Below are 140,532 nucleotides of genomic sequence, written 5' to 3'. Positions count from 1 at the left end.
ATCCAGAAGCGATCGTCGCCTCTATTTATACTGTACGTACAGTCTATCTGTATCTCTTTTAAATTCTAACCTCCATAACGGGCCTGCTGGAAGAAATTTCTTGTGAGATAAGCTATGCCCTTGTACAATTCTCTCAAATCTATTATTTATTCTTGTCTGTATTTATGTGTTGTACTGTACTGTTAAATAAATAAATAAATAAATGGAATTTACATGTAATTTGTACAGGTAACGTGGAAAGGCAAAGCACGGCGCGCCTGCAGCGAGTGGTGCGCCGCGCGGCGGCGACAGCGCGCGCAGCTGCAGCACCAGAGCGACAGGGACCCGCAAATGAAGGTATGTAACATGTACCTAACCTAAAATTATCACGGCGCAGCGCAGTGTCGATAACATCCTAGCACACGTAATTAATATGCCTAGTCAGTACAGCGTTGTACTTGTACGTTTTGAGACGACACTGATAAAGAAACTGTCTTTTAACATTGGATTATGTATCGACGAATCATATTGTGGCCCTGAAAGGGCCTTTTGTTTAATATGTGTGTTGCATACGCGAGGGCGACGAGCTCAGCGCGTCCGACGCGATACAATATTGCAATAGGTATACGAGTGCATGGCGCGAATGAATGCACGCATGCATATATACACCACACAATATTATCCCATCGAAGCAGCTTAAGCCTTCTTCTCGGTCTTCTTGGGCAGCAGCGGCCTGGATGTTAGGCAGCACACCACCCTGAGCGATGGTCACGCCGGATAGGAGCTTGTTCAATTCCTCGTCGTTGCGGATGGCCAGTTGCAGATGACGCGGGATGATCCTGGTCTTGTTGTCTCTGGCCGCGTTACCGGCCAACTCGAGAACCTCAGCGGCCAGGTACTCCATCACGGCGGCCAAGTGAACAGGCGCTCCGGCACCGACGCGCTCTGCATAGTTACCGTTACGCAGCAGCCTGTGGATACGTCCACGGGGAACTGTAGACCGGCACGGTTGGACCGGGACTTTGCCTTCCCTTAACCTTGCCACCTTTACCACGACCGGACATTGTCAAGATTGGTTAAGAATATCACGGAAAATCACAAGTTACGCTCTGAGTGCGAGCGCGACGACAGTCGAGTGAACAACTAATTTTAAACCCAGGCGTCCGCGGCATTTATATACTCGACCGGCGCGTCTCACTAAGTGGGAGGGTATGTAGCGACGAACGGGCGGTGTAACTCGCAAAACGCGCAAACGCGATCACGTGGACAAAAATAAAAAAAAACGAAAAAAATAATTCTATTCCTAGGCTGAGCTGCAGGTGCCATTATCAAACAGAAAGAACCAAACACCACATGCACACGTCATGTCGTATAATATAAATCAAATTGTCTTTGTCCTTAGGCTTTCTTTTGCATTTCGCGCGGAAAACGGAGGCAGTACTGTCAGATTCGAATGAAGCGCTTCACTTTGTTGTTCTCTGTTTTGACGGGATTGTTTTATATTGTTTTGATTCGTACGCTTCGATCATTATTGTGTCGTGTATTTCACAGTGTTTATGTAAACAAGTGTTGTGAAAGTGTTTTCTTTCCGATCAGGTATGCAAGTGTAACACATAACAAACAACCTAGCCTAGCGTAGTAAAATTATATATGTATATATAAGTAAATAATTATTTACTTATTACATTATGTATGTGTTTTTGTAGGTACGTAATTCTAGTGAGTTGTATGTAAGTTATGTATTGTTTTGTAAGTAGGTAACATAGGAACCTTATGTCAAACTATATGCTTAATACACATTTATATGTACTTGTCTTTTTCAATATATATGATCTTTTGTACCTACATACTTAGTTCGCAATAAAGATTTTCTTGATAATTATATACATGTCTAATGTGTGTGCGTCGTGCGTGTTTAATGGTTAGTTACGTAGGCACCTAGTTATTTGATACGTTTTTGACTTGTCTGTTTATATGAGAAACGAATAATATTCATGATAGTATTGTTAGCCCTGAAAGGGCTGTTTTGAAGCGCTCTACGAGCGCCGCGTTTGAGCGCGTGCACTCCCGCTGAGCATCTTGTTGCCGCCGTTTGATTTTCTTCATTTGTTGTTGTTGTTGTTGTTGACAGAGACTCGAGACACTGTGAGCGAGCGCGCAGCGCCCGCTTCGGGACGACGATGTACGCTTCGAACGTAAGCGATGCAGGCTAGCGGCTGTGAGGAGCGCGCACGGTTCACGGCGGGCGACGTCGACGTCGACCACGATCCGAGCGATGTGGTGTAGTAGGTACACAAGGTGGGTGGATGGTGTTTAGTTCCACTACACACAAGCGCACACCACCGTCACACATCACATCACATTGACAGCGCTGCACGGATGTTGTGGATGGACGTGCTGAGCCGGGCCGAGCCGAGCCCGAACCGAGCCGGCGCAACGCCCGCGCCGGCTGCCGCTTCCGTCGCCGCGTTTCGCGTCGCCGGTAAACCGGAACGCCGCGCGTCAGATGTTTACTTCTTGGCTGCGGACGCTTTCTTGGCTGCCGGCTTCGATTGGGGTGGCGGCGGCTTCTTCGGCAGGTGCCTTAGGTTTCTTTGTAGGCGGCTTCGCGGTCTTCTTAGCCTTAGGTGCGGCGCCTCCCTTGGCCTTGGCCGGAGCGGCGGCCTTCTTGGGCGCCGGTTTCTTCTTAGCGGCGGCGGCCTTCTTGTCCTTAGCGGCAGCGCCGGCGGACGACTTCGCCTTGGAGGGCGAAGCCGATGCGGCGGACGCAGATGCAGCAGCGGCCGCGGCCTTCTTGCTCTTGGCTCCGGCGGCTGAAGCGGTAGCCTTCTTGGTCTTCGTGGCTGCGGAGGCGGCGGCCTTCTTGGGCGCAGCGCCCGCTGGTTTCTTGGCGGCGGCAGATTTCGATTCGAGCTTGAAAGAACCGGACGCTCCCTTGCCCTTGGTCTGGATCAAAGCGCCAGACTCGACGGCGCTCTTCAGGTATTTCCTTATGAACGGAGCTAGTTTCTCAGCGTCTACCTTGTACTGAGCGGCGATGTACTTCTTGATCGCCTGCAGCGAAGATCCGCTGCGCTCCTTCATCTCCTTGATAGCGCTGTTTACCATCTCGGATGTTTTAGGATGGGTGGGCTTCGCCTTCGGCTTCTTCGCACCGCCAGCCTGCCTCGCCTGCTTCTTCGCCGGTGTAGCTGGAGCCGGAGCTTCGGTTGCGACTGCTGTGTCTGCCATTGTTTACAACGCACGCACGATCAACACACACACGAAATAGTAAGTGTAATACACAACAAGTTACTTGGGTAGTAGTAGTTTAGTGAGACTTAGATGTCGCCACTTATAGGTTTTCAAATTTCGAACGCGTACGCCGAACGACGACGAAACTTTACCGTAACGAGCGCCTCTGTGTCGCGGGCGGATTTCTCTTTGGGAGGCTCGAAAGTTTTCACTAACACGTATCTAATAAAACTTATTTTTCCAATGTTTATCGTCGCGGCGGACGCGTACAGTGATCGGATTAGGATAATACATGAACTTGACGAGGTCGTGGCGCCTGTGCGAACGCGAATAGTGCATAATAGGAACCGGGGCGGTTGTTTATTTCGGCGGCTGGTTACCGAGGCACCAGTGGGTCCAGTTCAAAATGTTATTTTCTCTATAAAAGTGATAGCGAGTGACGATCGAGGTCGACCCGCCAACAAGGAGGATATCGAGCTTGTGTGGTAACAGGACCCCGTCGATATTCGTCAGTTACGCGAACGCATTATCGACCTAAAAGTGAAGCGTCGTAAAACACGGCGAGCTCCGCGTCCGCTAAGGACGGTCTCGAGGCTCCGCGTCCAGGACGTGCAACCAATCGGTAATATTATTTTGCTTTGTTCTTCTTGTTTATTATCGAAGAAAAGTGCCCTTCGACGGAGGTCAGGACGGGTAGCAGCCTGCGCTGCACCGTCCTCCACGAGGCACCGCACAGAGTACCTACCTAACGGCGCGCATTCGAAGACACGGCGACGACGGCGAACTCAACTTGGTCCGTGAGTCCGTCGGTTCGTCGTTCTCGTTATTATTTATTGGTTTTCTATTTATTACCTACATACATAGGTAGTACCTAAATAAATCGAAAACATCGAGACTACACCTAGGTATGATGTGATGTATTTACCTACTTGACGTTGATTATGTACAGGTCTCGTATAATATATGATAATACCTACGCTAGTGAATAACATACTCCGACGGCATTTTTCAGCGGCGGCAGCAGCAGCAGCAGCAGTGGCGGCGGCAGAGGCGGCTTCGGCTTCGGCAGCGGCGACGGCAACGGCAGCAGTGCAGCCGGCAAGCAGCGACGACTACGGCCGAGATTGATTGAGGCGCGCGGCGCCGCGGCGGGCGCGAAGTGAATTTAGAAAACAACAACAATAGCATAGGAATTAGGAGGTACAAACATTGTATAATATAGTAGTTCGAATATATTACTAGAATACGTATGTACCTACCTATATAGTACAAGTACCTATGTATTTTATACTTACACACATAATATACTTACAACGTTATGTCGGTTTTTAATTTCATTCACACTTCTTCCTTTCTACAAACAACAGCTAAGTAGCTACTAGGTAACAGCGAGTAGTCCACATTCTATATTATATGTAGTAGGTATGTATATAATGTAACAAAACGGTTTTTTGTTATTTTTATTTAGTGGCTACTACTAAGCACCCACCAAGAATATGTGTTGAATGTTGTTGTACGTTTTTAGACGAACTCTGCATAAAGAAACATATTTAAAATATCGAATCGTATGCGGCCCTGAAAGGGCCTTTTTAATGTGCGCATATCTACATGCACCTACGTGGTTGAACGACGCATGAATCGATACGTTACTGTGTACCACATAGAGTACACGAACGCACGACGCACCCGCGTCCACCATGATGTAGGTTCTGTAGAATAGCTGGTCGACGGACGACACGTTGGCCGCGGCGGATGACACGGTCTAACCTCCGAAACCGTACAGGTGCGACCCTGGCGTTTCAGAGCGTACACGACGTCCATGGCGGTGACGGTCTTCCTCTTGGCGTGCTCGGTGTAGGTGACCGCGTCGCCGATCACGTTCTCGAGGAACACTTTGAGGACACCGCGAGTCTCTTCGTAGATCAGACCGGAGATACGTTTCACGCCTCCTCTGCGAGCCAGACGACGGATGGCGGGCTTCGTGATACCCTGGATGTTATCACGAAGTACCTTCCTGTGCTTGGCTCCTCCTTTCCCAGACCCTTTCCTCCCTTACCGCGACCGGTCATCTTCTCGGTTAGTTTGTAGAATTTACGATAACACAACGAACGAACAGCGAAGCACCACGATCGAGTGCCGCACGAGTACTGGCTATACGCTTCGCGTGGGCCTTTATTTATATACGACAGGGTCTCGGCGGCGGCGAATTCTATCCGGAGTGAGCGGGAGAGGTGACTATCGAAGCGTTCGTTATAGGTTGATTTTAGGCATTTAATCTATGATTTTATGATTGACATAGTATACTGTATTGCGAATTTCCCATAAATAATAATAAAATACATGGTGTTATACACCTGTATATGTTTTTTCTGTATTAATTCATTAATATAACTTTGATAATAGTAACTAATAAATGAATGAAAATATGTCTTAAGGATAAAAATAAAAGTATATATATATACATATATATATTACATGCTTTTATCTATCTATCTATCAATGTATATAATAATGTAAGCTGCTTAAATTTTGACAAAATAAATTCATACAGTGTTTTCCAAAAACTTATCCGGGGCATCGTCATGATGCTATTATAGTGGTATTAAATTAAATTACATGAAAGGAAGGAAGGCAGGTAGGTATGTATGTATGTATGTATGTATTTATTTATTTTTGGATGTATGTATGTATGTTGTACAAAGATTAATGTTTGTTGTTGCTACGTTTTTTAAGACACGTCCGATGTAAAGAAACATTTTCAACTGTCAGAATCATATGTGGCCCTGAAAAGGGCCTTTTAGTATGTGAGCGCGCACCGCCGGTCAACCGTTGATCAACGCGGGACACCTTAAGCACGTTCGCCTCGATCCTGCGAGCGAGCTGAATGTCCTTTGGCATGATGGTGACACGCTTGGCGTGGATAGCGCACAAGTTGGTGTCCTCGAAGAGACCGACAGGGCAAGCCTGCTGGCCTCCTGAAGTGCCATAACAGCGGAGCTCTGGAAGCGGAGATCGGTCTTGAAGTCCTGGGCGATTTCACGCACGAGACGCTGGAAAGGCAGCTTGCGGATCAACAGCTCTGTACTCTTCTGGCGACGGATCACGGAGAGCCACAGTGCCGGGCCTGTAGCGATGGGGCTTCTTCCCCGCATCGCCGGTGCGGTGCTTGCGCGCCGCCTTGGTAACGAACTGCTTCCTCGGCGCCTTGCCGCCGGTGGATTACGAGCGGTCTGTAGTACGTGCCATTATTAGACAATACAACAGCGAACTGACTGTACAAACACAACAATAATGACGAGAAAACTGATCGTGAACAGCGGACCTCTACGGTTCGAACGTGCGTGAAGAGAAAAAAATCAGAAGTTTTTTGGTATGGCATCTCGCAGTTCAGCCTAGGAGGCCGTGTACTGCTTAACCGGACTTTCCCTGTGGATGCCTAGAATTTAGGCCTCCAGCCAGGGGCGTAAAACAACTTATAAACTAAGCGACTGCGCTAAGGGTACCCTGTGGGAGTCGGACCTCGGCAGGGCGTCGCTGGGGAGGCAACAAAGGGACAGGCTGGATCATATGATCATTATTATTAAATGGGGAATTTAAAGCTACTGGCTCAGCTCGCGGGCTGGCTCGATGAGCAAGGGTCGGGAGGACAGAGAACGGGACGTCGCGGCGGACCTCGGCGGCAGGTTTGTACGAACGCGGTTTGTGTTTGTATAGGGTGCTAGTGAGTTTACTACTCTCTTGGAGGACAGTTATCTCATCGTCAGGTTCTAGAAGGGGCATGCCTAGGGCGGCGAATCCTACTGATGCGGAGGGTATAATTACTGGCTGACACGATAAGTGAGTTATCGTGTTTCTCAGCGCGTTCGAAGTACCGTATGGCGGCACGCTTCATATACTGGCGGATGGTAGGGATTTTTAAGTCGACATGAAGAATCTTTCGAACATAATAGGAGCTCCTGTGATTTTCCGTAAAGCACGGTTTTGAAGGGCCTGCATTGAAGGCGAGCATGGCTTGCCTAATGCGAACACAGGGGCAAGCATGACATGGCGGCGTATGCACGATCCGTAGAGGCGTAACTAGTTTAGAGATAATTTGCTCTTTGATTGAGCTTTAAGTGCAATCTGCCGTACACAAAAGGCTGCTCTAGAGCGCACCTTACGTATGTGCTCGGCGAAGAGAGGCGCTGGTCTAAGATTACACCTAGATATTTGGCATGCTCAGCCCAGGAATCGGCCTACCTGAAACATGGTGACGGCAGGGGCGCAGGAGGAAGCCTACGGCGGGGAGCTCGAAAGAGTATGGCCTGGCTTTTGTCGGGGTGGAGTTCGATTCTCCATAGCCTAGTCAGACACCTAGGGTGTTGCAATAGCTGGAGATGTCTCACTATGGCGGCTGGGCTGCGGCCTGGCAGTAGGTACCGTGTCGTCGGCGAATAGGGCTAATTGAACATGCTTGTTCTTAGGAATATCGCTAGTGTATAGCGTGAAGAGGATGGGGAAGTACCGAGCCTTGTGGGACGCCAGCTTTTATAGGGTGGGCCGAGAGTGCCGTCGCGTAGCGAAAGGGTGCGATTCGCAAAAGAACCGCCAGATGACGACGAGACGGTCTGGGACCTCGAGTTGGTAGAGCTTGTAAATCAAACCTTTGGTGCCGAACTTTGTCGAGAATGCCTTTTGCTATGTCGAAGAAGAATCGTGCCAGTGGGAGTTGGCGTTGGAATCCGTGGCTCACACCTTCCACGATGCGGTGGACTTGTTGGACACAGAGTCTGATGGGTTCGAAAATGCAAACTGTTCTAATGGAATAAGACTCTTTGCTTCGACGTAATCTTTGAGAACGCTTATGATAAGTATCTCGTAGATCTTGCCGAACACATTGGTAAACTGATAGGGCGATAGCTGGACGGGTCTGATTTTGGTTTTACCGGGTTTGGGAATACCGATTACGGTTGCCTCTTTCCATGCCTGGGGAACAGGTTATGGAATCATAGCGCAATTGAAGATCGCGGTCATGACATTACGAGGGAATGGGTAGGATTTTTTGAAAACTTTATTGGTTATTCTATCTGGGCCCGGAGCTTTACGGGTTTGAGACGTTTGATGATCTCTGCACTTCGTCTGGAGTGACGGGAGGCAGGGATCGTCAGGAGTCTTCTTGCGGTGGTAGGGAGGATCTGCTCGACCTCGGCTTCGACCTTTGAGGTGAGCCGGGTCGACCAGTTGGAGTACTAGGCGAGCATTGAGCCTCGAGGCTGTCGGCCAGACATTCCGCTTTTTCATCGTCCTCGAAGGCGAGGGAATTGTCGGGGCGTTTGATCGGCGGGGTGGAGGCTACTTCATCGGATTTGAGTTTCCTTTGAAGCTGCCAGAAGGCTTGATGAGTCGGCTCGAGTTCGCTCAGCGTCTTGTCCCAGCGCGTTTCACGCATCTCACAGCAAGGCGTTCAGCACAGCACGCTGTAAGTTACGCATGAGAGCTTGTTAGCGTCGCAGGGAAAAGTACTGTAGGCTGCGGACAGCCGCGTTCTTCTCGGTCCTGCCAGAGCACGCACGTCATCCGGGAGCTTGAAGCGATGAAGCTCGTTAAACTTCAACTACGTGAACACTTGTCCACGGTGGATTGTACGTGCTCGGTGAATGAGCCCGATCGCACGCCTGTCATGTCAGCGACTGAGTTGATAAAATCCAGAAGCGATCGTCGCCTCTATTTATACTGTACGTACTGTACTGGGTGACTGAGCGAGCGACTAGCGCCCTCTGTCTCTGTCTGGCGCGAAAATTTCCGAAATCAACAAAACGTTAAAAAAGAAAAAGAAGTATTTTATAATTTTTATCCTATTCGGATTTATATACTTATTTATTGTATTATATTTTTTATATTATTCGTCTATGTTGTTGTTAGTATGTATTTTATGATAACTGTGTAACTTTAGGAAGAAATAATCCTATAGGTTGTGAATCTATACATAATATGTATCACACACAGGCAGTATGGTTTTATAGGGAGGTAGGTATATTATTTATGTATGTACGTATGTATGTATGTATGTATGTATATACATTCGTTTGTTTGTTTAATATCGAATTTTGACTCTGTCCGTCCGTGTAAAAACTATTCATTCATTCATTCATTTATTTATTTATTTTCAACATCATTTTTCAATGGAATACGTAGGTACTAGGTGTCTGTCTATCGCAATATTGATCATGTATCTATAATAATAGTATTATTCTGTACTCTATCTGTTATTGCCTATACTTTGTTGTATGTCTAGCTGCGAAAATTTGTTTGTGTGTATGCGATATACCTCTTATATATTTATTAAGCAGTAGTAATATACTGTGTGTAAATAAACTACGTTTTGACGAGCATCTGATTCAAAACGTGAAATTCATCTTTCACATGATTACATTTGTGCCCTGAAAGGGCCTTTGTTTTGTTATCCAGCCATCCCTGTGGCGGTGCGGCGGTGCGGTGCAGTCGGTGCGTGCGTGCTCGTGGCCAGATTTTCGACGTGGCGGCGGTTTGTGGCGTCTGGTGGCGTGGTTCTCGAAATGCATCTCGATAAGCGCCGTGCGTGTGTGCGCGTACGTACATAATAAATTGGTAAGTAAGATACCTATGTATATATATACGTAAACCCACACGACGACGCAATCGATCAACCTCGCACAAAACACCATGGCGCACACACGGAACACACGAACAACAAACACTGGCTCGGCGACACGACACGACACGGCGACGTCGTCCACAAACGCGGCGGTCACGAGGAGGCGTCGGCGGCTGCTTTCGCGCTGCCGGCCGCTCATTTAGAGCTGGTGTACTTGGTGACGGCCTTGGTGCCTTCACTGACGGCGTGCTTGGCGAGCTCACCGGGCAGCAGGAGCCTGACGGAAGTTTGGACCTCCCTCGATGTGATGGTGGACCTCTTGTTGTAGTGGGCGAGACGAAGCTTCGGCGGCGATGCGCTCTGAAAATGTCGTTCACGAACGAGTTCATGATCGACATGGCCTTGCTGGAGATACCGGTGTCGGGGTGCACCTGCTTCAACACCTTGTAGATGTAGATGGCGTAGCTCTCCTTCCTCTTGTGCTTCTTCTTCTTCTTGTCGGTTTTGGAGATGTTCTTCTGGGCTTTGCCAGATTTCTTGGCAGCTTTACCACTTGTCTTGGGCGGCATTGTTGTTGTTAAACACAATACTAGACTTCAGCGAGAGCGGGTATAGTGCTGACGGAACGGAGTTCGGCAGCAATATAAAACGACATTAGATATGAAACTACTATATGCGGCAGCCGGCGGCGCGAACACCAGGCATCCGCTCCGTAATCGACGAACCGGCGGACCAATCGCGTAGCCTTTCAACGTCGAAAAGCTGGCGGTGGGGCAATGGGTCGGGGGCGGGAGGGAGAGAGTGGAGGAGTGGGAGGACGCTTGCACGACGGATGTAGAGAACATTCGCTTGTAGAAAATGAATACAGTAATTATGCATTAAACACATCATATATTTTCACAGATAAATGCAATTGTGTAATGTACATACATACATACATACATACATACATACGCCTTACATACATTCATTCATTCATTCATTACATATATATCTATAATACAGGAAATATTACCTATATATAAATTATGAATATTATAGAAAAGAACTGGACAGATTTAAAGAAATATTTCACCATTAGGCCTACGTTATTCAGCAAATAGTACCTAGGTTTTCCTTGCTATTAATAAAAATCAGTGTTATATGTGTAGGAATAATTGAAACATTATTATCCTATGTTTTTATTATTATTTCAATGAATGTGTGTTTGTATATGTATTTAAGTAGTTAATGTTAGTGATTATTTATTGGTTATATCTTCTTTCTTTTTACACAGTCTATCTGTATCTCTTTTAAATTCTAACACTCCATAACGGGCCTGGAAGAAATTTCTTGTGAGATAAGCTGTGCCCTTGTACAATTCTCTCAAATCTATTATTTATTCTTGTCTGTATTTATGTGTTGTACTGTACTGTTAAATAAATAAATAAATAAATGAATTTATATGTAATTTGTACAGGTAACGTGGAAAGGCAAAGCAGGCGCGCCTGCAGCGAAGTGGTGCGCGCCGCGCGGTAACGACAGCGCGGCTACGCAGCACCAGAGGCAGCAGGGACCGCAAATGAAGGTATGTAACATGTACCTAACCTAAAATTATCACGGCGCAGCGCAGTGTCGAGTAACATCCTAGCACACGTAATTAATATGCCTAGTCAGTACAGCGTTGTACTTGTACGTTTTGAGACGACACTGATAAAGAAACTGTCTTTTAACATTGGATTATGTATCGACGAATCATATTGTGGCCCTGAAAGGGCCTTTTGTTTGTATGTGTGTATGTTGCATACGAGGGGCGACGAGCTCAGCGCGTCCGACGCGATACAATATTGCAATAGGTATACGAGGTGCATGGCGCGAATGAATGCACGCATGCATATATACACCACAATATTATCCCATCGAAGCAACGCAAGCCTTCTTCTCGGTCTTCTTGGGCAGCAGCACGGCCTGGATGTTAGGCAGCACACCACCCTGAGCGATGGTCACGCCGGATAGGGCTTGTTCAATTCCTCGTCGTTGCGGATGGCCAGTTGCAGATGACGCGGGATGATCCTGGTCTTCTTGTTGTCTCTGGCCGCGTTACCGGCCAGCTCGAGAACCTCAGCGGCCAGGTACTCCATCACGGCGTGGTAGACAGGCGCTCCGGCACCGACGCGCTCTGCATAGTTACCGTTACGCAGCAGCCTGTGGATACGTCCCGCGGGGAACTGTAGACCGGCACGGTTGGACCGGGACTTTGCCTTCCCCTTAACCTTGCCACCTTGCCACGACCGGACATTGTCAAGATTGGTTAAGAATATCACGGAAAATCACCAAGTTACGCTCTGAGTGCGAGCGCGACGACAGTCGAGTGAACAACAATTTTAAACCCATTTTTTTTTTTTGGTATGGCATCTCGCAGTTCAGCCTAGGAGGCCGTGTACTGCTTAACCGGACTTTTCCCTGTGGATGCCTAGAATTTAAGGCCTCCAGCCAGGGGCGTAAAACAACTTATAAACTAAGCGACTGCGCTAAGGGTACCTGTTGGGTCGGACCTCGGCAGGGCGTCGCTGGGAGGCAGCAAAGGGACAGGCTGGATCATATGATCATTATTATTAAATGGGGAATTTAAAGCTACTGGCTCAGCTCGCGGGCTGGCTCGATGAGCAAGGGTCGGGAGGACAGAGAACGGGTCGTCGCGGCGGACCTCGGCGGCGAGGTTTGTACGAACGCGGTTTGTGTTTGTATAGGGTGCTAGTGAGTTTACTACTCTTGGAGGACAGTTATCTCATCGTCAGGTTCTAGAAGGGCATGCCTAGGGCGGCGAATCCTACTGATGCGGGAGAGTGTAATTACTGGCTGACGATAAGTGAGTTATCGTGTTTCTCAGCGCGTTCGAAGTACCGTATGGCGGCACGCTTCATATACTGGCGGATGGTAGGGATTTTAAGTCGACATGAAGAATCTCATTTCGAACATAATAGGGAGCTCCTGTGATTTTCCGTAAGGCACGGTTTTGAAGGGCTTGCATTCTGTGAAGGAGGCGATGGCTTGCCTGTGCGAACACAGGGCAAGCATACATCATGACGGGGCGTATGCACGATCCGTAGAGGCGTAACTTGGATTTAAGAGATAATTTGCTCTTTGAATTGAGCAAGAAGCAATCTGCCGTACACAAAGGCTGCTCTAGAGCGCACCACGTATGTGCTCGGCGAATGAGAGGCGCTGGTCTAAGATTACACCTAGATATTTGGCATGCTCCTTCCAAGGAATCGGCCTACCAAACATGGTGACTGACGGGGGCGCGGGAGGAAGCCTACGGGGGGCTCGAAAGAGTATGGCCTGGCTTTGTCGGGGTGGAGTTCGATTCTCCATAGCCTAGTCCAGACACCTAGGGTGTTGCAATAGGCTTGGAGATGTCTCACTATGGCGGCTGGGCTGCGGCCTGAGCAGTAGATTGCCGTGTCGTCGGCGAATAGGGCTAATTGAACATGCTTGTTCTTAGGAATATCGCTAGTGTATAGCGTGAAGAGGAGATAGAGTGAGCCTTGTGGGACGCCAGCTTTTATAGGGTGGGCCGAAGAAAGAGTGCCGTCTATGCGATAGCGAAAGGTGCGATTCGACAAAAGTCTCGTAAGATGACGACGAGACGGTCTGGGACACCGAGTTGGTAAAGCTTGTAAATCAAGCCTTTGTGCCAGACTTTGTCGAATGCCTTTGCTATGTCGAAGAGAATCGTGCCGGTGAGTTGGCCACGTTGGAATCCGTGGCTCACACCTTCCACGATGCGGTGGACTTGTTGGACACAAGAGTGATGGGTTCGAAAACCAAACTGTTCTAATGGAATAAGACTCTTTGCTTCGACGTAATCTTTGAGACGCTTATAGATAAGTATCTCGTAGATCTTGCCGAACACATTGAGTAAACTGATAGGGCGATAGCTGGACGGGTCTGATTTTGGTTTACCGGGTTTGGGAATACCGATTACGGTTGCCTCTTTCCATGCCTGTGGGAACAGGTTATGGGTCATGGCGCAATTGAAGATCGCGGTCATGAGCATTACGAGGGAAGCGGGTAGGATTTTGAACACTTTATTGGTTATTCTATCTGGGCCCGGGCTTTACGGGGTTTGAGACGTTTGATGATCTCTGCCACTTCGTCTGGAGTGACGGGAGGCAAGGGATCGTCGGGGTCTTCTGGTGGTAGGGAGGATCTGCGCTCGACCTCGGCTTCGACCTTTAGTAGGTGAGCCGGGTCGACCGGTTGGTACTAGGCGAGCATTGAGCCTCGAGGCTGTCGGCCAGACATTCCTTTCATCGTCCTCGAAGGCGAGGGAATTGTCGGGGCGTTTGATCGGCGGGGTGGAAGCTACTTCATCGGATTTGAGTTTCCTTTGAAGCTGCCAGAAGGCTTGATGAGTCGGCTCGAGTTCGCTCAGCGTCTTGTCCCAGCGCGTTTCACGCATCTCAGCAAGGCGTTCCTTTACAGCACGCTGTAAGTTACGCATGTGAGACTTGTTAGCGTCGCAGGAAAAGTACTGTAGGCACGGACAGCCGCGTTCTTCTCGGTCACCAGAGCACGCACGTCATCCGGGAGCTTGAAGCGATGGCTCGTCGCTTCAACTCTACGTGAACACTTGTCCACGGTGGATTGTACGTGCTCGGTGAACGAGCCGATCGCGCCCGTCATGTCAGCGACTGAGTTGATTTCATCGGGAATTGATTCTAACTGGGCGGAGGAGGATTTCAAGCTTTCGCTTAGCATTCTCCAGTCCGTGACAATCTGGGTGGGAGGAGGGCGATCCGGGTCGAGTGGGCCTGAGCGCGAGGCTAGTTCCACAAGAACCGGTCTGTGGTCGGAGGTGAGCTCGTGTAGTACCTCGATCGAATGTAAACGTAAGTTTACGTTCTTGAGAACGCTACATCGAGAACGTCGGGAAGGTGGTCGACTATATTAGGAAGTGAGTGGGATGCATCGGAGCGATGACATCGAAGTTGAGGATTCACACTGATTGAATAGCAACCTGCCTCTTGGAGAAGTAGTGTTGCTATTCCAGGCAGGATGTTTGGCGTTTAGATCGCCTGCTATTATTACAGAGTCGCTCAGGCCTAGTAAGGCTCTGAGATCGTTCGTGAAAAGGATCGGGTCGTAGGACTGAAAGGATGAGGACGTGGGAGGGCAGTAGGCCGATACGAGAGTGATCGACTGGTGCTGGGACATGGCTAGTCGACAGATCGAGGCTTCAATGCAGCTTAAGTCGGGGAGTGATCTCTACACAATGTAGCGATCTTTTATAATAGATAAGCGTGCCGCCTTTGTGGCGTGTGATCCTGTCATTTCTAATTAACTTATAGTTGGCTATATTAGGGCCGCGTACACGCCTAGAAAGGTCTCTTGTACGAGAAGAATGTCTATCTTATGGGATTGTAGGAAGGCGGAAATCTCGTCGCGTTGGCCGAGAATACCGTTGGCATTATAATAGCCAAGCCTAAGGGAATGGGGTTTAATTTTGGATGTATTATCCATTTCTATTTCCTAAAGTGAGGCAGGTTTTGAACTGCCTGGGCGACGTCTGAATACTCCTGCATAACGGGTAGAGTTTGATAAGGTCGCCATTGCTGGCGACTATCTCCCTCGAAAGTTGTTGAGCTCTGTCGCTCGTGAATACACTGAACGTGCTCAGTATAACGTTCATAGAACTGAGCGCTGATACTGGGCTAGAAGGGCGCGACGGTTTGGATGGCGCTTGCGCTTGCGCGGGCTTGGCGGCTATAGGAGCCGCGGAGGCGCGGAGGGCGCGGAGAGGCGGAGGAAGGACGGGAGGGACGCGAGGTAAGCTCGCGGGCGCCGCGGTGGGAGTATTCACCGGGGCGGGAGTTGGCTGGGGCTGAGTTGGCCTCGGGGTTGGAAAGGCTCTCTGATGGTTGAGAGGGTTCCATGGGGAGGGCCGTTGTGGGCTGAGACGCTCGGGAAGTTGAGCGGTAGGTAGCCTCGCTGATGGGCTTTCCCTTAGCTGGCGGGCGTTTGCACGCTTGGCCAGCAGGGAGACGTTTTGGGGCCTTTGGGCAGCCGCGGTAGTTGGCGGGATGGCCTGAGGCGCCGCAGAATACAGCTCGGAGGCTCGGTGCACAGAGTGCGGTCCTTGGGTCGCGGGCAGTCGGAGGTGCCGTGTTGGCCTAGGCATTTCACGCACCTAGGCTGGGCGAAACAGTTGCGCTGTGAGTGACCCCACAGTTGGCAACGGTGGCATTGGGATACAATGCCAGATCTATTGGCTTCTCGATTGAGATGCCGGTTAAATTACACACCGATTTGATGTTAAAAATCGGGTGGATTTTGAAGGACACGGCTCGCATACTACGAGCACCATGTCGAAGGCGTGGCCGCTGCGGGCGCGGTGCATCCTATGGACTTGCGTCGCAGGGATGTTTTGTGACTTAAGGTCACTTAAAATGTCATCGAAGGGATTTCCTTCGGAATACGGGTAATGACGACCCGGAGAGGTTTTCCTCGGGGAGGAGTACGTATGGAACGAAATGTTCCTCGCTCTTAGCGCTTTAGTTATCTCCTATAGTCGTCTGACGTAGGGAGGACGATTTTATACCGTTGCCGGTATTGGAGGCCGATCTGTAGTTGATCTTACGATCAACACACAGCTGACACTTCGGTCCATTTCCTTGTCCTGTAAGTATACAGGCGGCGGAGGTTTGCTGGGGTGCGCTTTTGGGCTTAGCGGCACCTTGGGAGGAAGCGACCTGCGAGGTCGAGGGTGACGGGGCGGGGATGCTGTAGACACAGCGGGCGGGCTAGGGAGAGAGATGCGGCAAGGGCGATGGTCTTGCGCGCCTTGTCGTTGTTTTGTTCTTTTCCTCTTACCTCCCTGTACGACGGTGAAGTCTTCGTCGGAGGAAGAGAGTCAGAGGGCTCGGAGGTTGAGCATCCTCAGGGACGGGTGAGGCAGAGCGGGAGGAAGGTGTCCATGCATTCGGCGTCGACGTTTGACGCAGGTGCACTCGCCTGAGTTATTTCCATTGTCTGTGAGACAATGGGATTAAGCACAATGGTCGAGTGCAGCTGGGCATCGACCATTGTATTGGGATTACCGTTTCCGCTAATGCGGCGGTTTTCCCGAAGAGACAATATAGGCTCGACAATGGGGCGCGGCACAGCTGCGCCGGCCTCCTTTGTTGAGCCGTTATCTATAACACAATAGCGCGCTAGGCGCGGGTCCTTGATATCAAGGTTACTAATAATGTCGCCATATTTGGCGACGATGTCTGGTCCTGAGGAGGACCTCAAAGAAGAACAATTACTTCGGTAGTCATTTTCCCGTGAGGAAGAGGGCTACCGAGCTAAAGAGGGCCTAATTATAAAACCTAACAACCTATCTCCTATCTCCCCGGGTGGATGGGCCGGGGATGTGTAACCCTCCTGCCGGGTATAGGCAGGGAGGTGGTACTGTGGTGAGCCCTAAGCTTGTAAACCGTTCGCCAGTCTTATTGTGCGAACGGGCCCTACCAGTCTAGTGCGACGAGGGTATAGAGATACCCAACCGACACCAGGTGTGTAGCTGTGAAAGCAAACCAGATGCAAGGCACGACTAGGAGATCCCCAAGGCCGAAATCCGAGCTTCCCGTCAATTGACTGCCTTGCCCTGAGGGGTTCGGCGGGTGTGATTGGTCAACACCCTCTCGGCTTCGTTGTCACCGTATGGTTTCAACCGAGAACCACGAAACTTGTGGCTTTGCAGAAGGGGTCAACTGAATTTACTTGACACAAACGTTTTAGAAACAGGATAATCGTCCGCCGCTTTGAAAAAGCAGCTTTAGATTGTATATTTGAAGTAGAGCGACACGGTGAGCGACGTCCGGCGTAACAAAGACCGGAAAGTTGTAAACGGGCGAAGCGCAGGCGATCACAGTACGCGTACACGACGAGACGACAGTGGAGTCCAGCCTTTTAAAACCAGGCGTCCGCGGCATTTATATACTCGACCGGCGCGTCTCACTAAGTGGGAGGGTATGTAGCGACGAACGGGCGAGTGTAACTCGCGCGCAAAGCGCGATCACGTGGACAAAAAATAAAAAAAAAACAAACGAAAATAATTCTATTCCTAGGCTGAGCTGCGAGTGCCATTATCAAACAGAAAAAAAAAAAGGAGCCAAACACCACATGCACACGTCATGTCGTATAATATAAAAATCAAATTGTCTTTGTCCTTAGGCTTTCTTTTGCATTTCGCGCGGAAAACGGAGGCAGTACTGTCAGATTCGAATGAAGCGCGCGCTTTTTCACTTTGTTGTTCTCTGTTTTTGACGGGATTAGATTGTTTTATATTGTTTTGATTCGTACGCTTCGATCATTATTGTGTCGTGTATTTCACAGTGTTTATGTAAACAAGTGTTGTGAAAGTGTTTTTCTTTCCGATCAGGTATGCAAGTGTAACACACATAACAAACAACCTAGCCCTAGCGTAGTAAAATTATATATGTATATATAAGTAAATAATTATTTACTTATTACATTATGTATGTGTTTTTGTAGGTACGTAATTCTAGTGAGTTGTATGTAAGTTATGTATTGTTTTGTAAGTAGGTAACATAGGAACCTTATGTCAAACTATATGCTTAATACACATTTATATGTACTTGTCTTTTTCAATATATATGATCTTTTGTACCTACATACTTAGTTCGCAATAAAGATTTTCTTGATAATTATATACATGTCTAATGTGTGTGCGTCGTGCGTGTTTAATGGTTAGTTACGTAGGCACCTAGTTATTTGATACGTTTTTGACTTGTCTGTTTATATGAGAAACGAATAATATTCATGATAGTATTGTTAGCCCTGAAAGGGCTGTTTTTGAAGCGCTCTACGAGCGCCGCGTTTGAGAGCGCGTGCACTCCCGCTGAGCATCTTGTTGCCGCCGTTTGATTTTCTTCATTTGTTGTTGTTGTTGTTGTTGACAGAGACTCGAGACACTGTGAGCGAGCGCGCAGCGCCCTACTTCCCGAGGACGACGATGTACGCTTCGAACGTAAGCGATGCAGGCTAGCTTGGCTGTGAGGAGCGCGCACGGTTCACGGCGGGCGACGTCGACGTCGACCACGATCCGAGCGATGTGGTGTAGTAGGTACACAAGGTGGGTGGATGGTGTTTAGTTCCACTACACACAAGCGCACACTTGCCACCGTCACACACATCACATCACATTGACAGCGCGCTGCACGGATGTTGTGGATGGACGTGCTGAGCCGGGCCGAGCCGAGCCGAACCGAGCCGGCGCAACGCCCGCGCCGGCTGCCGCTTCCGTCGCCGCGTTTCGCGTCGCCGGTAAACCGGGAACGCCGCGCGTCAGATGTTTACTTCTTGGCTGCGGACGCTTTCTTGGCTGCCGGCTTCGATTTAGGGGTGGCGGCGGCCTTCTTCGGCTTGGGTGCCTTAGGTTTCTTTGTAGGCGGCTTCGCGGTCTTCTTAGCCTTAGGTGCGGCGCCTCCCTTGGCCTTGGCCGGAGCGGCGGCCTTCTTGGGCGCCGGTTTCTTCTTAGCGGCGGCGGCCTTCTTGTCCTTAGCGGCAGCGCCGGCGGACGACTTCGCCTTGGAGGGCGAAGCCGATGCGGCGGACGCAGATGCAGCAGCGGCCGCGGCCTTCTTGCTCTTGGCTCCGGCGGCTGAAGCGGTAGCCTTCTTGGTCTTCGTGGCTGCGGAGGCGGCGGCCTTCTTGGGCGCAGCGCCCGCTGGTTTCTTGGCGGCGGCAGATTTCGATTCGAGCTTGAAAGAACCGGACGCTCCCTTGCCCTTGGTCTGGATCAAAGCGCCAGACTCGACGGCGCTCTTCAGGTATTTCCTTATGAACGGAGCTAGTTTCTCAGCGTCTACCTTGTACTGAGCGGCGATGTACTTCTTGATCGCCTGCAGCGAAGATCCGCTGCGCTCCTTCATCTCCTTGATAGCGCTGTTTACCATCTCGGATGTTTTAGGATGGGTGGGCTTCGCCTTCGGCTTCTTCGCACCGCCAGCCTGCCTCGCCTGCTTCTTCGCCGGTGTAGCTGGAGCCGGAGCTTCGGTTGCGACTGCTGTGTCTGCCATTGTTTACAACGCACGCACGATCAACACACACACGAAATAGTAAGTGTAATACACAACAAGTTACTTGGGTAGTAGTAGTTTAGTGAGAGACTTAGATGTCGCCACTTATAGGTTTTTCAAATTTCGAACGCGTACGCCGAACGACGACGAAACTTTACCGTAACGAGCGCCTCTGTGTCGCGGGCGGATTTCTCTTTGGGAGGCTCGAAAGTTTTCACTAACACGTATCTAATAAAACTTATTTTTCCAATGTTTATCGTCGCGGCGGACGCGTACAGTGATCGGATTAGGATAATACATGAACTTGACGAGGTCGTGGCGCCTGTGCGAACGCGAATAGTGCATAATAGGAACCGGGGCGGTTGTTTATTTCGGCGGCTGGTTACCGAGGCACCAGTGGGTCCAGTTCAAAATGTTATTTTCTCTATAAAAGTGATAGCGAGTGACGATCGAGGTCGACCCGCCAACAAGGAGGATATCGAGCTTGTGTGGTAACAGGACCCCGTCGATATTCGTCAGTTACGCGAACGCATTATCGACCTAAAAGTGAAGCGTCGTAAAACACGGCGAGCTCCGCGTCCGCTAAGGACGGTCTCGAGGCTCCGCGTCCAGGACGTGCAACCAATCGGTAATATTATTTTGCTTTGTTCTTCTTGTTTATTATCGAAGAGAAAAGTGCCCTTCGACGGAGGTCAGGACGGGTAGCAGCCTGCGCTGCACCGTCCTCCCGCAGGCACCGCACAGAGTACCTACCTAACGGCGCGCATTCGAAGACACGGCGACGACGGCGAACTCCCAACTTGGTCCGTGAGTCCGTCGGTTCGTCGTTCTCGTTGTTATTTATTGGTTTTCTATTTATTACCTACATACATAGGTAGTACCTAAATAAATCGAAAACATCGAGACTACACCTAGGTATGATGTGATGTATTTACCTACTTGACGTTGATTATTATGTACAGGTCTCGTATAATATATGATAATACCTACGCTAGTGAATAACATACTCCGACGGCATTTTCAGCGGCGGCAGCAGCAGCAGCAGCAGTGGCGGCGGCAGAGGCGGCTTCGGCTTCGGCAGCGGCGACGGCAACGGCAGCAGTGCAGCCGGCAAGCAGCGACGACTACGGCCGAGATTGATTGAGGCGCGGCGCCGCGGCGGAGCGAAGTGAATTAACAACAACAATAGCATAGGAATTAGGAGGTACAAACATTGTATAATATAGTAGTTCGAATATATTACTAGAATACGTATGTACCTACCTATATAGTACAAGTACCTATGTATTTTATACTTACACACATAATATACTTACAACGTTATGTCGGTTTTTAATTTCATTCACACTTCTTCCTTTCTACAAACAACAGCTAAGTAGCTACTAGGTAACAGCGAGTAGTCCACATTCTATATTATATGTAGTAGGTATGTATATAATGTAACAAAACGGTTTTGTTATTTTTATTTAGTGGCTACTACTAAGCACCACCAAGAATATGTGTTGAATGTTGTTGTACGTTTTAGACGAACTCTGCATAAAGAAACATATTTAAAATATCGAATCGTATGCGGCCCTGAAAGGGCCTTTTTAATGTGCGCATATCTACATGCACCTACGTATGGTTGAACGACGCATGAATCGATACGTTACTGTGTACCACATAGAGAGTACACGAACGCACGACGCACCCGCGTCCACCATAGTGTAGGTTCTGTAGAATAGCTGGTCGACGGACGACACGTTGGCCGCGGCGGATAGACACGGTCTAACCTCCGAAACCGTACAGGGTGCGACCCTGGCGTTTCAGAGCGTACACGACGTCCATGGCGGTGACGGTCTTCCTCTTGGCGTGCTCGGTGTAGGTGACCGCGTCGCGTCACGTTCTCGAGGAACACGAGGACACCGCGAGTCTCTTCGTAGATCAGACCGGAGATACGTTTCACGCCTCCTCTGCGAGCCAGACGACGGATGGCGGGCTTCGTGATACCCTGGATGTTATCACGGTACCTTCCTGTGGCGCTTGGCTCCTCCTTTTCCCAGACCCTTTCCTCCCTTACCGCGACCGGTCATCTTCTCGGTTAGTTTGTAGAATTTACGATAACACAACGAACGAACAGCGAGGCACTCTACGCTTCGCGTATTTTTTTTTGGTATGGCATCTCGCAGTTCAGCCTAGGAGGCCGTGTACTGCTTAACGGACTTTTCCCTGTGGATGCCTAGAATTTAAGGCCTCCAGCCAGGGCGTAAAACAACTTATAAACTAAGCGACTGCGCTAAGGGTACCCCTGTGGGTCGGACCTCGGCTTAGGGCGTCGCTGGGGAGGCAGCAAAGGGACAGGCTGGATCATATGATCATTATTATTAAATGGGAATTTAAAGCTACTGGCTCAGCTCGCGGGCTGGCTCGATGAGCAAGGGTCGGGAGGACAGAGAACGGGACGTCGCGGCGGACCTCGGCGGCGAGGTTTGTACGAACGCGGTTTGTGTTTGTATAGGGTGCTAGTGAGTTTACTACTCTCTTGGAGGACAGTTATCTCATCGTCAGGTTCTAGAAGGGCATGCCTAGGGCGGCGAATCCTACTGATGCGGGAGGGAGTGTAATTACTGGCTGACACGATAAGTGAGTTATCGTGTTTCTCAGCGCGTTCGAAGTACCGTATGGCGGCACGCTTCATATACTGGCGGATGGTAGGGATTTTAAGTCGACATGAAGAATCTCATTTCGAACATAATAGGGAGCTCCTGTGATTTTCCGTAAGGCACGGTTTTGAAGGGCTTGCATTCTGTGAAGGAGGCGATGGCTTGCCTGTGCGAACACAGGGCAAGCATACATCATGACGGGGCGTATGCACGATCCGTAGAGGCGTAACTTGGATTTAAGAGATAATTTGCTCTTTGAATTGAGCAAGAAGTGCAATCTGCCGTACACAAAGGCTGCTCTAGAGCGCACCTTACGTATGTGCTCGGCGAATGAGAGGCGCTGGTCTAAGATTACACCTAGATATTTGGCATGCTCCTTCCAAGGAATCGGCCTACCAAACATGGTGACTGACGGGGGCGCGGGAGGAAGCCTACGGCGGGGGCTCGAAAAGAGTATGGCCTGGCTTTTGTCGGGGTGGAGTTCGATTCTCCATAGCCTAGTCCAGACACCTAGGGTGTTGCAATAGGCTTGGAGATGTCTCACTATGGCGGCTGGGCTGCGGCCTGAGCAGTAGATTGCCGTGTCGTCGGCGAATAGGGCTAATTGAACATGCTTGTTCTTAGGAATATCGCTAGTGTATAGCGTGAAGAGGATGGGGGAGAGTACCGAGCCTTGTGGGACGCCAGCTTTTATAGGGTGGGCCGAAGAAAGAGTGCCGTCTATGCGATAGCGAAAGGTGCGATTCGACAAAAAGTCTCGTAAGATGACGACGAGACGGTCTGGGACACCGAGTTGGTAAAGCTTGTAAATCAAGCCTTTGTGCCAGACTTTGTCGAATGCTTTTGCTATATCGAAGAGAATCGTACCGGTGAGTTGGCCACGTTGGAATCCGTGGCTCACACCTTCCACGATGCGGTGGACTTGTTGGACACAAGAGTGATGGGTTCGAAAACCAAACTGTTCTAATGGAATAAGACTCTTTGCTTCGACGTAATCTTTGAGACGCTTATAGATAAGTATCTCGTAGATCTTGCCGAACACATTGAGTAAACTGATAGGGCGATAGCTGGACGGGTCTGATTTTGGTTTACCGGGTTTGGGAATACCGATTACGGTTGCCTCTTTCCATGCCTGTGGGAACAGGTTATGGGTCATGGCGCAATTGAAGATCGCGGTCATGAGCATTACGAGGAAGCGGGTAGGATTTTGAACACTTTATTGGTTATTCTATCTGGGCCCGGAGCTTTACGGGGTTTGAGACGTTTGATGATCTCTGCCACTTCGTCTGGAGTGACGGGTGGCAAGGGATCGTCGGGGTCTTCTTGCGGTGGTAGGGAGGATCTGCGCTCGACCTCGGCTTCGACCTTTAGTAGGTGAGCCGGGTCGACCGGTTGGGTACTAGGCGAGCATTGAGCCTCGAGGCTGTCGGCCAGACATTCCGCTTTCATCGTCCTCGAAGGCGATGGAATTGTCGGGGCGTTTGATCGGCGGGGTGGAAGCTACTTCATCGGATTTGAGTTTCCTTTGAAGCTGCCAGAAGGCTTGATGAGTCGGCTCGAGTTCGCTCAGCGTCTTGTCCCAGCGCGTTTCACGCATCTCAGCAAGGCGTTCCTTTACAGCACGCTGTAAGTTACGCATGTGAGACTTGTTAGCGTCGCAGGGAAAAGTACTGTAGGCACGGACAGCCGCGTTCTTCTCGGTCACCAGAGCACGCACGTCATCCGGGAGCTTGAAGCGATGAAAGCTCGTCGCTTCAACTCTACGTGAACACTTGTCCACGGTGGATTGTACGTGCTCGGTGAACGAGCCGATCGCGCCCGTCATGTCAGCGACTGAGTTGATTTCATCGGGAATTGATTCTAACTGGGCGGAGGAGGATTTTAAGCTTTCGCTTAGCATTCTCCAGTCCGTGACAATCTGGGTGGGAGGAGGGCGATCCGGGTCGAGTGGGCCTGAGCGCGAGGCTAGTTCCACAAGAACCGGTCTGTGGTCGGAGGTGAGCTCGTGTAGTACCTCGATCGAATGTAAACGTAAGTTTACGTTCTTGAGGAGCGCTACATCGAGAACGTCGGGAAGGTGGTCGACTATATTAGGAAAGTGAGTGGGATGCATCGGAGCGATGACATCGAAGTTGAGGATTCACACTGATTGAATAGCAACCTACCTCTTGGAGAAGTAGTGTTGCTATTCCAGGCGGGATGTTTGGCGTTTAGATCGCCTGCTATTATTACAGAGTCGCTCAGGCCTAGTAAGGCTCTGAGATCGTTCGTGAAAAGGATCGGGTCGTAGGACTGAAAGGATGAGGACGTGGGAGGGCAGTAGGCCGATACGAGAGTGATCGACTGGTGGTGGGACATGGCTAGTCGACAGATCGAGGCTTCAATGCAGCTTAAGTCGGGGGTGATCTCTACACAATGTAGCGATCTTTTATAATAGATAAGCGTGCCGCCTTTGTGGCGTGTGATCCTGTCATTTCTAATTAACTTATAGTTAGCTATATTAGGGCCGCGTACACGCTTTTAGGAAGGTCTCTTGTACGAGAAGAATGTCTATCTTATGGGATTGTAGGAAGGCGGAAATCTCGTCGCGTTGGCCGAGAATACCGTTGGCATTATAATAGCCAAGCCTAAGGGAATGGGGTTTAATTTTGGATGTATTATCCATTTCTATTTCCTAAAGTGAGGCAGGTTTTGAACTGCCTGGGCGACGTCTGAATACTCCTGCATAACGGGTAGAGTTTGATAAGGTCGCCATTGCTGGCGACTATCTCCCTCGAAAGTTGTTGAGCTCTGTCGCTCGTAAATACACTGAACGTGCTCAGTATAACGTTCATAGAACTGAGCGCTGATACTGGGCTAGAAGAAGGCGCGATCGCTTGCGCTTGCGCGGGCTTGGCGGCTATAGGAGCCGCGGAGGGCGCGGAGGGCGCGGAGGAAGGACAGGAGGGACGCGAGGTAAGCTCGCGGGCGCCGCGGTGGAATTATTCACCGGGGCGGGAGTTGGCTGGGGCTGAGTTGGCCTCGGGGTTGGAAAGGCTCTCTGATGGTTGAGAGGGTTCCATGGGGAGGGCCGTTGTGGGCTGAGACGCTCGGGAAGTTGAGCGGTAGGTAGCCTCGCTGATGGGCTTTCCCTTAGCTGGCGGGCGTTTGCACGCTTGGCCAGCTTGGGAGACGTTTTGGGCCTTTGGGCAGCCGCGGTAGTTGGCGGGATGGCCTGAGGCGCCGCAGACACAGCTCGGAGGCTCGGTGCACAGAGTGCGGTCCTTGGGTCGCGGGCAGTCGGAGGTGCCGTGTTGGCCTAGGCATTTCACGCACCTAGGCTGGGCGAAACAGTTGCGCTGTGAGTGACCCCACAGTTGGCAACGGTGGCATTGGGATACAATGCCAGATCTATTTGGCTTCTCGATTGAGATGCCGGTTAAATTACACACCGATTTGATGTTAAAAATCGGGTGGATTTTGGAAGGACACGGCTCGCATACTACGAGCACCATGTCGAAGGCGTGGCCGCTGCGGGCGCGGTGCATCCTATGGACTTGCGTCGCAGGGATGTTTTGTGACTTAAGGTCACTTAAAATGTCATCCGAAGGGATTTCCTTCGGAATACGGGTAATGACGACCCGGAGAGGTTTTTCCTCAGGGAGGGAGTACGTATGGAACGAAATGTTCCTCGCTCTTAGCGCTTTAGTTATTTCCCTATAGTCGTCTAACGTAGGGAGGACGATTTTGATACCGTTGCCGGTATTGGAGGCCGATCTGTAGTTGATCTTACGATCAACACACAGCTTGGACACTTCGGTCCATTTCGCCTTGTCCTGTAAGTATACAGGCGGCGGAGGTTTGCTTTTAGGTGCGCTTTTGGGCTTAGCGGCACCTTGGGAGGAAGCGACCTGCGAGGTCGAGGGTGACGGGGCGGGGGATGCTGTAGACACAGCGGGCGGGCTAGGGAGAGGAGATGCGGCAAGGGCGATGGTCTTGCGCGCCTTGTCATTATTTTTGTTCTTTTTTCTCTTACCTCCCAGTACGACGGTGAAGTCTTCATCGGAGGAAGAGGAGTCGGAGGGCTCGGAGGGTTGAGCATCCTCTGGGACGGGTGAGGCAGAGCGGGAGGACGAGGTGTCCATGCATTCGGCGTCGACGTTTGACGCAGGTGCACTCGCCTGAGTAATTTCCATTGTCTGTGAGACAATTGGATTAGGAACAATGGTCGAGTGCAGCTGGGCATCGACCATTGTATTGGGGATTACCGTTTCCGCTAATGCGGCGGTTTTCCCGAAGACAATTATAGGCTCGACAATGGGGCGCGGCACAGCTGCGCCGGCCTCCTGTTGAGCCGTTATCTATAACACAATAGCGCGCTAGGCGCGGGTCCTTGATATCAAGGTTACTAATAATGTCGCCATATTTGGCGACGATGTCTTGGTCCTTGAGGAGGACCTCAAAGAAGAACTTAATTACTTCGGTAGTCATTTTCCCGTGAGGGAAGAGGGCTACCGAGCTAAAGGTGGGGGCCTAATTATAAAACCTAACAACCTATCTCCTATCTCCCCGGGTGGATGGGCCCGGGATGTGTAACCCTCCTGCCGGGTATAGGCAGGAGGTGAGTACCTATTGGTGAGCCCTAAGCTTGTAAACCGTTCGCCAGTCTTATTGTGCGAACGGGCCCTAGCCAGTCTAGTGCGAAGGGTATAGAGATACCCAACCGACACCAGGTGTGTAGCTGTGAAAGCAAACCAGATGCAAGGCACGACTAGGAGATCCCCCAAGGCCGAAATCCGAGCTCCCGTCCAATTGACTGCCTTGCCCTGAAGGGGTTCGGCGGGTGTGATTGGGTCAACACCCTCTCGGCTTCGTTGTCACCGTATGGTTTCAACCGAGAACCACGAAACTGTGGCTTTTACCCAGAAGGGGTCAACTGAATTTACTTGACACAAACGTTTTAGAAACAGGATAATCGTCCGCCGCTTTGAAAAAAGCAGCTTTAGATTGATATATTTGTAGTCGGCAGAGCGACTACGGTGAGCGTTACGTCGGGCGTAACAAAGACAAAAGTCGTAAACGGGCGAGCGCAGAGCGACACGTCCGTACACGACGAGAGTCAGAAGTGGAGTCCCAAATCCAGAAGCGATCGTCGCCTCTATTTATACTGTACGTACTGTACTGGGTGACTGAGCGAGCGACTAGCGCCCTCTGTCTCTGTCTGGCGCGAAAATTTCCGAAATCAACAAAACGTTAAAAAAGAAAAAGAAGTATTTTATAATTTTTATCCTATTCGGATTTATATACTTATTTATTGTATTATATTTTTTATATTATTCGTCTATGTTGTTGTTAGTATGTATTTTATGATAACTGTGTAACTTTAGGAAGAAAATAATCCTATAGGTTGCAGATCTATACATAATATGTATCACACAGGCAGTATGGTTTTATAGGAGGTAGGTATATTATTTATGTATGTACGTATGTATGTATGTATGTATGTATATACATTCGTTTGTTTGTTTAATATCGAATTTTGACTCTGTCCGTCCGTGTAAAACTATTCATTCATTCATTCATTTATTTATTTATTTTCAACATCATTTTTCAATGGAATACGTAGGTACTAGGTGTCTGTCTATCGCAATATTGATCATGTATCTATAATAATAGTATTATTCTGTACTCCTATCTGTTATTGCCTATACTTTGTTGTATGTCTAGCTGCGAAAATTTGTTTGTGTGTATGCGATATACCTCTTATATATTTATTAAGCAGTAGTAATATACTGTGTGTAAATAAACTACGTTTTGACGAGCATCTGATTCAAGAAACGTGAAATTCTCATCTTTCACATGATTACATTTGTGGCCCTGAAAGGGCCTTTTGTTTTGTTATCCAGCCATCCCTGTGGCGGTGCGGCGGTGCGGTGCAGTCGGTGCGTGCGTGCTCGTGGCCAGATTTTCGACGTGGCGGCGGTTTGTGGCGTCTGGTGGCGTGGTTCTCGAAATGCATCTCGATAAGCGCCCGTGCGTGCGCGTACGTACATAATAAATTGGTAAGTAAGATACCTATGTATATATATACGTAAACCCACACGACGACGCAATCGATCAACACTCGCACAAAACACCATGGCGCACACACCCGGAACACACGAACAACAAACACTGGCTCGGCGACACACGACACGACACGGCGACGTCGTCCACAAACGCGGCGGTCACGAGGAGGCGTCGGCGGCTGCTTTCGCTAGCTGCCGGCCGCTCATTTAGAGCTGGTGTACTTGGTGACGGCCTTGGTGCCTTCACTGACGGCGTGCTTGGCGAGCTCACCGGGCAGCAGGAGCCTGACGGAAGTTTGGACCTCCCTCGATGTGATGGTGGACCTCTTGTTGTAGTGGGCGAGACGGGAAGCTTCGGCGGCGATGCGCTCGAAAATGTCGTTCACGAACGAGTTCATGATCGACATGGCCTTGCTGGAGATACCGGTGTCGGGGTGCACCTGCTTCAACACCTTGTAGATGTAGATGGCGTAGCTCTCCTTCCTCTTGTGCTTCTTCTTCTTCTTGTCGGTTTTGGAGATGTTCTTCTGGGCTTTGCCAGATTTCTTGGCGGCTTTACCACTTGTCTTGGGCGGCATTGTTGTTGTTAAAACACAATACTAGACTTCAGCGAGAGGGTATAGTGCTGACGGAACGGAGTTCGGCAGCAATATAAAACGACATTAGATATGAAACTACTATATATGCGGCAGCCGGCGGCGCAAACACCAAGGCATCCGCTCCGTAATCGACGAACCGGCGGACCAATCGTAGCCCTTTCAACGTCGAAAAGCTGGCGGTGGGGCAATGGGTCGGGGGCGGGAGGGAGGAGAGTGGAGGAGTGGGGAGGACGCTTGCACGACGAGATGTAGAGAACATTCGCTTGTAGAAAATGAATACAGTAATTATGCATTAAACACATCATATATTTTCACAGATAAATGTACAATTGTGTAATGTACATACATACATACATACATACATACATACATACATACATTCATTCATTCATTCATTACATATATATCTATAATACAGGAAATATTACCTATATATAAATTATGAATATTATAAACTCGAAAAGAACTGGACAGATTTAAAAGAAATATTTCACCATTAGGCCTACGTTATTCAGCAAATAGTACCTAGGTTTTCCTTGCTATTAATAAAATCAGTGTTATATGTGTAGGAATAATTGAAACATTATTATCCTATGTTTTTATTATTATTTCAATGAATGTGTGTTTGTATATGTATTTAAGTAGTTAATGTTAGTGATTATTTATTGGTTATATCTTCTTTCTTTTTACACAGTCTATCTGTATCTCTTTTAAATTCTAACACTCCCATAACGGGCCTGCTGGAAGAAATTTCTTGTGAGATAAGCTGTGCCCTTGTACAATTCTCTCAAATCTATTATTTATTCTTGTCTGTATTTATGTGTTGTACTGTACTGTTAAATAAATAAATAAATAAATGAATTTACATATGTAATTTGTACAGGTAACGTGGAAAGGCAAAGCACGGCGCGCCTGCAGCGAGGTGGTGCGCCGCGCGGCGGGCGACAGCGCGCGCGGCTACGCAGCACCAGAGGCAGCAGGGACCCCGCAAATGAAGGTATGTAACATGTACCTAACCTAAGAATTATCACGGCGCAGCGCAGTGTCGAGTAACATCCTAGCACACGTAATTAATATGCCTAGTCAGTACAGCGTTGTACTTGTACGTTTTGAGACGACACTGATAAAGAAACTGTCTTTTTAACATTGGATTATGTAAATACATGCAGCGGCAATAGCACAGTTTACTAGTTTCTTATATTTAACAACTTAACTGACAATCAGTTTTATAATAAATTAATTATAGACAACAATACTAGTTTCTTAATATAAATTTAACTTAAATAACTTTATAAATAACAGAAAAACTAAAAAATGAAAATTAATTTACGAGTTACTTTAAATATTTATATTTTTAATTTCTTCTAACAACACGAATTTAAACATATTTTAAAAGAGCTTATCAATTACATAGCAAAACATTTAAAAAACATACAATTTCTACCAAATAAAAAAAAATATATTTAAACAAACATAAAATCTTCACAAAACTAAAATTCTTTTATATTTTCTCATAATTTTAAGAATTTTTCAAATCGGTTCAGTAGTTTTAGAGCTTTTTAGGTACAAACAAACAAAAAAATACTTCCTCTCTACTACATCAAAATTAGTACATAAACCACAAAAATATACATCTATTTACTAGTACAATGAAAGAGGCGGGGCTTGTAAACTAATAATCATTTCTCCAAAAATATGAACCAATCAAAAAAGAGAAATTATTCCAGGAAATTAAATCAATCAGCCAATCAAAGTCAAAAGGGGCGGAACTTAGTTTGTAATCAAGGTCAACGTACTTGCAGAATTATTTTAAGAATAAAATAAAAATATTGACCAATCAAAAAAGAAATTATTTTAGTAAATTAAATCGATCAGCCAATCAGAGTCAAAGGGGCGGAGTTTAATTTGTAATCAAGGGCAATATAATTGCAGAAAATGAAAAAATAATAATATAAAAATATTGACCAATCAAAAAAAAGAAATTATTCCAGGAAATTAAATCAATCAGCCAATCAAAGTCAAAAGGGGCGGAGCTTAGTGTATAGTCAAGGTCAACGTACTTGAATAATTTCTTATAAAAATAATATTTTAAGTACGTCGTGGTGACCTAGTGGGTAAAGAACCAACCTCTCGAGTATGAGGGCGCGGGTTCGAATCCAGGTCAGGCAAGTACCAATGCAACTTTTCTAAGTTTGTATGTACTTTCTAAGTATATCTTGGACATCAATGACTGAAATTAAATTAATCAAGCTAAAATAAAAAATTTAAAAAAACCAAGTGCGAGTCGGACTCGCGCATGAAGGGTTCCGTACCATAGGTATTTAAAATGAGCAAAAAAACACGTTTGTTGTATGGGAGTCCTCCAAAATATTTATTTCATTCTAGTTTTCAGTATTTGTTGTTATAGCGGCAACAGAAATCCTTACTAATATTATAAATCGGAAAGTGAGTTTGTTTGTTTGTTTGTTCCGCTTTCACGCCGTAACTACTGAACCGATTGCTTTGAAATTTTGCAGACGTAAAGTTAAAAGTCCGGATTAAATAATAGGGTACTTTTTATCCCGAAAAAATAGATATTCCCGAGGGAAAACAAAATATTGTTTGCTTGATGGATGGATTGTAGATGGCGCTGTGTGTCGTTTAAAACAAGGTAATATATTGCAAACAAATATAAACATGTAAATTTAGAAGCTAAATGATACGATAATGAATCCTCGAAAATGAGGAATTCCCGAGGGATGACGTACAATTTGTTTTATCGTCTTAACTGTTTTTTTTACATCTACTTATCCTGAAATAACTATAATTCAACGAATTACTAATTGGTAGTTAAGTTATTTAGTTCTTGAGGTATGCGATAGATGGCGGTGGGTGTTTTTAAAACGTGGTAACGATGTGTTTTTAAAATACGTAAGAAGTGGAATGATAGCTTTTTAAAACGTGGTGACGTTGTTTTTTTTTAAGATACGTAAGAAGTGCAATGATATCTCGCGCTTTAACCTGTAGCTCATTGTTCAATCGCGAGCTTCCCGATAGCTCGATAGATGGCGATAAGGTTGATGGTGTTAAGGTTCGCCGCGAATTAGTCTTAACGTGTTTTGAAATCAGTGGGGCCCAGTAGCGCCAGGGCCAGCCGCGGCTGCGGGTTGTTCGAAAGAGGTACCGCGGCCCTGGTATATAAAAGGCCTAGGACGGAACACGACGATTTTAGTCAGTAAGAGTCTGACACTCCCTCACCGCTGCTAACCCACAGCGGGAGGGGTGAACCGAATTCCACGCGGGCGAAGCCGCGGGCGGAAAGCTAGTACATCATATGTGAAAATTTCAACTCTCTAACTATCACGGTTCATGAGATACAGCCTGGTGACAGACGGACGGACGGACAGAGGAGCGAAAACAATAGGGTCACGTTTTACCCTTTGGGTACGGAACCCTAATAAAAAGAAAGATAATTTCGTTATTTTGTACCTACTTCTGTAGAATAGCTATATTTAAAGTCCGAATACGAGAAAAAAATTATCCCATATGCGAGTGAAACCGCGGGAAATCAGCTTGCTATATAATATGTATATTATAGTTAGTTATATAAATATTGAAATATTCTAAGGCGTGCAGAGGAAACTAAATTCCTGTACCTGGATAAAAGGACCATTTTAGTTATTACAGCGCCATCTATCGCATATTATGTGAACTACTTAGTTATTAATGTAGGTTAAACTAAAATAAATTAAGTTAATAAGGTAATAAAAAGTAAATAATGACAAAATTGAATAGAAATTAAATCGCAGTAATTTAGCAGTTTTAATCTTAGCGGAGTTATAGGTACCCATACTAGCTTCTGCCAGCGGTTTCACCCGCATCCCGTAGGAACTACTTCCCGTACCGGTATAAAAAGTAGCCTATAGTCTTCCTCGATAAATAGGCTATCTAACACTGAAAGAAATTTTCAAATCGGACCAATAGTTCCTGAGATTAGCGCGTTCAAACCACCAAACAAACAAACTCTTCAGCTTTATAATATTAGTATAGATTTGCAAAATAAAGTTCTATTATATTCTAGGAACGTCAAGCAACAATACTTGGGCATAGAGATGGCAGCACTGAGCGAACGCCGGAGTGTCCCTGAATCGGGACAAGTTTAGAAGTTCCAGAGATTAACGCCAAATAAACGAAACTTCTAAATAAATATTAATTCTATAAATCTGACTATTTCTTTATTTCCTACTAGCTTCCGCCCGCGGCTTCGCCCGCGTAGAGTTCGCTTATATCGCGTTTCCGAGAGAATTTTTCAAAAGTCCGGGATAAAAACTATCCTATGTTCTTTCTCAAGGTCAACCCTATCTCTGTACCAAATTTTATTTAAATCAGTTCAGTGGTTTAGACGTGAAAGCGTAATAGACAGACAGACAGAGTTACTTTCGTATTTATAATATTAATCTATACATATAATAAAATGATAGGAAAGTCAAAACTGTACATTGAATATTTTTTTAAAAGAATACTTGGGGGGTGATCCATAATCGATTCTGAACCCAAATATGTAGTTTTTAGAATTTTTGTCTGTATGTCTGTTTATCTGTTTGTCTGTCCCGGATAAACTCAAAAAGTACCTACTGCATGGATTTAAATCAAATTTTGCATGACTATTACCTGGGGGCTGGTTCAACACATAGGCTATATTATCACGCTATCACCTACGGGGGTTGAGCAATGAATGATTAAATAAACGAAATTGGAGATTCTATATTGCTCACGCAGACGAAGTCGCGGGCAACAGCTAGTACCTATATAAATCCCTACGGTTTTCTATATGATTCCCACAAAAAGTTATAGATGGCGTTGTACAGTAGCCTGCTCATCAGTGGTAACTGTCATGCACCTTAACTCAATAGTAATAAGTACGATTTTCCTATAAAACTGTTACCACTGACCTGCAGTTGACTGTACCTAATACGTAAGTTGAACCAAAAACCTTCGAATAATAATGTGACTGACTTCTTTTCAAATTTTATTCCCTATTGTCTATTTTTTATTGTTGATGACAAGAAAATTTAGCCTTGTGGGTGAACAGGCTTTGGGATATTTCCTTCCCATCCTTTTCCCTCCCTATTCTACATCATCATTGTCTACGCCCAGAATTTTCTTAGTCTATTAGTAATACTCAGTGTTGTCTATAGTCTAGTTTGACATCTGACAAATGTCATTGTCATGTGTAATTTTTCCCACCAATTTTTTACCCAACTAAAAAAAACCATCATGTCTGCATCGTACAACTAAGTCATATAATATTGGAATTATACAAATTATAAAAGAATTCAGCGGTTTCACTAAAGAAGACCCAATTTCTTGAGCGTAAACAATCATAAAGCACCGAACGCCATCTATTGGACTCATAGACAAAACTCCAGTTTCGAACTCAGCAATGGCCGGCCGGCATCGATAACTGCGCGCGCGGTGTAAAAAATCAAGTTAAACCTGTGAATACGACTAAAAGTGCTCTGGTGTTGTGATCCCTGTGTTCCTGGCATCCTGTAAGTACTTGATCTTTCATTCATTTAATCTCACAGCCTGTTTCTAGCAAAATACCTAAGGCCCGGTTGTTCGAAGCTCGGTTACGTCAAAGTTAAGGTTAAATTCTAGTTACAGTAAAATTAACAGGGTTTAAATTCAAAAAGCGTTGTTGAACGTTAAAATTTCATAATAAAAATGTCAAATTAACCGTGGTCAAAACTGACAACGGTCAAATTTTAACTTTAACTTTACCGTAACGTACGAACAACCGGGCCTAAATCAAGGCGTCCCCGGCTGGACGCCAAACTCAATCATATTTGTGGTCCATTTCGAGCGCGAATACCTGTAGATTACAGTTTATTCAGGCATTCTCAGGTTCAATTTCTATCGAAAACTCTTAGATAATCTAGATAGAATTTTCAATTTTAAAAGTATTATCCTACTAAATATTGTTAGTCATACTCGCCGTGAGTAACCTATGCGGATTCACAGGTCATCTTCATTTAGTCGGGTTATATTACAACAATTTTCGTAACTATTTACAAAGTAAATTGTTTACTATCTTATATAACTTATTACAATTTAAACTATTTCACCTAAACGTATTGATTTACACCTAATACAATCTCAACTTAGGTTCGCATTTCGTACGTGATTTCTTAATCTACCTACATACTTTACGAAACAAAAACAAAATGGAGGAGGGCAAACTAAAACTTCTTCAATCTCAACGCGAATATGTCTATCGTGATATTCAAATCCCTTATGACTTATCAATAGCTATGATTCAAGATCATTCAAAGGTATCGTCGTTCAAGGCGAGATATTCAGGATACATTCAATTCGCGAAGAATATGTTTCGTTAAGGCTGATTTACATTGAGTCAGTAACTGACGTCAGTGTAGGCGCCGAAAACTGACGCGTGCTATTTACACGAAGTCAGTGTAGTGTCAGTGTTTCGTCAGTAGTACTGTACTGACTTCAAATCAATTTACACGATGGCAGTGCCGGGTCAGCACTGACTTGTCAGTGGACTGACGTCAGTTACTGACTCAATGTAAATCAGCCATTATGTAGTAAAATACAAGCATTGGAGTTAGCTATAAAACCTGATGCGCAAGTGTCCCAAAAACCTTTGAGTTCGTTTGATGATTTGTACTATGCCGTAATCAGTGCAGCGGCTAACTTGCCTACTACCGAGAAGAGCGGCAACGTCGACGGAACGTCCTCGCATACGTCATCGGTTCTAGAGCGAGCGGAAGTAAAATTAAGGCGGCCAACCGTCCCGCATTCTGCGGGACCGTCCCGCAATGCTTGACGAAATCCCGATTTGAAATTAATAGTAAAATAGTCCCGCAAAACGTTGTATGCGTCCCGCATGTCCCGCATCCCTATTTTTCTACCACACTTCTACACAACACCCACCTGCGCGCCGCTCAACAGTGCAGGAACACAGATTACCTATAATATAATCTCGTTCTCTTTCTTTCTACTGAATTCGTGAGGCCTAAGAGCGGGAAAGGGGCGCACGCGTAATGGAATTGTTTTGATTTTGAAAATTAGACATCAGCACGCTGTGACACGATATTGATAGGTTAAATTATAGCTTTTTGCTTACGGTATTTATTTTATCAGTTCCGTCCGATCATTTTTCAACACCTTTTTTTTTTTCACGAAAGGTTAAGTCTCGCATTCAGTTTTCTGAAAGTTGGCCGCTAGAAGTAAAATCTAACTCGGGACATAACGCGCAGCTACCTAAACTTGAGTTACCTAAATTCGATAGCAAAATAGAAAACTGGCAAACATTTTATGATATTTACAAAAGTTTGATTCACGATAATAAGTGGATTTCGGAAAGGGTAGTATTTAAACGCATATCAAAAAATATCCTTTTTCTATGCAATAAGATTCCGAATTCCCATCAAAATTACTGATTGCACAGCAAAATATTCAACTCAAAATATCACTAAACACACTACAATTTATTTTCCCAGCGTACAGCGATTTTTCCTAAAGCAAACGCTTTTTCATAAATGCACAGCTAACAATCTTAATGCACATTATACATGTTAACTCTTTTTCTTTTAAATATAGCTTCTATTTTTATATTATTTACAGCAGTTTTTCTGAATAAAACAGCATTTTATTAGTCACAGTCATCTTATTATTTATTAATTACCACATAATGAGATCAGCAAAAAAATATAAAATTAAATACAAAATTTTAATTTATTGAATTATTAATAAGCGTCCACATTTCCTTTTTTGCCCAATAGGCACATTTTTAGCTTCTGCAGGTGGCACCACGTACTTGAGTCGGATCGCAAGTCCGATGATAGGCTTGCACATACATATAGTTCTTTAAAAAGTGGGGCTCCTACCAGGGTGGTTACTGACTGGAAGAAAGTAAGCGAAAAGCTGGAATCTACCACGTCACCCCACCTTGATAAAATCCCAGATAATATTAGCTCAGTCGCGGACACGACGGTCGCAATCGACTCGCTAACAGAGCACGTGCAATCCATAATTGTGGATTGCTCACGGGAAGTCCCAGAGTTGAGTGATCAACGATGGAAACTGCCCGCCGACGTACGTGAATTGTTAACCGAGAAGAATGCAGCCACACGTGCCTACAGCGCCTTTCCCTGCGAGGAGAACAAAACCCACATGCGTAGATTGCAGCGTGCTGTAAAGACACGCATTGCGGAGTTACGTTCGAGCCGCTGGGACAAGACGTTGAGCGAACTTGAGCCTAATCACCTCGCCTTTTGGCAACTCCAAAGGAAGTTACGTTCCGTCGAGGACTATAACATTCCTCCCATCACCAGACCCGACAAAAGCATCGCCTTCGAAGACGATGAGAAAGCGGAATGCCTAGCCAACAGCCTAGAGTCCCAATGCTCTCCCAGCTCACAACCCTTCGACCAGCGCCACCTCGAAAGGTGAACGCAGAGGTCGAACGTAGAGCAGCCCTCCCACCCATTGATGACCCAGATGACCCCCTACCCCCCGTCACTGTAGACGAGGTAGAGGACATCATCAAAAACCTTCAGCCGAGGAAAGCTCCCGGCAGGGACGGAATCACGAACAAAGTCATCAAACTCCTCCCCGCCCAAATGATTGTTCTATTGGTAGCCATCTTCAATGGCGCCTTGAACAATAACATCTTTCCCAAGCCTGGAAAGAAGCCACAGTCATCGGCATACCCAAACCAGGCAAACCTAAATCGGAGCCTTCGAGCTACAGACCGATCAGCCTCCTCACCTCTCTCGGCAAAATCTATGAGAGACTTATTCATAAGCGTCTCAAAGATTATGTCGAGAGAAAGAGCCTATTCTAACGAGCAGTTTGGATTTAGAAACCAACACTCGTGTGTCCACCAAGTGCACCGTATCGTTGAGGACGTAAGCGTTGGGTTCCAACGTAAACTCCCAACGGGGGTGCTCTTCTTTGACATAGCGAAAGCCTTCGACAAGGTCTGGCACAATGGCTTAATATATAAGCTATACCAACTAGGAGTGCCGGATCGTCTCGTACTCATCCTGCGAGACTTTCTGTCGAACCGCACCTTTCGTTACCGCATCGGCAAGTCACTATCTGACCCACACCCGATCACAGCGGGAGTCCCTCAGGGCTCTGTCATCTCCCCACTCGCCTTCTCGCTGTACACGAGCGATATTCCCAAGTCCCAAAAAGTGAAACTCGCACTCTTCGCTGATGACACGGCCATATACTATACAGGCCGTGACATTAAAACCATCGCCCGAACCCTCCAGGAGGCAGTCAATAACTTGGCTGACTGGTTCTGGAAGTGGAGAATCGAAGTGAACCCGGACAAAGCCAGGCGGTGCTGTTCAGTAGACCACGCCACAAGCCTGGCACTCCCCCCCCTGTCACCATGAACGGCAAGCCCATTCCTTGGAAAGAGCAAGCCAAGTATCTAGGAGTAATCCTAGATAAACATCTCACGTTCGCTCCACACATCAAAGCGGCCCGCGGCAGAGCCGCCTTCGCTATGAGCCGCCTCTACTTCCTGACCAATGCGTCAAGTAAGTTAGCTCTTAAAGCTAAACTGCGCCTCTACACAGGTGTGATCCGTCCCATCATGACGTATGCGGGGCCATCTTTGCCCACGCAAAACCCGCTTCATCCACAGAATGCAGACCCTGCAGAACAAGTATTTCCGTAGAATAACCGGTGCGCCCTTCTACGTTCGTAACGAAATGTTACACGTCGATCTTAAAGTGCCTACCGTGGCGCAATTTCTGAAACGCCTTACCAAGCGTCACTTCGACGGTGCAGTCAAGCACCGCAATCCACTGATCGTATCGGCCGTCCAATACGAACCTTCGCGGATGAGTAAACTCCGCCGGCCAAGACACACCCTGACCCTTCCTGACGACCCCATCACAGTGCTCCAAGAGAGCCGTAGGGACACTAGCACTCTCAGGAAACATAGACACATCCGAAAACTTCCGAAACCTCGCCGCCGAGGTACGCGTACGCGTAGAAAGTCAAACTCCCCCCCCGACCCTTGCTTAGCCAGCCCGCGTAGCTGAGCGTTAAAGTTAAAACGCCCCTTAAACATGATCCAGCCTGTCCCTTTGCTGTAGTCAGCGACGCCCTAAGCCGAGGCTCGTACCCCACAGGGGGTGCCCTTAGCGCAGTCGCTTAGTTTGTAAGCTTTTTTTTGCCCCTGGCTGGAGGCCTTAAACTCTAGGCATCCACAGGGATTCGACCGGTTAAGCAGTAAACAGCCTCCTAGGCTGAACTGCGAGATGCCATTCAAAAATGGGGCAGGTGCATTTTCAGTCATTGTCAGTATTTCCTTTTGGCATACATTTCATATAAGTAGTCATTAAAAGGCTACTATTATAATATCATATTTCAGAATGTTTATAGTCAGAATCATCTTTTGGCAAAAGTAGTTTTGGAATTTTTATTTCCCTGTAAGAAGCATGCAAACAAGCCTGAAGCATGCAAGCAGGCATGCAGCATGTAAGCAGGCATGCAACATGGAAGTAAGCATGCAACATGCAGCAAGCATGGCTTCTGTCACGGCTCCGGCGGTCCCATGCGAGCTTATCGTCGCAGATGGTTTTCACGTTCACCACCGCAGCTTCGGCTTGCTGGCCGGCGGAGCCGGCCAGCCTCAGCCTCGGCGGCGAGCGCTGAAACTACCTGCGCCTCAGCTCGCAGGCCGCCTCGCCCCTCCGCGCCTACGCGGTTTTGAATTGCACTCTAGGGGTAGGGCAGACAAGACTACGTGGAGTCGGTTTTGCAGCGATTCGTTTTCGTTACTAGCTTCAATTTTTAATACAATGTTTTTTAATTGAACTCTATCTGACTCGCTCGCGCCACTCTGCACTCCAGTGACGAAAAAGCGCGCGAAACCGCGAACCTTTTTCAGTTAATTTGTTCTGTTTTTAGAAATAATGCAATGTTACAGAATTTTTTTGTTATAATAATCATTAAACTTGCCGAGCATGGCTTCTTGAAAATTAAGATAAATATGATGAACAGGTTTTGTTATACTTACTGGATAATATGCGACTGGGATAGTTATTTTACTATGAAAAATGGAAAATTTGCTGTGCAGTCAGTATTAATGCTATGTATGTAGTATTTTTGTACAAGAATAAATTTAACTGTATTGCATTATAATAAAAAAAGCAATGTCATATTGATGTATAATTTCGAATTATTTGCAGTTTGAGTTTTGTTAAACATTTAGTTTATTTGTAGTGAAGTAAGTTATTTGATGTAAAAAAGAATATAAATGATGAGTATTTATTGATAGGCGATTATTTATTTGATATGCAATTTATAATATCCCTTTCGGAAATAGAAAAATTTCATTATTTAGCGTCTTGTTTACAAGGCCTCGCTTTGTCTATTGTCAAAGGAGTTCCGATGACCGCCGATAATTACGAAGTCGTTTTTAATAGTTTAATCGAGCGTTATCAAAACAAGCGTCTTATAGCTTAGTCATATCTTGATAAATTTTTCAACCTGCCAGCTGTAAAATCAGGTAGATAACTTCCAAGATCTGCAAAAGTTAACAGGCGAGGCTTATGAAGCCTACCATGCTCTCCAATCAATGAAAATCGAAAACATGGGTGATTTTGTTTTGTTTTATTTAACATTGCGTTCGCTCGATCCGGACACGCGCATTCGATTCGAAACTCAAACAAACATTTCGCAAATACCTACCTTTTGTGAATTGTTAAAGTTTCTTCAAGATTTTGTTAAAATCTTAGAAACTAATCAGCTATCTTCTAAATCTACAAATAATAATAATTCTAGTTCCCCGCGTAAACTCGCGTATCCAAAATTTCCGATCGGACCCGCACCGCGCGGGCAAAATAGCAGCGGACCAAAACGCTCATCTTATCTCGCTAAATCTAACTCACTTGCAAATGTGGCTTGTGCTCATTGTAATAATGCGCACTCAATTTATCAGTGCCCTACCTTTCAATCTTTAGACTCTCGTGCTAGACTCGCATTAATAAAAACTAAAAATAATATGTGTACAAACTGTTTACGTACAAATCACGTCATAGAAAAATGCTTATCAAAAATGACTTGTACGGTGTGTGGTTTACGTCATCATACCCTGTTGCATATAGACCCAGCGCCATCCACCAGCGCTGAAGCGAACGTTACAGCTCATTCTCACGCTGCAGTTCCCAATCGTGATATGGTTTTACTAGGAACCTGTCAGGTGCGCGCGCTCAACACCGCCGCCGGCACGCAATGTCAAGGACGTACCAAGGGGGGGGGGGTCCAAGGGGTCCGGACCCCTCCCGAAAATAGATGCAACCCATAAAATAAATCCCTCAGTAGTAAGTACAGTGCCAAATATGACTCTCAGTTTTGATCTGCGGGGCGGGCGGCTGGTGGCGGGGCACCTCAACTGTCATTGGAGCAAGTATTAATATACCGAGATAATTATGCATTAAATAATTTGTGAAAACAATTTTTTTTTAATTTTAAGTATCCATTTACGCGATACCTTAATCATTTGACTGGACCTGGACCCCCCCCGACAAAAAATTCTGGGTACGTGCTTGCGCAATGTACCGTGCGCGCACTCGTTGACAGTGGGGCGCAGGATTGTTTTATTACTTCTGCATGCACAAAAACACTTGGGTTGAAACTCCGCCGGTGCAATCTTACCATAGCCGGACTAGGACAAAACTCAGTTACACACGTAAAGGGGGTGACAGACTGCACGCACTATACGCAGTGACGCGCGTGATTTGAATGGGCATGACGTGTATATTTGAAAATGGAACTCTATGAGAGCCGCCGTGCGTGAATCTATTAAACGCACTTACGCGCGTGAGTGCGCGATAAACCCGCACGATGATGCAGATCTGCACTCCCGCGTAGGTGCGTCGACACGCAAGATGCAGCGTGATGCGGGGCAGTGTGAAGATCAACTAGTGTGCATTTGCGCAGCGGAATGTTGTTGAATTTAAAGATTTTAATTATGCAGATAAATAATTAGTGTATGACGTCCTATAATTGTGTATGGTAAATAAAAATTTGTGTATGCAGCCATTGTGGAGAAATTCACCAAAAACAGATTCCGCTGGGCGAACGTTGTCCTGGCGGAACTTTTTTTAATCCATAGACTTTAGAAGAAAAGAGATGTGTCCAAAAATTAGTGTGTATTTGGGTCATTCGTTCGAGCGTTCGCCAACGTTCGCCCAGCCGAATTTGTTTTTGGTGAATTTCTCCACAATTATAAGACGTCATACACTAATTATCTGCATAATTATTTTTTTTTAAATTCAACAACATTCCGCTGCGGGAACGCACACGATCACCTATCAGTCTCCCACGCATAAACGAAAATTGATTACAACGCCATCTATGCATATGAAGTTGAACTTGCGTGTGTTGTCGAGCGGCCAACTAAAATCGACTCTAACATAATTATTGAACCTACTTTTAGTATTTTTTGTCTTTTTCGCTGTAACAAATTAAAGACTAATAATTGTCTATACACATTAGCTTCTATTAATTTGATACCTAAGGTGATATAGGTAGGTACATACTCATAACCTGAAAACTAAACATTGCATAACTTTTGTTTATCTACGTTTTGTCTTTTTATTTTTAACCGACTTCCCAAAAGGAGGAGGTTCTCAATTCGGCCGGTATGTTTTTTTTTTTTTTTTTCTATGTATGTACATCGATTACTCCGAGGTTTATGGACCGATTTACGTGATTCTTTTTTTATTCGACTTGAAATAGCTGCCAGTTGGTCCCATATTCATCAGGTCAGGATCTGATGATGGAAACCCTGAGAAATCGAGGGCAACCTTCGAAAGATGTAGGCATATATAGGGTAAAAACTTAACACTCAGGTGTACGCCTAAAAGGACTATTCAACAGTGAAGATTTGGAGCTGACCTGATGATGGAGACCAGAGAGGGCTGAGGGAACTCGACAACTGAATATGTAAACTACCTCGTGTTTGGGCTTAAATTATTTGTATTGACAAGACCTTTGCAACAGCGAAGGTTTGGAGCTGACCTGATGATGGAGACCAGAGAAAGTCGAGGGAACTTGATAACTGAATATGTAAAATACCTCGTATTTAGACTTATATTCTTTGTATTGATGAGAACTTCCCACTTATATGGATAGTGACAACTATTCGTATCACTGAAAAGCTGGCAAAATTAACTTAGTAACATCCATTAGACACCGACTTCTAGGCCGATGCACCTAAAATTAGTTTTTTTTTTGCTTTTTAGTGTTTTCTATTTTTTATTGTTGATGACAAGAAAATTTCGCTAAGCGGCATGAAAATTATATCACGTTCCGTTCCTTGTAACGTACCTGGGTCAGCGCCATCTAGTCATCAGCTAGGAAAAGAATGAAAAAGAAAATCATTTAATTTCAGGAGTTCCAGATATTAGTGCCAGACAAACGTACCTACAAAAAAAGAATTCACTAGCAATATAGCATTTTGATTTTTAATTCTAGGGTTATTTAAATAAAGGAAAAGGCATAAACGAAAATTCATTACAACGCCATCTATGCATATGAAGTTGAACTCAAATTAATATTATTAATGTGAAAAAAACTGTCTGTCTGTCTTTTCGTCATGCCTAAACTGTGGTACAGACATAGTTTGGAATTTGAGAAACAGTCGCTCCTTGTCAAACACTGGTACTCAGCTGTATCCAGTTATACTGGAAGCCAACCTTGAACATAGTTGGGAAAAGGTGTTGGAGATTATATTCTCCCTTCTTATATACTACCATTATAACCGGGGAATCGAACCCTATCCTTCACAGTTGCTGGTGAAACAGAGCAGCTAATATCTTCGGTAAGATAGGTGTCAACAAAAAAATAATTAAACAACAGTTTTCATTAGAAGTACATTTATTAGCACAACAATATAGTTTGTTTACTAAATCTACATATTTATTGCTAGCCTTAGATTTACAATATTACAATTATTAAACTACGTTAATTAATAATACAGTTATTTTAAATGTTCTTTTATGTATGTTTTTGTTTTATTATTACAAATTCTCATTTATTTATTCAAAAAGGAACTCCAACAAAGGATACACATTACATGCATTGTTATGAAAAGTTATTTAAAAGATTTGTGCTCTTTCAGTTATTACAAACATAGTTTAGAATGATATTAGTTGAAGTAGTTAAACACAGTAAAACTTAAATCGAAGTAAAATTAAACAACAAATGAACATAAAATTAAATTAAGCATTTTAAATTGGAACTCGGGTTAAATAGTAAACAATTCAAGAGTAAACTTAAAAAAAAATACACATTAAAATATTCTAAAATACAGATAATACAATGAAAGAGGTAACAATGAATAGGAACTATAGAGATCATTTATGAACAATATATGTTAATTAACATAATTTATATTACCTTTAAAAGACTAAACTGTATATTAGATACAATTTTATGAAACATTCCTAGGTTTGAGCTAACTTGAACAAGCAGACAAGTCATCGCACAGGGAGGTAGAGGGTTAGAACAAGAAATGGAGCTATTAAATGATTCAAAATCATTATTTTGGGGGTTTTCCCCGAAGAGATAATTAAGGGCTCAACAAAGGGGCGCGACGCAGCCTCTTTTGTTGAGTCGCGAATATCTCTGAAAAACGGCCATTTTCGGCCCCTAGCCGCTGGCAGATTTCTCTTACCCAGTTTGTTTTCAGCTGCACGTGTTTTAACCCAGTGTCCCGATAGGTCGAGACCCATACTACCGGACACTAAGATTATCAAATAACCTTTTTTTATTATTACTATTAAAGCTTAGGGCTCAAACAAAGGTACTCACTTCCTTTGGTAGCCCCAGGCAGTCCCACCTGGGGAGTTCAGTAAGTGGCCCTTCAGGCCCGGACTCTCAAGCTCGGCTAGCGAATTTTTTTCTCTCTTTTATAGCGAGAAACTAGTAAAGACACAAGGTAGGGCAATTTTGGGTGTAACGTCTCCTCGAGGAATAGGTAGTGTAGCTCCCCCCCCACCTTCCATATAACCAGCCCACTTTATCACAATGACATCAGACATGGTAATTGGAGGACCGTAAAGCATTATGGCGTAAAACTGGCTCCTCTTCGGGAGTCTGCGAATGCGCTCCCAGACGCGAGCCTGGGCTCGCGCTTTGACGCGAAGACGAGAAAGTCCCAAGTGACTAAGGCCTAGAATGAAGCCCCTCCCCCCCGATCAACGTTGCGGCCTCTCGGCAGTCTTACCCCAGCAACCGCCGCGACGGCCTCATGGCTCTCCCCGGCCACCGCCCTGTCTTCAGCAACGAAGCTGAAACCCCCGCCCCCTTTTAACATAGAGGATAAAACCAAGTGGATCGATATATATACAATTCAAGCGCGGAGCGAAAGAGTAACTACATATCCTAGCGTAGACGGCCCAGGGTATCAGAGTATCGGACCTCACCACCACCGACTTCCGCTTACTGTCGCACGAACTATGTTTAGCAAAAATAGCCTTCCACACTTACTCCCTGCCGGTAAAAATACCGGTCATAGTAAAAAATAAATATCCACTGAGATTATTCTCCAGGACCTCTTGGCCAATAACATCCTGGCGTAAAGGCACACCGCCTTCCGTTCAGTCAACCGTTCTGTGGGCCCCGATGCATTTGTGGGGGCATAGCTGTGGTTACAGTTGGCAACGGTGACAATGTCAGACTATCGAGGACTTATAGGGTTTCTCGATTTTAATGCCCGATAGTGAGCACACAGATTTAGTTTTGAAGATGGGGTGTGGCCTGTGGGCCTGTGGTCTGCTCACAAATGACCAGTACCATGTCGTACTGGTCACCCCCGCGCGCCTTGTGTAGGCGGTGTACTTTCAAGGCCGGGATATTTTGGGCCTGAAGGTCTTGGAGGATCTCTTCGGTGGAGATCTCCCTAGGGACTCGTCTGATGACAACCCTTACCGGGATATCTTCCGGCAGGGAGTATGTATGGAAGGCGATTTGCCTTCCACGAAGTTCGCGAGATAGGTTGCGGAAATCTGTGGTGGATGGGACCTGTACTCGGATCCCTTGGGCCGTGGATCTGGCCGATGTATAGTTAATTGACACTTCAGTCCATTTGGTTTTATCCTGTATGTACAGAGGGGCGGGGGCTTCAGCTTCTTAGTAGCTGACGAGGGGGTCGTGGCCGGTGAGAGTGCCATGGGGCTGTCCGGTCGGCTGCTCGGACCAGCGATGGCCGACGGGTGAGGAGGGAGGGCCGCACTAGAGGCCATCGACGACGAGGTTGGAGGGGGAGGCCGGGGAGTCAGCCATAGGGCTGGCCGGCCTGGAATGACGGGGGAAGGTGGCCTGAAGACCTCTTGAAGTGGTTGAGGGGGGGAGAAGCCTTAGGGGCCTTTGACCCCTTCCGCTTCCTCACGACGAATCGCCACTCGTGGTGAGCGGGGAGCCGGATCGCGAACCGGAGCGTGCGCTTGCGTCTGAGTGCGCTGGCGCACTCGACAGACTCCTGAAGGGAGGCTAGCTTTGCGCCGTAGCGCCTTCGTAGGTGTCGGCGTCTTTCGCCACGACCTCCAGAATGTAATTTATCACGTATTGCGTCATCGTGATAAATAGGATGGGTACGAGTTCAGGGGAGGAGGGGGTAGCTAACCTACCTAAGCCTCGAGCGGACACTTCCCAAAAACGCCCTCCTTTGTGTTTTTCACAAAAACACAAACAAACTCGCTAGCTGAGCTGATGAAGTGTCCTTCGGCCTGAAGGGCCACTAACCTAACTCCCAGGTGGGATCTCCTGGGATGTGTACCCTCCTGACGGGTGTGGTCAGGGAGGTGTGTGCCTAAGGTGAGCCCTAAGCTTGTCAGCCAACTCAAACTCGCTTAGTGGGCTTTTAGGTCCATGCCTGACGGGCCACTAACCTAACTTAATATTATTGCCAAGTGGGCCCCTATGGGTCTTTCGACTGATCCGGGAGCACCCAATGGACTATCAAGAAGCACCCAACCGTCACGGGTGCAGCTGTGAACAAACGGGGGTTAACCAATACTCTGCCAGCGACAAGAGGGACCAAAGACCGCTTCGAAAAGTCCGAATAACTGGCTTGTGCGTTTGCACCCTCCCAGGATCGTTGTCACCGTTAGATTTAGGCAGATTTCTTACAAACTACTTATAATATATTTACACCTAACCTAATAATAGTCTAAAAAAAAATTGAAAATGAAGTGGCGAAGGTGAGTACCTAAGGTGAGCTTTAAGCTTGCGTGATGTCTACAAGTCCCTCTACGAAGAACTCTAGGCAGATTTCTTATATACCTACTACTTGTAATATATATTTACACCTAACCTAATACAATCTAAAAAAAACAATGAAACTTAATCAAAAATAATATTTACAAATTAGAGACAAAAATAGGAAAAAAAACATTGAATAACAGGACATCACGTAGCAGTTCAGCCTCAGCGTGCTAGTAAGCACTTTCTTGTATAGTTACCGGCACGAATCTTGAGCTCTGACCTACATCTGCGCAGAAGTGATTTATGAGCAAAGAACCAATCCCGAGTGACGGCTATGACGCGATGCACTGCGGGCCAATCACCGCTTTAGCCCGCCCCGCGCCTCACTTCATACCACAAAAGGAACCCAATAAATTACTTCTGCGCAGATGTAGGTCAAGCTCAAGATTCGTGCCGATAACTATAGGCGGCATAAGGAGACATGTCTTTAGAACCTCGTTGTTCGTTAACTTGATAGAGTTAATCTCACAGGCGGCACACATAACAAAACATCCATTTTAAATACAAGTGCTTTACTCTCAGCGCATGTCGTGTCATCAGAGCCGGGGTCGGCCAGCCAATGTGTGAAATGCTATTGAATGTTCAAACTATTTTACACTTTACCATTCGTCATTTCACTTATTTTAAAGCACAGACCACTTTAAATATTTACACTAAATAGTACAGACAATAGAAGTGCGATAAAACTATAAGAGAAACACTATACCAATTGCCTTGAGAAAGGCAGAAGATGAACTCTAGGCAGATTTCTTATATATCTACTACTTGTAATATATATTTACACAAAACCTAGCAGGTACAATCTAAAAAAAAAACAAACTTAAGAAATAACACTAATATTTAATTAATTTAATTAAATTTAAAAAAAATACACTGTATAACAGTATATCAATCATCTCGCAGGTTAGCCTTTTCTTATAGGAGGCATTCACATCATCACATCACCGGCATAAGGCAAACCTTTATGATAATTGAACTTGATACAGTTAATCACACTGGCACCACATATTATTTAAAAATCAAGTGACCGTTATTTAAACAAAAAAAAAACGAAGATTGGTAACATCTGAATATACCTGAATGACGGAATAGAGTTTGATCCGGTCACCATTGCTCTTGCGCTCTCTGTTAGCTGTTGAGCTCTTTAGCTCATGAATACGATGAATGTGCTCAAGATAATCTACATGGAAGTGAAATTGTTACTGGCCCGCAAAAGTATGCGGTCGAGAAGATAGACGCTTGCGCTTGCGATGGCCGCAAGTTAAGGGTGAAGAGACGGTGTCCACTACTTTTTTGACATGTAGTTGTCAAAAAAGTAGTGGACACTTTTGTAATTTGTGGAAAAATGTCACATTATAATGAATTTTTTAATTCAGGTAAAGCTCGTAAACATCTAGTTTACTTAAAAATTTAGTTGTGTATAAAACTCAACTCATTCTTTAACGCAGAGATTTCAATTTGTTGCGGAAATTTTACTAACAAAGAAGATATTATTTCATCTGGAAATGTAGTACTATATAGGCTGTACTTAGATTTATTTATTAAGTAAATTAAGAAATCTCATTTGCGAAAGTGATTCGTACCTGTGTTTTATTTGCGTCTTAAGATTGTCTATTATTTCAATGAAAAGACGCCGGTACATCGTCCTCTGATCAATAATTCCTGTATTTAATCGTCTAATCCGTCGCGGCGGCTCGCTGGACGCTGTCATAAATGACATCAAAATTGTTTAACAAATCATTTGCAAGCTAACTATTGAATGAATCTATTTCGCGGTTACCTACTTCAATATCAATCTTTTTTGTCTGCAGTAAATTAAAAAGAACATCGGTTTTTTGAAAAATGTCTGATAATACGTGCAAAATAAAATTAAACTTCTTGTTTTCTAATTTACTGAGGAAACAGTCTGTTTCTGAAACGGAAAATTACAGTTAATTGCTCCCTATGACCGACATCGGGAGTTTCGTCAATCATTACAGACAGAAATTTAGCTTTATCTACCTCGATTCTTATGTGGTCTCGTAAAACGGATGCAACACTACGTATTAAATCGTTTTGAATGTCACTAGATAGACCAGAAAACACGGGATTTTGCAGTGAAGAACATAGTTCAAAATGTGAGTCTATTACGGTATCATAGTGGCTCAAATATAACTAAGTTTCGATATAGTGACCACGGTTGTCGGAATTCGGACTTTCATCATGGCCGCGAAAAGCCATAACCACCTAACAAAATAACGGTGTCTTTAAAGCGTTTCATTAAATTTCTATTTCGATCTATTACGTATTATCAGACATTTTTCAAAAAACCGATGTTCTTTACATTTATTGCAGACAAAACAGATTGATATTGAAGTAGCAAACCGCGAAATAGATTCATTCAATAGTTGGCTCGCAAATGATTTTTCAAACAATTTTGATGTCATTAGACAGCGTCCAGGAATTCAGCGAGCTGCCGCGACGGATTAAACGATTTAATACAGGAATTATTGATCAGAGGACGCTGTACGGCGTCTTTTCATTGAAATAATAGACAATGTTAAGATGCAAATAAAACAGATACGAATCACTTTCTAAGTACAGGCTATATAGTACAACATTTCCAGATGAAATAATATCTTCTTTGTTAGTAAAATTTCCGCAAAAACTTGAGTTCTCTGCGTTAAAGAATGAGTTGAAAGTTTTATACACAACTGAATTTTTAAATAAACTAGATGTTTACGAGCTTCACCTGAATTTAAAAAATTCATTATTATGTGACACTTTTCCACAAATTACAAAATTATGCAGTTTAATTTTGACACTTCCTGTTACAGTAGCTTCGGCGGAGAAGTCTATTTCGGCTTTCAAACGAATTCATACGCACTTGCGCAATTCTCAATACCAAGACCGATTATCTGATCTAGCCATTTTTTTCTATAGAGAAAAAATTATTACTTAAAATTAAGAATAATACCGGTTTTCATGACAATGTCTTAGCACACTTTGTAAGAAAGAATAGACGAATAGCTTTAGAGTAAAAATAGTTAGTACTAGTCATTATTTATATGTAGAATATGTGTATTCTTGCATTATAGTAGACATTATTCGACATCAGATCATCACATCACAAAGGGCTTTTTTCAAAGCCGCTTTTGTTATACTTGCAAGACACTGTTTCAGTCTATCAGTGCTTACACGTATAGTAAAGGTCCCCCTCTCCCGGACTACGCCCGATCTAGGTAAGTTTTTTTTTGCTCCGGCTTCCCTATCGTATTAAACCACCCGTCGCCACTGCGGGGTACTGCTGAAATTCAGGCGAGGTCAGCACGCTGTCGCGGCGGACATTAAGGAGCTGTTCTTACAAATGCGCATACGAGAAGATCGCGATAGCTTACGCTTCCTATGGCGAGGCGACGACCGAGATGTAACGCCTACGCAGTACAGAATGACGTCAGTTATATTCGGGGCGACGTCGTCACCTAGCAAGTCTATCTACGTGAAAAATTAGAATGTGTTAGAGTACGCAAGTGAATACCCCGCCGGGGCCAAGGCAGAGGCGGAGTTTGTAAAGATAACCGCGCATGTAGACGCGATTCATAAAAAGGCACGCTTCGAACTACGCAGCTGGGCGTCGAATAAGCCGGGGCTTCTACATGAGCTTACAGATAAAAACAGCGCAGTTAAGACGGAGGTAAACCTAGGTGAAAAAGAGGAAAAAATACTAGGATTACGATGGTTCACCACGACGGATAAGTTAGGCTTCCGAGCTAACCTAAGAAACGCGCCGGAAGAAATAACTTCGGGTAACAGAATACCAACGAAGCGGGAAGTGACCAGCGCGGTTATGTCCACGTTCGACCCACTAGGATTAGCGTCTCCTGTTTTGATACAAGGGAAAAAACTGTTACAAGACATATGGCGCAGCGGAGTATCATGGGACCAGCAGATCGAGGATCGAGAGGACGCAGCCTGGAGAAAGTACCTGCAAGACGTGAAGGTTCTACAGGACTTACAGATTCCCAGGTGCCTGGCGCCACACTGCACAGAGGGGGAGCTGCATACGTTCACAGATGCAAGCGAGCAGGCGTATGCAGCTGCAGTGTATTGGCGGACCAGTGCTGCAGACGGCAGAAACGTGGCGGCTAAAGTCAGAGTGACACCGTTGAAACCCGTGTCGGTACCGAGGCTAGAACTGCAGGCGGCACTACTTGGGAGCAGGTTAGCGCGCTCGATAGAGGAAGAACTAGACTTACAAGTCAAACGAAAAGTCTACTGGACAGACTTCAGCGTTGTATTGTCGTGGATTAAGACAGACCCGCGGACGTTTAAGACGTTCGTCGCTCATCGGCTGGCCGAAATTGAAGAGTCGACGCGCCCACAAGAGTGGCGCTGGGTGCCGACCGCACTTAACCCCGCCGACGACGCGACGCGCGACGTCCCCGAACACTTCAACGCTAATCACCGTTGGTTCACAGGTCCCAGCTTCTTAAATCTAGGTGAAGACGACTGGCCGGCCAGGCGGTCGTTCAAGGCCGAGCCGACCGGTGAAAAGAAGGCGAGCGACGTGGTGGCGGCGGTGCAGAGTGTCGCGCACGCTACGCCCGACCCGGTGCGCTTTAGCGCCTGGACGCGCTTGCTGTGCAGGCGCCGCGTGCATGTGCACGCCTGCCGTGACGCAAACCGCACTAGACGCCACATTGAACGAGCGTCAACCAAAGAGGAGGTACTACACACTCCTCCTGAAAGCTGAGCACGTCGTCAATAACAACTATAGCAATGGAAGTCAAACTCAGCGCCACTACTAGATGCCCTGGGGGAAGAAAACCAAACAGAAAACCTAGAGCTGTACAAAACCGAAGAACAAACTGAACGAGTACTGGGTGTCATCTGGAAAATGAAGTCAGACGAGCTGACTTTCAACCTGAACATGACTAGAATACCTACAACACTCGTCGAAGGGAAACGACCGACTAAACGAGAAGCCTTACGCATCGTGATGTCACTCTTCGACCCGCTGGGGTTCGCTTCGCCTGTCACTATCCGGGCGAAACAGCTGCTTCAAGAAGTCTGGCGCCGAGGCACTGCCTGGGACGACTACATAGACGAAGATCTGGCCGAGCAGTGGGAGTCGTGGATGGGACATCTGAAAAGTCTCCAGGATGTAACCATACCACGACGCTACCTGAATTACAGCGACGCCTCCACGCTCGAGCTCCATGTGTTTAGCGACGCCAGCGAGGAGGGCAGTGACCTCCGACGACGAAATCGGCTTATCTCTTATCATGGCCAAAGCGAGAGCGGCGCCACTTAAGCTCATGAGTATACTAAGACTGGAACTACAAGCCGCCGTCATATTAGCGCCGTTAATCGAACGATGTCGAAACTTTACCGTAACGAGAGCCATTAGGGGTTTTTCATAGTTTAAAAATAGAAGGGGTGATATTTTAAGGGTGGGTTTTTTGTATATTGTAAAGGAAACTGGGTTGCACAGGATAGGCATAGCTGGAACATTGTAAATTGTGTCAAATCACCCGAAAACCGCCCCAAAAGATTTCCATACATTTGGACTCAAGAATGTCCCGCGCTATTGGCTGGCGCGCGCGACCATCTTGTTGCGCGCGCGTTGATTGGTCGCGCATACATCGGTCCAGTCTATATAATGGGAGCATATTTTTTTCCGCTCCCCGGATTGGGCCGTTCGCCGCGTAGAGTACTCGCAATCGCTGAGGAAGCCGCACGGACCCACCCAAGCTCGGAGCCACCCGGACTCATTTCGGCATTTGTCCACAGGTGCCGAAGTGCCGGGAGGCGCCACCATCGCCGTCCAGTGCTCTGTTGGAGCACCGATGGTCGCGGAGGCGAACGCCCCAATCAAGACATCAACATGCCGAAGCCGGGAGTTCGCGGCTCAGGTCGCGACTCCCCGCGCTCCCCCTCCCCCCCCACGCGAAAGCTGGCGCACCGAACGACATCGCTGCCGAGTCTCGGTGGCATGTTGCGCGACGCGCCGCAGCGGCCCGCTGAGGTGAGAAGAGGACCAATCACCCGCAGCGACATCGCTCACCCTGCTGGCAGTGGCAGTACCAGCAGTGGTGGACAAACAAGCGCGTCCAGACACGCAGCCCGCGAGTGCCGTCGCGTCCCCCGCGCCCTCGGACGCAGTGCCTCAGAAAGTCACTCGCGCAGCGGGTCAGAGATGTCGGTGGCATCGGGGGAGTAATCCCCATAAGGGACCAGTCCCCGCCGCACCACGAGGACGCCTCGGACGACCAGGACCAGGAGGACGAAGACGTCGAGCCTGGGACTCAGCCCGAGAGGGCACAGACGACGACGATGCCGCCGCGGAGGGTGAGTACCCCAAGCGATACTGTGTGCAGGCCCCGCAGCCATCCTTCGCGGAGATGGCACGCCGCACCACGCCCCCGAGGGACACCACCGCCGCCACCACCACTACCAACAACAACAACACGGCTACCACTGCCACTGCAGCAGTCCCCCCCAAGAAGAGGCCTCGATACCCGCCGCTGGTAGTCGAGAAAATGCCTGACTGGGCCGCCCACTTCCGGGTGCTCAGGGACAGGCTGGGCTTCCCTCCCCACGCGCGCCCCTACCAAGCCGGGGTGCGCTTCAGCCCGGAGTCGGAGGAGGAGTACAGGGTGGTCCAGCGGTACCTGACCACCCTCGAAGGAGAGAGCGGCCTATCATGGTTCGCCTATTCGCTGCCAGCGGAGCGCAGCCTGAAGGTGGCCATCAGGGGGCTGCCTGCCGACACCGACCCCGCCGACATCGAGGAGGAGCTGCGAGAGCTGGGATACCAGCCGGAGTACGTCCGCCATATCAAGGCACGACGCGGAAGACCCGGCTGCGTATTCCACGCTATAATAAAAAAGACGCCAAACATAAGGGCCATCTATGACACCGCCGTGTTGCTCAACATGCGCGGTGTCAAGATAGAGGCATGGCGCGGTAAGCGCGGACCAGCCGCTAGAGGCGGACGACGCCACCACCACCTTGATGGCGGCGGCGAACAGCCGAACTGGACCACGACGCAAGAAGCGCGGCAGCAGGAAAGGGAGGAAGCCTCAAGGAACCGCCGCGCACCAGTCCCGGACACAGACGCAGCCACCAGAAGCCGTCCCAGAGCAGGAGATGGCACCACGCGGAAGCCGGGCGCGGCCAGCGGATCGGACGCGGTTCCCGGGATACATCGTCTACCGGCAAGATGAAGAATCGGCATTCCTGCATCGGTACCGTGGTCTGGCAGTACTGGTGAAGAGAAGAGTCGTCCATCAGCAGTTAGCCCCTCTACAGCTTGCTTCCCTCTACACGCTGGGATTCCAAGTGCACGTGGCCGGCGAGGACGTCGACCTCTACGCGTGCTACAAGCCGCCCGCGACCCGCCTAGAACACGCGGAGTTGCGGGCCCTCTTGCCGCCGCACGCACCAAGGCCGGCGCTCATTGCCGGCGACCTGAACTGCAAGCACCCAGCGTGGAACAGCGTTCAGACGAACCTAGAGGGACGACGGCTCTTCGCGGACGCAGAAGCCCACGGGTAAACGGTGTCCGGCCCAGAAGTGCCCACCCATTACCCGGATCATGCCCTATACACAGCGGACGTGCTGGACATTGTGGTCCACAGTGGGCTCACGTGCCAGATCACGCAGCAAGTCTTGGACGACGAGATGCAGTCCGACCACCATCCTGTACTCGTCGTCCTTTCAGGAATGCCGACCAGACAGCGCCTCGTCGAAACATCAACTGGGACGCCTTCACAAACAAACTGGAGATCACCACGCCGACTCGGCCTATCGTCTCCCCCGCGGACGTGGACGGTCTGGCTGAAGAGGTCACGGTTTGCATCCAGAGCGCCTTAGATGAGGCGACAACGATGAGCCCGCAGGGGCCAACCGCCTACCCCCCCTGCCGTGCCACCTGCAAGCGTTGATCGCCCAGAAGAGGCGCCTACGCAAACGGTGGCAAGTAACGAGATGCCCGACGGAGAAGGCCGTCGTAACCGCCCCCCGCACACCGCCCGCTCGCACCGCGTCTCTGCGTGCGCCGATCTCGCCGTAGCTGCAAGGGACGCCGCGCCCCCTGCTACGAACTGCACGTAGCGCTACACCGTAGTGCTACGTCGTAGTCTAGCGAAGGGTTTATTAGTTGAAGTTGCCTAAGTGTTTCTATAACAGACAATGTCTAATAAAATAGATTAGCCCCAGGGTAAATCCACAGTTTCGTGGTTCCCAGGTGGAAACCTAACGGTGCCAACGATCTTGGGAGGGTGCAGACCCACCGCACCCGCCGAACCCCTTCAGGGCTAGGCAGTCAGGTGGAAGGACCTGCGAAGCGGCCTTGGGGGGCCCCCTAGTCGCCAGCAGTGCTCTTTAACCCCCGCTTGTCCACAGCCGCACCCGGGACGGTTGGGTGTCTCTACCCCAACGGCCCGGTTCGGTCGCAAAACCCATAGGGACCCACTGGGCATTAAGATTACCAGCGGGCTTACAAGCTTAGGGCTCACATTAGGTACTCACCTCCCTGACCACACCCGTCAGGGAGGGTACACATCCCCAGGAGATCCCACCTGGGGAGTTAGGTTAGTGGCCCTTCAGGCCGAAGGACACTTGTCAGCTCAGCTAGCGAGTTTGTTTGTGTTTTTCTTCTCGCTAGCGCAGCGCTAGGAAAAACACAAGGGAGGGCGCCTTTGGGGAAGTGTCCGCTCGAGGAGCTCACGTTTAACGTGTCTCCTCGGGGCATAGGTAGGTTAGCTGCCCCAACCCCCCCACCCCATCCTGTGTATCTAGTAGTTTATTATGACGCAAGACGTCGTAATAAACTACATCCTGGAGGTCGTGGCGAAGGACGCCGACCTCCAAAGGCGTTATGGCGCAAGACTGGCCTCCCTTCAGGAGTCAGTTGAGTGCGCCAACGCACTATCCGACGCGAGCGCCCGCTCCGGCTCACGCTCCCGATCCCCACTCACCACGAGTGGAAACTCGTCCTCCGAGGACGAGTTCCAATTAGTAGAGAGGGGCAAGAGGAGGAAGGGGAAGAGATCAAAGGGGTCAAAAGCCCCTAAGGCCTCTCCCCCCTCAGCCACTTCAAGCGGTTTACAGACCGCCTTCCCCCCGTCCATCTAGGCCGGTCAGCCCTATGGCTGACTCTCCGGCCAGTCCAATGGCTGACTCTCCGGCCTCCCCCTCTCCCCCCTCGTCGCCGATGGCCCCTCGTGCGGCCCGCCCAATCCAACCGTCGGCTATAGCTGGTCCGAGCAGCCGACCGGACAGCCCCATGGCCCTCTCACCGGCCACGCCTACGTCATCAGCTAGGAAGCTGAAAGCCCCCCCCCCCTGTACATACAGGACAAATCGAAATGGACCGAAGTGTCCAAATTCTGCGCGGAGCGCAGAATCAACTACACATCGGCCAGATCCACGGCCCAAGGGATCAGAGTTCAGGTCCCATCCACTACCGATTTCCGCGATCTATCTCGCGAACTTCGTGGAAGGCAAATCGCCTTCCACACATACTCCCTGCCGGAAGATATCCCGGTAAGGGTAGTCATTAGGCGCGTCCCTAGGGAGATCTCCACCGAGGAGGTTCTCCAAGACCTTCAGGCCCAAAACATCCCGGCCTTAAAAGTGCACCGCCTACACAAGGCGCGCGGGGGTGACCAGTACGACATGGTACTGGTCATTTGTGAGCAGACCACCGGCCCACACCCCATATTTAAGTTAAAGTCGATCTGCTCGCTCACGGGCATCAAGGTCGAAAAACCATATAAGTCCTCAATAGTAGGACAATGTCATAGATGCCAGCTGTATGGTCACAGCCAAGGCAATTGTTTCGCCCCTCACAGGTGCGTTAAGTGCCTAGGGGCCCATTCCACGGCGGACTGCCCCCGCCCCAAAGATGTCACGCAATGCACGGAGCCTCCAAGCTGCGTGCTTTGCGGCCAAGGTCACCCGCCAATTACAGGGCTGTCCGAAAGCCCCCAAGTTAGCCCAAAGAAGGCTGGCCAAACGCCACAGCGCGCGGCAACAGAGGGAGAGTCCTTCGGTGAAGACCTCCCAACCCCCGCCAGACTCAGCCCACAGAGGCCGTCTCCATGGAACGCTCTCAATCACCAGGGAGCCTTCCCCTCCCTGCGCCCCACTGCAACTGGACACCGCTGTCCCTCCCCCAGTTGCAGTAACTCCTCCAACCCTGGTCGAGCGGAGAACCACCCCCGCCATTGCACAAGCCCCAGGCCCAGTGCGCAATTCCCCTGCCCCCCCCCAATGGGGAACGGGCAATAGATGTAATATTCAACGCCTACAGAGCGTTTTTCACCCCTGCCGCCGATCGCATGGCGGCGGAAGTTAAGGCCGCGGGCAACAATGCCCAAAAACTTCTAGAGATTCTGGGTAGATATCCAGACATAGAACGGGCCCTAGGGGCACTTAATTACGACTAATATGGATAGGTTCCATACAAAGTCGTCTTTCAAACCGCGTTCCCTAAAATTGGCCTACTTCAATGCAAATAGCATGAATGACAAGAAGGAGGAGATCGCAAACTTCCTTTGCGATCACCAAATTGACGTCTTCCTTATCCAGGAAACCTTTCTCAAAACTCATAACCGCGACCCCAGAATTGCTAACTACAGTCTAGTGCGCAATGATCGGTCGCGCGGCCCAGGCGGAGGCACTCTTGTCTACTACAAGAATTCTCTGCACTGCATTCGATTAGACCCACCAGTCCTAGAATCAACTCTAGAAGTATCTCTATGCCGGCTAGGCATGACAAACCACCCGCCAGTGACAATTGTCTCTGCGTACATGGCCCCAAAAAAGGGGGAAACGGAAAATCACTCCCTTCTCATAAAGGACCTCACCTCGGCCTGAGCAACTCTGTTATCATAGCAGGAGACCTCAACGCCAAACACCCTGCTTGGAACAGCAGACTGTCAAACCCCAGAGGTAAAGTCATTTTCAACCATAGCGGTATACTCCACTTCGATCCGATAGCCCCAATGGAACACACTCACTACCCCCACAAAAGTACGCGTCAACCTGACGTTCTTGACATAGCTCTACTCAAGAACATTAACCTCAGGCTGAAGCAAATCGAAACCATCAATGAGCTTAGTTTGTAAGCTTTTTTACCCCTGGCTGGAGGCCTTAAAGTCTAGGCATCCACAGGGAAATTGTCCGGTTAAGCAGTAAAAGCCTCCTAGGCTGAACTGAAAGATGCCATTCAAAAAAAAAAGAAAGGTGATCCGGCATTCCGAACCCAGCGCTATCAAGAAAACAAGAAAATAAAGGAAGAGAAAAGGTACCCCTGAAGTCTTGTTATTGCCTGCACCCTCGTCGAACAGCATCCCCGCCACCAGCCCTATTCGTCGGATACACACATCAGCAATCATACAGTCCACAAGCCCTACATCTAAATAAACCTTTGTTTTTATAGTCATAGTTCAACATTGTAAACTATTTATTTATTATCTTACTCGTCCTCGATCGTCGGCCAATGCCACAGATGCCAGCAATACTTTTATTTATACAACTTCGTAATAAAAATCATTTAAATAGTCAAGTCTCTCATATCCATGAGCTTACTTCAGACCATAGGCCAGTCAAACTATAACTACTAAAGTATATTATTAAAAGAGCCAAACCAGCAGTCGGCAGGCAACCTCTCAAGCTCAAGAATAAACAACAAGAATGTCAGTACGAAGAGTTGTATTTCACCACACCAGTATAGAAAACGTGTCAAGTACAGTTTTAAATTTTTGTGAATAGTTAAAAAAAATATACAATCTACAATTATATTCATTGATTTTTTTTATGTATTTTTTTTTATTATTCCATTGTAATCTTAGCTATTTTTCTGTAAGCTTAGTATAGATATAAGCGTCAGAGGGTAAGGCGTTTGAGGAATTGCGCCACGGTAGGCACTCTGAGATCAACGTGTAACACGTGTGTGTGTGTTTCGTTACGGTCTGCGTCAGGACCGCCGTCACAAATCACCTTGGGTGGGCCGAAACCTGACATTGTTCTTTGTATGGCCGTTTTTCGTGTTACCCTAGCTGCTTGAGACACCTTGTCTTTCCGAAAGAAGTGGAGCAAAAGTATCATTGTATTTAAAATCGATACGTTGCTGCGTTCGAAAAAGGTCCCCAACTTATAATTTATATTGGTCTCCGCATTCATGGGACGCCCACAGGATGGGCAGCGCGGCGTCTTTTTTTTTTTTTTTTTTAACGACGTAAAAAATCATCAAATGACCCCTCCCGCTGTGGGTTAGCAGCGGTGAGGGAGTGTCAGACTCTTACTGACTAAAAGCCGTCGTGTTCCGTCGTAGGCCTTATGTGCTAGGGCCGCGGTACCTCTTTCGAACAACCCGCAGCCCCGGCAGGATTTACGTAAAAAGTTACGATTCAACGAACCAGTATCGTAAGTACAACACTGCACCACAGAGCTAGCAAAATTATTTGGAAGTTTGACATTTTGCAAGTGTCAATTTAGTCTACGAGATTAAAAAACAGACTATAGTTAATACTATTCGAAATGGTTCCATTTCACCGATACAACTACCTAAAACTGCAATCTAAAACTAAAATAATAACTAAAAACTGAAATCTAAAACTAAAATAAAAACTACAACCTAAAACAAAACTACAAATTAAAACTAATAAAATAAAAAAACAAACTACCTAAAAAATTAATCAAATTAAGTAATATGAACTAAAAATAACAAAATCAAAGCAAAGAAGAGCAAAACAAACAAAAATAACAACTGAGTACTAAAAAGCAAGAGAGAAAAACTGAAATTTTAATATTTAGATCGTATGGAGAATTCCCAACAAGTTTCGCGTATTTTCTGTACCAGTACGTTAAGATCAAACTTTACCGTAACTTATTTTTTTTTCGAAAATATATTTTTTTTTGTTTTCTTTGATGTTCGTATAAGCTTTATTGTGAATATGAAGCCTTTTTTGTTGAAATATTTAAGAATCTGTACTATGTAAATAACTAAGAAACTGAGTGATCATGTTACATATAAGATAGGAATTAAAGTTATGGCTGGGTGGCTGGTGGTTTTTTTTTTTAACAAGTTCTATGAGGAGAGCCTGTGGGCTGAGTCTGGTAGGGGGTTGTGATGAGGGAATCCTCACTACAGGGCTTTCACTCTGTTGGTATGCAGGTATGAGGTTCCGTACATAATGAGATGTCCTTTGGACGGGGAGAGCTTTGCTGTGAGCCCCTAGGCACTAGAAAGCACCTGTGAGGCGCGAAACAGTTGCCTTGGCTGTGGCCGTACAGATGGCAACGGTTCACAATAGAGGGCGAATAAGGAGAATAAGGGACAGTCCCAGCAGTAAGAAGGGTGGCTCGGTTGTCTACAGAGCTGGGCATCGCCGTATCAAAACCAAAAGAAAACCTAAAACTAAGAATAATTACAACTAATAGGTGTGACAGTTTGATACTTCTGTTTTTTTATTGGTACCTATCCTGTATTACTTGGTCATAGCTTGAGCCCACTTTAGGACTGCTGTTACGGGGTGGGAAGACGGAGACTTTTTACTTCATATAGGTCATAGATTAGTCAAATATTATAACAGTGCCCTAAGCCGTCTGAATCGTCACTTCTCTAAAGAGAGCTGAGGAGTGATATGTATACAATGAAGAGATTTCTTATAGTAGATAAGTGAGCCGCCTTTGTAACGTATTTCCTTGAGTTTAGTCTTTAGATTCGCATCATCCTTAATAATGAAAGCGCGAGACGGCGATATGCGTCTTTTTGACGTTAGAAATCCGTCGAGTAACTGCCCTGAAGGGCTTCTCAGAGAGTAAGTTCACCTAGCGGAGCTAGGCTAGGCTGCGGAGTGGCTAGCTCCGCTCCGGTGGACAGGCAGCCTTAACCTCTGCCGCCATGCGATCGGCGGCAGGGGTGTAAAACGCTCTGTAGGCGTTGAAGATTATGTCAATTACCCGTTGCAATGGGGGTCGGGGCGAGGGTGATTCTCCGCTCGACCAAAGTAGGAGGAGTTACTGCAATTGGGGGCAGCGGTGTCCATTAACCCGGGATGGACGGGGTTACAGTGGGGCGCAGGGAGGGGAAGGCTCTTTGGTGATTGAGAGCGTTCCACGGGGACGGCCTCTATGGGCTGAGTCTGGCGAGGGTTTGGACTCTCCCTCTGTTGCCGCGCGCTGTGGCGTTTGGCCAGCCTCCTTTGGACTAACTTGGGGGCTTTCGGACGACGATTTGCGTCTTTATGTCGTTCGAGGTCCGTCGAGTAACTGCCCTGAAGGGCTTCTCAGAGTGTAAGTTCCCCTAAATCGTTAAAGATGGGCCCAATATTACAGTATCGTTTGTTTATGGAGGTATTTGAAGCAGATGTGCAGTTGATCTTACGCTCGCTACACAAGAAAGAGGGAAGGTTTCATTTGTGTTAACGAACCTAGATTACTTTAAGTTGCGTAATGAACAATGACATGACTTAATAAGCTTAATACGAAAATACGGATACTCTTATATGCGTCAGTTTCTTTTAAAAAGGCAACTTCAACTATAAGTCCCTCTACGAGACTACGACGTAGCACTACGTGTAGCGCGTAGCAGGGGGCGGGTTGCTAGCCAGAGTTGCTACCTAATTGCTACCCTCCAGAATTAAATTTTAGACCACATCGATTCCGTGGATAAAAAGATTTAAAAAATGAGTTATTGCGCCTAACAAAATAGCAATTGGTAGCAACTAATGGTAGCTGGTAGCAATTAGGTAGCAACTCTTTATATGTATTTCGAGAGGATCGGTGATTTGTGACGGCGGTCCTGACGCAGACGGTTAATCGGCGTTCTACTGTAATGCCATGTCGCCGCTCATCCTATTTACGCAGAAGACTGTTTACTGCTTAACCGGACAGTTCCCTGAGGATGCTTAGGGGGGCAATAAGCTTAGCTTTACAACTAAGCGTCTACGTACTAACTAAGCAACTTACAATGTAATCAAGTGCTCAATTTGTTACCCTCCCTGCCCCGGCCAGCAGTCTCGCCCTACTATTGGTGCTACCTGTGTGTAACATTGTGAATGATGTACGTAATTCACTATGTAAGAATGTCATCTGAACCTACTAACTCCCCAGGCAGATGGGCCCAGCAGATGTGTCTCCCTGCCTGGTGCAGGGGTTAAAGGGAACGAGCGAATGCTTTCTTAAGTAAATAATTCGTCGCGACCTGCGATCTGTTCCACCTAATATAATTTCCGCAGTAGTAGGCAACATGTGCATTCATCGGTAGATACAGTAGAACGCGGTTTGAAGCACGACGCTGTATGGGACCTATCCATACTAGTCAGTCGTATTTAAGAGCCCTTAGCTCTAGGGCCTGTTCAATTTCTGAGGAGGTAATCCTCACCGTGGGGTTCTCTATTGACAAGCATTACGGCGCTTGGCCAGCCTCCTCTGGGCTAGTATTAAGACAGCCCCTATAGTTGGCAGGATGACCTGAATGGCCGCAGAGTACGCAGCTGGGTGGAGCATTCATTAATGTCCTTTGCGCTGGAGAAGTCTGCAGTCCTCCTGTGGCCATATAGTGGGCAGCTGTGACATTGGCCTACGATCGAGAATATAAGGCCTCTCGATCTTACTGCCCGAAAGTGAGCAGACGGACTTGATTTGGAAGATGGGGTGTGGGCCTATGGAGCAGGATCGCGCACAGCGCAAACAGGGTATATCAGTAACGAGGCCCAAGTAGTGGCATGCTGAGCCACCTGCGGTTAGGCGCGCGCCCACTGTATTACGTACATTTAATGTAAATATTAAGATTTTCTTTGTTGTACTTTTAATTTGTGATATTCGTATTAAGCTTACTATGAATATTAAGCCGAATAAGGAGAATAAGGAACAGCCCCGACAGTAAGAAGGGTGGCTCGATCGTCTACAGAGCTGGCCACCTCCATATTCAAATTAAAATCAGAGGAAAACTAAAACTAAGTATAATTTAATTGAATAATAGATGGGACAATTTGATACTTCTGTTTTTATTGGTAGGAGGGTTGAGGATGCCTAGACTTTACGGGGGTTAGCTTACTTTACAAGTTTACAACTAAGCAACTTACAATTTAATCAAGTGCTCAATGTGTTACGGACCTATAAAGAGAAGAATAATAAGGAAAAGTTATTAATAATTAAGGATCTTTCAAATCAGCCCTAAAAGCTCGTTACTACCTTGGAAATAGGATAAGCATTGCCATCAAGCGTGGCAATGCTGCCAGCCTAATGAGCACGCTCCCAGTCGACAGCGATGAGGGTTTCAGTTATCTCATCGTCAGGTTCTAGGAGGGCATGCCTCGGGCGGCGAGTTCTACTGATACTCCCGCATCAGAGTGTAATTGCTGGCTATTTAGGTTAAATATTTAGACGAGAGAGAGAGACAGAGATAAACACATGGCGTCCGTATACGCCGTCCGCGTACGCCTGTGCGTCAACGCGTCTGTACTACCCACCCGCCTAATTAACGAAACAGTCAAATAAAATGTAAATATTGCAACTTTACTAGCGTACCGCTGTAAGTATGTAAGTTCGGCACTCAGATATGGGTTAATATTACTGGGTTTTAATTCTACAAAAGTTAGTGAGGCATTCATATCACAAAAAGGCTTTCGCTATGTCGAAGAAGGGTGCTCTTCTCCGTTGAGAGTTTGCGTTGGAACTCAACGCCAGGACGTAATCCTCAACGATGCAGTGCACTTGGTGAACACACGAGTGTTGGTTTCTGAATCCAAACTGCTCGTTAGGAATAAGGCTCTTTCTCTCGACATAATCTTTGAGACGCTTATGAATAAGTCTCTCATAGATTTTGCCGAGAGAAGTGAGGAGGACAATCATCAACAACATCTTCCCCCAAGCCTGGAAAGAAGCCACAGTGATTGGCATACCCAAACTAGGCAAACCCTAAATCGGAGCCTTCGAGCGAGACCGATTAGCCTCCTAGATTAAACTGCGACTTTATACAGCAGTGATCCGTCCCATCATGACCTAAGCGGGAGTTATATTCTCCCCACGCCAAGCCCTGACCCTTCCTGACGACCCCATCACCGCTCTCCAAGAAAGGCGTAGGGAAACCAGTACGATCAGGAAGTACAAATACGAAACGAAATATATAAAACGTGGAGGTACGCGTACGCGGACCAATTCAAACTCAAATCGCCGGCATTTGCCCTGACCCCACAGTAGCAGTCTAAACGTACACCTTGTTTACACTGGTCTTCGTGTCTCCGGGTACAACAAAATACAATCCGCACATCGAAACCCGTTATCAAGAGCCAGTGACAACGGGGCGTCAACGTCTCGAAGCCATACCCATAGTCCCTGCGTCTGAGTTACGTCCGTCCCGCACAGTGAGTGATAATAAAAGGTACCAATCACGAGACAACAAAATTAGCTTTGCCGAGAATCCTCACAACTCACAACAACACAACAAGAAAAAATTTACTTGCATGACGATCCAGATTTTTAACTCAATTCCTAACACGATAAGGGAACTCCCATTATCCAAGTTCAAACTTAAAAAATAGTTAATTGATAAATGTTTTTATACGGTTCCTAAATTCTTAAAGCAAAAAATAAACATGATAAAAGTATTGTGGTGCAATTATAATGTAATAATTGTATTCTCTCAAATGAAGGTAATTTTATTGGATTGCTTAAAATGTCACTTTTGTATGTCGAAACTTAAGCTATGGGTACCAGTGTCTACTTATCTGCATAATGGTTAAGCAGTGAAATATGCTGTACTTAATGTAACCTAACTATAAACCTGTAATACCGTGTTTCTGCAAATAAAGATACTTATTCTATTCTTGTTATGAACGAATGTCTGTGCTTTTTAGGATGTAAAATTGATATTATGGACGAAATACGTTTGGTGCAGATGTGAATATAACTTTGAAGAGGCTGATATTTCTACTGCTAAAACCTGATATTAAATTAGGATGTTTTCACGCGTAAAGCCGGTGACATCAGCCACAGATGCCGTATAAGCTATCGAAATGGTAAGAATGCTGTATAAAGTCTATATGTGCTGCCAGTGTGATTAACGCTATCTTATACATACACATAACATCAAAACTTTTACATTAAGAATTTCCGGTACGGTAGACTGCACATCAGTGGTAACTGTCATGCACCTTAACTCAATAGTAATAAGTACGATTTTCCTATAAAACTGTTACCACTGACCTGAAGTTGACTGTACAACTAGAGCACACTGCAAACTTAAGTCGGCCGTTAGTTGGTTTAGGGTCCTAAATCAGTATAAAGACACACGTAACAATAATCAGTCGTAATCGCATCAGACATAGTAAAAACTTTGATGGAATAGAAGATTTCCTTTAAATAAGTTGTAGTCTTATCACCAAACCAACTCGGCCGACTATTTAGTCTGCAGTGTATGCTTATAATTAGTAATTCCCTACCTTATGAATATATTTTCTTAGTATTCAGCTATGTTCACGTAGTTGCAGCGGCGCGGTGTTGTCGCCCGCGTCTGTCTTATTCAGTCGTGTTTGAAGAGAACTTGCGAGCAATCCATCTGAAATTCATAAATATGAAAAATATCTTGATGTTATAATATTAAAAAGAGGACAAACTTTGTACTTTTGTTTTTAATGGAGGATAAAGTCAACGACGACTGGACCGATTTGAAAAATTCTTTCACCATTAGAAAGCTACATACATCATCTGCAGTAACATCCTACTATAATATTATAAATGCGAAAGTCTGTTAGTTTTTGCGTCATTTAACCGATCACCATGAAACTTTGTACACATTCTAGGTGGTACTAGAATTAATATAGGATACTTTTTATCAACACACCATGCGGGAGGGAGCTAGTAGGCTATATTATATCCCGGTGCGGGATAGCAGTTCCCACGGGACGCGGGAGAAACGGCGGGAAAACGACTTGTGTTTAAGTATTTCTAGTACAAATATAATTAGTAATTCTGTACCTTATGAATTATATTCTCTGTATTCAGCTATGTTAACGCAACGGTTTACTCGCCAACGCCACTGCGTCTAAGTTTCATTCACTGGTGTTTGAGAACTCGCGAACAAACCATCTGAAATTCATAAATAAGAAAATTATCATTTTTTTATGGACTAATATTATAAAGAGGAAAGATTCGTATTTTTGTTTGTAATGAATAAAGAAACAAACTATGTCGAACCGATTTTTGAAAATCCTTCAACCTTTCTGTGAGTAGTATAAGCTATATTTTATCCCGGTTCGAGCAGTAGTTACCACGGAAAGCGAGTGAAACCGCGGTTGAACGGCTGGTGTTTAACATAAAGCTTATTCAATTATAATGGACTGGCTTGTTGGTCCAGTAGTCGCAAGCACAACTGCTATCACTGAGGTCTCGGGTTCGATTCCCGGGTCGGGCCGGAACAGCTTTGTGGGTGTGTTGAACTTTCACAAAGCAGTCTGGAAGTTGGTGATTGATGCACCCGTGTATCGGAGAGTACGTCAATGTCGGTCCTGCGCCCGAACTCTCTTTGGTGGTGTCGGATTGCCGTCCGATCGGCCTTTGAGAGTGAAGGAATAGTGAGTGCACTTGTGTCTAAGCAAATGCTTGTGCACTATAATGTCACGAGGCTGGCATATCGCCTTATATGAGAACGACTATTTACGACTTGGACGTATTATTTAATGAGTAATATTGTACCTTAATAATGTCTGCTCAGTATTCAGCTATGTTCACGCAGTTACAGCGGCGGTTTACTGGCGACCGCGTCTCATTCACTGCTGTCTGCGGAGAACTCGCGTACAATCCATCTGAAATTCATATAGGTACATAAAAATATTAGACATTGTAAATAGATTTTTGATGATTATTTATTTGGTACTACTAGCGCCATCTATGAATTTTGCTACCAAACATATGTAATTTCGGTAGAAATGTTATTTATTTTGTTCTTTGGAGCGTTTTGTATTTTTTTTTATGCAACTTAGACTTTGCTATGCTTCTATGGTATGTTATGCACTCTTACCCGATTAGCAACAGCTGTTTTCTTATAAGTAGATTAGCCAACTGCGCAGGAAATTATAGTGCACAAGCATTTGGACAGACACAGGTGCACTGACTATTCCTTCACTCTCATAGCCCGATGTGACGGCAATCCGACACGACCAGAAAGAAATCAGGCGCAGGACCGACATTTACGTGCTCTCCGATGCACGGGTGAGTCAATCAATAACTTCCAGACCATGGGCTGCTTTGTGAAAGTTTAAAAACATGTTACAGGCAACGGCATAGCAGCCGAGCTTACGACTACTGGACCAACGAGGCAGTCACAGGTGCAGTCGAGTAAGTAAAAGAAATACTAATACACACCTTCATCTGAAGACCAGCAGTAGTGTTCGAGAGCCATCTTCGTTAACTGTCGGCTGCTCTCGGCTCCGCTCGGCTTAGCTCGTGTCTGCATTCACTGGCGCTTCTGACGAGGATTTTTGATGAGTGTCCTGAAATTCATTAGCATGAAAATATTAGATGATGTAGTCTTTGAGAATCTAAGTTCTCATGGTTAAAGTTTAAGCCGCATAGATAATGAGGTTAAGCAACGCTTAACAAGGTCGGTCTGTAGATGGGTGACCATCTTGTCATGACAAGTTCTTCTGTGTTCTGGAAGGCACGATAAATTGCTGGGTCCCAGCAATCATATGAGTATCTTTGGAAGTCTTTATGGGTAGTCAGAACCAGAAAAACTGACAATTTATTATTACTAAACGGTATCAGGTTGCCCAAATAACTTGGTTGAGGTCAGATAGGCAGTTGCTCCACTGAACTGGAAGGCAACACAGTTGGGAAAATTCTTGGCAGAACAACGTGGTTTGAGAATCCAAGTAATTAATTTACAACCAGCTTCTGCCAGCAGTTCCACTCACATCCTGAAGGATATACTTTGTGCACCCAGGTTAGACTTAATTCATTTACTAGCAGTTTTCCCGCGGTTTTCACCCACGTCCCGTGGTAACTACTGCCCGTACCAGGATAAAATATAGCCTATGTTACTCGTGGATAATGTAGCATTCAGATGGTAAAAGAATTTTAAAAAACGGTCCAGTAGTTTTTGAGCCTATTCATTACAACCAACCAAACAAACAAACAAAGTTTTCCTCTTTATAATATTAGTATAGATTTATGACAAATGGGTTATAAATTGAAATAATTTTTGATCAGTTATTTGTCCGGTATCAGACCAACTATTTAAAAAATATAAACCAACAACCAGGCCGGCAGTTGGCTGATTGTTTAGTCTGTGTGTGCATACTAAATGGAAAACAAATTGTGATATAATGAGGTATGTAATAGTGCAACTTGCTGAACATACTTCTTAAAGCTACTTAACACATGGTAAAGATAAAACACTGACCTGTTTTAATTACATTTCCAGGTTTTCCTCAGCGTTCTGAACACCAGTAAATGATTTCAGGCCGGTGTATTCCTTCCGTTCAGCAGCGACGGCAGTACATCAACCCTGATGTACTGCCGTCGCTGCTGAACGGAAGGAATACACCAGGCAATTCACCCGAATTGCCTGACAACTTGAAAGCCTGGACTGCAAGAGCTCTGATGTCTAGCAGACACTCATGTGCAAAGCCCGATGGCCTGGTAGGGACACCTTCAGTGGATCTCGCTATTGACATCTTTTATACAGCCAAAATCAAACTGTAGCACTTTCTCACGTACAATTTTAAAGTGTGTCGAAGTTAGAAGCATAATTCTCGATGATAGCAGACCTTGAAAATGTAAACACGTCGGGTAGCAGTAACACTGGCTTTGGAACTTGCTCGTTCGGTGACACTGAACTTGCCAGCAAGCTGTGTGGAGCGGGTTGACCGGTGCTCAAAGCTGTGGCAGCTGGAGTCGTGGTTGTAAGTGCACATGCTCTCTGGTTACGGCAGGACCTGTAACATGTACCAAATTAAGCATGCGGTACACAAATGCCACGACTTCTAGCCCAATGCACGTTTCCATCATCAGATCCTGTCCTGATGACTATGGGACCACCTGGGAAGAATACCCTATCAAACATATCATTTACCGATTTGCAAATGATTTCTTTTTTTGTTTTCTTCCAGGCGTTTTTGAGTAATCAATGAACATACATTAACTCACAAAGGACTAAAACCTTCTAAATGTAACAAATACTTTTCGGAAAACCGCATCCCTTCAGCCAAACGCGAGATAATCGCGGACAAACATACATACATACACACAAACAATCAAACTGACAACTTCTTTTCTTGAAGTTGGTTAAAAAGTTTCAATTTCTACCTCAGTTATTACTTAATGCTTTAAGAGAAGTATTGACAAATATTGATGCAGGCAGGCAATATTATAAAGAATAATTAGAAAAAAATGTATTTATGGTATTTATGTTGCTTTGTTTGTAACGGATAAAGTAAAAAACTACTTTCATCATCTCAGCCATAGGACGTCCACTGCTGAACATAGGCCTCCCCCTTAGATTTCCATAGATACCTGTTGGAAAAACTATTTTACCGATTTGAAAAATTAGTCTTCCAAAGGCACATAGGCCTTGGGTTTTTATCCCAGTACGAGCAGTCCTTTTGAAAGTTTAATGTTTATTTATAGCCTAAAATCTTAGAAAATACTGATCAGATTTGAAAATTAATTTACTGTTGGGACGCTTAATACATCTCAGGGTCACAATGGGTATATTTTGTCTGGGTACTGCTTAAAAAAATGTAAAATAATTGTTCAATTGATTAAAAAGAAGTAATAATCACAGCGCACATGAAAAAGCATGCATATCAGATATCCAGCAAAACTTGTATTGTTTAACCTATACAAATATTTTAAAACCCAAATCTATTGGATCAAAATACATCTGTTGGAGTGTCTAATGACATACAGAGCGTATCATAAAATCTAAGACAGCCCACTGAGCTAAAAATTTGATAAAATTTCATTTCATAGGGTAAGGAAATAAAACCAAGGGGTATTGGGTTGCCCGGGTAACTGGGTTGAGGTCAGATAGGCAGTCGCTTCTTGTAAAGCACTGGTACTCAGCTGAATCCGGTTAGACTGGAAACCGATCCTACCATAGAAGTTTGGAGGACGATGAGGGGCAGCTAATAATATAAGATACCTAGGTTATCGTTCTACTATTTAATATATTCAAGACCGCCTCTCAGATGACCCACTGACCAAAAAGTGTGAAATGCCAGCTAATGTACTAAAACCTCATGTAAAAATAAACCTTTTTACTAATTAAACAAGATGGCGGAGGTGTTCCATTTTCAAACGCCCTAAAGACGATCCGCTGACAAGACTTTCAAAATTCGATATTTGAAACTCGTTCTTTACCAAGTTATAAATAAATATAGGTGCCTATTTATTGTGAGATACTAAAATGGTTGAAAATCTACCTAAATGCGTCTTGTGTACCTACTTTAGGCATTTTACATTAGAAAAATAGAACAGATTTGAAAATACATCCACTGCCTGGGAGATTACGGAACCAGGAGTGATTCTCTTTTTAAATCCAGCTACCGGAAAAAGTAGGTACCTACCTACAATCGGGACGCGAGTGAATTCGCGGGCGGAACTATACCAAATAATCGTGTGATGAAAACTGCCCTACGTGTTTCATTAAATACAATATAACACAATATTATGATCACAAAAATTAACAAGTACCTACGTACAAAAATTGTGAAACTTAGAAACTGATAAGAGGTGAAAAAAAACTTACCCGAGTAGTTGAGTACGCCGAAAACCCGGTAGCAGCCTCGATGCCTCTTCATACGTTCGTAATTCACTCACAGCCAAGCTGAAAACATAATAAAAGTCACATAAATAATCGTAGTTTAAACTACAAGCCACGTGCGGCCACAAGTGCCTACTTCATGAAAACTCGAAACTTAAATATAAGTTGTTTAGCTAGATACTTACGCTGAATAGGAATTCATAACGGAGACAATGAAATGACTGTTAAAAGACACTTTTCTTGAACAAGTACAAGTAAAACTTAGTTTTTTGAACACGTTTCGTGGTTTCGTGCAGTTCGCAACGGCGTCGGCGGTGAAAAGAAGGTTCGAATGTTCTTCGCCTGTGTGGGTGTGTGTCGCTGTTGGCGCAAAAATGGAGGTAGATCGATGCAAGGACTTTATATGATTATAAAGTTATAGGGTAGATGAAAAATCATTAAAATTACATTATTTAAGTCATTACATTTATACACTTTTTTTTGTATTGTGACAAGAATGTTTCTGAAACATGAAAATAATAAAAATTGCTTTGAAAATGGAATATAAGCGGAAATCAGTCTGTTACGAAGTGGCGCCATCTATGATTTATTGTAAGAACTAAATGCTTAAGATTAGATACGATCGGATACACGTCGAATACGATTCTAAACGGATTATTACTTTTATTCTTAAGCTGTGTTTTTTTTCTTTTTGTTCAAGAAATATGTGAATAAATAGAAATGTACATAGCATATGAGCTACCTATGGACTGTAGAGAAAATTATTTCGGATATGTACTAGTTTTTTGAGTGATATTTTTTTATTATTAATATTGACAAACTAATCATAGCCTGAATAACGCATACCTTTGCTCATACAAAAATTTGTTTCTATATGACATTATCTCCCTCTTCCTCAATAGCATTGTTTCTTTCACACGCAGTTCCTGTCGTCTTTTCTAGAATGTTCTAACATCGCTAAAGCTGGCAACGTCGCAAAAAATTCTGCCGTAATATAAAGGCTGTACTAGATATTTGGTTTACACCCACCCTCATTTAGAAAAGGTTCATACCTGATGAAATAATTATCGAAATCATCTTTTAAAATTATTTTTACCAACTTCTATACCAAGACGTTTTTTATTATTTCGTGTGTTTTTAAATACACGTTAGTGGATTAAGTTCTCTAGAACGCATGAACCGATTTAGGGATTGTAAGGTACCAAAATTGAACGAAAAATTTGGCTAAGTACGAGTCGGATTAGCGCTCGGTTCCGCAGAATTTATCTGTAAAACAGCCTAAATGTCGCTTTTGCAATAAGTTTGTATGTCCTTTAGACATCAATGACTGAGCAGTAGCATTGGAAAATATCTCGAGGAAACCTGGACTAGAAAGTCTAAAACTTTGCTAGGGAGTTTGTTCCACCACTTCTTCTTCCTTCTTCATTATCTTTAGTTTTTTTTACTCGTCCGTGTATTTTCAATAGAGTACAGAATACACGCCACTTCACGGCAAAACCTAACAAATTATCAAAAGGTCTGGAACGGACTTAAAAAATATGTTACTTTGTCTCAAAAAATTGAGGGTAGTTAGAAATCTTTTGGGTTGTACTGCGCTGACGTTTGCACTGTTGCCAAACTTCTCATTTCCTGATCATTAGTGTCAATTTCTTTGTTCTATATTCGAACTCATTTCTTTTTTAGAAACCTGGCGGCAGCACTTGCGGCTAACACGTGAGTGAATTTTTATATCAAGAATTTCTGTAGGTATTTCTCACATATTTAAACGCGTTTCAAATATTAGTTTTCTTACTAGAATACTTGCTTTCTTATTGTAAAACTGTATCAATTTTAATAGTTGTAATGGAGTGCGTACTTTTAGACAGTGCGTGTTTTTCTTTTGTTTTACGTGGTATATCTGTTATGGACCATGTGATTAATTCGGGCATTATTTATAATGCCCGAGCATTATGAATAATGCCCAGCTTTATCGGGCCAAGTGATTAATAACTATCTTAGCTTCATTATTTATCACATTGCACGGGCATTATTATTTTGCTACATGGCAGTTGGGCAATTTGATAATAAAGCTATATTTTACGCGGTGCGAGGGCGGGGAGGGAAGTACGCATGGCGTAACACGCTTTGACCTATCAGAGACCGCCAAAAAGTTATGTACCTCAAAATGCCATCATAGTGGCAGTTGTTCTAATAAATAAATTCTGTTACTTGCTATATATTTTATGATTATTGATTTAAATTGTATGTTCTATTTTAATTATATTTTCATTTGACTTTTATTAAGAGAAGTTAATTATGCTAAATAATGAGTATGATTGCTTACACTTTAGTTTATTTTGTTTTATAATAATAAATAAAATAAAAATTTCTATAAAACAAAGATATGTTGTAAACTTGTTGTTTTAAAATTTAATTATATTTTATGTTATATTTTTAATATGACTTCAATTTTCAAAACCTTTAAATGCAACTGCCTCGTTGGTCTAGCTGTCGCAAGTGCGGCTGCTGAGCGCGAGGTCTCGGGTTCGATTCCCGAGTCGGGCCGAAATCGCTTTGTGGGTTTTAGAAGACTTTCACAAAGCAGCCCGGAGCCTGGAAGCTGGTGATTGATACACCCGTGCATCGGAGAGCACGTAAATATCGGTCCTGCGCCTGATCTCTCTCCGGTCGTGTCGGATTACCGTCCCATCGGGCTATGAGAGTTAAGGAATAGTGAGTGCACCTGTGTCTGCGCAAATGCTCGTGCACTATAATATGTCCTGCGTAGTTGGCTAATCTCCTTACATGAGAACAGCCGCCGTAGCCGATAATCGGCTAGGAGGACATCAAATGCAAAAACTAGTGGATTTTTAAGGCAGACGTCCTTCATAATTAATCCAAATCATGGGGCTGATTATTTAAGTGGTTTAATATTTAGTTTATTTAAAGTTAAATGGTTATAACAATAAAAATAAATCAATTAAATATGTTAGTATTACTTTGCCCGAAAGGTCACGGGCAATATGTATAGTGCCCGGTCAATTTGATTATTTGAATAAATATTATCAAATTGCACTCTCATATTGGGCATTTTTCATAATGACCGGGCATTATGTATACTGCCCAATTTATCACTTGGTCCATAACATATCTACTACGTTAGTACATATGTTTTTATGTGAATTCCCGCAATTATTAGACATTTTACACTGAAAAATCACCAATTAGATATCCCACATGTTTTCACTTATAATACCACAGCTTCATTAGCTTCATAATTATCTGGCATTTCTATCGGAAATGCCCGATAATTTTGAAGCTCGTGTGGTATTCGGGAGATTATTTTTCCGTCCCAAATGTCGGCCACAACCTGTCAGTTTGACGTAGCAACGACCAGAGAAAATATTCAAAAAAAATTATCAGTATAATACCATGTAGGTTGTACCACGTGACGTCGAATGGTGCAATTCTATTGGTCGATATTTGGGTCGGAAAAATAATCACTTATAATACCACAAGAGCTTCAAAATTATCGGGTATTTTCCGATAGGTTCGTTGCAAACAAATGAAGGAGTCAAGTTTTTCAGGTTAAAAAATAACGAGCGCGAAGCGCGAGTGATTTTTCCTGAAAAACTTGACGACTTTATTTGTTTGCAGGGAACCTTGAGGGAAATGCCAGATAATTATGAAGCTCGTGTCGGGAGATTATTTTTCCGTCCCAAATGTCGGCCACAACCTGTCAGTTTGACGTAGCAACGACCAGAGAAAATATTCAAAAAATTTTCAGTATAATACCATGTAGGTTGTACCACGTGACGTCGAATGGTGCAATTCTATTGGTCGATATTTGGGTCGGAAAAATAATCATTATTATTTTTAAAGATATCTTTTGGCTTGCCCGGCAGTTTTTCACAGGCAAAATATTATGACTATAGTACTTAATATTTTGTTTCTTTTCTCAGGGTGAAATACACGATACAACGAAGGTTTAACTTCGAAAATTCTCAAAAGATCTTAATGGTTTCCGAGTATACTTACTTATCGAGCACGATACTTCTATCGGCAGCCATGATGCATCTTACAAAATGGATAAAAATGTTCATATTTGTAACTTTTTACGTAAAGAAGGACTCTATCTCGAGATATGAAGGTAAGCAAAGGTCGTTGTTTTAAATCTTTTATTGTTCTGTGTTTTTAAATTTTAAAAGTCGTTATGGGTAGTCAGAAGCCAGTAAGTCTGACACCAGTCTAACCAAGGGGTATAGGGTTGCCCGGGCAACTGGGTTGAGGGGGTCAGATAGGGCAGTCGCTTCTTGTAAAGCACTGGTACTCAGCTTGAGCTACATGCGGTTAGACTAGAAGCCGACCCCAACATAGTTGGGAAAAAGGCTCGGAGGATGATGTTTTTAAATTTTAATTAATTTAAAAAATAACGGTTCTGTGTAGGTATTTTTTTGTTACGTGTTTATTTAACATTTCTTGTTTGAAAAATATCTATTTTTAAACCAGCAAGAATTTTATAAAGATTCTCCTAGAGGGGGGTTTTTAACTTTGAAGATGATTATTTGAAACCAATAATAAATTATTTTCAGATGCTGACTTGTGTAGTTGCCGCGTACCTACAAGACTGAGGCTTGGCTACAATTTGGAGATTTCTTTGTGAAGAAGGATGAACTGTCAAAGGTACTCGCCTACTATTCACGCAAACTAATTTATTTTAGAACGATTTATGTGCAATTTTATTTGTTGTAGAAACAAAACTGCTTTTTATGTAGGTACGTGTAAATCTTACAAATACTATGCAGAAAATCGCATAAAAATCAGTTCAGCCACACCTGACATAATCGCGTACAATCATGGACCTATACATACATACAGGTCAAACCGAGAACCTCATTTTTTTGACGTTGGTTAAGTGTACAGACTTGAAAATCAAAACCAGTTCAGCCAAACGTAAGATACCTAAAACATAAAGTCACACCTGGTGTCGGTTGGGTGTCTCTACACCCTTCGCAGTAGACTGGCTAGGGCCCGTTCGCACAATAAGACTGGCGAACGGTTTACAAGCTTAGGGCTCACCAATAGGTACTCACCTCCCTGCCTATACCCGGCAGGGAGGGTTACTCATCCCTGGGCCCATCCACCCGGGGAGATAGGATATAGGTCTTAGGTTTTTATAATTAGGCCCCCACCTCTTTTAGCTCGGTAGCCCTCTTCCCTCACGGGAAAATGACTACCGAAGTTATTAAATTCTTCTTCGAGGTCCTCCTCAAGGACCAAGACATTCTCGCTAAATATGGCGAAATAATAAGCGGCCTTGATATCAAGGACCCGCGCCTAGCGCGCTATTGTGTTATTACCGATAACGGCTCAACAAAAGAGGCCGGCGCGCCCCTTTGTAGATCCCATTATCTCTTCGGGGAAAACCGCCGAATTAGCGGAAACGGTAATCCCCAAAACTATGGGTGACCCACAGCTGCGCACTATAGTTGCGGCCATTATTCTGCTGACTTGAATGACTCCCCGGAGGGAATGGGAACCTCGTCCCCCCGCTCTGCCTCACCCGTCCCAGAGGGTGCTCAATCCTCCGATCCCCCTCCTCCTTCGAAGACGACTTCACCGTCGTACAGGGAGGTAAGAGGAAAAAGAATAAAAACAACGACAAGGCGCGCAAGACCATCGCCCTTGCCGCATCTCCTCTCCCTAGCCCGCCCGCTGTGTCTACAGCATCCCCCGCCCCGTCACCCTCGACCTCGCAGGTCGCTTCCTCCCAAGGTGCCGCTAAGCCCAAAAGCGCACCAAAAAGCAAACCTCCGCCGCCTGTATAGGACAAGGCGAAATGGACCAAAGAGTCCAGCATCCAATACCGGAAACAGCATTAAATCATTCTTCCGACGTCTAACTACTATATAGGGAAATTCCAAAGGCGCTAAAAGTGAGGACCTTTTCTACACTTATTTACTTCCTGAGATCAGTCCCCTCAGGGTAGTCATTACTAGGATCCCGAAGGAAATCCCTTCAGATGACATCCTAAATGACAAGTCACAAAACATCCCTGCGACGCAAGTCCATAGGATGCACCGCGCCCGCAGCGGCCACGCCTTCGACATGGTGCTCGTAGTATGCGAGCCGTGTCCTTCAAAAATCCACCCGATTTTTAACATCAAATCGGTGTGTAATTTAACCGGCATCTCAATCGAGAAGCCAAATAGATCTGGCATTGTATCCCAATGCCACCGTTGCCAACTGTGGGGTCACTCACAGCGCAACTGTTTCGCCCAGCCTAGGTGCGTGAAATGCCTAGGTCAACACTGATTACTAGTTTTAAGTTTTTTTTATGTAAATAACTATGTATAGATTTAGTTTTATTTAAGGTATGTAAATAAGTAAATATTTTAAGGATATTATGTAAATAAGGATCCTGGAAGAGATTTCATTAGAAATAAGCTGTACCTTTGTACAATTTTATGTTACTTCTACTTCTCTCATGTGTTTACTTACTGTGTGCATAAATAGTTAAACAAATTCCTTTTTCCTGATTGAAAATTAATAAAATTGCGTTTTTAATGATATCCATGGGTTTTATTTCTATATTTACAAAAATATAGGATTATATTCTGTAGGATCGATCTCGATCTCAGTGGCGTGCACTTGGAGAGGCCTATGTCCAGCAGTGGACTGCTATAGGCTTATGATGATATTCTGTAGATGGAATACCTGGCCTTGATTTTCTTCCTTTATCTATAGGCCATTGATGCCTGATAAAAAGGTAATAATAAAGAGAGGACGGTAAGGACACAAATAACTAAAAATTAAACAACCAGCTTTTATTCTTTGTTGATTTTATTATACTTGTAGCAAACAATATTTTAGAAGTGAGCTCGGAGTACGGACAGTTCCGGATTAAGAATACGAGGGGCCTGTAGCACTAATAGCGCGGGCCCCTTACTGAAGCGTTAGAAAGTACAAAAATTCTAAAAAGAGACAATGAAAAAGAAATGTCTAGTTAGTTATGACGGGCCCCACGTAGCTTTGGTTCGGAGCCGCGGGGCCCGTAACAGTTGCTACGCTTGCTATATTGTCAATCCGGCTCTGAGTACGGAGCAGAGTTGTCAAGGAAAGGAATGTTTCATTAAATCATTTAGAAACCTAATTAGACAAACCTAATTAGACGACTAGTCAAATGTAATAAGCCCTTAAACGTTGTAATTTGCGTGATAATGCGCCCGAACAAACTATCGGCCGACTAAAAGTTTGAAGTGAGCGAGCAAGAGTAGGTATTTTATTACTCCCCTGGCTGGAGGCCTTAAATTCTAGGCATCCACAGGGAAAAGTCCGGTTAAGCAGTACACGGCCTCCTAGGCTGAACTGCGAGATGCCATACCAAAAAAAAAGTTGGTATTTTATATGTCATATTGGCGGAATGAAATCGCGGGAAATGCCTTGATTAAAAACTCTTATAAATATTGGTTAATGAAAATTCGATGTCTCAATATGTTCGTGAACGTGGTGACTGTGTTTATGTTGCACTTCTTCTTCTGACCCTCCGGCGGGGGAGCGGTGGACACGATCCCTCTCAGGTAGAAGCGCTCAGACCCGTGCTCGATTTCGGGGAAGACCAGTCCTCCTCCGCTGTCACCTGTACATACTGCCGTCTTCCCTAGGAAAAGAATAGAAGTAGTCGTGTTAGAAAATCTAAAGATGATGATGTCCTCCTAGCCGCTTATCACGGCGGCTGTTCTCATATAAGGAGATTAGACAACTGCGCAGGATATATTATAGTGCACAAGCATTTGGTTGGACACAGGTGCCTCACTTTTCTTTCACTCTCTAGTCTAGTAAGATGGGACGGTAATCTGTCACAACCAGAGAGAGATCAGGGATAAAGAATATACATGCGATGTAAGGATTTAGCTATGCTAGCTAAGTTACGGCCGTTACGAGTAGTCAGAAGCCAGTAAGTCAGACGCCAGTTAAACCAAGGGGTATCCGGTCGCCCGGGTAACTGGGTTGAGGAGGTCAGATAGGCAGTCGCTCTTTGTAAAGCAATGGTACTCAGCTGAATCCGGTTAGACTGGAAGCCGACCCCAACATAGTTTGGAAAAGACTCAGGGGATGATATTGATGGTGTCATAGATATATTCGAAAGTAAATATAAAAGAAAAGTTACATTGTTACTTGCCTGACCGGCCGGAATTATATCCCAGAAATATATTAAATCCTTTACAGTCTGCCCTTGTCCGTTTCAGCAGTGTAGGTATGCTGGATCCAGCATATTTGAAAAAGTGCATGATCCAGGTGAATTGCTGTTTTCTGGATCCAGCAATTGCAATTCCTAACCACGACTTTCATGTCATCCTAATTAACTTGAAATATCCAGGTAAGTACATGTGCCAAGTATGAATGTACATGGATGGAGAGGCAGAGGAAGACCTGAGGAAAGATGGATGGATTGCCTGAAAGATGATATGAATAGAAGGGAGTAAGTGTCAGTATGACCATTGACAGGGGAAAATGGAAGAGGATGACATATTGCGCCGACCCCAAATAAAATTGGGAACAGGGCAGGAGGAAGAAGAAGATTCAGGTAAGTCCATATTAATAGAGATAATTAAGACTCACCGTTCAAATAGCCAGCACATATCTTGTCTCCGGTTATGCTTTCGGTGAAGATGGCCGGCGTGACGCGAAGGCATTCTTGCGCCGGAACAAACGGCAGATCTACCACTTTCAATATTTGTGATGGCCCCGCAATCTCGCCAGTCAGGCCCCAGCCGGCGACCTGTGAAAACAACGATTATGAAACGGTCCCGTAGGACCTATTTACTTTGATAACTAGACTATCTATATATCATTAAAAGATTTTTTCAAATGGGGTCACTTAGATAACCAACCGTTTTTCTGGGGAGCTTCTTTCCGTTCCCGGATAAAACATCCGGGCACTGGGTTGCCCAGGTAACTGGGTTGATGAGGTCAGATGGGCAGTTGCTACTTGTAAAACATTGGTACTTAGCTGCAACAGGTTAGACTTGAAGCTGACATAGTTGGGAAAAGGCTAGGGAGATGACGATATTAGCATAGATTAAGTATAGATAGTGTCGTGTTGGCCTAGTGGGTAAAGAACCAACCTCTCGAGTATGAGGATGTGGGTTCGATTCCAGGTCAGGCAAGTACCAATGGCTGATAAAAAGGTGAAAGAAAACATCTTCAGAACACCTGGACTATGTAGTCTGAAATGACCAACCCGCATTGAGCAAGCGTGGTGATTAAATGCTTCTCCGTGTGACAGGAGGCTTGTGCCCAGCAGTGGGGCGACAAAAAGGCAGTAACAGTAAGTATAGATTTAGATAAACAGTCATACTTTTCCCAAAACACCAGGCAGCATCTGAGATCGGTAGAAGTTGATGTCGAAGCTCAGGCAGACGGGGCTCACTTCCGCACCGTAGTTCACTGGTGTTTCTAGAAAGACTACTGCTATGTCCTCCTGATAGTTCGCGGCTCCACCCCGGAACAGTTCCGCGACCTGAATGTCTTTAACCTGAAAACAGCATTTGTAATGTCAAAATTCAACACTTTTGAGGTGCACCATTTAACTATGACTCATAGTGAAATGGTGCACCGAAAAAGTGGATATCGTCGTAGTCTATGACGATATCCGAACCGTCAATTTTCAGTTGTCAAATCGCCGATCAACACAACAATCTGAGCCCCGATTCTCCTCTCTTTAAGTTAATAATGTCAAAATTGAATAGAAATTCAATCGCAATTTCTAAAAAAAATATTTGTTATTCAATTGTTTTCGTTAAAACTGCTTAACCATATCGGGGTCTTTCTTTCGTCATCTCGACACACTCACCACGAATGTGTCCACTTGGTGAAACTCAAAATATTAACATTTATCATATCGTCAACTCGACACGTTAAGATTTTTCTTCGTGTCCAGTTAGTGACACTTAAATTATACTTTTATGTTTTCACCAACTCGACACGTTTTAGAATTTAACCCGATTTCAAGCAAAATGTACAGTCAACTAGCCAAGCTCTTAGGAACAAAACGTGTTTCCTCTTTATTATACTGGTGTAGAAGTGTAGGGTTCCTTACATGAGATTTCTGTGCGTTCTTGTCGTTAGGGTCATCCCAGTCTCGGTACAGCTTGGCAGCGGCGACGGCGAAGAGAGAAGGCTGTACCGAACGATCAGTGTCATTCCAGAAGCAGTGAGCGGCTGTTAATCAATGAGTAAATCTATATATACCGTGACTTTTTAGTCGTCTTACAAAGGTGGTCCACTCAATCTATCCGACATAAAATACCACTAGACACGATTATTAATTTTATAGCCTTACTTAATTAAGATAATAAGTAAAAAAAGTACTGAAAAACAAATGTTTACGTATCAAACGGTAGAAAGTAGGTACCTTCCCAACGCGCCGCGCTCCATTGATAGGTACAAGATTCGGGCAGCGCTCACAACAGGTGTTCTTATAATCTACGTCATGCATCATAATAATGAATTAATTTTTATTTTTAAATTATTCAAATCTCATAAATATTTTTTTATATGAACGTTTACTAGTCATCGGATACATGAAGTGGGCTGCCGTTGTAAGACGACTTAAAAGTCACGGTGTATACCGGAATGAATTCTAAGCAGTGCGCAAAAAAAACTGGTGGTTCAGAATCAATAACATCATCATCATCCTAGCCTTTTTCCCAAGTATGTTGGGGTCGGCTTCCAGTCTAACCGGATTCAGCTGAGTACCAGTGCTTTACAAGAAGCGACTGCCCATCTGACCTCCTCAACCCAGTTATCCGGCCAACCCAATACCCCTTGGTTAGACTGATGTCAGACACTGCCAAGGATGTTCAATGACAGCCAGTTTAACGTGCCATCCGAAACACAGTCATTGGTGTCTAAGATATACTTAGAAAGTACATACAAACTTAGATAAGTTGCATTGGTACTTGCCTGACCTGGGATCGATCAGAATCAATAACAGAACAGACATATGCATCGTGAGTAAAAACATCCTGTATCCCTACTAATATTATAAATGCGAAAGTAACTCTGTCTGTCTGTCTGTTATGCTTTCACGTCTAAACCACTGAACCGATTTTGATAAAATTTGGTACAGAGATAGAGTTGATCTTGAGAAAGAACATAGGATAGTTTTTATCCCGGACTTTTGAAGAATTCTCTTGGAAACGGGATATAACCGAACTCTACGCGGGCGAAGCCGCGGGCGGAAGCCAGTATCTAAATAAACCAAATCAAATCAAATCATCTTTATTTTTAGGCATCAATGGCCCATAGATAAATACCTTAAAACTAGCATATACATAATATGTCATACAAAATTGTAAGTAAATAAAAACTTAAAACTCTGTTAGTAGCACTTGATATGCACTATGTCACTGTGTGGTCCTGTGGCACTTGTCCGCGGAAGCGCTGGAACACCACGTCCTGTGGCCAGAAGTTCTCGTCCAACACGAGGTGCAGGAAACATGTCGGTACTCGCACCACAAACGCCTTGAAGTTGTCGTTATGGCGCGACTCCAGCAGCTGCACTCTCGGGGCGTACTTCAGCTTCTGACACACGTACTCCACGATGTCCTCCGCCTTAGTGGCGCAGTGTAGGCGGGAGATGTACACCGTAAAAAATCATCAAATGACCCCTCCCGCTGTGGGTTAGCAGCGGTGAGGGAGTGTCAGACTCTTACTGACTAAAAGCCGTCGTGTTCCGTCGTAGGCCTTCTTATGTGCTAGGGCCGCGGTACCTCTTTCGAACAACACCGGGGTGTTCGGCTTGGCGGCAAGAATTTTGATGTTTGGCTCAATAGGAGCCGTGCCGCAGCGATTCTTGTTGGTCCGCTGACGGCGCTTCCTCCTTTGCACCGTAACGAATCTCTCATCGTCAGCCCGATTCGGTCCCTTTACTAGCATGGGCTTCTTTGTAGCTTCAATTTTGCTACCGGTGACGCTAGCGTAGTCTCGACGTGCATTTTGTAGTTTCGTCAACGCTGCAGTAACGAGCAGCTGATCGAGCGGTCGAGCGGCGGTCAGTGGAGGACCCGCAGGGACGGGAGCGTGGCAGCGGGGCGCACGAGGCGCGCACTGTGCCGACTCAGCATTCGGCGGTGACAGCGGCGATGGCGACAAAACTGCTGCCGCGAAACTTGATCCCGACACATCGCTCCGCGCCGCATGTTTACGTTCGATGCACCCACAGGTGACTCAGTTACAGTAACCGATTTACGCAACTCGTTAAGTTCGCTGCGCAAATCCGCGACTGTAATTTGGGATGCATCTAACTTCTTCTGCACATCCGCAAGACTTGCCTTTAGAAAGACGATGTCTTTCAGCAGGCTCGTAACGTCGACGTGGTCGAAGGTGACGGGCGGAAGCTTATTTAGATCCTTGGTCACAAACGTCAGCACGTCGTCTGGATCGGTCTCCTTTAGCAGCGTGATGACATCCATGACATCTAAATAAATAAAAGTGGTGGTGACCTAGAGGGTAAAAAGAACCAACCTCTCAAGTATGAGACTATGGGTTCTACTCCAGGTCAGGAAATACCAATACAACTTGTCGTTTAATAAATAAATAAATAATGTCGGGACATCTTTTCACACACGGTCGGTTAGCCCCATGGTAAGTTATTAATTACCTAACTTGTGTTATGGATGCTAACACAACTGATAAATTACATATATACATATTTATAAATACATATTGTAACACCCAGACCACGGCTAACAAGCATGCTCATCACACAAATGTCGACCGAGCCGGGAATCGAACCGTTTGTACGTACTTTCTAAGTATATCTTGGACACCGATGACTGTGTTTCGGATAGCAAGTTAAACTATAGTTCCCGGCTGTCATAGAACATCTTTAGCAGTCGTTCCGGGTAGAATTCCAGTAAGTCTGACAACCACCAAGTCTTACCAAGGAGTATTGGGTTAAGGAGGTCAGATAGGCAGTTGCTCCTTGTAAAACACTGGTACTCAGCTGCATCTGGTTAGATTGGACTAGGCTTAGACTTCATCTTTATACCTTTTTTTATTACCTATCCGGTGAATAACTAGGTATAGATAGTTTATACAACCTATATTTTTGTTGTAAACAGAAGTTGGCGCCGATATTGTTATTCTACCTACAGCTTTTAAAACATAGTTGAGAAAATAGATACTATTATACGCGGAACAAATGTCCCCTAGTGAAAATGCGGCTTTACTGCGGCAAAGCAGTTAAGCAGTTAAAGTGTAGTCTCACTATAAGACATGTCTTCTAAACGAAAGAAGAAGAAGTTAGGTACAAAACCCGCGTCTTACCGGTGAGCACAATGCTATTGCTGACGAGAGACCCTCCACAAATCTGTCGGTAGAAGTTTTGCGATTTGGTCGGCTTGCGGTATATGGCTACGTGCCAGGGCAACTGTCCCCGCAAGGCTGGCTGGCCACCTGCCACCAGAACATCAACGGCTGGAGTCCTCCGACCACAATCTGGGAAAAACAGCAAATAAATATATCAATAGTTTAATCCACACTAGAAAAACATGCTATTGTTAATACACATATAAAAAAATAGAACAGATTTCCAAAAACAAAGGCGACGGTGTCTAATGGATGAATGTTCAAGTCCAATTAAAAAAATAATATTTTTTGTTTAGTAATTAGTATTTGTTGTGCATTTTGTAATCTACCCTACCACTCGAATCTCTCTATGGCTTTCAGGTTGGCTGTAAGAGAACCCAATAGGCTAGTTTCCTAAAAAATAATAATTAGTCCGTCTTGTAGATTGTCTAAAATTAAGCGATACGTATTTTTTCTTTTTTAAATTGGATCAGAACTTGTTAAGATATAGCGTGTTAAAGTTGAGTGTGACGTCACAAGTTGCTACAATTTTCAGGACACTGTGACGTAAAAGGCCCCCACTCCTAATTTTTGAAGTGTATTATCTTTGTCATTTTATGTTTAATTAAAAAAAGAAAAAATACGTATCCAATATTTTTTGATTATCTAAAAAGCGGACTAAATATTATTTCATTATTTCGACCCTGGACACTACCCTATTCTGGGTAAAACTCGCCGTTGTACATAAACTGTCTTTATTCTGTGTATATTAATTGTTTAGTGTGCAATAAAGAATAATAATAAACAGTTTTAAGAGGAACATTCTGTAGGTCTCGTGTCACTGTAGGTCCCGACTGTCATTGAACATCCTTGGCAGTCGTTACGGGTAGTCAGAAGCCAGTAAGTCTGACACCAGTCTCACCAAGGGGTATCGGGTTGCCCGGGTTACTGGGTTGAGGAGGTCAGATAGGCAGTCCCTTCTTGTAAAGCACTGGTACTCAGCTGAATCCGGTAAGACTGGAAGCCGACCCCAACATGATTGGGAAAAGGCTCGGAGGATGATGGATGAGTTTTAAGAGGAAAATTAACTTAGGACTTACTTGTAGGGCAAGTGATGAGCTGGGGCTTCCAGTTTCCATTTTCGTCACATTCCATCATAGGTAGAGGGTAGGCCGAGTGGTAAATGGGTTCGTTGCATATGGACTCCACCTTGGTTCCCGTCGGCTCCGACTCGTTGCACTCCCGTCTTCCTTGAATGCCGTTGCTGGTCACATGACAGCTGTATTTCACTGAAGGATGCTTGTTCAGGATGCATAGCCCTGGTTGAAAAGAAGATTATGATCAAACTATTTCATATTACTTTATAATAATGTTGTGTTTGGAACTATCGAACCGATTTGGTCTCAAAACTCAAAGCTAAATCCCTACTAATATTATAAATGTGATACCCTGGATTAAAATATAGGCTACTTTTTACCAACACACCACTAGGGCGAAGCCCAGATCGGAAGCTTACTGCTATAAGTAAAGTGAAAATAAGAAAAATATATTGCGCCAACCAAAAACAACTTGACAAAGGAAGGGATAGGAAGAATAAGATCTTGTGACGAATACAAATTCGACTTACGGTGGCAGTCCGGCAAACGTTTGATGGACCAGCTACCATCAGTGCAGAAGACTTCTGGTTTCTGGATCCCTCCGTATCCTTCTTCGCACTGGATGACGAGTCGGACGTAGTGTAGTCTGTCTCCGGGGCCCGCATCCATAGCGTTGATCACCTGGTACTTGCCATGGGCTGGATACTGGGGCAGCTCGCACTTGCCCGACTTGTAGTCTCTGAAGGATAATAGAGTATACAAGCTATTATTTTTTTTATTTTTTTTTCGGAATTCCGGCGCGTGTGTTACTGGCCTCACACCAACGCAAAACACAAAGCATACGCAACGATCGCAACGATCATTCATAGATTTCATTCATAAAATTGGATTAGTTCTGAAATACTACGACATTACCCGTCTACTGTAATTCCAATCGATTATTTACGTATTTTATGTTCTCTTCCTGAAATATGGCACAAATGCAAATCAACACCCTTTTGTAGAGTAGGCCTAGGCGGCACGACATTAGGCAACGATTCTAAATTATAAATTAAAAGTAAGTGAATCTTCTTCCTATCGCGTGAGCTGCGGGTTTAATCACCTAGCAAGCCCTGGTGTCAGAGTATTCTCAAATCCGCCTGCCGGCCTCTGACGTGGAATTGTAACGACTGAATAGCAGTCGGGGCCGCCGGCGTCACGTGCCTTCCCAGGACCGGGGGTGCAAAACCGCCACTAAGTTATGTGAATTAAGTTGAATTATCTTTTTCTACTGACGACCGTTAATATGTCTTGCTTTTCCCATTTTTTTGGTCAGCTTCCAGCATCACTAGCTACAGTTGAGTACCAGGTACAATACCTTTTCCAAGTAGCGACTGCCTACAGTGGCGGATTTACAAATTTGCCGCTAGTAGGCCATTCAATTTTTGCCGCCCCTTAATGATATCTCTGTCAGTTACTAGATTATTTTTGCAACCCACTATGTACCGAAGAGTTTAATGTTGACCTAACAAGTTTATTTGACACCGAATTTAAAGCGTATAACCTCTGTAACTTTAAAACGGCTCAATCGATTTTCATCAAACATGTCTAAGAACACTCGCCCGTAAAACACCTGTAATTCAATAAAGAAAACTAAATTGAAATCGGTTCATTCGTTCGGGTGCTATGATCAGTGGCGGCGTAGCATCGTGTGATACCCGGGGCGGACTACCTATTGAGCTTGAGCACCCCCCCAAAAAAAAACGACAAAATATAACCACGGACTAAAATTGTAATTGAAGTAGGTTGCTAGGTTTAACATAAAGAAACCGGAGTCAGATCACTGCAAACTTATAAAACGCTAGCTAGTTTTATAAAAACCAGCGCTGCGAGCGCGATTTTTGAGTTTTGGAACAGTGAAGTACCATAACGAGTTTAAAAAAAAAACAAAACCGCCGTAAAGTGAAAAAGTCGCGAGCGTAGCGAGCGCGAAATTTTTTAGTCTTGGGACACAAAAGTACCCAAACAAGTGTGAAAAAACCACTGCAAAGAGAAGAAGCCGCGAGCGTAGCGAGCGCGAAATTTGAGAATTTTGGGACGCAATGATACCTAAAGACATTAGAAAAAAGTCATTGTCAAATTTTGCGAAATTTTAGAGTCTTGGAACACTCAAACAAGTTTGAAAAAAACCAGTGTAAAGTGAAAAAGCTGCGAGCACAGCGAGCGCGAAATTTTTTGAGTTTTTGGGACACAAAAGTCCTCCACCTCCTAAACAGCTTAGAAATCGTTAGCGTAGAGCGTCAGTTGGTTTTGCCACTTCGGTGCTTTAACTTTTTATTAGATTGAGGACTCGCAGAGCGCAGAAAAAACTAGAAATGATGAAAAAACTGCGAGCGAAGCGAGCGGATTTTTTAATTTATTTTTATTAAAACGCTATTAGAATATTTTAAAATTCATGATTACATAAGTTTGCATATATTGCAGTGCGCTTATTAATCTTTTATTTATATATGGATTGTTTACTCGTAGGTATAGTTATAAAAAAACTGTAAAAAAAATAGCTAAATTTGCCGCCCCTCTAAATCTGCCGCTCTAGGCACTGGCCTACTTGGCCTATTGGTAAATCCGCCACTGACTGCCTATCTGACCTGCTCAAAACAGACCAGGGCAACTCGATATTCCTTGGCAAGGCTGTCTGTCAGACTTTCTGGTATAATGTTGAAATGACAGCCGGGACCCACCAATTTAACGTGCAGTCCGACTCACGGAAGAACTCGTTATGACAAGATGGTCACCCAACGACCGGACTTAGCAGCAAGACGAGAGGGAAAGGGGCAAAGTAGGCACGAGTCTTAGTGGAGATCGGGTGTAACAGCGAGAAGCGTTGATTTAGGTACCATATGATCAACCCGTGTGGCTATTACTTGTCATTGAACATTCAAATTTCAACTTTATGTTCGTGTAGTATACTTATCGGCACGAATCTTGAGCGCTGACTTTCATCTGCGCAGAAGTGATTTATTAGCAAAGAACCAATCCCGAGTGACGGCTATGACGCGATGCGCTGCGGGCCAATCACCGCTTTAGCCCGCCCCCGCGCCTTACTTCATACCACAAAAGGGACCCAATAAATTACTTCTGTGCAGGTGAAGGTCAGCGCTCAAGATTCGTGCCGATGATTATATGATATTAAAGTATAAAATTCTCATTTCTATTTGTCTATGAAGCTTACCCCGTATTGATTCTTGGTGGTACTGAAGGCAGTACTGGAGGAATCGAGAGTGGTCTCGGCGTAGCTCTGTTGCAGAGGTCATCAGCCTCGTCCGAGCCATCTGCGCAATCCGGAATCTGGAAGAGATAGCAACAGTGTTTAATACAGCAAAAATCTATCTAGTAGAAGATTGATGAGGAGTTCGCGCAAAATCGGTCGAGCGGCTCTTCATTTATCACATTTTTTGTCGCAAAATTTTGGAATTCTTACAGACAAAAAGTGTAGGTACATACCCCGTTGCAGTCAGAGTTGCCATCTACGCAAGCTCCGTAAGCACACTGGAACAGGTTCCCGGGACACCTCTGTTCGCCGCAAGCGCTAACATTCTCATCAGAGCCGTCCTGGCAGTTCACGACACCATCGCATAAGTCCCCAGGGGGGATCGTACGGCTCCCATCCACACATACGAACTCCTTCCTAATACAGAGGAGAAAAAAAAATATGATCAAGGCCAAGTCAATTCAGTATGGTCAAGTCGTGGTGGCCTGGTGGGTAAAGAACCAACCTCTCGAGTATGAGGGCGCGGGTTCGATTCCAGGTAAGGCAAACAAGTACATACCAATGCAACTTTTCTAAGTTTGTATGTATTTTCTAAGTGTATTTTAGACGCCAATGACTGATAAAAAGGTGAAGGAAAACATCTTGAGGAAACCTGGACTATAAAGTCTGAAATCACCAACTCGCATTGAGCAAGCGTGGTGATTCATGCTCAATCCTTCTCCGTGTGAGAGGAGGTCTGTGCCCGTGTGGGATCCAGTGGGATGATAAAAAGGCTGTAACAAGGTCAAGGGTGCGAAGCAAATTCTTTCACTGCTGGACAGCTACACTATCTCGAGTAATATTTATACTTTGTCCAGGTAAGGAAAATGGTTTCCACAGCTCATATTTTGATGGCCTTCTGCCAACTACGTTGGGTCTTCCAGAATAACTGAATGCTAAGTATACACCAGAGTTTTATATGAAGTGACTTCTTATCTGACGTCCTGAACCCAAAAAATGCTTCTTCTTTAATAATACGTCTAATACGTCCAAAGCCGATTTCGGCGGCTGTTCTTATATAAGGAGATCAGCCAGCTGCGCGCGCGGCGTATATTATAGTGCACAAGTATTTTTGCACTCACAATTGCTTCATTCTCATAGCGCGATGGGACGGCAATCCAACACGACCGGAGGGAGATCAGGCGCAGAACCGACAAAACGTGATCTCCGATGCACGGGTGTATCAATCGCCAACTTCCAGGCTCCTTATTGCTCTGTGAAAGTTTCTAAATCCCACAAAGCGATTTCGGCTCAACCCGGGAATCGGACAGCAGTCGCGCTTGCAACCACTAGATCAACGAGACAGTTAATCCTCCTCTTTAAGAGCAACTGACTTACCTGTTAAGGTCGAATGCTCCTCTGCACTTCGGGATCAGCTCATCGGAACTGTCAGCGCAGTCAGTCTTCTTGTCGCAGGGCGCCGTGCCGTCCACACATGCGCCGTACGTGCAACGGAATAGGTGAGGAAGACATCTGAAGGTGAAGATATAAAACATGAAGTAGGTAATAGAAACTATGGAATCCTATAAGCCATCCTATAAGCTTTCGCGCATATTGCAGACTATTAAGTCAGCCCTTGGTAGGATTTCTTTAGAAAACCGTCTAAATACCGGATCTTTGCAGTGTGCGTCTAAACAAACTTGTTTGGGCTCATTAATCAGTATGAAGATTTATTTAGAATTTTAGACAGATATTCATAAGACAATATATTACAAATTAAATCTACAAATATATGTACAAAAGGAAATATTAAAACTATGCATTTCAAAACGTTAATCCGTCAGTCGTTCGACTGGAAAATCTACCGACCTTTTCTCTTGACTTTGACCCAAGACGTTGAATCATCCATCATCCTCCTTGCCTTTTCCCAATCATGTTGGCCTCGGCTACCAGTCTAACCGGATTCAGCTGAGTACCAGTGTTTTACAAGAAGTGACTGCCTATCTGACCTCCTCAACCCAGTTACCCGGGCAACCCGATACCCGTTGGTTAGACTGACCCAAGACGTTGAATATTAGAAGATATTGAATAACTCACAGCATTTTCCTGCACAGGGCATGAGTTTCATCACTGCCGTCGAGACAGTTCTTAGTTCCGTCGCATTTCTCATCGCTGGAGATGCAACCACCGTCTTTGCACTGCCACTCTAGTTTCCTGTCGAAAACAAACAAACATCAGGGCGTGGATGAGGAAATAAAACGGCATCCAAACCGATCATCGTATACGTCGACTGTTCTTATACAAGAAGATCAGCCAGCTGCGCAGGACATATTATAGTGCACAAGCATTTGCGCAGACACAGATGCACTCCCTATTCCTTCACTCTCATAACCATGGGACGGCAATCCGACACCACCGGTAAGAGATAGCAGGACGGACATTAACATGCTCTCCGAGGCAAAGGTCTTTCAATCCCCAACTTTCAGACTCCAGGGCTGATTTGTGAAAATTAGTAATATTTACCTCTAAGTACTAGTCAGATCCATTCGGCTCATCATGAACACAGCTTGTTCGCCCACTAACTTCAGAAGTTCTAACCACAGTAGATTGCTCATAAATATACCTAATTTACTTACCGACAAGCTGACTGCCTTCTATATCTTCCAAGACCCTCTTCTGTCGTCAAGTTCCTGTAAGCAAACAATACTTAAAAACTATTCGCGACAAAGTAGCAGAGATAAGAATGTTGAGAGGGATGTGTGGGGTTACCAGGGCAACGAAAAGACGAACTAAAGTCACCGATATAGCCCACCGGATTACCAAGTTGAAGTGGCAATGGGCTGGCCATATTGCTCGCAGAGAAGATGGCCGATGGAGTTGACAAGTGCTGGTGTGATGTTCAGCAGTGGACGTCCTATGGCTGAGATGATGATGATGATGACCAGGGTAAAGTGAGGAATGAATATATAGAATAATCCTGAAAGTAGCGCCAGTGACAGAAAAAATGAGACATAAGCGTTTGTCGTGGTATGGGCATGTGATGAGACGGTGGGAAACGCATGCTACAATGAGTTTGTTAAGCATAAATGTGGAAGGATGGAGAGGCAGAGGTAGACCGAGGAAAAGATGGATTGATTGCCTGAAGGAGGACATGCATAAGAAGGGACTGGATGGTAGTATGACGTCTCACAGAGAGGTATGGAAGAAAAGGACTTATTACGCCCACAAATAACTTGGGAACAGGGCAGTAAGAAGAAGGTAAAACTAACATTACTTCATTTGGTAGACTTACGTCGAAATAGAGGTGCAGAGGTCCTCGTCGGATCCGTCAGAGCAGTCCAGTGATGCGTCGCATACTTGATCAGCCCTGATGCAGAGCCCATCCAGACATTTGAACTGGTTCTCACTGGAAATTCAAAAGAAAATTTCTAATTATTACTAACTAGAGTTCGGCCGCGGTTTCTCCCGCGTCCCGGATGGTGACAAAAACTATCCTATGTCCTTCTCCCGGGTCTAAGCTACCCCTCTAACCGCCGGCAGACAGTCAAAGTTTTCAATCGGTCTGATACCGGCTTAATACCTGATCTTTGCAATGTGCGTATGTATTACTAGGTACCCAATTTGAAGGTGATTTATGAACCCAAACAGACTAGAAGCACACTAACGGACTTTTTAGTTTTCCTGTGGGTAAGTGGTAGGCGCAGGCCTTTTCTCAATAGAAGAAGGTATATGAATATTAAGGTCATAGCATAGAAAGAGATGTATCTGTGTGTGCGTAGCAAAAAGTATGGAAATAAGTCCTCCCTTGACAATCGGCAGTCAAGGGCTGATCGATACAGCCTCAATAAAAAATATGGACCCACAAATAATGTACGTTAGGGTTAAAAAAGGACATATGGAAGTATGATATGATGATTTATGAGAATTCGGAAACTGCAGAACCAATTTTTCTCTAAACTGCAGAAAAATTTGAATTTTTTTTACTACATTTAGCTACATTATTCCCGAGTAACGGGCTATATTTTGTCTGGATGCGGGAAGAGATTCCCCTGGGACGGGAGTAAAACCGCGGGAAACAGCTAGTATTGAAATAAAATATTACCTGCATGACTGGTTTGAAGCTATTTGCCTGACCACTGAACTCAATGCTGGAGATATGGCTGAAATGCAAAAAATAAACTTATTTAAGGTCTTATTTAAACTTATCATCAAGCAGCGCAGGATATTTTGCACAAGCATTTGCTTGGACACAGGTCCTCTCACTATTCCTCCACTCTCTGCGCCCGATGGGACGGCAATCCGACACCACCGGAGAGAGATCAGGCGCAAGACCGACATTTACCTACGTGCTCTCCGATGCACGGGTCACCAGTCACCAACTTTCAGGCTGCTGGCTGCTTCGTGAAAGTTTCTAAAATCCATAAAGCTATATCGACGCTGGAATCAAACCCGAGACCACGTTCTCACCGCGGCCCTGGTACATAAAAGGCCTACGACGGAACACGACGGTTTTTAGTCAGTAAGAGTCTGACACTCCCTCACCGCTGCTAACCCACAGCGGGAGCCGTCATTTGAGGATTTTTGTTTTTTCGTAAAAAAGAAAAGATCTCGTTCCTAGCAGTCGCGCAATGCAACCAGACCAACGAGGTAGGATGGGCAGCTGATGTAGTAAATCATAGCTAGTATGTGATTTTACGAGATTATTATGCATAATTGATGTGTATATTGTATGTCCAGTAGATGTGTTTGCTGTAGGCATACCTACTTTATTTTATTTATTTATTTATCCATTTAGGCATCAAGACCCATATCATTTATTTATTTATACAAATGAATCACAGTGTTTCTAGATTTTTAGTTTCGTTAAGACCAAAAATAATAAATAGGTACGTGATCAAATTTTTAAGTCATCATCGGCCTAGCCTTTTCCAACTTTTGTATAATGTTGGGGTCGGCTGTACCCATATCTTTTGGTTAGACTAGTTGTCAGTCTACTGTCTAACTGGCTTTTGACTACTCGTAATGAATGCGACGCGATCCGACTTTTTAATTTTGTTTCAATTTTAATATCCTTGATTCGTATCACATTATTAGCAAGTTTTTTCCTTAAAATTATTTTGGATACAAGGTAAAAATTAACAAAGCCGGTCAATCGAATATTCCCCGCAAACAAAACAGCAAAGTTGCTCAAAACCAGTTCAGTCGTTCCGGAGATACAACTTACAAGTATCCATTGACTAGCTAGTTATCGCGGCATCGGCTATCATGTCCATTTGAAGAGATTTAAAAAAAATTTAGAATGACAATATCGGCGACAACTTTTGTTTACAACAAAAGACCAAAATATAAGTTTTTTACTAGGAGCGACTGCCTATCTGACCTCCTCAACCCAGTCACCCAGCAACCCGATACCCCTTGGTAAGACTGGTTGTCAAACATTCTGGCTTCTGACTAAAACGCCATCATAAGGAAAAATTACCTAATTTATGAGGATAAAATTCATAATAAGGAAAAAGGACAATTATTTGGAGTAAATTTTTGTTCACTTACATTTTCTTATATTGTAAGATTCTCCGAAATTTTAATTTTCCTCGTTTTCGACTATATCCGATAATTAGCGAACCCGGATAAAACGTTTATTTACGTTTATAATGTTTGTCAGATGTCTCAATGAACCCGAACGCCTCGTTAATTCACTCGTTAGTTTATTTTTGCATTTGCACTGCTTTTGTCATTAAGAATGCTCGAAGGTGCTCGGTGTGAAATAATAAGAGCCGACGGGCTCTGATCGCTATCCCTAACTTTTGGGAAAAGGCTAGACGTGATAGCTACAAGGGGCAAATTTTGGTGTTCAATTTATTTTTATTATTTTATAAATTTGTGTTAACTCTCATTACTTTGTTTATGATTATGGTTAGACTGGAAGCCGACCCCAACATAGTTGGGAAAAGGCTCCGAGGATGATGATTTTGATTGTGTTAATGTCGTTTTGTTGTGACTGTACATATGAGAACGCTCGTTCGGTCACCATTATACCTGTTTTCTAGACTGAACATAACTTTTGCTAGTTTATTTTCAAATTCTTCTACTTTTTAGTTATTGATACTTTTTAGCAACTGACAGATGTTTGAGTTTTATTTATATTTAACCAACTTCAAAAAGGAGGTATATATCGGGTGCGTCGTACCATGGTCGTACCTAATCACATTAAATCATATCACAAATGATATTCTATGGCGAATTGAAAAAAAAATCTAATCATTTTTCGTTTTTATTTTTATAATTTACAACATCATTGTAAAGCAGAGCAAAGTTAGGAGTATCGAATGTTTTGATCAGTTGACAGCTGTTAGTTTTCAAGGGAGAATTCCAGTTGTTTGTAATGACCGACTTTTATATGGTGTTCTAATTTTCGCACATATTTATTCTATTTACTTTGTTTGAAAAAATCTTTTTTTTATTTTTACGTATTTTTCTTTTTTCTTTGTGTTAATCGACATATAGGTGTATTAGCCAGTATATTAACTCATTTCATTTAATGTGATTGTGAACGACACACCCGATAGACAATAATATGGTACTGTCAAATTGTTTTGATGATGGAACATCGTATCATAGCTGCTTTCTCATAATTTTTTTAAAGTATCTGAACAAATACATAAATCAGACTTACCACTAAAAATAAGAATAAATACACAAACAGACATTGTAATCACTCACTTTATTACACACAACTAACTAAAATTTCACGAAAAATCATTCATTTTACAAACTCCGAATATTTGTCAGACGACGCGTCGAGTCGTCCGGCTAAGCTGAACTTATTGCTATAAATGTAAATATACTCTGACCGGTTAAGTCAGTAGTGCCATCAAAACAAGTCCTCGACAAGTATTAAATGCAGTTTGCATTATTATTACGTAGTTCGATAGCTTTATTTTGCAACTAGCTTCTGTCAGCGGTTTCACCCGCGTCCCGTTGGAGTTACTGCCCGCACCGGGACAAAATATAAGCCTATGTTACTCGCAGATAATATAGCTCTTATGGTGAAAGAATATTTAAAATCGGTCCAGTAGTTTTTGAGTTTATCCATTACAACCGAACAAACAAAGTTTTCCTCTTTATAATATTAGTAGGTATAGATAATAACTTGCATTTTTCAGAGGTCCGCACAAGAATAGAGAATCTACACTGACACCAGTCATTAGTACAGATAAACAGTGTACAGGCGAAAATTTTACCAAATGTGCATACTTTTCCAAACATCTTGAAAACCTCTTGAGGAAACCTGGACTATAAAGTCTGAAATCTCCAACCCGCATTGAGCAATATGCGCAATTAATGCTCAATCCTTCTCCGTGTGAGAGGAGGCCGCAGCCCAGCAGTGGGACGATAAAAAAAGGTTATAACAGCATACTTTTCCAAAAATCTTACGATGAAACGCAGGGGAAATATCAGTAACAAAAACCTTCTGTGTATCAAATTTCATTTAAATCTGTTGAGTAGTTTTGATGTAAAAGCCCGAAAGTTACGTTCGCATTTGTTACACCAATTTATAAAAAAGAAAACAATTATTAGGTTTCTCAACAATATATTTCACCTAAACACATATGAACAATACTGACTAATTTATAATCAAAACGTTATTGCTTCACTGGGACTTTGACATTACCGAAGATTTTTTATCTTTAGCCTTTGGATTCATGTTTTTCTTCGGCATAACTCTAGTTTCACAAAAATTCAGTAGTAAATACTTCGTCTCTTTTATAGCGTCGTGTCTTGTTGTTGGATCTTTCATTCTCTTCCGCCACGCTTGTTCATCAGGGACCCGTGCTAAGGGTCTCCAGAATACATCGTCATCCTTTTCTGACGTATAATGTCTGATAGGGACGCAAGATACTGAGGCCGTTGGTGGGATGAGCAAACGTTCTAAATTTGAGAGCCCAATTTGCTTACAATGGTTCGGGATCATTTTGTTCGTGGATGCTTTGGAGAATTTTGCAGAAGCCACTTCGGAAGCTAAATCTTTGGCATTCTTGTATGTTTTCTTATCATTATCAGGGATCTCGTTATTGTCTTCGACGATATTATCGACCGTGGCTTCGACAGTATCGTCCCTGGAAGCTGTGAATGGTTTGTTTATGTCAAACATGGGTTTCGTCCATTCAGTTTTGAAGAAACTTCTACTGAGCAGCGGTGACTCATCGCTTCGTACTGTAACAAAATAATCATGATTTAATGAGCACGTCACTGCTAGACACTATTCATGAATACTAGCTGTTTTACCGCGATATCACCCGCATCCCCTGGGAACTACTGCCCGTACCTGGATAAAATATAGCTTATGTTAATCGGAAAGAAAGTAACTTTCCCACAGTGAAAGAGTATTTGAAATCAATCTAGTAGTTTTTGAGTTTATCCATTACAAACAGACATACAAAAATACATTGTTTCCCTGTTTATTATCTCTGTATATATATGTAAAAAAAATGAATCCCTATATCCCTTGGTCACGCCATCACGACGTGTAAACGGCTGGGCCTATTGAGCTGAAAACTAAAGAGAAGGTAGCGTAGACCAGGGAAAGGACATAGGATAGTTTTTGTCATCATCCGGCTACGGGAAGAAGCAGTTATCTCCGCTACGTAGGCATACATATACTTATTATGTTAGATCAGTACGGCCACTCGACGCCGCGAACGACGAAGCCGAGAGAACGGCTCCGCTTGTATGCTCGTGCTCGGTTTGTCTAGCGTAGGGCGGGTCTACGTTCAACGCTCACGTGTGATGGTCAACTGCTAGACGCAAGAATGAACATTCCTGAATCTACACGAAACTTAGTTGCGGATAAGACTCTTGAATCTTTGAGACGCTTATTATAATTTTCAGTACCTACGCGGCTATGTGCAAAAGTAACAAATAAAACACCAGAATTTACCAGTCAATTTATTTTCGCTGTTTACCAAAATAAACAAGCAGGACAAAAAGTGGATTAGAACTCTCCGAGATCATACACTTTGTGGTCTCCCAACGAAACAGCGAAACAGTCTAACATTGAAAACGATTTCTTAGGAAAGGAACAAGGCTTTTGTTCACACTTAGGGTCAGGTCTTTCGCACACCCGCGGCGGAGGGAAGATCTTGCAGCCTGGATCGCATCGCGAAGACTGTTTCGCTGGCTTCTTCGCTTCTGTCCATGAGGGTATCGGCGACCAAGGTTCGTAGTTTCTAGCTAACACAGTCTTATCTCGTTGGTTCCTGAGTAGACATCTGACGTCTATTAATTGTGTCTTCCCCTTATGGATCACATTTCCTAACATCCTACCTAAACTTTGGAGACGATCTATAACCTCCTCAGTTAAATCTGCCTTGGATCTCATACAGACCCCAACATCAGCGTCATTCATTTCACAAACCATTTCTGGTCCGACTTCTATCGTGTGAGCATTGATTTTTGGCCCCAAGTGTAAACCTGACATGCTTATGTCACAGGTGGAACATTTTCTCGTACGGGGCTTCCTCGGTTTGCAGGCGTTTGGCATCCGCTTCAGGGCAGGCAAACCGAAGGTCGGTGGAGGTATAGGATTTTTTGGCGGTGTCCTGGGTGCTGCCACAGGAGGACAATAAGGTGATTTCCTGTCATATTTTCCTTGGGCAGGTTCGATATGAACGTCTAGTGATTTGAGGTCATTCCTGCATTCAAACATTCGACTCCTTTCTCTCACTCTTTTCAAGAGCTCTGACAATGTAACATTCTCACTAAGATTAGGCAGACTGACGCTTCCCGTTAGGTTTCCGGCTTGGTCCGGTACGTTTGCGTAATTAGATCTGGGCTTTCTGTTCATGTATGAATCTAAGGCTTGTTGTGTTTTACTATCAATTGTCTTTATGAGACTGGTACCCGGCTGGTACATATCAGTGTTTCTGATATCCTTTCTTAAATTGGTTTCTGTGGTGTCCACAACATGGCTGCACTCGCGGTTACCCACTGCAGGCTTCGGCGATACAGGACAGGTTTCGTTGTACGTCAAAACATAGCATGGCTCTGGCGGTTCGTTCAACATTTCAACAGGTAAAGAAAATTTATTAGTTTCCTTTTTTCCTTTCGTAGTTATTTTAGCTGGTTCAACGTCTTCGTCCCATATGCCATCTGATACATTTATATTAAAATTGTTACGTGTATTCATTTTGCTAACGGTATTTTGTATTAATGTTTTTCTGTATTTACTTGACTGTATTTGTCGATGGGGAATTATGTTTTCATAGCCTGAGTTTGTCGGTTTCATATCTGCCCGCTCTCCCTTCGTGCTCGCCTGGGTTATAACTTTGTTGGAGGCCTTATCAGTTCCTCTGTCGTAACTATCCTGCATTCGTTTCGTTCTTTGATCAGGGGAAATTCGTTGGTAATCCCACATGTAGCCTGCACTCATATTACGCGTGGCTGGATGCTCTCTATTTCCATATTTATATTCTGGTCGATTGCTTTGGTCGTTCCGTGTTTTGTTTGACGCACTTACTGTGAAATAGTTAGATAGTTTTTCATTCTTACTTGTGTAAGACTTTCGCACGTTTGGCTTTTGTGCAAATTTGTCTTCTAGTTTTGATAGTTTGTGATTAAATTCTTTTACTATCGGTTGGTAATATTTGGATATCCTATCGAATCCTTTAGTATAAATTCGTTGAGGGTACCTTTGATCGGTTTTTCGTAGATAATATTCTTCGCTCCACGGCCTTTTTGGTGCAAGAGTTGTACCGTAATATATGGGTTTGTGACTTCCTTTGTTGTGAGACTTTCGTCCGTCGTTCGTTATATTTGCTGCATTCAGTGTTGGCCATTGTCTTGAATCTGTTCCGTCAGCACTTATCCCGGTAAGCGGTTCTTTAAGTTTTGATTCTGCGGCGGCTAAATCAGCTTTCAACTGTTCGATTTCTTTAATTTTTTGATACGTTGATAAATTGGGATCTCCTAACGTTACTAGCGAGTCTAATGGAGTATTTTCTTGTGGTAATTTACTTGCTGAACCTGATTCGCCTGAATAGCTCGATAAGTTATGGGAGTCTGACATCAGTTCAGTCGTATTCGATGTCAATTGTTCAGATTCAGTTTTACGTTCTGTTGTTGGACATAGTTTTAAGGTCGATGTAAACTGTTCCATCTTTGACTTAGCTAATGACCTATAAGCTGCTTCCATTTTTTCTTGGTTTTCAACACGTAAAGCGGTAGGCATGAAATAGTACGCAGACTTCATCTTGCTATTCTCGGTGTTCTCCCGGGGAACTTGCTGTTGAGTGTGACAACGTACTGCCTGTTTATGATACGGATATATAAAGAATTGATTTGGATGCACGGTACATCTATCTTCCTCACGGAGATCTTCTGGAACAGATTCCAAAACATATTTTTCAAGGTCTTCAACCTGTTCCGGCAATACTTTATTAGTGTTCATTATTTCTGATGGGTGTAATAATTTGTCGGCTGAAGAAAATTCGATGGCGCTTCGGAGTTCATCGCTGACGATTAAATCCTGTTGATCATTAGCGCCTTTTGGCCTACGTGCGTCCTCCATTTGGACAAGGTCGTTTTCGATCATCGGTGAACGATCTTTGTTTGCAGAAACAGGAATGCCGATTTTCTCCATTTCATTAAGAAGTATTTCGTCTATTTTCCCTATGGGAATATCTAGACAACGTTTGGCTACTTCGTCAAAGTCAGCCTGGATGTCCATATTCGTAGATTTGTTAGGATCAATGCGGTCAGATTGATTTTGACTAGAGCAACTGAATTTAGAATCAGCGTCTCCCAAAACCCTCGGAGTTACATTAAATCCTTCTATTTTGGGTTTGTGAGCTTCAACTAACGGAGTCTCATCTATGTGTTCCACTTTCTGGGCTAACTGTTCTTCAGCCTCTGATGCAGTAGTGGCTTGCAGAGTGGTATCACGTTGTGCACTAGTTAGGAAGTCATTTAAAATATTATTGATCTTTTGGTTTTCAGAAGTAACACCAAAATTTCTATTATCAGTTTCGGCAGTATCAGTTGCTTTACAGCTCGGTTTTGAACTCATTTTATATTTTTTACTAGAATCACCCGGACCAAGTGAAACCACATTTTGGATATCATCCTGTTCTTCGTCTTTAACAAGTCTCGATATATCCTGAACTAGAGTTTTATCAATTTCCTGTAAATCGCAAAAGGTTTTGTTTTCAAGCTTTTCCTGGTCATGAATATACCTATCTATATCTTCATAACCAGGGTTTTCTCGTAGTGGTAAAGGAGTTTCTTCGTGTGTCAGGTGACTATCCAATTTTTTTGTTAAGTCGGGTTCTTTGCCAGCGATCAACTGAACATTGAATGGTTCTTTCACGAGATCCAAACCTTCCTCTTCAGCATTTTTACCTTTCTCATTTGTAACTTTGGCTTCCAAATGATCAATTCCTATAGGTTGTTCCTGTTTATCGGTCACGGGTTCAAGAAACATTTTGAAAACGCCAAACTGCGCCCTATTTTCACTTATTATTTTTTCTTGTGCTAGTTTAAGTTTTTCTTGTTCTGCTTCATTTATCTTACGCCTGGTCTCTTCAATGTTGACACCATGGGAGAAGTAATTTTCAGCCAATATGTTTTCTACGGGCTCGGTCTTGCCAAATGCCTTATCTATGATTCTCTGGCATTTCTCGACTTGTGATTCTTTTGGTAGTGCTCTAGATGAAATTATTTTGTTCATAATTTTTTTGGTCTTTGCATCGTCCGGATCAGCGTGTTCATCAACAATTGTATCTTCGAATACGGGTTCTTCATTGCATTTAAAAATGTAGTCGGCACTTTCATCCTGTTCTGTGTTCTTAGCGCTTTTTTCTCCATCTTCAGATTTGGTCGATTTTGGAGATTTCCTTTGCACAGCATAGGATACTGAAAAAATAGCGAAAAAAGCCATGAGTGGATTGTAAAAATGAAATAAATAAGCTAGATATGTTGGAATCAGAATTTCTAGTTAATCTTCTCGACAGGCTTTTTCCGCCATTTTTCCACATACATCCAAAAAATGACTATTGTTTTTGTCATTAAATGATCCAATAAAAATTATGAAACTGAAAGGGTGAGGTAACACGCGGCTGCGGAAAAATAACGAAAAGATGTTAACACTATTTAAGACCTTAGATTCAAATTAATTGTGATAAAATTTGTAGCGATGTAAGCGTGAAAAAGAACTTGTAAGTACCCTTTCATGCTATAAAAAGTTCTATGGACACGCATCAGATGGCAACATACTTAAATTAGCTTAAGTAGCATTTGCTAAAGCTCTGAATCTATACATGCCAGGCACCGAGGAAGTCTTATTCTCTATCAAAGTTTTGATTTATAGGGTCTTGCGGTATTTGCTGAGGGCCCCATAGTATCTGTGTCGTGTGAGGTACGGGGCATGATAGTATCAGGAGGTAAGAAATACATGGGGTTAACACATAAGCATCAGATAATATGACGAGAGATCTTATCATTCGCGCTAATACATATTATTATGTAATAATGTAATAGAATACATAGGTAGGTATGTATGTATTTTCAAAGTAATTTTCTAATGTCTCATCAATTTTTTCTCTGTAAATAGGTCTAAAAAAATATGTTGACTAAAGTAAAATAATGTCATGAATCATTCATTTTCACCTAAAAATATTTTTTATCTTGAACAGAAAAAGAAATAAAATATAAAAAAGAATGAAGAACCAACTGCCCAGCAAAGCAACATTAAACCAAGATCCTAATAAGAAGACCAAACCAGATACACCAAATGAACGGAAACTAGAAATTACTGTGCGGACATCCTATTTTTGGGGTAAGTAAGTGCCTACTTGCCTTCACACATTTTTAGTAAGAGGTATGTTTACCTACTGTTCGCCCTTAAAAACGCAGCTAAGAACTTAAGAGAGACGATATTTAATGTATAAGTAGGTACATGGAGTGTGGGAAGATGAGCGGAGTTGCCATAATGCTGGTAAGTTAGGTGCCTTCATCTAGATCAAATACGTACGGTGGGCATCACCAAAACGATCAGTTGTGAGGGAACTAACGATGCGCTCGGGATCTTTGACATATTTTGGAAAACGCTGGGCAGATGATGACCATGACCGACAAACGCGTGCAAATAATTTGTTTAACAACTTACTTATGTCAAATTTGCCGGGCGGAATTCGTTGGTCACCTCGTAGAAGGCGTGGAACGAAGGCGATAGTCCACACCTTCTTTATTCTTGAGATTGTTGTGCGTAACATTATTGTGCAGCTACATTAATTTGGAATGATAATCAGCGAAAATAATTAATTACATTTTTCTGAATTCTTATCGATACAAAAATAATTTGACAATACGGTGCTTTTGTTCAGGTTTTGATTTGCAAATTTCTCGTTCGATGCTCTACTCGAATTCGATTTTTTGTTCAGAATTTATGCTGCCAGTGTTATTTGCTGGGAGATGATACGAAAAAGTTTATATTATTAGCAAATAAGCAGGAAAAGTAGGAAAATTGAGCAAGCAAACCCTTATTATATTTACAAATACCAGGCTGAAATAGCGTGTTTTGTTACTTTTAAGATGCAAGGCTGATTACGCTCCCAATGTGCTAGAAAGTGTATACCTATACTTCACAAATTAATAGGAAAGTGGGGTGCTCAGTAACGTCACTCTAGGTTCGACCTGTTGTTGGAGCGAAGATGATTCCGGTTAAAAAAAAGTGCGAAAAGTAAGTAAGGGGATGGGACCATCGCATCGTCGTTATCATGACAAGTTCCGGGCCCGGCTATCATTTGAATATCTTTGGCCCTTGTAACAGATACCAGAGGCCAGTAAATATGGGGATTTAAAATCAATTTATATATCAAAGTAAATATTATATTTAACTTCGCCGACCGTCGGAAGCCGACCCCAACATGATTGGGAAAAGGCTCGGAGGAAGATTTATTATTTCTATGATATGATAAAATATATTTCAAAATGAAAAAAGCCGAAATTGAACGATTTCTGAACGAAACTTTTGTCAAGCAACGTTTTGTTGCTACATTATAGCGTAGCGTTAGATTGTATTACATTTCTTAAAACTAAACATTTTATTTAATATCAACTGGAAAGCATTTTTTAACATAAGATCAAAATTTTAATGATCGTTTTTGCTCCTTGACAATTAATATAAATGTATTGCTGAAAAAAATTGATATTGATAAATATTTACCAGTACACAATTCAAAAACTATTCTGATAAGACAGCTTTGATGAAACGAAACGTCATTTCAAATGCAAGAAAATAACAAAGATGGCTGAAGAACAGGTGAGAACCAAAATATTATGATTTCAATAAGAATTTGTATAAATTTACTTACTACGACGCATGGAACACTACTTTAAAACCTTCCAAATAAATATGGTGACCAGATTTTTCAGATGCCGCCACGAAATTCATTAATATTGACGTTGTTATTAGGTGTTTGGCCCGTGAAGTGGTATTCCAAGCGTTTAATTCTCTTTATTGGCTTTATTTTTGTTATTTATCAATTATAAAAAGGTCTGTTGAACATTTTAGAGTAGGTCATTGTGTGGTAATGCCGGCACTTTGGTTATATCGGGATGTTTACACACGATATCCTTGAAAAGTAATCAAAATTAACAAGGTGCGTTGTAGCTGTCGTTATGCCCCCTAGTGCGTTTTGATATTTCTGCTGTTCTACTTTCAGATTTTTACATTATTACCACGTGAAATCTTACGTTAGATATTAAAGTAATATTTTAACCACCTATTTCATAATATTTAGTTCAACTTTTGCATATTTTGATGGACCAATCCCATTTGTTGAATGCCAAATTGTGTCTCACAATCTTGTGATGGTTAGAACTGTTGACAGTTCTTGTTGTTATTTTCAATTCTATACACTTGAAAACCTTATAATTTTCTAATTTCTTAACAAAATTCTGCTATCATTTCTCATTGGAAGAAAGAAGGTTAAATAAGTCATCAGATAAGTAGAGACAGGTTCAAAATCCAAAATTCATAACTGCAAACTTTTGTTTCTTTATTTTAATTCAAAACTATCATATTATTATCAAACCAAAGCTTTAACTTAACTGTAAGTAACACTTTGAGAATAAAGTACTAAAACCTATTAAATTATTATTATGGGATAAGAGCAGGAGGATGACCTATTAAAATAAAATTTGGTACTGAGATAATTTGGGTATTTTGGTAAAAGGAGCATGGGCACTTTTGTATGAACACTGTACCTGCACACTTTCTTGAGGCTTTTCTCAACTAGATTGGGGTCGGCTTCCAGTCTAACCGGATTCAGCTGAGTGCTATTGTTTTACAAGGAGCGACTGCCTGTTAGATCTCCTCAACCCAGGTACCCGGGCAACCCAATACCCTTTGGCAAGACTGGTGTCAGACTTACTGGCTTCTGACTACCTGTAACGACTGTCAAGGATGTTCAATGTCGGCTGGGACTTACAGTTTAACGTGCCATCCGAAACACAGTTATTGGTGTTCAAGATATACTTAGAAAGTAACGACTGCCAAGGATGTTTTGAAACATTTACATATAATAATAATATTGTTTTGTTGCAGGAGGTGATACAAATAGAGTTGCTATGCAAACAGTTGTACGAGTCGCAGGACCCGCTCGTCAGAGAGCAGGCGGAGAAGGCGGTCGTCGGATTCCAGGTATGCACATCATCTTCAACCTAGCTCTTTACTAAGAATGATGAGGTCGGTGAGATGAGGATTACTGTCAGTTTTATCTGATAAGCTCAACCCAGAACTCAAACTGGAGGAACACAGAACACCTATACTTCATTTGAGTAGGCATTTAACAAAAGGTGAACAATTTATTTTTGATGGAAAATCATCAAATGTGTGTGTGCAGCGTTTTTAAGCAAATGCTTAGAAACATCACCTGTGTCTGCGCAAATGCTTGTGCACGTCCTGCGCAGCTGGCTGATCTCGTTATATGAGAACAGCCGCCGTGGCCTAATTTGGCCTTCGATGGCATTACTATTGGAGTGCGTCTACACGGTGCATGTAGCTGGAGCAAGTTAACATGCGCAAGTGATAAGAGCACGCGGGTGGGTATTTTGCTTTGGTACAAGCGCAAGTGGATGGACCCGCACGTTTTAAAAATACATGTAACGTGCACATGTGCCTCAACATGCTCAAGTTACTTATACCGTGTAGATGCAACCTTATTTTTAAAATGCGCTATTTTTATACTTATTCTATCCACTTTGATTGCAGGAGTCTCCCGACACCCTCAGCAAATGTCAGGCGTTACTTGAGAGAGCTGACTCCAGCTACTCACAGCTGCTAGCCGCCACAACGCTTGCTAAACTAATCAGCAGGTATGATCAGTATTTTTGCTTGGGAGTTTATTGCGCCACTTCTTCTTCCTAGTGAAACACATAGGAAGTGGTGAAGGTCGTTTTGGGGGCTGTCTTTTTATTTTTTTTGACGTTCGAAAAGTGCTGTTTTGCAGCCAAGTTTGCATAAATGATTCTTGATTTTTATAAGCATAAAATAGTCACATATTCAAAATAAGCTGAAAATTTGAATTTTTTAAAGGTCTATTAGCCGGATTTTCCGTCAGTTGCACAAAGCTCCATTAAAGTTAAAGCTTCTTTAAATCTATTGCTGACTCTTTCTATGACAACAAGATAAAAAGTACTAATTAACGAAGCTTTAATTTTAATGGCGCTTTGTGCAACTGACGGTTTATTTTAATCTTAAAAATAATGTAGGTAACTATAGTTCTCGGGCTCCGGGATTTTTCCACGGCATTATTACACAAAGGGCTCCAGATAATATTTCTTACGGTAGTTTTATCTTAACTAGTTTGGTAATTAACTGACAGATATTGACAAAATTTTAAACACGAGTAATCGGGACAAAATACATATTTTATGTTCTAATGTAAGGTACATTTTGTATGCATGTGCGATCTGTAGCTAAGATCGCACATGCCGCAACTGCATGAAATCGGCCGCAGCTGCAAGATAAAAAGTCATTTATTCAAAGTAGGCTGAAAATCAGCACTTTTTGAACGTCAAATTTACCAAAGGCATCCCCCAAAACGCCCGCTCTTCACCACTTCCTATGTGTTTTTGCTGGGAAGAAGAAGCACTACTAGTTTGTATGTATTTATATGAAACCGTTTTGACACGAAGCGGCGCAGCACGTGCAGTCGCCCTCAGATATCGACTGATTTCATGCAGTCACTGCAAGTGCGGTCGGCTAGCATTCAAACGTAGCTATGAAAAATATATAATGCTATTCCTATATTACCAACTGCGTACATTTTTACTGCTATCTCGCGGTATTACCCGCGTCCCGTGGAAACTACTGCTCGTACCGGGATAAAATATAGCCTATGTTACTTGGGAATAGTCTAGCTTCCCAATAGTGAAAGAATATTTCAAATCGATCAAGTAGTTTCGGAGCTTGTTAAAAACAAACTGAAAAAAACTTCATTGTAATAGTATAGATGCATATAATTTACTAATTTTGAAGACTTACCTTTGCTCAGTTTTGCAAGACTTAATTCTATTTATCAAGAAAGGCTACTTTTTATCCTGGTGCGGGAAGTAGTGTCAATGGGACGGAAGCTAGTTGTTTTGTTGCAATTATATTTAATTTCAATTGTTTTTCAGATCGACAGCGAGCCTGTCCACTCAACAGCGGCTGGACATTAGGAACTATGTGCTCAACTATTTGGCAACTAGGCCGAAACTGGCTAATTTTGTTGTGCAGGTCAGTTTCTTTATCAAACTATCATCATAATCACACTGTCGTCATCATCATACTAACATTATGGAGGCGAAACTTCATGTCTATGTTTGTTGCTTCTTCACGCAAAAACGGCTGGACCGATTTGGTTCAAATTTGGTATGTGATACCCTGGATTAACACATAGGCATTTTAACAACACACCAAGCGGGATTTGTAATTTTATATCTCAAGAACGGTCTCACCTATCTAAACTAAATGTCCAAACATCCATACATTCTGACAAACTTTTATATTTGTAACTAGCCGTAGTTATTGATTAATCCATTACAGACAAAGTTTTCTTCTTTATAATATTAGTATAGTGTATGTAGGTATAATAATTTTGTGTGTATTTCTCCCACAGTCTCTGGTGTCTCTATTCTCTCGCATCACCAAGTTGAGCTGGTTCGACATGATCAAGGAGGAGTACGTTTTCCAAAACGTTATTAATGATGTCACCAACTTCCTCAGAGTGAGTTTTTTCTATAATTTATCAAATTATATATTTAGCCAACAAAACAATCCTGGTAAAACCACGGCCCTGGTATATAAAAAAACCGGCCAAGTGCGAATCGGACCCGCGCACTTAGGGTTCCGTACCATTCAAACTAATATTCTATATATATTTATGGATATCGAGCAAAAATGAACAAAAAAATCACATTTGTTGTATTTATTCTATTCTAGTTTTCAGTATTTGTTGTTATAGCGGCAACAGAAATACGTCTGTAAAAATTTCAACTCTCTAACTATCACGGTTCATGAGATACAGCCTGGTGACAGACGGACGGACGGACGGACAGACAGAGGAGCGAAAACAATAGGGTCCCGTTTTACCCTTTGGGTACGGAACCCTAAAAAGGGCTCAAGAAGGAATATGCATGGGTATCCGTATAACAGCGCGTTATTGTAGTATTTTTAAAAACTATTAATTCATTGTCAACAGAGTCAAGACCTGTGCACGATAGGAGTACAGCTTCTCTCTCAGCTGGTGGTGGAAATGAACCAGGTCTCCGAGGCTGATGCCAACCGCTCCCTCGCCAAACATAGGAAAATCGCTTCGTCTTTCAGGTACTTTTATATTGTAAACTAAAAATAAAACTAAAAAGATACTTAAATCATGGCTTCAAAAACTTTATTACGACCAGATGGAAAATCCTAATCAAAGAATAGTATAGTTATCGGCAAGAATCTTGAGCTCTGACCTACATCTGCGCAGAAGTGATTTATTAGCAAAGAACCAATCCCGAGTGACGGCTATGACGCGATGCGCTGCGGGCCAATCACCGCTTTAGCCCGCTCCCGCACCTCACGAATACCACAAAAGGGACCCAATAAATGACTTCTGCGCAGGTGAAGGTCAGCGCTCAAGATTCGTGCCGATAACTGTACTCATGATGAAAATAACACTCTCACACACACACATACACATGCATACATGCATACACACAACCAATACATATTTACGTTCAGACTCTCATCACACTCGGTAAAAGACCAAGCATATCATGCAATTTTTTTTTCTTTTTGTAGTTACCTTACCTATGGTTTGTTCCCACTAGTTCTACTGCTCAGTTCTACCGTAGAACTAATGGGAACTTTTTTCCCACTAGTAGAACGAGTGGGAAAAAACCTTACCTATAGTATTACCTTACCCATTTTGTCCTTAGATTTTATTGCATTTAAAGGGTTGTTCTAAAAACGAGTGAAGATACGGGCTCCTGTAATAGAGGTCTCACTAGCTCAGGAACCAGGGCTTCCAATATAATTGTTTTTATATAAAACACTAGCTTTTGCCCGTGACTTCGTTCGCGTGGAATAGTGGCATCCGGCAGATTTTTGTTTTGAACAATAGATGGCGCTGTATGTCCGGAATAAATTGAATTTTTTATTTTTTGTAATAAAAACTATCCTATGTCCCTTTCCTGGCTCTAATCTACCTCACTGCCCGTATTTGGCTAAATCGGTTCAACTGTTCTTGAGTTATAAGTGGAGTAACTAACACGACTTTCTTTTATAATATAGATTTATCATTATCATTGACATTGTTTCCTTACACTACCGACTATTTTTAACTTCTCCAGGGACAGTCAACTGTTCGAGATGTTCCGTCTATCATGTTCTCTACTGGGCACGATGCGAGGCAAACCTCTAGAACTGTCCGACGAGAGGCAGCACGCGCTGGTCGCGGCGCTGCTGCGGCTGGCACACAACTGCCTCACCTTCGACTTCATAGGCACCACCAGCGACGAGTCCAGCGACGACCTGTGCACTGTGCAGGTGAGTGTCACTGTGCAGTCACTGTGTAGTCACTCTAGAACTGTCCGACGAGAGGCAGCACGCGCTGGTCGCGGCGCTGCTGCGGCTGGCACACAACTGCCTCACCTTCGACTTCATAGGCACCACCAGCGACGAGTCCAGCGACGACCTGTGCACTGTGCAGGTGAGTGTCACTGTGCAGTCACTGTGTAGTCACTCTAGAACTGTCCGACGAGAGGCAGCACGCGCTGGTCGCGGCGCTGCTGCGGCTGGCACACAACTGCCTCACCTTCGACTTCATAGGCACCACCAGCGACGAGTCCAGCGACGACCTGTGCACTGTGCAGGTGAGTGTCACTGTGCAGTCACTGTGTAGTCACTCTAGAACTGTCCGACGAGAGGCAGCACGCGCTGGTCGCGGCGCTGCTGCGGCTGGCACACAACTGCCTCACCTTCGACTTCATAGGCACCACCAGCGACGAGTCCAGCGACGACCTGTGCACTGTGCAGGTGAGTGTCACTGTGCAGTCACTGTGTAGTCACTCTAGAACTGTCCGACGAGAGGCAGCACGCGCTGGTCGCGGCGCTGCTGCGGCTGGCACACAACTGCCTCACCTTCGACTTCATAGGCACCACCAGCGACGAGTCCAGCGACGACCTGTGCACTGTGCAGGTGAGTGTCACTGTGCAGTCACTGTGTAGTCACTCTAGAACTGTCCGACGAGAGGCAGCACGCGCTGGTCGCGGCGCTGCTGCGGCTGGCACACAACTGCCTCACCTTCGACTTCATAGGCACCACCAGCGACGAGTCCAGCGACGACCTGTGCACTGTGCAGGTGAGTGTCACTGTGCAGTCACTGTGTAGTCACTCTAGAACTGTCCGACGAGAGGCAGCACGCGCTGGTCGCGGCGCTGCTGCGGCTGGCACACAACTGCCTCACCTTCGACTTCATAGGCACCACCAGCGACGAGTCCAGCGACGACCTGTGCACTGTGCAGGTGAGTGTCACTGTGCAGTCACTGTGTAGTCACTCTAGAACTGTCCGACGAGAGGCAGCACGCGCTGGTCGCGGCGCTGCTGCGGCTGGCACACAACTGCCTCACCTTCGACTTCATAGGCACCACCAGCGACGAGTCCAGCGACGACCTGTGCACTGTGCAGGTGAGTGTCACTGTGCAGTCACTGTGTAGTCACTCTAGAACTGTCCGACGAGAGGCAGCACGCGCTGGTCGCGGCGCTGCTGCGGCTGGCACACAACTGCCTCACCTTCGACTTCATAGGCACCACCAGCGACGAGTCCAGCGACGACCTGTGCACTGTGCAGGTGAGTGTCACTGTGCAGTCACTGTGTAGTCACTCTAGAACTGTCCGACGAGAGGCAGCACGCGCTGGTCGCGGCGCTGCTGCGGCTGGCACACAACTGCCTCACCTTCGACTTCATAGGCACCACCAGCGACGAGTCCAGCGACGACCTGTGCACTGTGCAGGTGAGTGTCACTGTGCAGTCACTGTGTAGTCACTCTAGAACTGTCCGACGAGAGGCAGCACGCGCTGGTCGCGGCGCTGCTGCGGCTGGCACACAACTGCCTCACCTTCGACTTCATAGGCACCACCAGCGACGAGTCCAGCGACGACCTGTGCACTGTGCAGGTGAGTGTCACTGTGTAGTCACTGTGTAGTCACTCTAGAACTGTCCGACGAGAGGCAGCACGCGCTGGTCGCGGCGCTGCTGCGGCTGGCACACAACTGCCTCACCTTCGACTTCATAGGCACCACCAGCGACGAGTCCAGCGACGACCTGTGCACTGTGCAGGTGAGTGTCACTGTGCAGTCACTGTGTAGTCACTCTAGAACTGTCCGACGAGAGGCAGCACGCGCTGGTCGCGGCGCTGCTGCGGCTGGCACACAACTGCCTCACCTTCGACTTCATAGGCACCACCAGCGACGAGTCCAGCGACGACCTGTGCACTGTGCAGGTGAGTGTCACTGTGCAGTCACTGTATAGTCACTCTAGAACTGTCCGACGAGAGGCAGCACGCGCTGGTCGCGGCGCTGCTGCGGCTGGCACACAACTGCCTCACCTTCGACTTCATAGGCACCACCAGCGACGAGTCCAGCGACGACCTGTGCACTGTGCAGGTGAGTGTCACTGTGCAGTCACTGTGTAGTCACTCTAGAACTGTCCGACGAGAGGCAGCACGCGCTGGTCGCGGCGCTGCTGCGGCTGGCACACAACTGCCTCACCTTCGACTTCATAGGCACCACCAGCGACGAGTCCAGCGACGACCTGTGCACTGTGCAGGTGAGTGTCACTGTGCAGTCACTGTGTAGTCACTCTAGAACTGTCCGACGAGAGGCAGCACGCGCTGGTCGCGGCGCTGCTGCGGCTGGCACACAACTGCCTCACCTTCGACTTCATAGGCACCACCAGCGACGAGTCCAGCGACGACCTGTGCACTGTGCAGGTGAGTGTCACTGTGCAGTCACTGTGTAGTCACTCTAGAACTGTCCGACGAGAGGCAGCACGCGCTGGTCGCGGCGCTGCTGCGGCTGGCACACAACTGCCTCACCTTCGACTTCATAGGCACCACCAGCGACGAGTCCAGCGACGACCTGTGCACTGTGCAGGTGAGTGTCACTGTGCAGTCACTGTGTAGTCACTCTAGAACTGTCCGACGAGAGGCAGCACGCGCTGGTCGCGGCGCTGCTGCGGCTGGCACACAACTGCCTCACCTTCGACTTCATAGGCACCACCAGCGACGAGTCCAGCGACGACCTGTGCACTGTGCAGGTGAGTGTCACTGTGCAGTCACTGTGTAGTCACTCTAGAACTGTCCGACGAGAGGCAGCACGCGCTGGTCGCGGCGCTGCTGCGGCTGGCACACAACTGCCTCACCTTCGACTTCATAGGCACCACCAGCGACGAGTCCAGCGACGACCTGTGCACTGTGCAGGTGAGTGTCACTGTGCAGTCACTGTGTAGTCACTCTAGAACTGTCCGACGAGAGGCAGCACGCGCTGGTCGCGGCGCTGCTGCGGCTGGCACACAACTGCCTCACCTTCGACTTCATAGGCACCACCAGCGACGAGTCCAGCGACGACCTGTGCACTGTGCAGGTGAGTGTCACTGTGCAGTCACTGTGTAGTCACTCTAGAACTGTCCGACGAGAGGCAGCACGCGCTGGTCGCGGCGCTGCTGCGGCTGGCACACAACTGCCTCACCTTCGACTTCATAGGCACCACCAGCGACGAGTCCAGCGACGACCTGTGCACTGTGCAGGTGAGTGTCACTGTGCAGTCACTGTGTAGTCACTCTAGAACTGTCCGACGAGAGGCAGCACGCGCTGGTCGCGGCGCTGCTGCGGCTGGCACACAACTGCCTCACCTTCGACTTCATAGGCACCACCAGCGACGAGTCCAGCGACGACCTGTGCACTGTGCAGGTGAGTGTCACTGTGCAGTCACTGTGTAGTCACTCTAGAACTGTCCGACGAGAGGCAGCACGCGCTGGTCGCGGCGCTGCTGCGGCTGGCACACAACTGCCTCACCTTCGACTTCATAGGCACCACCAGCGACGAGTCCAGCGACGACCTGTGCACTGTGCAGGTGAGTGTCACTGTGCAGTCACTGTGTAGTCACTCTAGAACTGTCCGACGAGAGGCAGCACGCGCTGGTCGCGGCGCTGCTGCGGCTGGCACACAACTGCCTCACCTTCGACTTCATAGGCACCACCAGCGACGAGTCCAGCGACGACCTGTGCACTGTGCAGGTGAGTGTCACTGTGCAGTCACTGTGTAGTCACTCTAGAACTGTCCGACGAGAGGCAGCACGCGCTGGTCGCGGCGCTGCTGCGGCTGGCACACAACTGCCTCACCTTCGACTTCATAGGCACCACCAGCGACGAGTCCAGCGACGACCTGTGCACTGTGCAGGTGAGTGTCACTGTGCAGTCACTGTGTAGTCACTCTAGAACTGTCCGACGAGAGGCAGCACGCGCTGGTCGCGGCGCTGCTGCGGCTGGCACACAACTGCCTCACCTTCGACTTCATAGGCACCACCAGCGACGAGTCCAGCGACGACCTGTGCACTGTGCAGGTGAGTGTCACTGTGCAGTCACTGTGTAGTCACTCTAGAACTGTCCGACGAGAGGCAGCACGCGCTGGTCGCGGCGCTGCTGCGGCTGGCACACAACTGCCTCACCTTCGACTTCATAGGCACCACCAGCGACGAGTCCAGCGACGACCTGTGCACTGTGCAGGTGAGTGTCACTGTGCAGTCACTGTGTAGTCACTCTAGAACTGTCCGACGAGAGGCAGCACGCGCTGGTCGCGGCGCTGCTGCGGCTGGCACACAACTGCCTCACCTTCGACTTCATAGGCACCACCAGCGACGAGTCCAGCGACGACCTGTGCACTGTGCAGGTGAGTGTCACTGTGCAGTCACTGTGTAGTCACTCTAGAACTGTCCGACGAGAGGCAGCACGCGCTGGTCGCGGCGCTGCTGCGGCTGGCACACAACTGCCTCACCTTCGACTTCATAGGCACCACCAGCGACGAGTCCAGCGACGACCTGTGCACTGTGCAGGTGAGTGTCACTGTGCAGTCACTGTGTAGTCACTCTAGAACTGTCCGACGAGAGGCAGCACGCGCTGGTCGCGGCGCTGCTGCGGCTGGCACACAACTGCCTCACCTTCGACTTCATAGGCACCACCAGCGACGAGTCCAGCGACGACCTGTGCACTGTGCAGGTGAGTGTCACTGTGCAGTCACTGTGTAGTCACTCTAGAACTGTCCGACGAGAGGCAGCACGCGCTGGTCGCGGCGCTGCTGCGGCTGGCACACAACTGCCTCACCTTCGACTTCATAGGCACCACCAGCGACGAGTCCAGCGACGACCTGTGCACTGTGCAGGTGAGTGTCACTGTGCAGTCACTGTGTAGTCACTCTAGAACTGTCCGACGAGAGGCAGCACGCGCTGGTCGCGGCGCTGCTGCGGCTGGCACACAACTGCCTCACCTTCGACTTCATAGGCACCACCAGCGACGAGTCCAGCGACGACCTGTGCACTGTGCAGGTGAGTGTCACTGTGCAGTCACTGTGTAGTCACTCTAGAACTGTCCGACGAGAGGCAGCACGCGCTGGTCGCGGCGCTGCTGCGGCTGGCACACAACCGCCTCACCTTCGACTTCATAGGCACCACCAGCGACGAGTCCAGCGACGACCTGTGCACTGTGCAGGTGAGTGTCACTGTGCAGTCACTGTGTAGTCACTCTAGAACTGTCCGACGAGAGGCAGCACGCGCTGGTCGCGGCGCTGCTGCGGCTGGCACACAACTGCCTCACCTTCGACTTCATAGGCACCACCAGCGACGAGTCCAGCGACGACCTGTGCACTGTGCAGGTGAGTGTCACTGTGCAGTCACTGTGTAGTCACTCTAGAACTGTCCGACGAGAGGCAGCACGCGCTGGTCGCGGCGCTGCTGCGGCTGGCACACAACTGCCTCACCTTCGACTTCATAGGCACCACCAGCGACGAGTCCAGCGACGACCTGTGCACTGTGCAGGTGAGTGTCACTGTGCAGTCACTGTGTAGTCACTCTAGAACTGTCCGACGAGAGGCAGCACGCGCTGGTCGCGGCGCTGCTGCGGCTGGCACACAACTGCCTCACCTTCGACTTCATAGGCACCACCAGCGACGAGTCCAGCGACGACCTGTGCACTGTGCAGGTGAGTGTCACTGTGCAGTCACTGTGTAGTCACTCTAGAACTGTCCGACGAGAGGCAGCACGCGCTGGTCGCGGCGCTGCTGCGGCTGGCACACAACTGCCTCACCTTCGACTTCATAGGCACCACCAGCGACGAGTCCAGCGACGACCTGTGCACTGTGCAGGTGAGTGTCACTGTGCAGTCACTGTGTAGTCACTCTAGAACTGTCCGACGAGAGGCAGCACGCGCTGGTCGCGGCGCTGCTGCGGCTGGCACACAACTGCCTCACCTTCGACTTCATAGGCACCACCAGCGACGAGTCCAGCGACGACCTGTGCACTGTGCAGGTGAGTGTCACTGTGCAGTCACTGTGTGGTCACCAGGTGATCACCGTGCAGTCACAGTGCCGTCCCTTTGCAGTCATTGTGTGGTCACTGCGGAGACTGTATTGTCACTATATGTATTGTCTGTCAGACGACAGACACGCTAGAGTTCCCTCGAGTCTCGGCTTGCATACAATACTAACTATATGTAGTTTATCAGTTGTCTTAGCACCCATAACACAAGTTAATAAATAACTCACCGTGGAGCTTATCGACCGTGTGCCAAAAGGTGTGCCGACATTATATTATACAGGAATTAATTTTATCCAGTGCGCAAACTTTGTCAACTTATAGTTAAATAAGTTTTGTAGATACATACGTATCTACAAAACTTATTTTTATTATGTTATGTTTTAGTACAAAAAAGAAAAGTTATTGATAGCAAAAGATGTTTATTTTGTACCCGATTGTACGGTCACAGTCGTCATAGTAGGCACGGCGGCATCGCGAAACCGGTTTACTGACGCGAGCGCTGCTCCAAGCGCTTAAGAAAAGTTGGTATCCATATTTTGCTGATTTTAGAGCGGACAAAAGAATGAACATTTTTTTTTCTGATGATGCACATATGTTCTGTTAATGATTCTGGACCAACAGTTTTTTTTTTGTGCACTGCTTAAAATTCATTCCTGTATTAAAAAAATATGTCGGAGGGGTCATCAGGAATGGCACTATCGTCCGACATCAGTTAGGGTAATGAAGCAAAGAGATAACTCAAAGAAACTCAAAACTCAAACGAACTCAAAAGTCAAACGTTTATTCAAATTAGTCAGAACAAAAGACAGCCCCCAAAACGCCCGCCCTTCGCCACTTCCTATGTGTTTTGGCTTGGGGAGAAGAAGTGGCGGAACAAACTCCCCAGCAACACATGTCTGTCTGTTAGGTTAGAAGAACCTTTACACTTTAATTTCAAAAGACACTTTACACACTTTACAATATGGATCTACAACGGCACTACAACACTAGGCAATAACACTAGGTACACTACACGTAACGAAAGGCAGTATCGAGATGTGCGCAGCACGACGACTCGACCAAGACTGAGCTCCGCGAACGCCACGCCGACCACCACTACTCTGCCAAGCGCGCCAAAATGTTGTTTCACCGGAAACGCCACCAGAGGGCGCGCTTGCGTGACGTTTAGTGTCCGTACTATTGACAGTCTCCGACACGGCCATCCTGCGTAGACCCACGTCCTCGTGGGTTAATCTGCAACAACACAAACACAGCACAGTATGCACAGTACAACCTCGGCCACTCCTGACCACTATGTAGCACACTGAACAAAAGTCACACAGATCCATCTGAACCACAGAACCACATAGGGTCATAATTACGCCACACAGGCTTATTAATATCGCTCACACTTGAATGCCACACAGGCTACCAACTGCCACACAGGCTACCAACTGCCACACAGGCTCCTAGCTGCCACACAGGCTCCTAACTGCCACACAGGCTCCTAGCTGCCACACAGGCTCCTAGCTGCCACACAGGCTCCTAACTGCCACACAGGCTCCTAGCTGCCACACAGGCTCCTAGCTGCCACACAGGCTCCTAGCTGCCACACAGGCTCCTAGCTGCCACACAGGCTAGTCATTGTCAAGTTTGTCTGATCAATCTAAACATTTTCAATGCAATAGAATGCTTTCACCTTGTGCGATGACATGCGATGTCCTGGCCTGCCGCAACTCATACGGCCTCCACAACAAATCCGGGGGAGGATGACGCTCCAAACAGCAACTGCAGCGCACCTCGCGCGCCGCTTGACTAGTGGACCTCGTCCTGTTCTCCAGGCTCGGTTCACCTTAGATGTTATCTGTTAAGTCAGAAATGGAAAGTGCTTAGGCATCAAATATTGACAACATATGGGTCAGCAACAAACCTTCTCGATGGTAAGACCTAAACACATGTTATGGGTTTTAAGAATAGCAATCACCATTTAAATGAAGAAACTAGTTACATTAAATTTTAAGCACGAAATCAAAGAAAGATCGAATTGCTAGTCAGACTGAACTTGTAAATTACAAAATCATTACAGCTACGGTTGTCATTCACATCAACGCCTTCTACTCGATAGGCTTCACAAAACCGTCGTGTCCCTTAGCCGAGCTCTCAGCCCATCCTGGCCTCCTAGGGACCACAACCACAACTATAGTGACATGACACCAACTGTACCACAGATGTATACCGGTCTCATCCTGGTCACCCCGATGCCGTCACACAGGCCAACGAGTCTCTTCCAGGTCACCCCGATACCCATCTTAGGTACAGCTTAACACAATAAAAACAACAGTACCGCAGATTTTACATAGGTCTCTTCTTGGTCACCCCGATGCCATCACACAGGCCAACGGGTCTTTTCCAAGTCACCCCGGTCTCCATCATTGGTACAACTTAGCACAAAATGTTACCAAAAGTCTATAGTCTGATGCACAATTCAATCACATGACGCAAAAACTGAAATATTCTAACTTTAGGATATTGATGAGATCAGATAACTAATAATTTTCAACTCTGGGATCAAACCTGTGAACCTAGGTTTCTGATTATCTACGATTCCACCAATTAATAAGCGCAGTGGTAGCGCAATCAACGAGACTGAAACTGTCTCTCAAGTTTATAAATGTCGTAAGACAAATAACCTCAAAATAAAGCAAAAATGGATCGGTCTCACCGGGTTTCCACTCAACACCTCAACGCGCATGACGATGCGCAGTACAGCAAGGCTTTCGCGGACGTAAAGCCACGTAGATACACGAGCACCAACACTCCGACCTCACGATGACACGTCAGGCTCCTGGCAGCTGGGATGCTCCGCAGTAATTTTGTCGCCATATTGCACAATAACGACCGTCATTGTTGAAACATGAAAAAGACAAATTCGGTTAATTTTCTAGCATACCCTCAATAAGTAGCTTGACATGTAACAATGGAAAACGATACCATTACCATAACCGTGGTTACCATACTTGTACCTTCGCTGAAATTCTCAATAAATCTTCTACTACAAACTCACATTTGATATTATCGACGTTCAATTTTTTTTTTTTTTTTTTGTCAATGGACAGAATTTTATCTTCGCATGGCGAATTCTTAACACATGTGGGCATTCGGATTACATCCCACTTCTGATGTCGGAGGGGTCATCAGGAATGGCACTATCGTCCGACATCAGTTAGGGTAATGAAGCAAAGAGATAACTCAAAGAAACTCAAAACTCAAACGAACTCAAAAGTCAAACGTTTATTCAAATTAGTCAGAACAAAAGACAGCCCCCAAAACGCCCGCCCTTCGCCACTTCCTATGTGTTTTGGCTTGGGGAGAAGAAGTGGCGGAACAAACTCCCCAGCAACACATGTCTGTCTGTTAGGTTAGAAGAACCTTTACACTTTAATTTCAAAAGACACTTTACACACTTTACAATATGGATCTACAACGGCACTACAACACTAGGCAATAACACTAGGTACACTACACGTAACGAAAGGCAGTATCGAGATGTGCGCAGCACGACGACTCGACCAAGACTGAGCTCCGCGAACGCCACGCCGACCACCACTACTCTGCCAAGCGCGCCAAAATGTTGTTTCACCGGAAACGCCACCAGAGGGCGCGCTTGCGTGACGTTTAGTGTCCGTACTATTGACAGTCTCCGACAAATATATATGTCGGCGCGGCCCACAGGCGCTGCCCAATATTGCTGGCTGGTTCCTTGTTTGTGGTCGTGATGGTGACGTGAGGTGCCAACGTCAATTGAAATAATCTAAAATGGAATCTCGAAGAGAAACCAAGTTCAGGCTATGTGATCTTGGAAATGTATCCGATTTATTGTAACCAATGTGATTATTGAAGTACTGAACGATAATAGACGATGTGAACGACTACTGTGGTATTATTTCATATCCTGACAAGATGCAAGTGTATCAAAAGATTCTAACCACTTCTGGTGCTCCGACATCAGAAGTGGGATGGATGACCTTGCCCACTGATTGCTGCCTTGTTCGCATATTGGCTTTCTGATGTTGGTGCAGCGCTAAAAGACGAATACTCGTACTGCAGATGCAGTTGCTAATGAGAACACAAGATATCGATATGGTTACGGATCGCTGAACGCAAGTACTACTGATGGAGTGCAGCATTGAATGAAGTGTGTGACGACCGAAGCGGATTGATTTAGAAAAGATTGTCCATGGAATCGTCATGCAATACGGAATATCATGTTGAAAGAAATTGCGAGAAGGAAACTGACAACCGCCGTTCCTTTGTTTGTTAAAATTAAGTGATCGAATTCTGAAGGCCCCTGGTTACAGACCTCCAGGTGGAACCGTCTGAGTTCAATGATATGAACTGTACGCACGCATTACGAAGTTTATTTGCGAGAGCGTTCTGACCAAGTATTCGTTATGGAGGGTGTTGAGAGCTTTTGAGAGCAAGATTACTGGTGAAAAATGAAGTGAAGATGTTCGGCGTAGCAAGCGAGATGATATTCCTCTGGTTTACATGTTTCTTGTGATTGTGTGTAAAAGGAACATTACACCCGGAATGTGTCACGTCGTAGAACAGGCTTATTCTAAGGTTGGAGGAAGAAACACCGCGATGTGCCTTTGATAATGCTAGCAGAATGCTATCCTAAAATGATACCCTAATCTTACCAACAGTTGCAACAATTTGAATGATTTGTTCCGTTGAAGGAATGAGTTTCGTGGCATTGAGTGCTCAGAGAGCTAAAAGAATAGCATCGCACATCGATGTTTCATAAATTGCATTATTAAAGAAACGAAATAGTGGATATTTTCATAGTCTCAACGGAAAATAACAGGACTTGGTTACCGTGGTTACTAAAACAAGATTGGTTGCTATGGTGACAATATCAGAGTTGTTATCAAAATGTTGTGATAAAATTAACCGATTTATGATATCTTTTGCATGTGATGATCCCGTGAGCCTCTCCTGCTTCCTGTGGAAGAAGTCTCTGCTCGCTCTTCGTTGCGGGGTCCGCGAGCGCAACGCATGACTTCTACCGCGCGCTGTCTTCCAGCGTGATCAAACACGATACGCGATGTTTGTTACGTACAGAGATACTAAGAGCAACATGAATGATGAACCTGGTGAGATCAATCCAATTTCGTTTGCGTCTTTACAAAGTCGTACATCCGTAACGTTGATAATTGTCAACTATCTCCTTGGTTTAGTAGTGATATCTAAGGACTCGAGTTTGATCCTCGGGCTGCGTCATATTGCTTAATGGACCTAGCACCTCATTCATTGCTTTCAATGACTTCCAATTCGTACACGCTAGTTTTGCTGTAGCCAGAACATTGTATGTAGCGTTTCACCGTTCAGGTGATACTATTACCCTGTACGATAACGAAACTATTATAGCAAGACTATAGTTAGCCTCGTAGGTCTAGCTGTCATAAGCGCGGCTGCTCAGCACGAGGTCTCGGGTTCGATTCCCGAGTCGGGACGAAATTGCTTTGTTGCCTTAGAAACTTTCACAAAGCATTCCGGAGCCTGAAAATTGCTAATTGATGCACCCGTGCATCGGAGGGCACGTAAAGTAAAGGCAAGTAAAGGTCCTTTAGTATGTTAGGTCCTGCTTGTGATCTCTCTCCGGTCGTGTCGCATTGCCGTCCCATCGGACTACGACAGTGAAAGAATAATGAGTGCACCTGTGTCAGCGCGAATGCTTGTTCACTATAGTATGTCCTGCGCAGTTGGCTAATCTCCTTACATGAGAACAGCCGTCGTAGCTGGTAATCGGCTAAGAAGACATCTTAGCTAGTAAATAGGAATAATATTAATCACATGTTAGCTTTTTAGGTGTCTGTTTCTTACCTTATTGCGTAGCCATAGCAATTAATTTCCTACCTTGGAAAATAGCTTCAAAATAGCACGCTGTTGTTATTTATCGCTTACTTTTTGCTTATCTGACTTACTTTGACTTAGAGTCCTATGTCCCCTAGATAGGGCAGAGGGCGTCCACAGTGCTCCGCCATCGCGTTCGGTCTTGAGCTTTGCGCTTTATTTCGCTCCACGTTCTGCCTATAGTCGCCGCCTCTGCAATGATCGACCGCCGCCAGGATTGTTTAGGGCGGCCACGTTTCCGCTTCCCTTGGGGATTCCAGTCTAGGGCTTGCCTCGGGATGTGATCGGGGTCCCTTCGGAGCGTGTGGCCGATCCAGTTCCACTTGCGTCGTTTGATCTGCTGGTCGATCGGTGTCTCTCCGCAGCGTTCCCACAGTTCTATGTTGGAGATTTTCTCGGGCCAGTATATACCGAGAATACGACGAAGGCAGCGATTGACGAAGACCTGGAGCTTACGCTTAAGCTTTTGCTTATCTACTTGCTCTATTTACTTACATTGAGTTGTTCAGCTTTATATTGTGCGTCAGACTTTACATTTACTGGTAGACTGTACCTAACCTACTCGAATAACCATTTAGTAATTTAATCGTGTTCAGATGTACCTACGATGGATACGGGTTGATTCGGAATAAACCCGTGTAAAGCCTGTGTGATGGCATAAGGGTGACCGGAAAGAGACCTGAGTAAAATCTGTGGTACAATTGGTGTCATGTCACTGAGCTTGTGATCGTGTACCCTACAAGGCCTACAAGGCCGGAATAGGCTGTTGGCACTGTCAAGGGACGGACCGACGGTGAAAATCCTGAGTAGAAGTTTTGATGTGAATTAACGACAGCCGTAGTTGTGACGGTTCCTGTAACTAACGTGTTGAAAGACTGACTACCAAAAAAAAGCAAAAGCAACAAAGTCTGATAACTAGCTTTACCGAAGTGTGACTGGTTGCCTAGGTAATTGTGTTGAGAAATCGCTCCCTATAAGGCACGTATGCCCAGCTACATTCGGTTAGAATGAAAGTCAATCCAAACTTATTGACAGAAGGCTAGGACTGGGCTGGATGTAGTTAGTTAACTTAAGCTCTCATCTCTAACAATAACGGATGGTAAGTCTGAAGTCTAATGTTTGGTTACCGATGCGCATGTTTGTCTTATCACTACAGATGTTGATGGCCGAGGCTGAAGGAGAGAAGGTGATCAACTACGTACGCTAACGCCGTGTGAGCTGATGGCTCGCAGCTGCGGTTGCTGACACGCGCTGTTGCAAGCCAGGATACCGTGCGATTCTGCGGTGGTAAAGGCGAACCAACAGTGAACTGTCAATTCGACACTTTACGAGTTTTCCCTATGCTAGTTAATCAGGTGATCTGTTTTGTTGTTAATGTATTATGAACGTCGCGTTAAAACATGAAGCAGTAGTGTATTTAAAAACATTGCATTTGACGTATATCGATTGAATTAGCAGACTATTGAGATTCAGTTGTACGTTTGCTAAACGTTTAAACGAAGTTTTTAGTTTCGACGTGCTATTTGAACTTGATTATTTATCAGAAACAGTTGAAGATAATGATACCGATAGTGAGCATTTCGTTTTAGCAGTTGAATTGTTGATAGGTACTGTATCGAATTCGCTAAGCTGTAATGAGTGAAGTCTATTCCTGATGAATTGTCTGATGAACATCAGATAGAAAGTATGTTGTAATTAGACCACTATTGGTTGTTTGATAAAATCAGATCTAAGCTTGCTTTGATCAATGAACTAAGTTATTGAGTAAAAAAAAAGAAGAATTAATGGAAGTAGTCTAGTCCTGCTACACTTGGTATCATTCTACGTTGTAGCCGTAGCTCATGCAGTAACAGTCTGTAAAGAGTCTCGGTACTTTCTTGGCTCTCCCACATTACTTAGATTAGTTGGGAATGTGTAAAAATGGTTACTGGTTAAGTGACCAAAATCGTGTCGCTGGTTAAGTGGCTACGATAGTAAAAAAAAAGAGATAAAAAACAAAGTATCCCCTGGGTTAAGGGAAGTCTCCGGTTAGGAGAAGCCTCCGATTAGGAGAAGCCTCCGGTTAGGAGAAGCCTCTAATTAAGAGAAGCCCCTGGTTAAGGGAAGCCTCCGGTTAGGAGAAGTCTCTGGTTAAGAGAAGCCCCTGGTTAAGGGAAGCCCCTGGTTAAGGGAAGCCTCCAGTTAGGAGAAGTCTCTGGTTAAGAGAAGCCCCTGGTTAAGGGAAGCCCCTGGTTAAGGGAAGCCTCCGGTTAGGAGAAGTCTCTGGTTAAGAGAAGCCCCTGGTTAAGGGAAGCCCCTGGTTAAGGGAAGCCTCCAGTTAGGAGAAGTCTCTGGTTAAGAGAAGCCCCTGGTTAAGGGAAGCCCCTGGTTAAGGGAAGCCTCCGGTTAGGAGAAGTCTCTGGTTAAGAGAAGCCCCTGGTTAAGGGAAGCCCCTGGTTAAGGGAAGCCTCCGGTTAGGAGAAGTCTCTGGTTAAGAGAAGCCCTGGTTAAGGGAAGCCCCTGGTTAAGGGAAGCTCCAGTTAGGAGAAGTCTCTGGTTAAGAGAAGCCCCTGGTTAAGGGAAGCCCCTGGTTAAGGGAAGCCTCCGGTTAGGAGAAGTCTCTGGTTAAGAGAAGCCCCTGGTTAAGGGAAGCCCCTGGTTAAGGGAAGCCTCCAGTTAGGAGAAGTCTCTGGTTAAGAGAAACCCCTGGTTAAGGGAAGCCCCTGGTTAAGGGAAGCCTCTGGTTAAGAGATGCCCCTGGTTAAGGGAAGCCTCTGGTTAAGAGAAGCCTCTGGTTAAGAGATGCCCCTGGTTAAGGGAAGCCTCTGGTTAAGAGAAGCCTCTGTTTAGAGAAGCCCCTGGTTTAAGGGAAGCCCCTGTTTCAGGGAAGCCTCTGGTAAAGAGAAGTCCCTAGTGAAGGGAACCCTGGTTAAGGGAACCTGGTTGAGGGAACCCCCTATTTATGAAATGTCCCTGGTTAAGGGAGCATCCTAGTCTTAACAAATGTTTTGATAAAGTTTCACAATAGCTGAGCTTAATGATATGGTCAGGTGTGGCCGAACGAAAAGATGTTCCTTGGTATTATTTCTGTTACAGTGCTACTTACACGAGGACGTGTAAAGCGCAGGATGGCCGTGTCGGCGCGGCCCACAGGCGCTGCCCAATATTGCTGGCTGGTTCCTTGTTTGTGGTCGTGATGGTGACGTGAGGTGCCAACGTCAATTGAAATAATCTAAAATGGAATCTCGAAGAGAAACCAAGTTCAGGCTATGTGATCTTGGAAATGTATCCGATTTATTGTAACCAATGTGATTATTGAAGTACTGAACGATAATAGACGATGTGAACGACTACTGTGGTATTATTTCATATCCTGACAAGATGCAAGTGTATCAAAAGATTCTAACCACTTCTGGTGCTCCGACATATATATTTAAAAGAAAGCTTTAATTAAACAAATGATTTGACTTTGACTTATCTCTTTCAGATACCGACATCGTGGCGGCCTACATTCCTAGAGTCCGGTACATTGGACCTGTTCTTCGAGCTGTACCACCTACTAGGCGGGGCTCTGGCCAGCTTAGCACTCGCTTGCTTGGTACAGCTAGCTTCTGTTCGAAGGTCTCTCTTCAGTTCTAATGAACGAGCCAAGTTCTTGAATAGACTGGCCGCTGGAGTGCTCAGGATATTGGATAATACGCAGGTATGTATGGAATTTCACTTTAAGGATTTTGTAGTATATCTCTTGTATATATCTCACTATTATCAATTTACTAGGAAGTTTATAAACTTTCGTAAGATTCTAAACGGGAGATAAATTGTAATATTTTACGTCCACATTTTCGAAAATTTATCAATTTCCGACGTCATATGGTAAATTTATAAACTAATGAATATCTATTCGTAAGATTTTATATGGTTCGACCAATCACAGAAACTCTTTTAAATATACGATCTTTGAAATACGTAAAATAAGAGCTCAAGATTAGTGCCGATAACTATAAACAGTTTATTTATTTATATTAAAATTGTTATATATTATAATTTTACAGGGCCTATCAGACCCGACGAACTACCACGAGTTCTGCCGCCTCCTGGCTCGACTCAAGTCTAACTACCAGCTGGGCGAGCTCGTCATGGTGGACAGCTACCCTCGTCTCATCGAGCTCATCGCCAAGTTTACTGTCCAGAGTCTACAGGTACGTCTGATGATGATGTCCTCCTAGCTGGTTATCGGCCATGTTCTCATGTAAGGAGATCAGCCAGCTGCGCAGGACATATTATAGTGCACGAGCATTTGCTTGGACACAGGTGCACTCACTATTCCTTCACTCTCACAGCCCGATGGGACGGCAATCCGACACCACCGGAGAGAGATCACAAGCAGGACCGATATGCGTGCTCTCCGATGCACGGGTGTATCATTCACCAACTTGCAGGCACCGGGCTACAGTTTCTAAAACCCAGAAAGTGATTTTGGCGCGTCCCGGGAATCGACCCGAGACCTCGTGCTCAGCAGCCGCGCTTGCAACAGCTAGACCGACGAGGCAGTTCTTACATACATAGTTACAAGTGAAGCTAGTATAAGCGTGTTTAAAAAAATAATCGATTGAAAGCTAAATTATCTGCCAGTATAGTAGAGCAAATACCTACGTTATATTTTATCCCGGTACGGGCAGAAGTTCCAATGGGACACTTAAACCGCTGAAAAACGAATAAAAATTACTTTGTCTTTAATATTTTCTTTATTTTCCGTTCCAGATGTGGCAATTCGCCCCCAACTCGGTACACTACCTCCTGTCACTGTGGCAACGCATGGTGGCATCAGTGCCCTACGTGAAAGCCAGCGAGCCTCATCTCCTCGAGACATACGCTCCGGGAGTCACCGCGGCCTACATCGGGAGTCGGTTAGACTCCGTCGCCTGTGTTATCAGGTAAAGATAAATTTATTCACTATGGGTACAATATAGGTAACACTACAAATACATTTTGATAATGAAATAGAAGCCAGTAAGTCTGACTCCTGACCCCAGTCTAACCAATGGGTATTGGGTTGCCCGGGTAACTGGGTTGAGGAGGTCAGATAGGCAGTCGCTCCTTGTAAAGCACTGGTACTCAGCTGCATCTGGTTAGACTGGAAGCTGACCCCAACATAGTTCGGAAAAAGGCTCGGGAGATGATGTTGGTTGTGTAAACAAAGCTAGGGATATTTAAAGTTTCTATAAAATGGGACAAAGAGACTCGTGAAAGCGATAAACCTCATCTTTTCGAGACATACGCGCCGGGAGTCACCGCGGCCTACATCAGGGGTTTGTTTTTATTTTTATTTCGGTACCAACTTCTAACAATCGCATACAAAAACAATTTACATTTACATATACAAGTATGGTTCACCCGCTTTAGGCTGCATGTCAGACTTTTTATATGACATAATACCTATTGATAGAACCGATTTTTTGTAGGACGTTTAAACTAGGATTTTTCTGACCGACTTGTTGTATGCAATGTCTGGTACACTATTGCTATAACTTTGTTCTATTTTTCTCCTACAATAAATTGGTCACCGATTATCAGACTTAAATTAAATATCTGTTCCCATTTTATCATAAAATCCTTTGTTACAGGGACGGTCTAGAAGACCCGCTAGACGACGCGGGAACAGTCCAGCAACAATTGGAGCAACTTTCAGTGGTCGGTCGCTGCGAGTACGGCAAGACTTGTCAACTTTTAGTCGCCCACTTTGATCGAGCGGCCGCGGCCTATAGCGTTGAAACACAGCCACATCAGATACTTGTGTTGCAAGGTAAATATACAAGATATTATCTATACTAATATTATAAAGAGGAAAACTTTGTTTGTTTGGTTGTAATGGATAAACTCAAAAACTACTGGACCGATTTTAAATATTCTTTCACAATTAGAAAGTTATATTATCTGCGAGTAACATAGGCTATATTTTATCCCGGTGCGGGCAGTAGCTTCCATGGGACGCGGGTGAAACCGCGGGAAAACGACTAGTTATATATAAAACTAGTGACCCGCCCCGGCTTCGCACGGGTTCAATGCATGCATGCAATGCATATAAACCTTCCTCTTCAATCACTCTATTCTGTTAAAAAACCGCATCAAAATCCGTTTCATAGTTTTAAAGATTTAAGTATACATAGGGATAAAGGGACAAAGAAAGCGATTTTGTTTTAAACCTTCATAATTTTGTATAATGATATTTTTAATATTTTGTATTTCAACGATTCTTCAAACCATACAGACAGAATTTTGTTGCTGCAGAGTTAGTTGCGCCACTTTTTCCCAGTAATAACACATACAGGAAGTGGTGAAGGCGGGCGTTTTTGGGGGCGTTCTCATGTAATACTTACGTTCGAAAAGTGCTGTTTTTCAGCCTGCTTTGTATAAATGATTTTAGTTTTGACGTGTCTTATAAATCGATGGAGCCGGCTGCACGCACGAAAAAACATGACTCATGCGGCGTTACCTCGCTCTGAGGCGTTCCGTTTAAGGCTTGAAGTGCAAGCGAGAGCACGTAACGAGCGACAAAGAGGCACAATCGGTCCCCGCGTTCGGCAGCTATTCACGTTGTCACGTTCAACTATCGTCTGTAAAACGACTTTACAGACAACAGTTTTTTTTTAACAAAGAATTTTTCAAATCGGTGCTGTAGTTTCCGACATTACCGCTTTCAAAACAAGCTTTAATTTCATAACATTAGTACCTACCATCACTATATTATTTCAGCAGATTCTATCACCACATTTTCTTTCGTTTCAGGTCAGCTAACCTGGCTGGTGTATATAATCGGCGCTGCGATAGGCGGGCGGGCGTCCGTCAACACTTGCGATGAGAACGACGCCATGGACGGCGAGCTGGTGTGTCGCGTGCTGCAGCTCATGGACCTCACCGACTCCAGGCTCGCACAGGTGCGTATATTAACTACAATATATCTATGTCACCGGAAAATAACAAGATCCGTAAGTTTATCAATTTACTAGGTAGTTTATAAACTTTCCTAAGATTCTAAACGGGAGATAAATTTTAATATTTTACGTCCACATTTTCGTAAATTTATCAATTTCCGACGTCATACGGTAAATTTATAAACTAACGAATATCTATTCGTAAGATTTTATATGGTTCGACCAATCACAGAAACTCTTTTAAATATACGATCTTTGAAATGCGTAAAATAACACACTGCTCTCTGATTGGTCAACGTTCATAGTGGCAATGCTTAGGAAGGAGAAGTGACACGTGACAGCCAACCAATCAGATCGCGCGTAGCGTTTGGTTACTGCTTACTTATTATTTCTAACCTAACCTAACCTAACCTTTGTCTGTGGTCCCCAGGGCGGCTGCGAGAAGCTAGAGCTAGCCATGATGTCGTTCTTCGAGCAGTTCCGCAAGATCTACGTGGGTGAGCAGGTGCAGAAGAACAGCAAGGTGTACCGGAGACTCAGCGACGTGCTCGGCCTGGCTGACGAGAGCCAACTGCTCAGTGTGCTCATGAGGAAAATGTGAGTATTCTTATTTAGCCGACTGCAGAAAGAGGTATTTTTCATCTTACTTCTTACTTACATTATAAATGTGAAAGTTTGTGAGAATGTATTTATGTATGTTTGTTAATCAATCACGCAAAAACGGCTGGACCGATTTGATTGAAATTTGGTGTGTAGGTGATACCCTGGATTAACACATAGGCACTTTTTATCAACACACCACGCTGGCGAAGCCGCTGGCGGAAGCTAGTCTTCTATATATACAAAAGAAAGTCGTGTTAGTTACACATTTTATAACTCAAGAATGGCTGAAAATTAGAGGGGAGGTAGCTTAGACCCTGCAAGAACATAGGATAGTTTTTGTCACAATCCGGGATGCAGGTAAAACCGCGGGCAGAAGCTAGGATTCAAAAAGTTTTGGTGGCCTAGTGGGTAAAGAACCAACCTCTGGAGTATGAGGGTTCGACCTTTGTCTTTTCTACATTATATCTTTTTTTATGTACTGTTTACAAAAATGGCTCAAAAATTAATATTATGTTTTCCAGTATAACAAACCTGAAGTACTGGGGCAGCTCGGAGCAGATCATTGCGAAGACGCTCGGTCTACTCAGCGACCTGAGCGGCGGCTACTCCTGCGTGAGGAAGCTAGTCAAGCTGGACGAAGTGCAGTTCATGCTGACACATCATACGGTGAGAATTAGTTATATTCCTGAAGTACTGGGGCAAGCACATATAAGACTCGACCGTGGCGAACCAAACGAATTTTAGAATATTTTATATGTAATCGTATCGAATCGATCGAATCTCCCGTATCAGAAATGACTCTAAAAAAACATACAAACATACAAACCTACAAACATACAGGTGAAGCTAATAAAAAGCGTGTAATGACAAACGAATTCCGACGACGTCATCAGATTCGATTGCCTGGCAGCTATGTATGACAGGTGTGAAGGAAATACAAACGCGTTCCTTGGGGTACCCTTCCAATACGGGCACCGCGCTACCTCTGTTGGTTGTCTCGGCATAGGCGCCATACACTCTCATGCTCTGACTAGTAACGACGCGACACTCGTCCGTATCGGAAATGAAGCTTTACGTTGACGTACATACATATTGGAGGAACTTCTCAATAATATTTATTTTTAACACGCTTATATTAGCTTCACTTGTAATAACGTATGTAAGAAAATCTTGGAATCTTAATTTGACCCCACTTCCCGGTCTTCGATTAGGATGAATTTTTGCACACGCTCTGAGTTCTGATGACAATACATGATTACCTAAGAAACGTCCTTATAAATCCAATATGGCGGCTTCCCCAAGGTGGCGGACTGGCTGTTTTGGATTTTGTAATTTTTGTGTTTCCTTAACGCGTGTTTTTAATGTTTTTTCTTTTTTTACCTACGATTAATTTAAGGGTATTTTTTATCTTATTCCAGGCGGAACACTTCCCATTCCTGGGCATAGCCGGCGTCGGAGCCGCCGAGATGCGATGCCGCAGCATGCTGTACACGGCGCTGGGCCGCCTGCTCATGGTGGACCTGGGCGAGGACGAGGACCGCTTCCTGGCCTTCATGATGCCGCTCACTGGTAAACATACCCCTCCCCCCCCCCGCACTCAAACTCAAACTCAAACTCAAACTCAAAATCGTTTATTCAAATTAGGCTGATAAATCAGCACTTTTCGAACGTCAAAAACAAAAGACAGCCCCCAAAACGCCCGCCCTTCACCACTTCCTATGTGTTTTTGCTGGGAAGAAGTGGCGCAACAAACTCCCCAGCAACACATGTCTGTCTGCAAGGTTTGAAGAACCAGAATGTATACAAGTCAAAGTCACTCAGAGACATTTACCACCTTATTATAAAACGTTTTAAAAAAAAAGTACCAGATTTTGTACCACCTTTAAACCACCGTCCTGAACAAAATCAGTGGACTAAAGCTATTACTAAAGCGGGTACTTCTTAAAACCACGATTTATAATAAGAGGGTTAATGATTACCTAAGCCACTCCTTAGTGACAGATGCCCATTTTCACCAACAAATACCTAAATTAAGGGATCCCCTAAGAGCATTTACGGAACACTTAATAAGAATTTCGTTTTCACCAAAGTTTAGGTGTCCCTTATACATAGTTATTTATGTCAAAATTGGGAGAGCCCTTATTCTAAGTGGCACTTAGATTAAGAGATTGTTGGTGAAAATGGGCAATAGTGTTTAGTCTTGTGTAACGTTACGGCTTAGAGACATTACAGCACTGAAAAACACTTCGTGAAGATACCCTATTGCATCATCTATTAGTACAGTAGACCGCACATCAGTGGTAACTGTCATGCACCTTAACTCAATAGTAACAAGTACGATTTTCCTATAAAACTGTTACCACTGACCTGAAGTTGACTGTACATAGAGGAAAAAAAATAAGGTTGCGTGTACACGGTGCATGTAGCTGGAGCAAGTTAACATGCGCAAGTGACAAGAGCACGCGGGTGGATATTTTGCTTTGGTACATGCGCGAGTCGCTGGACGCGCACGTTTTTAAAATGCATGTAACCTGCGCATGTGCCTCAACATGCGCAAGCTACGTGCACCGTGTAGATGCACCCTAACTTATGGCTCCGAAACTATTGAACCGATTTGAAAATGTCTTCAGCGTTTTCCCTTACATTCCGGTGGAACTACTGCCTGTACCGGGATAAAATATAGCCTACTAGCCGTTTTCCCGCGGTTTCACCCGCGTCCCGTAGTAACTACTGCCCGTACCGGGATAAAATATAGCCTATGTTACTCGTGGATAATTTAGCTTTCGAATGGTGAAAGAATTTTTAAAATCGGTTCAGTAGTTTTTGAGCCTATTCATTACAACCAAACAAACAAAGTTTTCCTCTCTATAATGTTAGTATAGATAATATTAGTATATATGTTACTCGGGAAGAGTGTAGCTCTCGAACAGTGACATTTTTTAAAAATCTGTTCAATAGTAACAAACTTTGTATTATGTAGAAAAACATTTTCTTTATTACATATTTAGAAAAACATTTTCTTCATTACATATTTAGAAAAAGATTTTCTCCATTTACAGCGGCATTCGAAAGTATAATCGGCCTCCTAAGCGGTCCGGAGTCGACGATGTTCAACTCGGAGGACGCCAAGAAGACACTGATAGGCCTCGCGCGAGATCTTAGAGGCCTCGCGTTCGCTTTCAATACGAAGACTACTTATATGATGCTGTTTGATTGGATGTGAGTATATTTTACAATTTATACTTATTTTGTGCTGTCATTGAACATCTTTGGCAGTCGTTACGGGTAGTCAGAAGCCAGTAAGTCTGACACCAGTCTTACCAAGGGGTACTGGGTTGCCCGGGTAACTGGGTTGAGGAGATCAGATAGGAAGTCGCTACGTTAATGTCGGTCCTGCTTGTAATCTCTCTCCGGTGGTGTCGGATTGTCGTCCCATCGCGCAACTGACTGATCTCCTTATATGATAACTATAATATCATGACACCTTTTCACACGGTCGGTTAGCCATGGTGAGTTATTAATTAACTTGTGTTATGTGTGCTAACACAACTGATAAACTACATATATTTTTATCTACACATATGACACCTAAACCATGGGTAACAAACATGCTCATCACACAAACGTCGACCGAACCGGGAATCGAACCCGGGACCTCAGGTCCGGCAGTCCGGCATGGTGACCATTGCGCTATCGAGGTCATCAACTACTGGCTGACAACCAGTTTGAATGCGATTATTGGTACACTAGCTTCTGCCAGCGGTTTCACCCGCATCCCGTGGGAACTACTTCCCGTTCCGGGATAAAAAGTAGCCTAAAGCCTTCCTCGATAAATAGGCTATCTAACACTGAAAGAATTTTTCAAATCGGACCAGTAGTTCCTGAGATTAGCGCGTTCAAACAAACAAACTCTTCAGCTTTATAATATTAGTATAGATAAATATTAATAACAATGATTATTTCCCCCAGCTATCCAGTATACATGAAAGTCTTACTCCGAGGCATAGAAGTATGGTTCTCGGAGCCCGCCCTGACCACCCCCGTGCTCAAGCTGACGGCAGAACTCGCGCAGAACAGAAACCAGCGGCTGCACTTCGACGTGTCCTCGCCTAATGGAATACTGCTGTTCAGAGAACTCTCTAGCATTATCTGTGCTTATGGTAAGTGCACAATGAAAACTGTAGGTCCCGGCTGTCATTGAACATCCTTGGCAGTCGTTATGGGTAGTCAAAAGCCAGTAAGTCTGACACCAGTCTAACCAAGGGGTATCGGGTTGCCCGGGTAACTGGGTTGAGGAGGTCAGATAGGCAGTCGCTCCTTGTAAAGCACTGGTACTCAGCTGCATCCGGTTAGTTTGGAAGCTGACCCCAACATAGTTGGGAATAGGCTCGGAAGAAGAAGAAGGTGAATGTGACCTTTTTATGGCTTTTATCCGCTACTGAGTATTGAGAAGTGGTTCTCGGAGCCAGCCCTGACCACTCCCGTGCTGAAGCTGACCGCAGAACTCGCGCAGAACAGGAACCAGCGGCTGCACTTCGACGTGTCCTCGCCCAACGGAATACTGCTGTTTAGAGAACTCTCTAGCATTATCTGTGCTTATGGTAAGTGAATTAAAGTAACAGGAAGTAGGATCTTGAGGAAACCTGGACAATAAAGTCTGAAATCAGCAACCCGCATTGAGCAAGCGTGGTGATTAATGCTCAATCCTTCTCCGTGTGAGTGGAGGCCGCAGCCCAACAGTGGGACGATAAAAAGGCTGTGATAACGGTAACTCAGCTACATCTGGTAAGACTGGAAGCCGACCCCAACATAGTTGGGAAAAAGGCTCGGAGGATGATGATGATGGTGAGTCAAAGCATTTATTCGAGCGTTTATGACGCATATAACATATGGAACAAGCAAATACACAAAAACATGGTAAAATAAAAAAAAGAACAAGGTAGGTAAGTGTGAATACTTTTTATGCTAAACGCTGTTATTTTGACCGACTTTAGAAAAGATGATGATATTCCACCCCGCGGCTTCACCCGCGTCCCGTGAGAACTTCTGCCCGTACCGGGATAAAATATAGCCTATGTCACCCATAGATAATGGAGCTTTCTAATGGTGAAAGAATTTTTTTAATCGGTTCAGTTGTTTTTGAGTTTATCCATTACAAACAAAGTTTTCCTCTTTTTAATATTACTTAGTATAGATTCATTCGTTTGGTATATTTCAGGCAGCAGAATACTAACGATAGACGTGGCTAAGAAGCAGATGTACGCGATGAAGCTGAAAGGCATTTCCTTATGTTTCTCTATACTGAAGGCTGCGCTTTGTGGGAACTATGCTAATTTTGGCGTTTTCAGGTAACTATTATTGGAATCTATTTTTCAAACTATCTTGTTGAAGTACTGTCTGCCGCCAAGTTTTTTTCGCTTCGTAAGGACACTATTTTTGCTCCCGGCGGACAAAACGTAGCTAACTATGATAATTCTGATATATTATAAGCTATAAGTACCAAGTTTATATTGATTTCTGACACTAACGCGAATATTAGACATTTAAATAAAACTACTTTTACGGATTTTATCTCAGTTATATTAATATTATTTAATCCCGATGTTTCGGATCCTTTACAACATCCATGGTTACGGGCGAACCCCGCCTGTCTGCGTCGTCTGCGTAAAAGTAGCTTATTTAGCTTAGTTACTAAACACACTTAGAAACTCACGTTTTTCTAAAATAAGTGTAATTAAAGCAACAGAATGCTTATTGTGAAAATCTATATTATTTCTTGTATTATGTATTTCAGGCTATACGGTGACGAGGCACTCGATAACGCACTCAATATGTTCGTCAAGTTACTGCTCAGTATACCACAGAGTGATCTACTTGTAAGTATTATCATCATCTGCCGAGCCTTTTCCCAACTATATTACGGTCAGCCTCCAGTCTAACTGGATGCAGCTGAACACAAGATATGAGGCGTGATCGTACATTTCGAACATATAATATACCTCGGAGTAATTTTTGATATCTTTGTTTAACTACGAAAGTTTCAATCCAAATGTTTTTTCTAAATAGTATTGTTTTTTTTGACGAGAAAGTTTTTAGAAAAGCCTTTTATTTAAAGAACTGTTTGAAGTTTTGTCAAGTTTGGTCCGTGGATGGACGTTACTGGTAGCAAAAAAAGTCAGAAAGTCTGACAACTTGGTAACCTTAATAAGACGAATTGCCCAAGTAATGGGTTGAAGAGGTTAGCTCAGTCGTTCCTTTATAACACTGGTACTCAGCTGCAAGCGGTTAGACTGAAAGTCGAATTTAGCTGCTGTGTCTTAGCCACTACCTCTTTCTACAAATTGAAGTTATCTGATTTTACATTTGCTTGTATATTTCAGGACTATCCCAAGCTATCACAGACATACTACGTGTTGCTAGAGAGGCTGGCTCAGGACCACATGCCGTTCCTGGCCTCGCTACAGCCCGACGCCACTCTCTATATACTGTGCTCCATCTCTGAAGGACTTACTGCTCTAGGTAATTACATTCATCATAATATAATAACCGGGGATCGTCCTTGGGTACATTTCTAAAATGTCATCATCATCCTCCGAGCCTTTATCCCAACGTATGTAAGGGTCTGCTTCTAGTCTAACCGGATGTAGCTGAGTACCAGTGCTTTACAAGGAGCGGCTGCCTATCTGACCTCCTCAACCCAGTTACCCGGGCAACCCGATACCCCTTGGTTAGACTGGTGTCAGACTTACTGGCTTCTGACTACCCGTAACGACTGCCAAGGATGTTCAATGACAGCCGGGACCTACAGTTTAACGTGCCATCCGAAACACAGTCATTGGTGTCCAAGATATACTTAGAAAGTACATACAAACTTAGAAAAGTTGCATTGGTACTTGCGTGACTTGGTATCGAACCCACGCACTCATACTTTAAGGCTGGTTCTTTCCACTCGTCATCAGACCTAATCCCACTGCTGGGCACATCCAGGGGCCCGATTCTCCTAATTTTACTTAAGCAACAAACGATTCACGTTCGACTGCGATCCAATCCCGACTCAATTACGATTGAAACGTATGTGGCATTCCGCTATTTTTTCTTTGAAATAAACGTTTCTCGTTTTCTGTCATTCAATAATGAATCATTTTGTCTGCAAATGATTAACTATTGCAATATGATTGTAGAGCAAACTACCGTATAGACCAAAATCACCAAAATAGCAGACCAATCGAACGTCGTTGGAATACGATTGGTCTTATATTAATAGCAGAATACCCGATAAGGTTAGAACTGCTATTGCGATCATATTGCGATTCGATTTCTATTCGATTTTGACATTATTAACTTAGGAGAATCGGGCCCCTGGAACATCCTTCTCCCATACAGGGAAGGATTGAGCGTTAATCATGATAACAAATGTGTTATTTTGTTGTTGTTTCAGATACGAGTGTATGTACAGGGTGCTGCGCCACGCTAGATCATATAGTCACATATCTATTCAAACAGTTAGTGCAGAAATGTGAGTATTTACAGTTAAATACTATTTATCCGTATCTCTAGGGAACTACTATTTGGATAACAGGTAATGTATAGCCTTCTACGATAAATAAGCTATCTCATCAGTAGTCGTTACTTAAATTAATGCGAAGAAGCAAGAAAACTAAAAAACGGCAAATTCTTCAGCTTCATGAGACAATAACTGTGATCCGTGTTTTTATCCGTGTCTTAAGGGAACTTCTTCTCCGTACAAAATATAATATTGATAACCAGGGATAGTGTAGCTTCCCAGAAGTTTCTTTTTAAATTCAAATCTGTTCAGTAATTTCAGAGCCTTCAGTTTAGGGTCAATGCTTCAGCTTTATGTATTTTTTTTTATTAGGCTACTACGCCCCATATACATACACACCTTAAACTAACATAATTGATTATCTATACTAATATTATAAAGCTGAAGAGTTTGTTTGTTTTTTTGTTTTGAACGCGCTAATCTCAGGAACTACTGGTCCGATTTGAAAATTTCTTTCAGTGTTAGATAGCCCATTTATCGAGGAAGGCTATAGGCTACTTTTTATCCCGGTACGGGAAGTAGTTCCCACGGGATGCGGGTGAAACCGCTGGCAGAAGCTAGTTGATTATAAATGATTTATTATTTCGTCCACAGCGAGCAGTAAGCTGTCGACGCCGCGGGCGGCGGCGCCGGAGACGAGCAACATGTTCATAGAGGTGCTGCAGAGGCGCCCAGAGATCATGCAGCAACTGTTAGCCACTGTGAGTACATTATAACCAGTTTTCTTTGAACGTGAATATTCATAGTAAATAGTTATAGTTTTTTCAAGAGAAAAATGAAAAAAATATGATAGGCTGTTAGTGAAAATAGGTTTTAGAGACAATTTAATCAAATTAAAACCAAATCAAAAGAAAAAGATTTTATCAGGATTTTATTTTTAACGATTCCGTTTTCTTTTTTGCGCTTACCATATCTCCAGACCTACTTTTATGATTAAGTACAATTTTCCCAAAATGTAATGATAGTCTTCAACTTCTTGATACTGACTTCTGCAATGTACTCAAAATGTGGAAAAAACGGATTTTGTTTTCCGGATTTTGTCGACTTTTTGTAATCCACAAAATTTTCGGTGGACTATACTGTGCTGAATATCGCATTAAAGGCGGTTCAGCTAAACGCTAGATAATTGCGCACAAGTACATACATATTAATACTTCTTATTATCATTTTTTGAAGTCGGTTAAAAAATATTAATATCAACTTATACTTTGCAGGTACTAAACGTAATAATGTTCGAAGACTGCTGCAACCAGTGGTCGATGTCCCGTCCTCTCCTCGGGCTGATACTCCTCAACGAGGAGCAGTTCGGCCGCATCAGACAGGACATGATCTCCCAGCAGCCTCGCGACAAGCAGCAGCAGTTAGCACATTGGTTCAACGGCTTGATGGCAGGCATCGAACCCAACCTGCTTACTAAGAATAGAGACAGGTGAGAACTTTATAACCATCTGGCTAGCCATTTCCCTAACTATGTTCTGCTTAACGAAGAACAGTTCGGTCGCATCAGGCAGGCATCGAACCTAACCTGCTCACTAAGAATAGGGACAGTTGAGTAATATACTAACGCCTGCCGGGGTTGTGGGATTGCTAGCGCTAGTTACCGCGGCCCTGGTACATAGAGGCCTTCAGAAAGAACATAGTAAGAGTCTGACGCTCCCTCACTTTACACATTATAGTTTCAATAATACTAATCTGTTTTTCCATAGGCGAATTAAAAGGTCAGAGAAAAAAGTTTTGTGTATAATGAATTTTGTAACCTATGTAAAAAAATAATGTGTTCCTAGCAAATAAAGGTAACACCTTCTTGTATTAGTTCTATTAATTTAAAGTCCTGCTTGTGGTCTCTCTCCTGTGGTGTCGGATTGATGTCCCATCGCGCTATGAGAGTGAAGGAATAGTGAGTGCACCTGTGTCCAAGCAAATGCTCGTGCACTATAATATGTCCTGCGCAACTGACTGATCTCCTTATATGAGAACAGCCGCCATGGCCGATAACCTACTAGGGCGACATCATCATTGTTAAAATTAACTACATATGGCCTTACTACAAAAACTTAAACGTCTGTTTTACACCTGTCTAAAAAAATTGTGGCTGCAAAATGAACCATATGTCAACGTCATAATCTGAAATTTTTTTAGACAAGTCTTAAACTGACGTTTAAAAGTTTTTGTGGTAAGACGGTAACAGTTTATTCAACTATTCTAGGTTCACACAAAACCTGTCGATGTTCCGTCGGGATATCAACGACCTGCTGAAGGGCGCGGCGGGCGTCAGCGGCGGCAACGTGAGTGACATGATGACGTCATAACTGACACACCACTGCGGTAGTCGCCAGAGGTGACGGTAGTCTTGACAGACCGTTTGTCGTACTACTAGTAGTTTAAGTAAAAAAGAAAAATAATTTTCAAAATCTCCGTTTGTCGTACCCACTACTAGTAGTTTAAGTTCACTGATCTATTGACAAAAGAATTTTCAAAATCTTTATAAATAACTAGCTTTTGTCCGCGACTTCGTTCGCGTGGAATAATGACTTCCGGCAGATTTTTGGTTTGGCCAATAGATGGCGCTGTATGTCCGGATTTTTTTTTTGTATTTCTTTGTAATAAAAACTATCCTATCTCTTTTCTCAAGTTGTTTTAGTCAAGTGTTCAACAGATGTTTAAGTTTTTGTAATAAGGCTGTATTAATTTAGAATCGTCGTCATTCTCAAACAGTTTGATTGTTAGAAAAAATAAAATTACATTTTTTATGGTGACAAAAATATCCTTTATCCTTCTCCCGTGATTTTCAGCTTAAACGGTTCAGCCATTCTTGAGTTATAAGTACTTTAACTAACATGACTTTCTTTTATATAAATAAATAGTTGTACTAAAACTACTTCATGTACGACAAACTGCTTTCAAATGCTACCGTTATTTCAATTATGTTAAATCTTTTACAATGTACTAAGAATTTAAATATATAACACCATTTAGATTCACCCATATTCCTTGATATTTTTCACTAAATTATTGAGTGAATACCATCAACTTTGTAGTGTATAAATAATGAAAAAACTGGCCTTAGAAAGAAACTACGTATACTTGAAAATATAGCTAAAAGTTTTGGACATATAAATGTTTTATCTCACGAAAGCGGTTAAGCCATACGTGTGTGGGTTTATTAAATACATGCTCATTGTGTTTGTGTGACTCGACGACTCGACACTACTGAGCGCGAGCGAGCTTATAGCTTACACAGCTGGATGCAGGTCGTCTCCAACAGGTATCTGTGGAGATCTAAGGGGAGGCCTATGTTCAGCAGTGGACGTCCTATGCCTGAGATGATGATGAGCCTACACATACAAACACAATGTGTATGTACATTTACACACACACTAGTATGGCTCAACCGCTTTCGTGTGATAAAACGCCTATTACTTTGTCAGCCAGCCTTGTCTAACCAAGGGGTATAGGGTTACCCGGGTAACTGGGTTGAGGGGGTCAGATAGGCAGTCGCTTCTTGTAAAGCACTGGTACTCAGCTGCA

At 44.6% G+C, this 140,532-nt stretch overlaps 6 protein-coding genes, 2 long non-coding RNA genes and 6 pseudogenes across 8 annotated transcripts; 2 read left to right on the top strand and 12 right to left on the bottom strand.

The window, feature by feature from the left end:
• Window positions 1–559: 559 nt before the first annotated feature.
• Window positions 560–1,183, bottom strand: LOC135119126 (histone H2A-like; annotated as a pseudogene).
• Window positions 1,184–2,366: 1,183 nt separating this feature from the next.
• LOC135119117 (histone H1-like) lies at window positions 2,367–3,292 on the bottom strand. The gene is given in 2 exon segments (XM_064042821.1): window positions 2,367–2,556; window positions 2,558–3,292. Coding segments are annotated over 2 exon segments (720 nt in total). The 5' UTR covers window positions 3,211–3,292; the 3' UTR covers window positions 2,367–2,489.
• A 38-nt stretch (window positions 3,293–3,330) lies between these two features.
• Window positions 3,331–30,336, top strand: LOC126056148 (uncharacterized). Its single transcript, XR_010277995.1, has 4 exons — window positions 3,331–3,835; window positions 4,235–4,413; window positions 28,402–28,579; window positions 30,068–30,336. It is a non-coding gene; the product is annotated as an uncharacterized LOC126056148 (long non-coding RNA).
• LOC135119131 (histone H4-like) lies at window positions 4,976–5,373 on the bottom strand (annotated as a pseudogene).
• On the bottom strand, window positions 5,917–6,459 carry LOC135119107 (histone H3-like; annotated as a pseudogene).
• LOC135119124 (histone H2B-like) lies at window positions 10,019–10,493 on the bottom strand (annotated as a pseudogene).
• Window positions 11,717–12,340, bottom strand: LOC135119122 (histone H2A-like; annotated as a pseudogene).
• LOC135119115 (histone H1-like) lies at window positions 19,021–20,210 on the bottom strand. The gene has a single exon (XM_064042820.1). It carries the CDS (start codon window positions 19,894–19,896, stop codon window positions 19,171–19,173), a length of 726 nt encoding a protein of 241 aa, XP_063898890.1. The 5' UTR covers window positions 19,897–20,210; the 3' UTR covers window positions 19,021–19,170.
• On the bottom strand, window positions 21,489–22,017 carry LOC135119130 (histone H4-like; annotated as a pseudogene).
• LOC126056181 (histone H2B) lies at window positions 28,619–29,249 on the bottom strand. Its single transcript, XM_049848318.2, has one exon. It carries the CDS (start codon window positions 29,161–29,163, stop codon window positions 28,789–28,791), a length of 375 nt encoding a protein of 124 aa, XP_049704275.1. The 5' UTR covers window positions 29,164–29,249; the 3' UTR covers window positions 28,619–28,788.
• A 47,723-nt stretch (window positions 30,337–78,059) lies between the features above and the next one.
• On the bottom strand, window positions 78,060–95,755 carry LOC110382542 (modular serine protease). Its single transcript, XM_049848090.2, has 15 exons — window positions 95,589–95,755; window positions 93,018–93,075; window positions 92,208–92,321; window positions 91,552–91,605; window positions 91,013–91,129; window positions 90,314–90,448; window positions 89,170–89,353; window positions 88,898–89,013; window positions 86,217–86,425; window positions 85,690–85,908; window positions 84,569–84,739; window positions 81,336–81,457; window positions 80,595–80,771; window positions 79,856–80,015; window positions 78,060–78,893 (listed from the first exon to the last, which is right to left on the bottom strand). The coding sequence occupies exons 1-15, from the start codon at window positions 95,620–95,622 to the stop codon at window positions 78,691–78,693; spliced, it is 2,073 nt and encodes a 690-aa protein (XP_049704047.2). The 5' UTR covers window positions 95,623–95,755; the 3' UTR covers window positions 78,060–78,690.
• Window positions 95,756–97,848: 2,093 nt separating this feature from the next.
• Window positions 97,849–103,321, bottom strand: LOC110382545 (uncharacterized). Its single transcript, XM_021343171.3, has 2 exons — window positions 103,077–103,321; window positions 97,849–101,824 (listed from the first exon to the last, which is right to left on the bottom strand). Exons 1-2 carry the CDS (start codon window positions 103,180–103,182, stop codon window positions 97,908–97,910), a joined length of 4,023 nt encoding a protein of 1,340 aa, XP_021198846.3. The 5' UTR covers window positions 103,183–103,321; the 3' UTR covers window positions 97,849–97,907.
• An 804-nt stretch (window positions 103,322–104,125) lies between these two features.
• Window positions 104,126–139,608, top strand: LOC110382543 (exportin-7-B). The gene is made up of 27 exons (XM_064042806.1): window positions 104,126–104,231; window positions 105,519–105,614; window positions 106,185–106,288; window positions 107,594–107,693; window positions 108,076–108,183; window positions 108,658–108,782; window positions 109,796–109,985; window positions 111,511–111,621; window positions 111,674–111,756; window positions 115,878–116,022; window positions 125,393–125,608; window positions 125,958–126,104; window positions 126,667–126,839; window positions 127,530–127,708; window positions 128,692–128,840; window positions 129,268–129,434; window positions 129,962–130,106; window positions 130,859–131,009; window positions 132,500–132,659; window positions 133,410–133,600; window positions 134,659–134,788; window positions 135,235–135,316; window positions 135,821–135,959; window positions 136,879–136,956; window positions 137,599–137,705; window positions 138,219–138,433; window positions 139,211–139,608. Exons 1-27 carry the CDS (start codon window positions 104,217–104,219, stop codon window positions 139,311–139,313), a joined length of 3,609 nt encoding a protein of 1,202 aa, XP_063898876.1. The 5' UTR covers window positions 104,126–104,216; the 3' UTR covers window positions 139,314–139,608.
• LOC135119168 (uncharacterized) lies at window positions 116,797–119,719 on the bottom strand. The gene is made up of 2 exons (XR_010278024.1): window positions 118,585–119,719; window positions 116,797–117,874 (listed from the first exon to the last, which is right to left on the bottom strand). It is a non-coding gene; the product is annotated as an uncharacterized LOC135119168 (long non-coding RNA).
• Window positions 139,609–140,532: the final 924 nt, after the last annotated feature.

This window comes from Helicoverpa armigera, chromosome 30 (assembly GCF_030705265.1).
Source record: "Helicoverpa armigera isolate CAAS_96S chromosome 30, ASM3070526v1, whole genome shotgun sequence".
Taxonomy (NCBI): Eukaryota; Metazoa; Arthropoda; class Insecta; order Lepidoptera; family Noctuidae; genus Helicoverpa; species Helicoverpa armigera.
Note: the sequence above shows the minus strand (reverse complement) of the source record. Positions and strands in the feature narration are given on the sequence as shown.

What these genes read in the sequence shown, in the direction of transcription:
- LOC126056181 (XM_049848318.2), bottom strand. Translation starts at nt 29,163, where the DNA reads ATGCCGCCCAAGACAAGTGGTAAAGCCGCCAAGAAATCTGGCAAAGCC.
- LOC110382542 (XM_049848090.2), bottom strand. Translation starts at nt 95,622, where the DNA reads ATGTCTGTTTGTGTATTTATTCTTATTTTTAGTG. An exon ending in GCTTCAAACCAGTCATGCAG is followed by an intron (nt 92,322 to 93,017) that starts GTAATATTTTAT and finishes TTGAATTTCCAG; the next exon opens with TGAGAACCAGTTCAAATGTC. An exon ending in AGAACGCACAGAAATCTCAT is followed by an intron (nt 80,772 to 81,335) that starts GTAAGGAACCCT and finishes TGCTGTTTTCAG; the next exon opens with GTTAAAGACATTCAGGTCGC.
- LOC110382545 (XM_021343171.3), bottom strand. Translation starts at nt 103,182, where the DNA reads ATGTTACGCACAACAATCTCAAGAATAAAGAAGGTGTGGACTATCGCC. An exon ending in GCCCGGCAAATTTGACATAA is followed by an intron (nt 101,825 to 103,076) that starts GTAAGTTGTTAA and finishes CTATTTTTTCAG; the next exon opens with TATCCTATGCTGTGCAAAGG.
- LOC135119115 (XM_064042820.1), bottom strand. Translation starts at nt 19,896, where the DNA reads ATGGCAGACACAGCAGTCGCAACCGAAGCTCCGGCTCCAGCTACACCG.
- LOC110382543 (XM_064042806.1), top strand. An exon ending in TCAGATACTTGTGTTGCAAG is followed by an intron (nt 127,709 to 128,691) that starts GTAAATATACAA and finishes CTTTCGTTTCAG; the next exon opens with GTCAGCTAACCTGGCTGGTG. An exon ending in TACCACAGAGTGATCTACTT is followed by an intron (nt 135,317 to 135,820) that starts GTAAGTATTATC and finishes TGTATATTTCAG; the next exon opens with GACTATCCCAAGCTATCACA.